The sequence below is a fragment of the Lissotriton helveticus genome, chromosome 6 (assembly GCF_964261635.1).
Source record: "Lissotriton helveticus chromosome 6, aLisHel1.1, whole genome shotgun sequence".
Classification (NCBI taxonomy): domain Eukaryota; kingdom Metazoa; phylum Chordata; class Amphibia; order Caudata; family Salamandridae; genus Lissotriton; species Lissotriton helveticus.
This window is the reverse complement of record NC_136067.1, coordinates 1,878,435,732-1,878,579,910: the sequence shown is the minus strand read 5'-3', so window position 1 is coordinate 1,878,579,910 and position 144,179 is coordinate 1,878,435,732. Positions and strand designations below refer to the sequence as shown.

The 144,179-nt window shown below is 46.9% G+C and overlaps 1 protein-coding gene across 1 annotated transcript; it reads right to left on the bottom strand.

Moving 5' to 3' along the window:
- Window positions 1–26,126: 26,126 nt before the first annotated feature.
- Window positions 26,127–123,898, bottom strand: C6H1orf115 (chromosome 6 C1orf115 homolog). The gene is made up of 2 exons (XM_078649811.1): window positions 123,464–123,898; window positions 26,127–36,475 (listed from the first exon to the last, which is right to left on the bottom strand). The coding sequence occupies exons 1-2, from the start codon at window positions 123,809–123,811 to the stop codon at window positions 36,356–36,358; spliced, it is 468 nt and encodes a 155-aa protein (XP_078505937.1). The 5' UTR covers window positions 123,812–123,898; the 3' UTR covers window positions 26,127–36,355.
- Between the last annotated feature and the right edge of the window lie 20,281 nt (window positions 123,899–144,179).

Below are 144,179 nucleotides of genomic sequence, written 5' to 3'. Positions count from 1 at the left end.
AGTTGCAGTGAAAATTCAAAAATAGGCTCTGGAGGATGTCCCTTAAAAATACAAATTGGGGGTTTTGACAGAGCTGTTTTTTCTATATTTTTGTTTTTTATTCTTTGCCTTCCTAAATAATTGACCACACATATTTCAGCTAAAAAAGAATGCCACATTCAGAAAATATTTGAGTTTAACATGACAATGCTCAACGCCCCTTCACCCCCCAAATATGTTATATTATCTGCATTGGTATGGACTTACAGTGCCGATACTGTAGTTTTTACCCGTGATCCCGCCTGTAGTGGTGTGACCCTGGCTCTGTCTTGGTGTGCTCTCCTTGTTTTGATGATCTTGGCTGTTTCCATGTGGTGATGACTGTAATTATGCGATGCCAGCTGTATTGGTTTGATCCTGGCTATGTTGGTGTTATTCGGAGATCGACCAGGTCAGTGGGTGCCTCCAATCACGTTAGCACAACACTGGTTGTCCCACTGCTCTATCTGTTGTGACTGACTGTCCGCAATTTTATTTGTGAATCGGGCTCTCCAGGTATCCTGGCCTGGTAGTTAAGGGGTGGTATAAAAAACATAAGCCCCCAGTGAGGGCAGTGTCCTGCTGAGAAGGTCCCTTACTGACACTCAGTTGCAGCAGATGGTCTTTGTCTTTCTTTAATGCTGGAGCAAGTCCACGGATGGTCCACTCATCCTGCTGCATTCCCCTGCATCATTACACACTTCCCTACTTTATTTTGAGCATGTCTGTATCTAGTAGCCCACAACCTAACTTTGCATCCTGACCCGGCTAGTAGCTTGCAGTGGTACTACTGTTCCTACACCTGTAGTGCCTAAGATGGGACCTGCATACCCCTGCATCATTTCACACTTCCCTACTTTATTTTGAGCATCTCTGTATCAAGTAGCTCACAACTTAACTTTGCATCCTGACCCGGCTAGTAGCTTGAAGTGGTACTACTGTTCCTACATCTGTAGTGCCTAAGATGGGACCTGCATACCCCTGCATCATTACACACTTCCCTACTTTATTTTGAGCATCTCTGTATCAAGTAGCCCACAACTTAACTTTGCATCCTGACCCGGCTAGTAGCTTGAAGTGGTACTACTGTTCCTACATCTGTAGTGCCTAAGATGGGACCTGGTGGCGGTGCATTTCATGATCACTCAGAGCTGGGGCTTCTTGAAGGCAATGTAAGGTTCAGTGACGCCAGATCAGAAGTGCCTCCTTCCGAGGTGAAAGACAAAATTATTTTTGACGTAGTACCAAAAACTCATGCTGTTCTTGGGCTTACTATCTGATCTGATGAGGAAGGGCCCCTTTCTGGAGAATTTTAGTATTCTTGATTAGTTTTCAGTTGTACAAAAAATAAACAGCCAGTGAAAGGAAATGCATTTTTCGCGTTAATGGCATCAATACCTTGCAGCATGGATTAAAGATAAGCATTGTGATGTATTCATATGGGTACTATATCGATCCCCCTATTCCTGACCCTGGTTTGGTTAATAAATTAACTAGCAGCCATCTAACGGCGCAAAAACCCGTTATCTGATTAAGCCACACCACGGCACAGAAGCGCGTTATCTGATTAAGTCATAACGCATGCCATCTAATTAGGCAAGCGATATTCCTCCAGCCCCCTGATAGGCATACGGAGTTCTCAAAACAAATCAAACCTACAGCGACCTGGGAAAATCCCCGCAGCCATTGTTTTGATTTCATCGAGAACTTCAGTAAAGAATGTGCGAACGAGCCCGTTCGTATGACATCCTTATTGACGTATTTATGTCCATCCTTACGTCAATCTCGGCACCTTTCAGGTATAAATATTACCGACATTGCCTTAAGCAAACACACGCGTGGTGACGAGATTGGAGCAGCGAGACTTGCCGAGGAGCCCAGCTGAGAGCGAAGCCCACAGACGCTGCCCCGCCTTTCTGACGCGCTGAGAAGGAAACGCTGCTTTTCTCCTGCCGAGAAATCCAGCTCCGGCGCTTCCAAGCAGCCCTCGCAGGCAGCTGGAATATGAAGACCTGGGATAAGAGATACCAGCCCTCCAACCTTCTAGATTCCAGGTACAGAACTGAATAACTCCTTGCAGAGAATTCTTGAGTCAGTCCATTGGCAAAACAAACTTAACTTAAACTGCTACTTATCTACTCCCGCCCACGTATTAGGCTTCGGTCAGGTACACTGGGGTAGGCGTGGTTAGAAGCACCAGTTGAGTATGATTAGTCAAATGTATATATGTATGTATCTATTTTATCCATTTTAAAGTATCATATGGCTCAGAAACCATATCAATGCTTTTACAGTATTATTTTATAATTCTGTCTTTACTGTATACACTTTACTTAACTATAAGTATTGCAATAATAGCGATTCATTTCTCTTGTACGAGAAAAGAGACTGATCAATAAATAACATCTTTTATTGAACACGCCCATCTCTTCCTTTCTCTACAATCTGGTGAAACTAAGAATGCACTGAACTGACTGAGTAAAATAAGTTGTCTTTTGTTTTCACACGACTCTAGAGATACACTCTTGATTAGGGGAGAGCAAAGTTGTCATGTTCTATGGTTGTCAGAAACTAAATCCCTTCTTGTCTATCCAGGGAGTTTCAGATCCTCCTTGCCTATTCGAGAAAGTTTCTAGTGAACTCTGAGCTAGCTGGCAAACACAAAACTTTAAGTCTAATATCGTCAGTAGAAGACCTAGTTAACCTCTGCCCTAGGTCTATACTATTGAAGATATTATTCCAATGCGCAGAGCCTATTGGGATAATAGGAACTACACTACATGGCGCCCAACCGTTTGGATAGGCGATAAAACTAACGCAAGACATTAGAGTAACTCAGTCGTGCTTTTTCACACAGAGCCCCTTTTTTTCCCATAATACTCCAAAGACGTCTGGAGTGGGTGAAAGGTTAATATCCGCCAAACCTCGCAGGAGGAGACTCCTATGTATGGTTCTTGGTTTATTCAACGTTGAAGGATACACTGTTCCAAAATATTGTGCATCTAATCTTTGTTTCTGTGGAAACCTGATCTGCAAACAAACAAAATAACCTTTCTAACAGTAACATGTCGGACAGTGAAGTAGAAAGAGAGACAGCTAGAATAGCAGCTGAGCTCATAGCAGCGGATAATACTATGCAGGAAAATGACCCGGATATAAGACTCATCCCGGTCAACATAAGGAAATCTATAACTTTAAAACTTATAGAAAATGGGCTGACACCAAGAGGTGGTACAGTCATATTCGTAATTGAGGCACACGAATATCGGCAGACAGAGGTATTCTATTCATGGATAAACTTTCCAGCAGCAAACGCTGTAACAAAGGACTTCCACTATTACAAAATAGAGGAACCTCCTAATGAGTACACTCCTTTTGAGGAGGTGGAAATACCACTCAAATTCCAAGAGCACCTGCTCTTGTTTAATGGCGCCCTAAAACATAATAATCACATCACCAGGCTCGGTCCACTAGGTAGACCAGGAGCGACGTGGCCGGTCCTAGCCGGATACACACCACATCCAGACATTGAAGAAATGCCTGCAGCAGACCTTTTAGCACAAGCTAAAACAATTAATAAAAATACATAGACAATTAGTCCAATATGTAATGCGGACTTCAACAGTCCAACCAGCAATTAAAATTCCACAGCTGACCCCTCATCAGGGGAACACAAATAAAATTACACCACAGAACATACAGTCCTGTCTAGGTAAAGTACCCGCAAAACGGGAACAAATTCCTTTCTGGCTAGCACGAAAAATCACTCAAATAGAGGCGGTGTTTCCAGATACCACCCCTGTTGAGAAACACAGGATTCTGACTATCTGTCTTCCAATGGGAATCGCACCACATGTGGAGGACTGTGACACTTGGGGAACAGTCTTTGCTTCCATTTACACGAAAACACATGGTGTACCATCCATGTCAGTAATACCAGATGTGCTAAAACAAATTCAAGACGAATACGGTCCAGAACCCGCTTTAACTCTCGGTATGAAATTACTGAAAGACTTCAAGCAGGTCTCGGCAATATTATTAGCCAACATAAAGGGAGAAGCAGCAAATGTGGCGATCCGCCAGAGGTTAAAAGAGACAAATATAGCAGACCAACCATCTGAAATTGCCAGAATTATAGAAAAATCCTATGAAGAACTAGGAAGAGATAGTTTGGGTGGAATACCAGTGAAACCCCAACTAGTTGAAAGTCCTGAAAAGGTATTTATTAAAAATAATCTAAACACTCAAAAAAAGAGCTGGGATGGAAATAAACAATCCACTCCTAAAGAAAAAAGATTCCAGTCCAGAGGAAGGTCTCCTCGGCGGAGAGAAAGATCTCCGGACCAAGGACGCAAGTCTCCCCAAAGGGAGGCCTCTGTGAAAAAATACAACCTTAGAAATAGGGATAATATAAAAAAAACCTGATAGATATCAAGATATTGATACACGTCCCTCTCAATCTTTTCAGACTTCCTCGCAGAAATCGGAAAGAAGAGGACGGTCAGAACACAGGGAAGAGCACGTCAAGTCCAAAGACAAGGAACCTGCTCATCAAAATAAAAAATTACAATTTCCAAAGAAGAAGGTAGCCAGTATTAAAGTAATAAATCATGCCGAGAATACTGAGGACACAGCTGAAAAACGGAGAATGGGCTCAGACAATGCTAGACAGCGCAGCAGAAGTGAGCATAGCTCGCAAAGTCCTTATGAATCATCTGGAGACAGTGGACACGAATGAATACATTCAGGTGGAAACTGCAGATACCAGAGTTAGCAAGCCTCATAAAATATATGAAATAACATTGCGTATAGAGGGGGATAAGACTAGGAAAATAAGGGGCCTATTTTGGGATAATCTCTCCAAGGGCTATGACATCCTTCTAGCTGAACGAGACTGGCCACCAGAGTTTGTCAGGGAGTGCCCACATGGCGAAGAAATAATTATGCCTTCCTTCTCAAATCATATTCCAATTCATAAAAAATATACACTTGCAAGAAAGTGGGCAGTAGCTCAAGCCCCTGCCTTATATAAAAATCATGTGGGATGGGATGAGGACTCTCCTCCTCACAAAATCCAGTTAAAATCACAACCTACTGCACAGAGGCAGTACCCAATTAAGCAAGAAGCTAAAAAACAGGTAAAAGAGATCCTAGATCAACTTGAATACCAGGGGGTGATTGAAACTTGCACCTCACAAATGAATAATCCTTTGTTTCCTGTCTCCAAACCAGACAATTCATATCGTCTTGTTTTGGATTACAGACATCTTAACTCATGTTGCAAAACCTTTGCAGTACAAAACTCGCATAGTGCTGCACTAATGAATAACATAGTGCGCAAAAAATACAAAACAACATTAGACATCTCTAATGGATTCTTTTGTCAAAATATAGCACCAGAGAGCAGATATTTGACGGCGTTCTCAATAAATGGCGTGCAAAATTTTTTCTGTCATTTGCCCCAGGGGTTCAAGAACAGCCCAGGATTATTCTCAGCGAGAGTAACAGAATTACTACAAACATATGATGACGAGGCATTATCTTATGTCGACGACATCTATCTAACAGATGATGACTTGGATACTCACTTGAAGCGAGTAAACACCATAATACTTGGGTTCGCAGCAGAGGGTTACAAATTCAACTTTAAAAAGTCAAGAATTGCCCATCTAACAGTCCTGTTTTTAGGATACGAACTATCAAGTGAAGGCAAAAGCCTGGCTGACAATTTCCTAGAGAAATGTGCTGTAATCCAAGCACCTAAAACATTAAAAAACTTAAAATCAATTCTAGGCTTCCTGAATTTCGGAAGAACTTACATTATAAATTATGCAGAGAGAGTTAAACCTCTCTATGATCTAATAAAACCAGATTTTAAAAGAATCAATTGGACTCAAAAACACACAGAAATTTTGAGATCTTTACAAACAGACATGTTAGTTAAAACAAAATTACAAACACGTGACAACACACGCAATCTTGTGATTCGAGTCATCCCAGGAAGATGCGGATTCACATACCTGACCTCTAATGAGGGAGAAAAGGTACCAATTGCATACAAATCACACTTGTACACAGAAGCTGAAAAAACGTTCAGCATTAAAGAAAACATTGTTCATGTGGTTCAAACGGCTGTAGCAAGAGAAAAAGACCAAGCTAACGGTAGACGTATTACAGTCAGAACAGCAGAATCAGCTTTTGAGGCATTAACAACCCCATGTAATTTACCGACAACTGCATTGAATCCAGAATGGATACAATGGGTAAATTCCATTGCTACAGACAAAGTAAAATACTATTTTGATCCGGAATTGAAGGAAATAAAATATCTAGAATATGAAAGAGAATATCCTCTGCCAATCGACATTCTGCCCTTTCGACAATACGCCTGTGTAATCTATACAGACGGACATGCTCAACCCTCAGTTTGGGGAGAGCAAGCATACAACGCCACATGTGAAGTTACAAAAGAAGTGTGGCGCGGAGGTAAACTAAAACCTCTATTGACAAAAACACACTCAGTGGAGAATAATTCAGAACAACAAACTGAAATTATAGCGTTAAAAATGGCGCTAGATAATGCCGATCGCGAATTCCCGACACTTATAGTGTGTGATTCGCATTACTGCGTCAAATCATACAATACCGATTTACAGAAAGGGATTCAGAATGGTTACAAAGATGACACAGGTGCCACAATAAAGCAGAAAGCGCTTTGGGAACAAGTAGTTCTTTTAAAGAAAGAACTACCAAAAACTCACGTGATACATTCAGTGAGTCATCGGCGTGATGGCGTTCACGTTGCAGGGAATTCATTGGCTGAGACAGCCACAGCGGCAGCAACTAAATCGGCTTCCGTAGCTACAAAAAAGCGTACAGTAAAATACATTGACGGTGAAACAGTGCTGGCGGTGAGAACGTCATCAAAAGGCGACTGCTCAGCGCTACCGATCAATTATCCACTCAACTATACATACATAATCGATGCAAACTCCGTTCCTTTTGCTCGAATCCCTGGAGTGGGGGACAGAGTACTTCCAAACACGGACAGGAGAGGCTTGCTAATAGCAGACGCACATATGGGTGAGGGTCTCAGACACCTTAAGCTAAAAGATTCTCTGGAAGAATTACAATCAGTGTACTGGTGGCCAGGTATGAGCCTGCATCATCACATTTTTGTAAAAGCCTGCCCAGACTGCAATCGAGATCGCAGTGGCGAGAGAAACCGTTTAATACCATGGCGTTTCACTCCAGAGTGTATCAAATCAACAAAAAGAATAAAAACCCAGTATGAATAATGCGTCACATTAACATATAAAGACTATTTTTCACTTATAATGTAGACCCCAGCGCTCGGCTGACGTCTGGACTGTTATAAAAAGATTTGCGAGTCTATAATGGCATATACGCTAGGAGCATGCTACGTTTTGACTAATATTTTCCCTTTAGCGCTCAAGCTTATGGGGAAGCATGGCCAAATGAGCATTACATAGCGGGACTCTTCTCACTTCCTTCCTGAGGGATACGGGATGGTGTAAAGAAAAAACCAAGGCATAAAGCTATCTATAACGGAAAAGGTATTAGGTTCGGGAGCTGGGTGGGTCAAACATTTAATAAGTGTCCAACGTAGTCTAAATAACCTGCCAAGAAATTCTCTGAAAGTATTCAGTCCGTACGAACTATTGTTCGGGACTAGAATGATGATCCAAGATCTTGATAGTCAGACTTCAGTGGTTAAAGATAAATGCTTTGATATCAAAGATCGTTTGGCTATTTTACAGGACTTAAATGAAACAAGGAAAGACCTGAGCAACATAAAGTTGAAACAGCAGCCAACAACCACTGAAGAGAAACCACCTGTCCCAGCAAGGCCTGTCTGGATTCCAAAAGTCGGGGATCTAGTCAGAGAGAAGATCGCGGTAAAGAAGGAATTTGGGCCTTCTTACAGAAAAGCAGTTCCTGTCTTGTCTGTCAACGGGACAAGATCAGTAGTACTACCGCCCCTTGCTGGTAAAAAGGAGAACAGAGTTGTATCCATCGACCTGGTAAAACCACAATCATGTGGCCGATAACAAACAGTAGGCCAAGTGGACTCCCAAGAAGTAGTAGAACACCAATGTTTGCTACAAATCCAGAGGTTCAAACTAAGACGCTAATCACATTCGAAATGCCTACAGAACATCAACAAGGACTATGCAATAAAGCAATGCAACTTAAACCTCTAAAAACACAAATAAAAACATTTAGTCGAGACACACCAACCTACAATGGAGTAACATATGACTATGCTGATGAAACAAAGGAAACTTCTAGAACAAAAAGTAATCCAGAAGCAATTGGAACAATTGTCAGAACAGCATCCGGCTACTTCATCAACTTCGATGATTCATCTGAAGAACTGAGTGAATCTAAGAAACAGCCATCAACAAAAACTTTTAAAGATAAAGCTAAGGAACTTTTTCAGCAACTGAAAGAAACCTATCTGATTTCTCCATGGATTGAATTTTGGGTGGCCTTAGGTGCATTTATCCTCATACTTTGGCTCATCATGGTACTATGCTTGGGACATTTCATTGAGGGAAAATATGCAACAATGGACACAGCAAGCCAGAAAATCAACTTGGTCCTTAAACCACACACATCTTCACACGTCGAGAAAAGAGAACTTTCTTCAGTGAACTTCACAGCCAATCCTATACCAGGCGGTGTAGCATGGGACAAAACTGATTATGAAATCTATGGTCCGGTTGAAATCCTGAAGTATCCACACCAATTCAAGATCTCATTGAGTGACTTTGTTAAACCAAGCACATTTGCTGATGATTGGGACTTTGAAAGTATTAATGATATGATGTCTGACCTAGTGATGTCTGCTAAATTTACAGAACATGATTATTTGCAGGGTTCGTCTAATTATGATCAGATGTTCTGCTACAACCACTATGGTAACCATTATCTACATAAATCTGCACAGCCTAGAAATGTTTTAAATTATAACCAATGGGAACATTGTGCTACTCCTCCAAAAGGTAGCTCGAAAACATTTTATGATAAATATTCATACTTTTCAGGTTTTAACACAAGTCAAGCAGAAACATTTTATTTCAAATTGTCAAATAAGACAGGTATGAAGACCATGCTTACAAACACAAAATTGATATATTCAGATTCATTTTTTGAGCAAATGAATACATTTGGTTTTGATTTCTGGAACAATAATATTGAAGCAAAAACTGTTTGGGGTACAAGAGATTGGCAAGTACAAGGTATAGAATCATTGTTTAGAGCCTGCATGATCCCAGAACAAATTATATTTTTGAATGACACTATTCAACAAACTACCTGTCTTGGCTTAGCCAAAATCAAAGATTTAAACAAACCGTCTATTCCAAAGCCAACAGTGAACAGTAATAGCTCTATAGATGTTGAGATAGACGTAAACCATATATTAAACCAAAACAGAACACATCCTGAATGGAAAAAATGGTTGATCTGGCCCACAGATACAAATAACTGTCAAGACAGATTCCTGAACAAAATACAGGGGTTCACATTGACCAGGCCAGACCCTAGATATTCCCAAAGACAACATCCAGGGATAGTAACCACCTACAGTGTGGGCAAACTCTGCCTTCAATGGCTACAAACATCCACACTGGCAGAAATTAAGCAACACCTAACTTTACTTACAGAAGGTGCTGACTTGCATGATTTCATTATGGGACCACGCAAACAGCGTCAAAAACGTTTCATAGCGGCCTCTATATATGCAGCTTATAACGAAGCCTGGAAAGAAACTCAAATTGAGACAGCAGAGAAAATACGGGAAATTGACCGTATTAATTTGGAAAAATCACTTTCTGTGGTGGACAATGGGTTAATGACTCTGTCCTCCAGAATATATTCTCTGGACAACATTGTGTCTTCAGCAATCGATATAATATCGCAAGACTTACTGTTGTTACAACACGGTCAGTCCCAATTGCGTTCTATTGTACAGCTAGGCTGGACGTTACAAAATCTGCGTTCAGGCTATGTGCCTTGGCGTTTAATCAACACAACGTCATTATTTAATATCTTTAACCTTACTGATAAACAAATCAGTTTGGCACAGAAGGGTGCTGACTATACAATTCTGAGCATTGAAAAACTTGAGAGATTACCATTGACAATGTCAGAACGACCTGTCATTGAATGGATAATACATGGGATAATAAATATTCCGATAATTACTTTCCAGTTTCAATACTGCCAAAAATATATACAGGCAGGCCAGTATGAAAGGTTGGGTAAAGGGTACATTAAGTCGACATGGAACTTGCCCTATACACACGCATGTGTCAGTAGTAAAGGCCAGAGTGTGTTTCTTAGTGGCAATAATTGTGCAAGGTCACTAAGCGGTACACTTCTGTGTCAGGGTATTAGCTTGCATGGAGCCTGTGAAGGGACTTCAAATAACCTTTCATGTTACCAGCTAGGCACACCTGCAACACAAATAGAACCATTCTTTCGGAGGCTCTCGAACGGGAGTTACATTCTAATAGTAGATCGCAGATGTTGTAGTTTGCTGCCCGGAAAACCTTATCTCATAACCGTGACTAGGAAGGTCATGTGCTGTGAACGAGTATTGTTCCCAAACGATTCTCCAGACAGGGAGGCAAGGTTATGGCCCAACTTGAAAATTGCTTCTATTCGAATTGATACTTTAAGCAGAATGAAGACAGTGCTCCTACAGACGCCGACCAGGCTAACGTCATCTAAAGAAACGTATGATCTCCAAGTTGCAAGGACAACGGCAGAGATTCATTCATTGTTATCAACTAATTCCCCCATACATTTCGCAGAAATACTGAACGAAATCTTAAATATTTCTGATACCAGTGGTGTCTCAAGTGTATTTAAGACAGTGTTTTCAGGAGCTTTAACACAATTCAAAGCCATCCTGGGTATTTTTCCAGACTTTGTCCATTCCATTTTTGGCGGACTTCCTCTCCTTTTGGGACTAGTGGCAGGCATCCTATTTTTGATCCTGTTATTTCGCTATGGCAAACCATGTCACAGACAAAACACCTGCGACAAGGGAAGAAACGATCCTAGCCATTGGCTACCGGGACCGCATAACTAAAGTCCTTGGACTAGCACGGCTTCGGGACCTGAACATGACTTGGTTTCTTTCATTTAGACCGATGTGGCAACGTTGTGTTATGCCTGTATTAAGGTGCTTGCTATGTGACGAAGAATGCGTGTTGGACACCTGTCTGACACTACAATCGGATGTGCCAATGGACGCAGAAACATTGTTGGGTCCGGTAACGGCTCATACATTGTGCTGTCCCCAGCGGCTATCTATCCTGATGACGGCATTTGTGGAGACTTCACCACTGCGATTGAGGGGTAGTGAAGTACGAGATGAAAGCAGCATCGATCAGGTACGACCTTCAGTCAGCTATGCTGATCAAAACATCAATGGAGGCAATCATGCTCATGAATGCATGGTAACAACTTTTTCCGAGTTAGTGGAACTTTCGCAAGAAGCTGTTGACAGTTTTTTCAACAGTCTGAATGATATGATGTTTTCACCAGAGCAGAAGGAATGACTTTGAGCAAGCTAGCACACGGAGTTCCCTACATCCTGAATTTGGCCTTCAACTTTTAAAAAGCGATATGGGAATTTTTTCTCATCAGTTTTTCAGACAGCGAGAACCTTTTTCCCCAATCCAAAAATATTTAAAATTTTTTGGGACACTTATCTTCTGCTTAAAGTAGAAACTATTCTTAGAGAACTGAATTTCTATTTTAGGTACTCTAGGGACATTAGCTACCCTCTAGCATGTTCATACAAATTTTATGTTGTGATGAAATGGTCTCGCACTTTTCTTCTGTATTAAGAGCCATTTCATGTGTAGTTTTCGCATTTTATTCATGCTGAGTTTAAAATATGCGTTATAGATTTAGCATTATTATACTGCTTGAGTGCATATAGTACATATAATTATCTTTCGTATATTTCATGTTTTCAGAATGCATATAAATGTATTTTGGGGTGGTACGGTATACACATGCACTACTAGTTTTTTACTATGCCTAGATTTGTAAATATGGACATAGATTACGTGGAGTGGGTGTGATGTATTCCTATGGGTACTATATCGATCCCCCTATTCCTGACCCTGGTTTGGTTAATAAATTAACTAGCAGCCATCTGATTAAGCCACACCACGGCACAGAAGCGCGTTATCTGATTAAGTCATAACGCATGCCATCTAATTAGGCAAGCGATATTCCTCCAGCCCCCTGATAGGCATACGGAGTTCTCAAAACAAATCAAACCTACAGCGACCTGGGAAAATCCCCGCAGCCATTGTTTTGATTTCATCGAGAACTTCAGTAAAGAATGTGCGAACGAGCCCGTTCGTATGACATCCTTATTGACGTATTTATGTCCATCCTTACGTCAATCTCTGCACCTTTCAGGTATAAATATTACCGACATTGCCTTAAGCAAACACACGCAGTGGTGACGAGATTGGAGCAGCGAGACTTGCCGAGGAGCCCAGCTGAGAGCGAAGCCCACAGACGCTGCCCCGCCTTTCTGACGCGCTGAGAAGGAAACGCTGCTTTTCTCCTGCCGAGAAATCCAGCTCCGGCGCTTCCAAGCAGCCCTCGCAGGCAGCTGGAATATCAAGACCTGGGATAAGAGATACCAGCCCTCCAACCTTCTAGATCCCAGGTACAGAACTGAATAACCCCTTGCAGAGAATTCTTGAGTCAGTCCTTTGGCAAAACAAACTTAACTTAAACTGCTACTTATCTACTCCCGCCCACGTATTAGGCTTAGGTCAGGTACACTGGGGTAGGCGTGGTTAGAAGCACCAGTTGAGTACGATTAGTCAAATGTATATATGTATGAATCTATTTTATCCATTTTAAAGTATCATATGGCTCAGAAACCATATCAATGCTTTTACAGTATTATTTTATAATTCTGTCTTTACTATATGCACTTTACTTAACTATAAGTATTGCAATAATAGCGATTCATTTCTCTTGTACGAGAAAAGAGACTGATCAATAAATAACATCTTTTATTGAACACGCCCATCTCTTCCTTTCTCTACAATCTTGTGAAACTAAGAATGCACTGAACTGACTGAGTAAAATAAGTTGTCTTTTGTTTTCACACGACTCTAGAGATACACTCTTGATTAGGGGAGAGCAAAGTTGTCATGTTCTATGGTTGTCAGAAACTAAATCCCTTCTTGTCTATCCAGGGAGGTTCAGATCCTCCTTGCCTATTCGAGGAAGTTTCTAGTGAACTCTGAGCTAGCTGGCAAACACAAAACTTTAAGTCTAATATCGTCAGTAGAAGACCTAGTTAACCTCTGCCCTAGGTCTATACTATTGAAGATATTATTCCAATGCGCAGAGCCTATTGGGATAATAGGAACTACACTACAGCATTGGCAAAGGAAATAGATCTCATTAGCTAGAGCTATTGGCTTTGTCGATGTCCTACAGCAACATAGCTGAAACTAAAAACAGAAACAAAAAATAAACGAGCTATGACGTGGCCATCACTGGTTGCATCATAGCGGTAAAAAAAAAAGAATTCAGCAATGTTGTACAAAAGCTGTACATTATTGAAATTAGCTGTCGGCAAAGAGTTGGATTGCTGGGACCAGTGGGGCCAGGAGGTGTTGTTGCAAGTCACCCAGCACACAATTATACAGATATTTCCATCACTCACATAGTATGAGTTTCATGAAACTAAATTACCCAGTCTTTTTGATGAAAGAGTTAAAGTCTCTGGGCCTGATTCACAGAACTAACTTAAGACAAATTCCTAAACTAATGAAACTTACAAACGTACAACTTGTAATGAAGAGCCTGTTACAAGTTCATGCTCTTTGAAATGATTTTATGGAATAAATATCAGGAAATACACCTGATTACTTGAAAATTTGGAAATACCCTTTATACTTTGCGTATGATATAAGCATCTTCCCATCAGGGATCAAGGATAGGTCTGAATCCATGGCAGGCGCGCAACACCCATTAGGCTCACCGGGCTTCAGCCCCCCCCGTCGTCTTCTTCAGCCCGGGCTATTTTGACACGCACTGAAATAACTGCGCATAGGAGCCGAGAAAGTCATTTTTATAATGCTTTTTGAGAGGACCAGCAGCCCGAGCCAGCCAGCCTCTTAGCAGTTTCAGGAAACCCCCAGCCCCCACCTCTTGTTTTCCTTTACTGGCACTGAGGTGATATCCTTGCCTGAAGGCAGGGATTTCACCTAATCACTTGATGTGTTCAGCATGGGGTGGGAGTGGGAAGATGCACACAGCAGGGGGAAAGGGACGGCCAGTGCAGGTGACGCTTTTCCTTTGTAAATTAATTTCTGCTGGTGTCATAGCCCAGGGTTTGCTGTCTGTGCACTTGTATGGATGTGTATTCCATACAAGTGCACAGACATCACACCCTGGGCTATGACGCCATCAGGAATTAATTTACAAAGGAAAAGCTTCACCTGCACTGGACAGCCCTTTCCCCCTTCTGTCTGTGCACTTGTAGGGAATTCACATCCAGGGCGCTAAAACACACGCAGAAGCAGAGGAGGCCCTGGTAAGGAGAAACCAGGAAACATTTGGCCCGCACCTGTCCACACTGTGAGATTTTCGGGAGGGGCTGGATGCCAGGACACAGTGCTGCTGATCAGCCCAACGTCAAAGAGGAGAGTTCCCTCCGAATATGCAAATGTAGTGTAAGGTTGCAGAGTTCATTTTTTGGGGTGCTAGTGGGTAACTTTAGGGTTCAGGGTGGGTGTGGGTTTTAGGGTGCCAGGGAGTCATTTTAGGGTTCAGGGTGGGTTACGGATTGGGGTGCCTGGGGGTAATTTTAGGGTTCTGAGTGGGTATGGGTTTTAGGGTGCCAGGGGTAATTTTAGGGTTCAGGGTAGTAATGGGTTTTGGTGTGCCAGGGGGTAATTTTAGGGTTCAGGATCGGTATGGGTTTTGGGGGCCAGGAGGGCAATTTAGGGGTTCAGGGTGGGTGTGGGTTTTGGAGTGCCAGGGGTAATTTTACGCCTCAGGTTGGGTATGGGTTTTGGGGGGCAAGGGTGTAATTTTAAGGATCAGCGCGGGTATGAGTTTTGGGGCTCCAGGGGTTGATTTTAGGGTTCAGAGTGGTAATGGGTTTTGGGGTGCCAGGGGGTAATTTTAGGGTTCAGGGTGGGTATGGGTTGTGGAGTGCTAGGGGGGTAATTTTGGGGTTCAGGGTGGTAATGGATTTGAGGGGGCAAGGGTGTAATTTTAGGGATCAGTGCGGGTATGGGTTTTGGAGTGCCAGAGGTAATTTTAGGGTTCAGGGTGGGTAAGGGTTTTGGGGGGTAAGGGTGTAATTTTAGGGATCAGCGCGAGTATGCGGTTTGGGGTTCTAGGGGGATGATTTCAGGGTTCAGGGTGGTAATGGGTTTTGGGGTGCGAGGGGGTAATTTTAGGGTTGCATGTTTTCTCCGCTTGACCTGAGCATTAATCAATCCTGATTATCTGCCATTTTAGCCCCACCCCTGTTAAAGGTCAGGCTACCAACCAGATTAAAAGATCCTTAAGTATTGCCCGGCGGTGTCGCCTCCTAAACCCACAAGATATTAATCAATGAAGAGGCAGGCGCTGGAGACTGGAAGGCAGGAAACAAGGGTTTTATTCAGAATCTCTCCGGAGGAGAACACATCAGTTCGGACAGCAAGTATCGTCACGAGGTGCTCTACCCGCATCTCTGAGGCCTGGCCTCTTATACACAAGTTTATCGCTTTATTACATACAACACATCCTTGGCAATGCTTTGATGTACGGAGGGATATCCTCCGAATCTCCCCTTCATACCCGTTCCCACACACATTTACAGTTGAAGTCCTCACCCAGGTCACAACAGGTGATGATTACCGCGCAGCTGGACATTCCGCCGATTCATGGAATGTGGGGGTTTGATCGGATCTCATAGGGTGGGGGCTTTGATCAACTCGAGGGTCCTTTAATGAGGGGAGCTTCCTACTGTACGGGGGGGGGGCAATAAACAGTATCCGCAGAGCTTAGGTGGTGGCCTGGGAACGAGGAAGACAAACGGGCACACAGGAAAAGGGGGTTTGCATCAAAGGGCCTGGGACCATGAAAGGAATGAAGGGAAGTGTCGCGCTGGGAACAGGATGGGGTTCCGAGGCAGAGCCGCGCTGAAGAGGGGTTTATGACCCAAGACATGTGGGAGCGGAGGGGGGGGGGGTGGTCAGCGCGGGGGGGGGGTCGCCTGCGAGGTCGGGAGAGAGAGAGAGACGCTACGCTGGCTATCGGCGAGGGGCAGGGAGGCCATGGTGTACAAAATGGCTGCCGCTTACGCGCACGAATGGGCCCAAGGAGAGCAAGATGGTGCCGATAATGTTGACATTTTCAGTCTAACCTTTAACAGTCCTCCCTTTTCAACATATCTAGCCAACTTGCCTACTCAATGTCAATCTTCATCAAATTCCCAACCTCGGCTTCATATAATGCTCCCATGCGTTCGTTCCCAAAGTCCACGGTCTTAGGGCAAATACAGTTTGCACATACTGAACACAGGGGTGGCAGACATTGAATTCCTAAGCATAGGCCACATATTACTACTACAGGAATTAGGATAATGGTGAACAGTCTCCAGCCCCAGTTCTTAACGGTGTTCCAGAACCAACCACCAAGCGACCATTCTTCCTGTTCCTGGTGGACTTCCGAAGAGAGTCTGTGAAGATGTTCGATGGCTTTGTACACTGAGGGCGAGTTGTCCGGTATGTATGTACAGCAGCTGGACCCAATAATGCGGCATGCTCCACCACGGTCCGCAAGAACCACATCTAGGACAAGGCGGTTCTGTAGGGCCACCAAGCGGACCGCTTGGAGTTCGGCGGTGTTGTTGGCAAAGATACCAGCTGTGATATTCATTGTTGTCTCAACTGCCTGAGTCAAATGTCGGATGGCCCGGCTGTTTGCCATCGGGCCCCAAAGAGGAACAAGTCCCTTCATAGCATCGAGGAACTGTGCTCCTGTTGAGTCGGCTTGCTCAATGTCCTTGGCTCGTTTTTGCCTATGATGATTCGCTGGGGCCACATAAGTCGGAGGAAGGACGAAGGAGATGAAACAGGTGCCCCCCCAGCCTTTGGGGAGCCAGGTGTAGGCCTTTGTGCCGCAGACGAAATACATGTTTGGGGACGACACAAAGGAAGGTGGATCCGTGGAGTCCAAAGTTCTGGTGAAACGACAAGCACTGTGGCCCACCAGCTGTGTCCCATGTCCTTCTATGCACATGTGGCCTGTGACGTTGATGACTGACAGGGCCACAGTCAGGGTGGCAGCCATTCGTTTCCGCAGGTAGGAGAAGGTGGGTCTGGTTGGATTGTTGAACACCTGCATTTCAATTCGTTCTTTAGCAGGGATGTCCATGTGGATGGAGTCGTTGGAGGTCTGCGGGCAGAAGTGTGTCTTTGTTTTGTTTCGCCGGACCCCGTGGGAGAAATGCGTTGCGGTTTTGCTGGCGGTGGCATTGTCCTTGTAACTTTCTTGCAGGAGGATCAGCCAAGCAAGGCAGGGGCCATGAACCGAGAAGGGTGAGGGGATGAACGGTATCGAGTGTCCAGTGGCGTGGGGTAGCAACCCACAGATCCAACAGTTGGTGGCATTGGTGGTGAAGGAGCTGTACGAAAGAGTTATTCCAAAACTCCTTTCGCCTCTCTCTGAGTTGGGGAGAGAGCGAAATCAGATAATGTTCCTTCGCGGTGATAGGCTGAGCAGTGGTCAAGAATGTCTCATGAGCAGGTGCATTTTCTTCCACAATCCAGAGTGTGGTCATGAGGAGAAAGCAAAAAAGGATTGCGATGAAGAGTGCAATTGTCTTTGAGCTGTGGAGTCTGTCTGTTCTTGGGTTTCTGTAGAGGGTATTTCCTGTTGTCCCCATCATCTTCTTATTTGGCGCTTCCATCATCTTCTTATCTGGCGCTTCCATCATCTTCATTTTCAAGGTGCTCGGTAGTGGGCAGAACCACAGACTTAGTTTAGCTTCTCTCCAGGCAACCCTTGATAGCTTTGGGTCACCGTTTTGAGATTCAACTTAGTTTTGTGGTCTACTTAGCCGAAGCTCCCTCCTTTCGACGCAGGAAATACCCTTCTCTGGATGGCACAGTGGGATCAGAGAATTTGGAAAATTCAAGTGCTTCGGTATCAGGATAGCAGGTTAGTGACGGTCGGTCCTTGTTCAGGAGCTCTTCTTGGTCGCCGATGTTTTCTGCCGTGGCCAGGGTCGGGGAGACCTTCTTACAGTGGTGCGCGTGCAGCCAATGCCTTTTCCCCTCCACACGAAGAGCCGTCCGGGTGGTGATTAACACTTGCCAGGGGCCCGTCCACCGGGGTTCCAAACTTTTCGTCCGCTGAAAGTTTCGGATCAGCACGAAATCCCCGGGTTGGATGGCGTGACCCGGACCCCTGGAAGCATCGGGGATGGCCTGCTGCACCTGCTGATGAATGACAGACAGAGTTTCAGTCAATTTATACAGATAATCAGACATTAGGACGTCCGGGACGTCATGAATGGAAGTTGGCTTCGGTGCAGACCAGATACTCATGGGTCGGCCGAAAACAACTTCATAAGGGGTTAAGTGATGTCTGGTGGGGGTGGAACGCATCGATAGCAATGCTAGGGGGAGGGCGTCCGGCCATTTCAGACCCGTGGTAGCTACTATTTTGGCCAGTTTAAGCTTTAGTGTGGCATTGTGTCGCTCAACAAGTCCAGCAGACTGGGGGTGAAAGACTGCATGAAACTTCTGCTTGATGCCCAACCCCTTTAAGATGAACTGGATGACTTCGGCTATGAAGTGGGGGCCATTATCGCTCCATAAAATACGACAAAGGCCGTAACGGGGGAAAAACTCCTTTAACAGTACTTTTGCGGTGGCCATAGCAGTGTTGTCACGGGTTGGGTATGCTTCCACCCATTTGCTAAAGGCGCACACCACGACAAGTACATATTTCAGGCCTTGGCACCTATCTAGCTGGATGTAGTCCATTTGCAGGACCTCAAATGGGTGATTTGGGACCCCAAATCCTCCCCGGGGCACTACAGTTCCTTTCCCGGGGTTGTGTTGCAGGCATATCAAGCATTGTTGGACCAGACGTTTGGCGGAATCTGTGATTTTATCATTGTGCCAAACTCTGGAGACAAGTTCAATCATGGGGGCTGATCCTATGTGGGCAGGGGAGTGTGCCATAGCCAGTATGGGAATCAGGTATGAATCAGGTAGAAACCATTTGTTTGTGTCTCTTGTCCGCCAGCAGCCTTCATCGTCTTTTAATCCCACCCGTGTCCATTCAGTCAACTCGTGTTGTGTGCTAGCTGTTTGAATGTCTCTAATAGTGTCTCTAGCGTCAGTCCATTTTTCTGCTTGTGACCTGGTCACGTACACATGTGTTGTCGTCCTACTTTCAGCTGTCGTTCGGGCAGTGATGTCAGCTAGCGCATTTCCCTGCCCAATGATGTCTGTCACCTTTTTGTGTGCCTGGCATTTGATGACTGCAAGCTTGTTGGGGAGAAGGACGGCCTCGATCAAGGCGGAGACTAGATCCCCGTGCAAAATGGGGGTGCCGTGTGAGGTCAAGAATCCCCTTTCCCTCCAAAGGAGCCCAAAATGGTGAACCACCCCAAAGGCATACTGGCTGTCGGTGTAAATGTTCGCTGTAGTTCCTGTTGCCAGGATGCAGGCTCGGGTCAGGGCAATCAGTTCCGCTGCCTGGGCAGATCGTTGCGTGATACGGGCTGTCTCAACTATAGTTCGGGCAGTGGTGACTGCATAGGCAGCGGAAGTGGTGCCATCGGGGGGTTTGATGCAAGAACCGTCCACCCACAGCTCTCCGTCAGGGTCAGGGAAAGCCGTGTCTCTGAGGTCAACCCTACTTCTAGTCTGTTCGTCCGTAAGTGTCACGCAGTCATGTACAGGGTGCACGTTGGGATCGTTCTCTGGCAAGGGTAACAGAGTTGCCGGGTTCAGTGTGGTGCATCTTTTCAGGGTGATATGGGGTGCGAGCAAAGTCAGTTCGTATCCAGTCAGTCGTGCACTCGTCAGATGTTGCGTCTTGGTTTGGTTCAGGAGGGTGTCGACTGCATGGGGTACCAGTACCATGAGGGAATTCGAGAGTACGATCCCCTCACTCTGTCGGATAGAGATCGCAGCAGCAGCTACGGCTCGAAGGCAGGCAGGCAAGGCTCTGGCTACAGGGTCAAGAGTGGCGGAGAAGTAAGCGCACGGTCGTTGCTTAGGGCCAATGGCCTGGGTCAGGACAGATAAAGCGCACCCCTCCCTTTCGTGAGTGTAAAGGGAGAAGGGCTTCTTGTAATCAGGGGTACCTAGGACGGGGGCTGAACAGAGGGCATCTCGTAGTTCCGTGAAGGAGGTTTGACACTCAGGGGTCCAAGGGAGTGGGAAAGGGACGTCTTTACCTAGCAGAGAAAGCAGTGGTTTCACAACGAGGCTAAAGTTTGGTAACCACTGTCGGCAGAAGGAGGTGAGGCCTAATAGGGAGCGAACCTGCTTCTGGGTCCTAGGGACAGGAGTATCTAGAATGGTTTGGATTCGATCAGGAGTGAGTTTTCTTCCTTCTTTGGACAAAAGGTGGCCTAGGTAAGTGACCTGGGGTTGGCAGAATTGCAACTTCTTCTTGGAGACCTTGTGGCCATTTTCCGCAAGGAAGTGCAGGAGTTGAATGGTGGCTGTGACTGCTAATGGAGTGGTGTCGGCCGCTAAGAGGATGTCATCGACATATTGCACTAACACCACTCCGTCGGGTAACTGGACTTGATCCAGTTGTCTCTTGAGGGCCTGGCTGTAGATGCTAGGGCTTTCTGTGTAGCCCTGGGGTGCTCGGCAGAACCTATATGAGCGGTTTTTCAGGGTGAAGCCGAAGAGGTATCGGCTGTCTGGGTGGATGGGGATGGAAAAGAATGCGTTTTTGAGGTCAATGACAGTGAAGGTGGTGGCAGTAGAAGGAATCAAAGTCAGGATGGTGGTGATGTCCGAGACCACAGGGTACTGGGGTACCACCACTTTGTTGATCTCTCGAAGGTCAATGATAAAACGGTATGCTTTCTCATCTCCCTCTCCCTGTTTCTTGATGATGGGCAAGATAGGGCTGTTGCAAACGTTGCTAACTACTTCCTCCACCACTGCGGCGTCGACTAGCGACTGGATAATTTTTACCAATGCCTTCTCGCCCTCGGGCGATATCCGATATTGTGGAAGTTTTGGGAGAGTTACGTCTGGTCGGACAGTAATGTGCACTGGGTCGATCAACATGCGCCCTACGTCCGAATCCGTCTTGGCCCATAGATATGGAGGCAGAGTGTCAAGCAGGGATGTGTCAGTGTCGGTGATGGAAAACATGCGTCGGGGAGGGCAATGTCTAAGCAGGACAGGGTTGTCGTAAAGAAAAACTCGAACTCCGTCTTGAGAACATCTAATCGTCGCTCGGAAGTGTTTCAATAGGTCAAGTCCCATAATGGCGTCAGGGCTATTGGAGGAAAGCAAAAACGTGGTGTCAGTGGTGTTGTTTTCTACGTCAAAGAGGATCGGGGCGGACAAAGGGTTAGTGGAGGGCGTTCCATCGAAACCTGTCGATGTTATAAGTGAGCCAGACAAGGGTGCCCCCGGAATCAGTTGTTTAGATAACGCACTACGTGTTGCGCCAGTGTCTACCAGAAATGGAGACTTGGTACCCAGGACCTTAGCAGTGACGTAAGGGCCTTGCTGGTCAACATAGAGCTCGACTGGATCCCTCCCTTGCCCTTGGCAGTCCTATGCAAAGTTGTGGGTGTCATCATAGTCAGATTGCTGGTATTGGTTCTGCCTGGGTCGATCAAATGTATTTGGTCTACCTGATCTGTCGTTAGTCGTGTCATTTGGGGGCCCTCGCTGTTGTCCCTTATTTCTCGGCCCATTTGCTATGTCCTTGGGGTCTTTGTTTCTGACCATGTCCAGAAGAACTGGGCACTGGGATTTCCAATGGCCAGTCCCTTTACAGAAAGCACACTGGTCCTCTCTAATGTCTGTACGTCCACTGTGGGGAGTCGAAGTACGGTCTTGGGACTTAGGGGCATTCGTCTGATAGTTTCCCCGGTATTGGTCTCGTCCTATAGTCACCCCTTGCAGCTGGGCTATCATCACCCTCTCTTTCAAATCCTTCTTCTTTCTCTCGGTTGCCCTATCGTTTTCATTTTTCTGATGTTCATAATATTGGGCCATCTGGAGGATAGCCGTAGGTTTGGAGGCTGCCCAACTACTCTCGCTAGCCTGCAGTTTCTGGGAGACCTCGGATGACAGACCCTTAACGTAATTCTGGACAAACAGATGGTGTCCGGTTGCAGTGGTCATGTCCTGGCCGCTGTAATCGGAGAACACTGTTTCGAACCGAGAGAAGTATTCCGATACATCCTCCTGGGGTTTCTGGCGACAGGCCGTTACTATCGACCAGTCCACTTTCTTTTCTGGAATCAGGGTTTTCAATTTCTGTACGATTTTATCTGGGAGGTCTAAAATAGATTTCAAAGGCTTTTGTCCCGGTCCTCGTTGTTTGTCAATTTCCTCGAATTGTGTCCAGGTATGTCCGAGCAGCTCATGGTGGTCGACTTTCCGGATTTGCTTCCACACATCAGCTGGTAGACATAACCCGAAAAACAAGTCGATGTCAGCCAGGGTCATAATCGTTGAACCTAGGGCTGTACCCAATTCAGTATAGAAGGCAGTGGGGTTTTTACGTAGGTCGGGTAGAGATTTCCGGAATGTCAGAATCTCTTGTCGGTCCCATGGCTGGTAGACCCAGTTATACACTACCCTTCCTTTTGCATCTTGGTGGTTTGCATCATCGTGAGTCCCTGCACCTCGTGGAGGCACCCAGTAATGGGCAGCCTCTCGTATTGGCATCATGGCGCTAGGTTGCTCGGTTGGTGGTTCGGTCGCCACGGATGTCGTGGGTTTAGTTCCCGATTCTCGTTCAGTGAGGTGGCGGAAAACCTCAAGCGTACGCGTAAGGAGGTCCGTCACATCACACTCGCCCTCATCCCCGATATCGACCTTCCGGTACAGAGTCGTTAGGCTCTCGGGACCTTGGTCTCGATATCGGTCCTCATATGCGTTCAAGACATGGTAACACAGTCGTACAGTAAAGTGTCGTCTGTGACTCCCTGTATATGATTTAAACATATCCGTGATGTACTCTTCACCTTCCTTCCTTTCTACCAGTGTTCTTACTATCTTGTCGATCCCTGTTCGCTCATCTTTGCTTAGTCTGTTTATTCTTGCGGAACCGGTCCCTCGGGTCTCAGGGTCGCCCAACGTTGCCATTTGCAGAGTATTTGGTACAAGAGGTTCGGCCGGCACAGAGACCATGGGGGCCGAAGCTGTGGCACTACCCTCATTTGCACCTGGGGGTGGTGGGTGTTGTGCTAAGGGTTGGAAAGGGGCATATGGAGGGGGCATGTAGATGGTCGGAGGGCCTAACAGCAGATCATCGCTCGCTCGTTTTTGTCTCGAGGATAAATCAGGGTAGAGCATGGAGGGCGTTCTAACCGGGCACTGGCTTGATGTTTCCATTTCTAGTTTCTGTTTGGCTTTCTCTCTTTCCTTTATCTCTCTTTCTAGTGGTGGTAGGTGTAACTGCAGGGCGGTGACGTGGGGAGGGGAAGGGGCAGGCTGGGGGGCAGTAATGTATGGATTATGGAGTTTTACAGGTAAGTAAACATATAAATAAATAAAACGAATTTTGTTGCGCACAATGCATCGCATTTGGTGATGCAGTGCACACAACGAAATTCATTTTATTTATTTATATGTTTACTTACCTGTTAAAGTCCGTAATCCATACATTACTACCCACACCCTGCCCCTCCCCCTCCCCACGTCACCGCCCTACAGTTACACCTACAACCGGCCGCGGCTGCCAACCACTTGCGCCAATGTACTTGTAAATAATGCAGACTTGAAGAAAGCACTAATATGTCTGCGTGCTATGGTTTAAACGGTCTATGTTACTCAGATGTCCAAGCCCTATTCCTAGCCGAGACGGCTCCAAATGATCACATTTGGGGGGAACACCCCCTTCAGCAGTGAAGGTGAGAGATGAGAGGGAACAAAATTGCAAAGGAGAGAGGTGAAGGGAGAGTAGAGTAAATAGAGCAGGATAGAAGGGAAGGAGGCGAGCCATTCAGATATATATGTGACTATTTCTGCAAGGCTTTCAATTAGAAAGCTCTTTGAGTAAGTCTTTGAGCAAAGCACCTATGTGACTGGCTCTTTGGGTGAGGCAATCATGTGATTGCAACTTTCTGGGTAAGGCACAGTGGAGCCCATATTCTCAGCCAGCGACCGAATCATATACAGCCATGCCACCAAAATAACCTGGTCAGACCACTCGATCGTCCACTTCTACATCTCGAACAAGGCACCAGATGACCTTTGGACACACACCCTCAACACCCTTTCTTCTGGACCCCTCCTCCAATCTCGAGGAAGCCATCAAAAACCTCAACACCTAGATCACCAAATGTGTTGACAAAGTTGCACCCCTCAAACTCCCCAAACCAGACTGACCCTCCAACCACACCACCAGGTTCACCCCTTAACTAAAATCTACAAAACGCACCTGCAAATGGCTGGAAAGGATATTGCGCACTAGCAGAGCACCTTCCGACAGAGAAAATGTCAAACTAGCTCTCATCAATTACCACAACCTGAAAAACACCAAGAAGAACGCCCTCACCACCCGCCTCAAAGCCAGCTCCAACCACAGCAAAGAACTCTTATGCATCATCAAAGAAATCTCCAACCCCATAGCCACAGACAATTCCATGACCTCCTCCCAGGACCTCTGCGACTCTAGCAGAATTCTTCCACAGCAAAATCGCCACCATCTATGAACACTTCGACCCTCAACTACCACTGGCTGACATCGACGGACTGCCCACCATCATCATCCGCAACCTAGACACAATCACTGCATGAGACCCTCTCTCTACACAGACAGCTGCCACCATCATGGGCAATATCCAGTCAGGAGCACCCAGAGATCCCTGCCCCCACCATATGTTCAACCGTGGGAACAACCCCATCAGCAAAGAACTCACTACCAGCCTTAACACTGCCATCACCTCTGCCATCCTCCCAGCAGGTTGGAAAAACACAGAGGTCAAACCGCTCCTAAAAAAAAACCTGCAGACCCAGCAGAACTCAAAACCTACCAGCCAATCTCCCTGCTGCCCTTTTCATCAAAAGTCCTGGAGAAAGCAATTAACATCCAACTCACCAATCACCTGGAAACCAACAAACTCAAGGATAAGGAACGTGTGATTGTGGCTCTCTGAGTAAGGAATCCTTGTGACAGTGGCTGTTTGGGTAAGGAACCCATGGGACTGGGACTCTCTGGGTAAGTAACCTATGTGACTGTGGCTCTTTGGGTAAGGAACCCATGTGACTGTGACTATCTGAGCAAGTAACCCGTGTCACTGTGGCTCTTTGGGTAAGGATCCCATGTGACTCTGGCTAAGGAACCCATGGGACTGTGGCTCTTGGTTAGACCATTGTGTTTTGTATGTATAAGGTTTTTTATGTGCTAAAATGTATATAAAAAGGACATTTTGTATATCTCTATATCAAAAATTTGATTAAAGATATGTGAAAGAATTGAGGATAATTTAGTGAGTTAGTACATTGCTTACAAGTTAGAATTGGGGACCAGGCTCCCACGCAGGGGAATAATATATGTTTTCCTCCTGCTGAAATAACTAGTGTGTATCTATCCACAGACATCATTCCCTTTTGTGTCAGCTCATGGAAAGAGGCATGGAACTACAAGGAATTGAACTTTAGTAGGACATTCCGGAATACCACAAGCCATGGAAATAGTCAAATAATTACAAGTGAAACTCATGTTTTACTAGAACTACACAAAGTTTATTTTTCATCAAAAATGTTGAAGATATGCAAAATTGTCAAATGTATTTCCAAATTTAATGGGTGTACTGAAATGGAAGCAGAAATGAAATCTTTGACCCCATGTATCATTAGGGTAGGTTTTTATTCATCCAATATACAGCAATGCATTTGAAGAACAATCAAAAACCTGTGTAGAAAATAAACAAACAGCGGTTTCATTCATAGCATCATACGGTATTAAAGACCAAATCGTAATACTGTCTGCTTCACAATTCTGGCGATTTTCACTGAACGAAGCAGAAACAAAGAAGGTCCTTTCAGTCATAATTAAACACTCTGGTAACAATGGTGGAGCTAAAACACTTAGAATCATGTTATTTTTCATGGAAATCTATTGTGCTCCATAATCTGTTCATGACTTTTCATGATTAAGTTTCAGATTTATAAATGTTCCACATCACCCCCGATCCTTCCCCATAATTCGAAAAATCAAAGATTTGCTGGCATCATAGTTTGCTCTGATGCAGGAAAATGTCCACCAAATGAGGTTTTTATTTCTCGGATATGTTTTTGAGAGCAGAAGTGTTAAATTTTGGAGTTTCACAAGGGTCTTACAAGAGCCTATTTTCATTGGATGTATGTCGTTACAACGCATGCTTTTTCCACGCATGCCTTTACAACGCAGGTTTTACAACGCAAGTCGTTACAACGACTTGCGTTGGGGGGCTCTGGATAGTGAATAGTTTAATTTACTATTCCAACTCCAGTCCCCGTGGATAGTAGGGAAGGTTTTGGATAGTAAATTAAACTATTCCCTATCCTACAGCGCCCTCCTACGCAAGTTGTTGTAACGACTTGCGTTGTAAATCATGCGTTGTAAAGGTACTTCGTGGAAAAAAAATTGTTGTAAAGGATGTTTCCCATTTTCATTGAATGTCTGGATACAATTTTGAAACTTTTTTATACTTAGAAAAATCTTCAAGTATTGTTCAAGAAAATGAATTGTGTTTTCTCAGCTACCTTCTAGCATCTCTTGTCTAGACAGCCTTTGGCAACCCCAACATTCAGCAGCAGCAGCACTAATTGCAGGCTTCTGAGAAAAACTTCAGGCAACGTTACTTATTATTTTGTACACAAAGCACTGAAGAAGATCACTATGTACGTAGTGTGTAAGATTCCGGACATCCGGATTAGCAAGTCTAGAGCAACTAAACTAGTGGTACTTCTCTCTTGGAGCTGTAGATCTGACCTCTCCATCCTCACAAAGATGGGTTCACCTGCAGGGAAAATCATATCTGTTCAGGTGTCCTTCTGGACTATATTGAATCTGAATTATTTACAAGGGTATGTTGATATTGTGTTTTGGCCCCTGTGTTTTAATAATACTTGTGGGGCTATACCCCATTTCAAAATAGTATGTTGCCTCTTTTCACTTAAGTACATGAAGTGGTCAAAGTTATTGTATACATGTGGAGCAACAACTCTGTGTACAGGTCACAAGAAAAGTGACTTATCGAGATTCCACATTCGTATCCATCAGTCACTCCAGTAATGAAGCTCTCACTTGCCCCTCACACTAGTTTTATTAAAATATGTTTCTTTTAAACTTTACAGAAAGTGTTCCCCTACTGCAAAAATAGGTTCCATTTGGGTTTTCATGGACATTTCTGAAATGCTACCTTACAGGGACTCTGTTTGAATAAGATGTGATGAGTCTATGTATGTGCAAGCCAAATCTTTATTACAGAATCTTGTTGCCAGGAGCCTTTTTGTTCAGGCGCTTGCTGAAAGAAACCCTGACATGTACTTGTGTCACTAAATGCACACAATTTGCTGGTGCCTTAGAGTTTCTGATGCTCAAGTATTTTGACATAATGCCTTCAGTGGCATCTGCTAATCATGTGTGAGACACACATTGACCTGCTGCTCGCGGTACGGATTCCAGAGTTTGGTTTTGATTTGGTAAGCTACAGATATCACTCGTGGCATGGCATTTAAATACGGCTTTTGATAAGAGACTCAGATATCTGAGAATTTAATAAGGTAATTAATGTATCCGATAGCTTTCTGAAAAGATACTTTGAAGGACTATAAACTGGCGCGTCTTACGCAGACAGTTGACACCTAAAGTCTAACTTATGGATTTCTCGATTCCAAGTGTCATTACAAATTTGAGCAAGTGATAGACACTATGCAACTAGTATTAGGAAAAAAATTGTACCTGCAATTTAGGTATGGGACCCTCCCACTTAACGCTCGTACAAACAGGTGGGAAGGCGCGATAGGCCGCCCCTGTCCTGGGTTGCTCTGTGGAGGAAGAAACTGTTATTCATGTAGTATTCTTCTGCCCGGCATATAAGACCCCCAGATCTAAGTGGGTGATCCAATTTTGCAGAAACCTGGGTATCAGAAACTATAGAGAATTTTACAGGATTTGAAAAACAGATACTGATAGCAACAGATATTGCGGTTGTGATATCCAAATTTCTATTTGCAATGTAGACCAAGAGAAGGTACCTTCTTGATAGTGGTCTTGTGACTTTGTAACATTTGTATTCTTGTCCAGGGCAATGTGATACAGAAGGTCAACTCACCTGGCACTTGTTGACTATAAGGTGTAATATTTTAATTGGTTACAAGAGGCTGTTGGGTCTAGTCTTGTTTTTACATGTTTCTTAATTGGGTTTTAATATTCATACGCTAAATTATATTTTTAAGATTTTTTTAGATTCCCCATACTGTTGTATATTACTGGTTTAATGCCACCAAAAGGAAAAAAACGCATATCTCTAGTGTATGGTATATCTCTGCATTTCCCATTGGATTGATTTCTTGATTTTATATTGGATTGTTAAAATTGTATTTTCTTTTATGCACTTTTATGGCTATATTAGATGATGAAAAGATACAAATACTCAGGACTGTTCTGGTGAGCAATTAGAAAATGTGGGCTCTTTTTGTCCTGTTACCTTTTGAACATGACGACCAACTGGACCAAGAACCCCATTATGATAAAGCAACCAAGTACAGCAAACAGACCTTTTCCCTTTGTGAAGGACCGGATTTCTCAACTATTTGTCATTCTCTCAAGGGCATTTAATTCAGGGCACTGGATAATTTGTGAACAAGGGAACTTCCGGTGGGCGGCGGCCAACAATCGCCTTCAAAACATTTTCTTGGCTGGGGCAGCCTTCCGGTCTTTCCAGGACCCGCCCATGCCAGGTGCGTTCTTTGCGGAGCACAACGTGGGACACTGTAGTGATAGTGGCGCGAGCAGGACGTCGGCCGGCCCTGCACGTGCCTCCGCAGGCCTCCGTTCCATTAGCAGCCTGGCTGGTTCAGCGAGAGTGGCAGCGCCGCTGCGGCGTCGGTTCTCGCACGTGCCACACGCTGGCCCACCGCGTGCAGTGCGGTGATCCATGGACAGTGGACACACTGCCATCGGGTCAAGCAAAGCAGGAGCCAAGCCCAGCATTTTCTCACTGTTGCGTGCCCTTCTGTCTCACTCCTTCTGGGATGGGGACCTCGCTTCTCCCCTGCCCCCGCCATGGCACGGGGCCTGCCTGCAAGCAGCTGCCCCGAGAGTGCACGCATTCTACATATGCGTCTGATACGAGCAGCCAGTGACAGCTCCTGTCAGAGGAGTGAACCATCAGCAGCCCGAGCCTCTCTCTCAGCATGTACACAGCAAGCCACCATCCCTTGCCCAGGTTCAAATCCCAGCGGGTCCACTCAGCCTTTCATCCATCTGAGGTCGATAAAATGAGAACCATTGAGTTGGGTAACAAGAAATAAACATCTGTTATTCAGCGCCAAGATACCTCTGGCTGAACGTGCGCTTTACAAATAGACGTTATGTTATTCCTCTAATGCATATCCCTTTCCACCAATAAGTAGGCAGATGTACTCTTCACCTATTTAAACAGATGTGCCTTACATGACCCTCCAGAAAATTCCCTCATAAAAAGTCTGCTGATCGGGCCAGAAAAGGATAACATGAATGACAAGCAGACATCAAACAGGAGGGCACCCTAAAGCAACGTTATATTTTGCATCTCTAGTGAGTGCCCCTCCAACAAGCCCTGAGATGCCTGCATGTTATAGGGAGGAATTTGTGGTCATTTTTGCTAGTGATTTTAATAAGTGTAGCATTTCTAGACAACAGGAAACTGCACACTAGTTTATGCTCCGATATATGTTTTCAAATTGCTACTGATGCCGAGTACAGGAAGATCAGCAGTGAACTTGCAGAGTTTTATTGAGACCACTCAGCCCTGCGGGGTTGCACGTGTTTCATTTATTCTATGACCGATGCAGTTTAAGAGCCTCGGCGTCAGGACTTTATTTAACATTCTTATAGAGAGAGGTAGGGGAACAATTGTGCATATTTGCCCTCCCATTCCCAGGGAGCAAGCTTGCAGAGAAGAAAAGCTTTCCTTCTTTTAGCCTGCAGTAGATAATGTCCCCCTTGACCTTCATGTGAGGCTCTGATGTCATCCCGCCTGCTTCAGGGAATCCTTCAAGTTCCATGGGGTTCCTGGGAAAAAGCCCCAACCACTAGCACCAGTGTATTTGTAAATAATGCAGGTTTGAAGAAAGCACTAATATGTCTGCGTGCTATGGTTTGAACGGCCTATGTTTCTCAGATGTCCAATCCATATTCCTGCCTGAGACGGGTCCAAATGACAGCATTTGGGGAACACCCCCTTCATCGGTGAAGGTGAGAGATGAGAGGGAACAAAACTGCAAAGGGGAGAGGCGAATGGAGAGTAGACAAAATAGAGCAGGATAGAAAGGAAGGAGGCGAGCCATTCGGATATATATGTGACTATTTCTGCAAGGCTTTCAATTAGAAAGCTCTTTGAGTAAGTCTTTGAGTAAAGCACTTATGTGACTGTGGCTCTTTGGGTGAGGCAATCTTGTGACTGCGACTTTCTGGGTAAGGCACAGTGAAGCCCATATTCTCAGCCAGCGACCGAATCAGATACAGCCACGCCACCAAAATAACCTGGTCAGACCACTCAATCCTCCACTTCTACATCTCGGACACGGCACCAGATGACCTTTGGACACACACCCTCAACACCCTATCTTCCGGACCCCTCCTCCAATCTCGAGGAAGCCATCAAAAACCTCAACACCTAGATCACCAAATGTGCCGACAAAGTTGCACCCCTCAAACTCCCCAAACCAGACTGACCCTCCAACCACACAGGCTGGTTCACCCCCGAACTAAAATCTACAAAACGCACCTGCAAATGGCTGGTAAAGAACTCTTATGCATCATCAAAGAATTCTCCAACCCCATAGCCACACACAATTCCATGACCTCCTCCCAGGACCTCTGCGGCTCTCGCAGAATTCTTCCACAGCAAAATCGCCACTATCTATGAACACTTCGAACCTGAACTACCACTGGCTGACATCGACGGACTGCCCACCATCATCATCCGCAACCTAGACACAATCACTGCATGAGACCCTCTCTCTACATAGACAGACCAGCAGAACTCAAAACCTACCAGCCAATCTCCCTGCTCTCCTTTCCATCAAAAGTCCTGGAGAAAGCAATTAACATCCAACTCACCAATCACCTGGAAACAAAAAACTCCTGGATCAGGAACTGGTGATTGTGGCTCTCTGGATAAGGAATTCTTATGACAGTGGCTGTTTGGGTAAGGAACCCATGAGACTGGGACTCTCTGGGAAAGGAACCCATGGGACTGGGACTCTCTGGGAAAGGAACCCATGGGACTGGGACTCTCTGGGAAAGGAACCTATGGGACTGGGACTCTCTGGGAAAGGAACCTATGGACTGTGGCTCTTTGGGTAAGGAACCCATGTGACTGTGGCTCTTTGGGTAAGGAACCCATGTGACTGTGACTCTTTGGGTAAGGAACCCATGGGACTGGGACTCACTGGGAAAGGAACCTATGGACTGTGGCTCTTTGGGTAAGGAACCCATGTGACTGTGGCTCTTTGGGTAAGGAACCCAGTGACTGTGGCTCTTTGGGTAAGGAACCCATGGGACTGTGACTCTTTGGATAAGGAACCCATGGGACTGTGACTCTTTGGGTAAGGAACCCATGTGACTGTGGCTCTTTGGGTAAGGAACCCATGTGACTGTGACTCTTTGGGTAAGGAACCCATGGGACTGGGACTCTCTGGGAAAGGAACCTATGGACTGTGGCTCTTTGGGTAAGGAACCCATGTGACTGTGCCTCTTTGGGTAAGGAACCCAGTGACTGTGATTCTTTGGGTAAGGAACCCATGGGACTGGGACTCTCTGGGAAAGGAACCTATGGAATGTGGCTCTTTGGGTAAGGAACCCATGTGACTGTGGCTCTTTGGGTAAGGAACCCAGTGACTGTGGCTCTTTGGGTAAGGAACCCATGGGACTGTGACTTTTTGGGTAAGGAACCCATGTGACTGTGGCTCTTTGGGTAAGGAACCCATGTGACTGTGGCTCTTTGGGTAACTGTGGCTCTTTGGGTAAGGAACCCATGTGACTGTGGCTCTTTGGGTAAGGAACCCATGTGACTCCCACCAGACTGTGGCTCTCTGGGTAAGGAACCCACGTGACAGTGGCTCTTTGGGTAAGGAACCCATGTGACTGTGGCTCTTTGGGTAAAGAACCCATGGGACTGTGGCTCTTTGGGTAAAGAACCCATGGGACTGTGGCTCTTTGGGTAAGGAACCCATGGGACTGTGGCTATTTGGGCAAGGGACCCATGGGACTGTAGCTCTTTGGGTAAAGAACCCATGTGATTGTAACTCTTTGCGTAAAGAATCCTTGTGACTAACAATTAAGAAAGACAGACTTGAGCCTGTGGCTCTTTCAGTAATAGCATCTGGTTATTCTGGGCACGGCTCTCATGCCTGGAAGTCCTTAATAACCAACGCAAATGGCTTATTAACACAGTAATAATATTATTCACTCTTCACACTCTGATGCCATCAGCACATAGACCATAAGTCATATGGCTTTTGTAAGAGGGACAGTGATAACATTACGTCAGCGTATCCAGAACAAGTATGTCAATTTGAAAAGTCACATAAAGTAGTTAGCACAATAGATTTTAACCCAGCCTAAAATAAAACAATATTAAAAGGTCGGTATTAGGAGTACGTTGCTTACATGTTCGTACACACAATCTTAGTAAATTACAATATAATGTTACGCTCCTAATGTCAGCACATTTTAAAAGCTAGGGTAACATGAACATTACCAATGACAGTAATGTTGCAAATGGTGACATGTCATCACCATAACAAGGTGACACAACATGAATTTTTCAGAATCCAAGCTATGGGTACCAGCAGGATCTGCTACGGAAATTCAGCCGAAAGGTTTAAACGTGAAACTATTATAAATATATTATGTGACCAGAGAGAATATGGGCTGTTTTAGGACTGTCTCCTCATACTCCTACAAAAGCAGTGTGAACCCGTTATTGGATGTAGGGAAATGTTATATCTAGGCTTGGTAATCTTGACTCTCTCACCTGGTGATGGATGAAGGTGTGGGGCCCTCAGAAGCGAGGATGCAGCCCAAGGCGAACAAGCCCTCTGCCCCCTCGCTGTGCCCTCGTCTCCACAGCCCATCGACAGGCCAGGACAAAGGAGTTATCCTAGCAGGGGTTATCCAATGGGCAGCTGCCACGATGAAGCCAGCTAGTGGTCCTCACCTGGCAACCCATTGTGCACTGTAAGGCGTGAGATACCCAGACCTGTCATCTCACACGGTGCCACCTTTACCAGCGCTGTACCACAAGGGTCCTCCAAACCAAGTGTGTTGTACAGCCTCACATTGGTGGAAGTGTGCAGATGGGACCACATCTGTGCCAGGGTCCATCAAACATCTCTGACGTCCCTAGTGCAATTGTGCACCATCATTTGTACCAACCAGCTGATGAAACGAATGTTACGGGCTGGCTAATGGCAACATTACATTTTGCACCAGTCAGTAAAGGCAAAGGGTATACATGCGAAAGGCAGTGCAAATGATGGTGCAACATGTAACTGGTTTATGCAATATATGTAATACGCTCCGTTTTGTTTCTTCCAGGAGCCTCTGTCTCTCCACGCTGTAATGTGGTTTAGAAGCTGGGAAGCTGGGCTCTCTTTGGAGGCCAGGCCACACTGGCGGCCCAGGGGGGAGTCCGTGCAGAGTCCTGAAGAACCTCCGGTCAAAAACACAAGGTGCTTGTTGGTACTTCCGGTGCACAAGGGAAGACCTACTTTTGTCCTCTCAGATTAGGCCATTTGACTAGATTGTTGGAGAGTTGTGGCGTAGCGGCCAGATAGACCAACTCCGGAGCGTGGTGCTGGACGGTTCCATCCCTGGCGGCGGCTCAGCTCAGCATCATGTGACTCTGGGCAACAGCTCACTTTATCTCCCTGCCGCCGCCCCCACCCCTTTCCCCCTTCCTGGATACCATTAGAGGCGATTCGCGCTTTACAAATGTTGGAATTATACTTATACACATTTTTTTGCAATTACTCGAAACAACTCTTCATGGCAGTCTGTCCATGTCGCGGGTCTGGTGCAAAGTTGTCAACGTGACCCCTACGCATCCTTGGGCGGATCTCGTGACGCTGGTCACATCCGCCGATGACCCGGGCCGCTACCCTTGGCTTCAATGGGCATCTTTCACCCGCCCCTTCCTTCGCCGCACCGCGGGCCGAAGCGGATTAGAAGCAACTGCACAAGGGGCACGGTGCCTGTCTCCAGGGGAATACACGGGCATGCCAAAATAACTATTCCAGAAGCTGCAAAGAAAACTAAAATTAATTCGACAGTCATTAAGAACTTAAGCCTTTAAATCAGTGAACAATATTCAGTCAGAGTAAGAAAGGACAAGCTACCAATAAAGTCTGAATTGGTGCTTCAGCTGGTCTGTAAAACACCGGACGTATTCAAACCTCATTGCACTTTATGATAAGAGTTTGTATGTAAAGACCATTTGAGGTTCGTGTGATGGAGACGTGCAGAGATGAAGGCCTGTGGCGGCTGGGGATCACACAGCGAGTCCTCGAAGTGCTGTACATGAGCCGGGATTGTCCTAGTCCTGGATCCGGTTAGTCAGCCCTGGTGGCTGTGATGCAGCAGGGACCCTCGGGGCTTTGAACCAGCTCTCATGGAGGAGCCATGCACACCAGGGGCTCCCACCAGCCCTCATACATCCCTGATGCCCTTACCATGGAGTGCTGGGTCATGGGCACTGGCAGTGCAAGGAGATTGAGTTTGCAGATTCCAAGGACTGTTTTTTTTTCCAACCATGTTCACTCATACCTTTTCCAGTATTCGCCTTCATCCAAACGTTAGACTTTCTGTAGAAGCGTAAGCTTTAAATTACGCAACCCCTACAACAACTGCCTTTGCAGTTGCTTCACACGTACATCTCACCCTCTCCAACTTACGTTTAACTCACTCTTCCTTCGTTGCCTTTCAGTGCCGTTTTTGAACAGTACATTTTCTTTAAAAGAATCCATAAAGAACCCAAACAAAGAACTCTGGTTGACAGAGTTGAGGGACCGGGCAACTGAAGAGGCTGGCTGTGCGTCAGAAACATTCCCCTCTAGGCCACGGATGTAGGATCTTGCAAGGTCTGTAGGGTATCCAAGGGGGTTTTGGGAATATATCCCAGTTGCACACCTACACCATAATACTCTAGTAGGGTACTACCCTACAAAATCCATAAGGTCCTACTTGAATCTGTGAGCAATCCAACCATGGCCCCCTCATGCCAGGAGCTGGGGTTGTAGGTCATCAACCTAGCAGTGCACCTACGTCACTGCCACCTGGTATGAATTTGTTGCACTCTCCCAAGCAGTTTTATTGATAAGCAGGCTACATTAATGGGTCAGTATTTTCTGTCGTGACATCTGCAAGCTGGTAATGTTTCCCCATGCACAAAGTAACCTCAGATAGTCTTGTGTCCTTCTGCAATTGTCGACAGTCATACTTGTATATGTTGAGGAATTATAATGGCTGTGGAAATATTCTGTGTAAAGTACCATCCCTAACCAAAAGGTCCTTCTATCAGATTACGTGAAATACCATACACAACCAATGGCTCCTTGCATCAGAGCACGTAAAATACCATCCATAAGCAATGGTTCCTCGCATCAGAGTGCATAAAATACCAACCATAACCATTGGTACGCCACCTCGGAGTAAGTAAACTACCATTCATACCAATGGTTCCTTGCAGGAAGACCTGCTTTCGCATTATGGAATGGTGGTGACGATTGGCCATGGTTGGGTTGATTTCTTGAAATAAGTAGGACCACCTTAAGGCATCATATCTTCTTGAAATGTTGATGACCACCCTAAGGCACGGTGTTCTTTAGCGGGGCGATGAAACCACTACGTTAGGCACACCCCAAGGGGCGGTGTAGGCGTTTGCCATCCCCTGAAATCCAATCAGCAAAAAACGGCATCCGGCCTGCAGAGCCTTCCCAACATTCTGCGAATACAAGAAAAAACACATCATGTACTTTGATGAATGATATATTTAAGCATGTCTTTATAAGGACTTTTCACAAATTAAGCAAGAAGGCACTATGCATTCCATCCCTTGATTTTAAGCCACATACAATTCCTTTATTAAATACGTTTGTTAATGTTAGTCAATCATTACATTTCAAAATGAAAATTCGCACAACGTAGTTAAAAAGCTAATTTACACTCGTAAAAAAAAAAAAAATTATACAGTGCTTCATGTGTATTTTTTCAATTTCTAAAGCCTGTAAATGACAGATGTTATTACTACCCAATTTAATGGGACTTGATTTACAATCTTCGGTTGGAGGGAAGGCAGAGTTGGTTTTGCTGGTGTCCAATCACCTGAGCTGCATGGTACAGCAAATGAAAGAGGGGGGTATGTTAACCCACTAGTGCGACATTATAATTTTTCAAATTATGGGTTTACATTTAGGTAATATGGATTGGATTTGAAATTAAATACACAACCTGGAGATGTGTTCACATGGTGCCCTGGAGGAGCAATGTTCACCTGCACCTACTTTTTGAACCCCACTAGGGCATTTTGTTATTCCAGAAGAGATTGCAGAAGCATACCAGCCCCCTCCTATAATATACATTGCCCTTGTGCACCATGTGTTCTGGCGTGATCCATAGGGGTGTCCCAACATTTGTAAATAAAGGAATACTTTGCTTTTGCATCTTCGCCATACTACAGATGCAGACCCAAGAACAAAGTAGTTGTCAAGAGGCACATTATTGGCACTACATATCCGGTGGTGCACAGTCAACGCGGCCCCTCCATGGCATACATTGGAAGAAGGGGCAGAGGGTTCCCAGATACTGCAGGTGGTATAGTCTGTCACTATACTTGCATACGGTGGGAACCCCTACCCCCTTTGAAAGGGAGGCCGAGTCTCCATCTGCAGTAAAAGGCAGACCGTGGTCTTCAACTAATGCACTGTTCACAAATGTTATGTTATGCAGCTTTATAGAGCGTTCTATTATCCGGGTGGGTATCCTAGCCCTGAATAGGTGTGAGCCTAGCCAAACATAGGGCCTAGTGGAACTACTCGAAAAGGGAGGTCTTACGTTTTTTGCGAATTTCAAAAAGTGAGAACGAGGCTCTTGTCGTAGGGGTTTTAGGAGCAATGTAGGGAAAGACTCGACCACTGGATCTGGTTTTCTCTGTGCATGTGAATGTGCATGTAGAAGTCCGGATGAGCTGTGGTGTCTGGAAGGTTTGCGAAAGCAGATGAGATTGTTGTGGTATTCTGGGCCAGTGTTATGTAGTGCCTTGAAAGTGTGGGTGAAGGGTGTGAATTTTGCTAGTTTGTGTAAGGGGAGCCAGTGGAGCTTCATCAGGTGTGGTGTTAAGCAAATGTGGCGTGGGAGGTTAAGAGTTTTGAATGGTCTGCAGACTTCTGGTGAGTTTTTCTTTGATCCTAGAATAGAGGGGGGGTTCACGTATTTTGCATCTTGGTTGTGACCAGGGCGTGCATAACAGATTTCTGGGAGCTGATTGGGAGTCATTTGAGAATCTTCCTTAGCATCTTCAAGGTATGGAAGCATGAGGCGGTGAGGGCTTGGACTTGGGCAGTTATGTTGAGTTTGATGTTAATAACGAACCCGAGGTTCATGGCATGGGTGGGTGTCAGTCATAGCTCTGTTGGCCACTAGGTCAAGTCCCACTGTGAAGTGCTCTTCTTGAAGATCACGATTTTGGTCTTGTTGGTGTTCAGCTTTACCATCAGACAGTCTTTTCCTTTATGTAGGTACCATACTGAAGACTTCTTCAATTTCTCAATTGTCTTGAATACTTTATTAAGAATATCTTTGCGTTGAGGAAAACAAATTAAGTTTATGATACACAGGACGATGGGCCAACACGTATTTCGCAACTAATTTCTACTAATTTTGCTTCATTAGGGCCAAAGCATAAATAAATGTCAATGTTCACGTCTGTTATTTAATCATTATTTATCATACATTAGGGCTGCCCCTTTCTTCAAATTTGCTTACACACACATTTAAATCTATTTTTTAATTTACCATTCCAAGATGGGCATTCACCATCTTGGAAAGGTAAATTAAAAAAATACACACACACACGCGCACACAGAACAGCAGCCACGTCATGATGCATGTGTCACTGTCGTGACAAGTGCCTGTTCATGCATCGTGACACATAGTGGCCATCTTGGAATGGGTTTCCTTTAGTAGGCAACACAAACAAATATTGCCAGATGTGCATGTTTGTTTTTGCATACATTGGCGTGCTAGTGCAAACAAGCATTTGTAAAGTCAGTAGTTTGGCTATTTAAGGTTGAGACCTATTGACTTTGCTACTGCTTGTTATTTTATTGTTTTCTTTGTGTGTTTATGGTTTTGCTGGAACCAAACAAAACACATTTTACTGAGTGTCCCCCTTGGCACCTGAGGCAGGATGGCCTACTGACTTAAAGTGAAACAGGGGAATTTCCTGAGAGACTTTCTTCTCAGACAGTCCGGAAGAGCTGCGGGAGTCAATCACATGCAGAGCAAAACAATGACTCTATGGGGTATTGTCCTCCTTCTTCTTTAAAAAAGCAAACAAAATGAACCTCTTTTTACTACCTCAAAAGTAGGAACTGAGCAATGTTTTGTAGCAGCTTTGGGATGACCTTGTAACAAAGTTCTTGGTGCACAATGGGTGACATTTATCAGTCAAGTGCAATCTACCAACTTTTATTGCCAACTACCCATTATAGTGCTTAATCGTTAAACATGTGAAGTTCAGGGGGCTAAAGCTTTTCTTAGGAGCCTGCCACCATCACTAACAAATGCTACAGTTGATAAACATCAAGGCTCTTGATCCCACTAATTGCCTTTCTTCACCACCCTACTCCCCCTGCCTTTACAGCTCAGTAATGCAGGTTATTTTTCTTCCCTGCTTACTCCCTCTGTCGCGTTTTTCTGATCTTTCTCTTCCTTTTTAGGTTTCGACTGCAAAAAGCTGCGCAAGCAGCTTTTGCGCAGGAGAAATCTAATGAGAACTGTAGTGTGGGTTTGGGTCGGCCCTCGTCATTCATTGGCTGGCTCCATAAATGGAGCATAGCCATTGGACGAGGGGCCTGTCCGTCAATGCCGGACCAGATTCGGGGGCGTTCCTGAGATTCTTTTGCTTTTGCCGACGTCACGCGACGTCAGCCGAAAGCCGGGAACGCCCCCGAATCTGGTCCGGCCGGGCCGCAAGCAAGCCGGAAGTCCCGTTGTTGGTTAATTGTTGTCTATTTATCATGTGTTCATATTGCCCCAGTTGTGGAGTATGCCGAGAGGACGGCTTTGTTTTGTGCCGGTTTGAAAAGACCCGGTCCTCACGGGGAATAGTGCCACTCAGCCGGCTCTCTGGAGGTGATGGGCATTTTTCTAGCTTTCCTCTCGGATTTATTTTCTTCCTCCGCCGCCCACAAACAGAGGCAGCTGCTGCGCCGAAGCGCGTGAGGCTTTTTTCTTGGAAAAAGATCGAGATTTGTCCAGACGCTCTGCCCTTCGGGGGATTCGCAGGAGCGCTGCAGAAAATCAGTGCATGCAGCGCTGACCTCTGGGAGCTGAGGCGAGCAGCTGGGGGGACGGGACCGGGGAGAGAGAGGGGGAGAGCGGGGCTTCCCTCCTGAAGACGGTGCGGGGCTGACCTGTGGAGGCTGGCGGAGAGAGGGCCGGCAGACCGAGGGTGACCGGAGACCTTCACTCCTACAGACGGTGCGGCGCTGACCTCTAGGAGGGCGCCCGGGGAGGGACCTCTGGGAGCTGGCGGGGAGAGGTGAGATCGGGGACTTTCCCTCCTGCAGACGGTGCGGCGCTGACCTCTAGCAGGGCGCCCGGGGAGGGACCTCTGGGAGCTGGCGGGGAGAGTTGAGATCGGGGACTCTCCCTCCTGCAGATGGTGCAGCAGCTGCTCTGCTCTGACAGTGATTGTTTGTATTTTTGAGGGGGAGGAGGGAGAGCAAATAGCAATCTATGAAGACACTGCTCCCCACCTCCACCTTTTGCAGAAAAAGAAAAACACATTTTTAATGTATTTTGTTTGATCCGCAGAGGAAGATGAGGGCAGCCTGCCCCCTGGACCACACGCCGCCTACAAGCGTGGACTGGACCCCGGTATCTGCTGGTGATGCTTCCTGGAGGACCTCTGAGGGTGTGGCTGCTGAGCTGCTGGACACCGCTGGTGAGTCCTCCAGTCCCTTCTCTCTAGCTGCCTTGTGTTTGTGCCTAGCATCTCTGTACGGCATGCTGTACTTAACAGTAGCCCCTGTCTCCCTCTGCTCCCTGTTGTTCTGCATACCCTCCCAGACCTTTGTTATTCACATTTTTTATATATTTTAGTATCCTGTGTTTTATATAATGCAGCGCTCCTTTTCGAATTATCTTTGTCACAGTTATTTTTGCTTTTTGGCATCCACCAAACAATTAAAGTACATCCGATGAGTGTCGGTAGATCCACCAGCCACAGTCTCTGATTTTTGCTGACTCATGCTTGCTACGTCTGTTCACCAGCCTTCGGTGTAGATTGCAGGCGCCGAGATTGCTCAGTCGGTGAATGCAATGATATTGGTTTAGTTTTATGGTTGAGTCATCAACTCTGGAACCGGGAAGTATGAATTCTATCCCCTCATTCCCTCATATGACAAATAAAGAAACCACGGACTTATATTCACTTTTTCTGCTTGAAATTATCATTGGGAGTTTTACTTTATTTTGTGATATTGCAAGAACATATTTTGCTCAGGGATTCTTAACAAAATTAGTGCAGTAAGACTTGGGGGCACAGGCGCAGATAGATGGAGCAGCTCAGGATCACACATACTATCCGAGGGGAATGAGGGGATAGAATTCATACTTCCCGGTTCCAGAGTTGATGACTCAACCAATAAAACTAAACCAACAAAATTGGTAATTTACGCAATTGCGATTTATCAGCACAGGGTGGTGGCTGTTTAGACTCCCTTTGAAGCATACCATAAATATTGCAAAACAGGACACCTAATCCATCAGACTTTGCGCAACAGAGACCGCACTGCCCACTTGTAGAATCTTACTGTACTCAAACTGTCAATGCTGAGATATGGGCAACAAAGTCCTATACGTTTTACCTAGATCGACATGTAAACACAGTTACATTGTTGTGTGCAGTCTGCAGCTCACAGGTTTGAATCCCATCAGGGCCGACTCAGCCTTTCATCCATTCAATGAATGCCTTTCAGTTAGGGTGTTATATTACCCGCAGTTCCTCTTTTGGTTCCAAGAAATACTATTATTAACACACAATGAGAACCTACGTTGAACAGTTAGCAAGTATAGTTTCGTGTAAAGAATACTCATAAACCGACCCTTATCGGCCGAGTTGCTAAGTATTCTGCACAGGCGGGTTCCTGTTGTAAGTTCCTGTACTAATAAAAGGTGAGGTCGCACAGTGGGTTGAAAACGTAGTTTTTTAGGTTTCGACTGCAAAAAGCTGCGCAAGCAGCTTTTGCGCAGGAGAAATCTAATGAGAACTGTAGTGTGGGTTTGGGTCGGCCCTCGTCATTCATTGGCTGGCTCCATAAATGGAGCATAGCCATTGGACGAGGGGCCTGTCCGTCAATGCCGGACCAGATTCGGGGGCGTTCCTGAGATTCTTTGGCTTTTGCCGACGTCACGCGACGTCAGCCGAAAGCCGGGAACGCCCCCGAATCTGGTCCGGCCGGGCCGCAAGCAAGCCGGAAGTCCCGTTGTTGGTTAATTGTTGTCTATTTATCATGTGTGTACTGGCAATGTCAATTTGTGTGAATGGAATATGCAAACACAGGCCTGCACAAATTCTGTTTTCATACTTTAAAGCCAGACTGATAGGCTTTGCCATTGCTTGTTTAACGAAAGCTGCTCCCTCAATGAAGATCAGGAGCCGCTTCGATGAAAAAAAACACACCGTCGAGGCAAAAAACAGAATGAGTATGGCAGGCCACCCGCAGCTGGACCGGAAGTGGTGCAATCTCCACCGCTCCAGAGGTTTGGCAGCCAGCTCATCAGACGCAAAATGAGGCCATAAATCTTTCTCACTTTTGGTGGAGTCACGTGCCTTGAGCTGATCTGAAAATGCGCAGGGGCCTGTATCTGATTACCCTCGGCAGGTAAGCCAGCCTTATCTTCCCGAAGGATGAGTGAGTCATAGCCAAGGCTGTAAGCCGCGCCTGGCTGACCACCGGCGACCAATGCAGCCCGGCCAGCTGCGCGGAGATAGGGCCGCTCTCTCTCCGCTTCCAAACACCCTGACAGCCTCACCCGAGGAGCGCAGTGACTCATTTGTACGAGCAAGCTCCCTTATGCAAAATGAGATTTTTCTTCCGAAGAGCGCAGCGATTTTGCCATTCACAACGACCTGATAACACGCAACACTATTAAACTGCTGGGTTTCCTTGCGATGCGAGCCATTACACCTGCCGTCTCGAGCGATTAACGCCGTGAGCAAAACCCACACACCCGACTGCTCGGCGGTGATTTAAACACTTATAAACTAGGGAATGGGGAAAAGTCCATGAATGAGAAAAGAGGCCGCGGATGGCACCTCAACCCATAATAATTCTCTGTAATCTTGTCTGGCTGATGGGAGAGCAGATATTTGCAGAAGCGCTGTCGATGGCACTCTTCCGTAACCCGCGAGACCGGAAGTGGCCATGCTGCGTGGTAGGGGCTCGTAGCGGCAATAACGACCGCCTCCTCGTTTCCACCACGATGAAAGATGCGCATCCGGAAATTGATTGACAATCAAGAGAAGCATTATTACTGCAATCGATGCGCTTCTTGCTGATGGCAGCGGGCACTGCCGCATATCTGAAATAAGGAAGGGGGGTGGCTGTGAGGGAGGGGTGCAAACACATTCCAGCGCAGGTGTAATTCTAAAACAAGGGCCATCAAATATGACTTATAGAGGGAGTCGTAGATAGGATATTGATTTGAATTTGAAAATTGTAGAGCGAACACCACAAACAGAATTACGTCTAGTTGATACAACGAGCACAGGCTACATCGCACAGGGAATACACGGGTTAGAGGGCCTCTGAAAAGACTCGTTTTGAGCATAGGTCACAATTTTAAAATGTGTGCAAGCGTTGTTGCTCCACTTTCAGAGGAAGGAATGGAAACAACATAAAAATTGTGTGTTTAGCAATTGTCAGTGTATTGTCTGCAAAGGCTGTAATGTGTCGTACTAAAATGAATGTGTCAAATTATACTGTCATGTTGACATAGACGGAGAGGGACGTACAATCAGAAGGTCACTTGGGGCTGCATTGTAGAAGTGCCCCGGTGTGTGTCTGGCTCTGTGTGTGTGTGTCTCTCCCCCCTCCCGCTCTCCGTGTGGTCCTGCCTTCCTCCCGGAGCCTGGTAATGAAAGCCTAAGCAGTCCGGTGAGTTTTGAAGTTCTCCGTGTCCCTCCTCCCCCCTCCCCTCTCTGCTTCTTTCTGTCAGTACAGCCCGGAATCACCACCTCCGAAGCGCTAATACCTCCTGCGTGTAAAAGCAGCACAACTAGAGTGACATACGCAGAAGCGAGGATGAATACAACCGGACTTCAACAATAAGAAGCATAGACAAAGCCAGTAGGCCTCACTATTTTAAGAATGTCCACCATTTATAGAAACCGTTACTAACATTCTGCCAATACAGGCATTTCATTGTTTTTGTGAGTGCTAGAGTGCTTGGTTGCCTCATTAAAATAGGTTTGCTTTATTAAGCGAATTTGTACTATGCACCTCTATTTATATTAGAAAAGTGTGTTTCCTACTTGGTGTGCTTCAGTAGTGATGGGTGTGAGTGTTGCCGGTAGTGTTATTACTAATCTGTGTGGGGTGTGAAGGTAATGTGTGACTGCTAATGTGTAAAAGTACTCCTGGTAGCGTGTGGATGCTAGCCGGTGAGGGGAGTGAATATGCTTCCAGTTGTGTGTGACTGCTAGTCTGTGGTGGATGGGGGGGCTTTTAGTTGCATGTGACTACAACATTCGGAGGGTTGTTAGCCCTGCTGGTAGTGTGTTGTGCTAGTCTGTGAGGGGTGTGACTGCTACTCTCGGAGGGCTGTTAGCGCTGCTGGTAGTGTGTGGTGCTAGTCTGTGAGGGGTGTGAGTGCTTATGATAGTGTGACTGCTACTCTCGGAGGGCTGTTAGCGCTGCTGGTAGTGTGTGGTGCTAGTCTGTGAGGGGTGCGACTGCTACTCTCGGAGGGTTGTTAGCGCTGCTGGTAGTGTGTGGTGCTTGTCTGTGAGTGCTTGTGATATTGTGACTGCTACTCTGTTAGACTTTTAGTAGAGTAGGGTTGCTGGTCTTTGAGAGGTGGGAAAGTGCTATTGGTAGAGTAGAGAGAGTGCAGAGTAGAGAGAGTGCAGAGTAGAGAGAGTGCAGAGTAGAGAGAGTGCAGAGTAGAGAGAGTGCTAGGGAGTGCAGAGTGACTAGGGAGTGCTAGGGACTGCAGAGGGACTAGGGAGTGCTAGGGAGTGCAGAGTGACTGCAAAGTGACTGCTAGAGATTAAGCTAATGGCAATGTAAATGACAATGCCATTTATTTATCTGTTTTCAAAACCAACACATAAATACAAATTTTGTCATTTACAATGCCAATAGCTCTAACTTTTCCAAAGGCGAAACCATTGCATTGTAAATGCTTGTTCTTTCTCTGGGATAAAGGTGGATGTTGAAAAAAAAAATCTGGTTCCTAAAAATGAGTGTCGGTGCCGAACACCTGCAACCACCGGCACAAATTAAGTACTGCTGTACCCTCAAGCAATGACTTCACAATAAAAAAAGAACCCGAGTCCATCGAAGATACAATTTTTTCAACCTTTGTAATAACTTTCACTAATTTCAGCCACTTTAGACCTCAGTCTGGCTTTACAGTTTCCTAAAACAAATTGGGATATTTAAAAAAATGTTTGTAATGCAACCAAAGCACTGCTGGATCTTCATTGAACAAACAAACTCCAGCGGAGGCGTTTGTCAGTTGTTAAACCATGTTCAAAGTTCCATGCCAAGAAAAGACTTAACTAAGAAAAATTAAAGGGCTGGATTGCCACTTCCTTTGATGAAGACCCTCAAGGTAGCGTGTCAAGGCTTGGAATGAGGTTAATTCTAGTCGTTGAACGAGGCACCATGGAGGTAGCAACACAGCACAGGCGACCCGCTTGGCACAAGCTTGGCCACATGCAAGGGCACCCACCATGATTTAGGACCGGGCTGTCTGGCGTTGGAAGCGGAACAAGTTCGATTGACAAACAAGTTTAGCTGGGCGAGGGATGGGGCGAAGGGGTATGAGTAACCAGGGTCCAGCTACCCTTCATAAAGGTTCGATCATATTTTAATCCTTGTGGACAACATTGAAACATCCATCCAGAGAAGAGAACAAGCATCTGCAATGCAATAGGACTTGCATTTACGCGAGTTGGCATTGTAAATAACAATGCCTTTTATTTATGTTTTGGTTTTTAAAACATAAATAAAAGGCATTGTCATTTACAATGCCAAGAGCTTAAACTCGTGCAAATGCAAGACCTTTAGCATTCCAAAAGCTTGGAGGCATCGCTGAGTAGCCCCCTTCTGACTCCCATAGCACCTGAAGAGCTCCCTGTTTGCTACGAGTTAAATAAACAAGCCGGTGGTCACAACTGCACACGAGAGACCCTCCTGCAGTAAGAGAAACTCATTAAAGAAAACAGTGCTTACAGACTAAAGAAGATGTACGTGTAACAACCGAAGTAAAAGGGCCAATCATCACAGTAGGTAACAAATGAAGACAAGGCGGTACCAAGGAGGGATAACAAGTCTAAAAACAAATCAGAAGCCAGCATTTAAGAAGGACAATGACACAAGCCAATGACAGATATGGGCGGAGTGGGAGGGGTTTCAAGTACATACTCTACTACAGCATACCTCGTAGAGCAGCGCATGCGCTGCCCAGGCTCGACCTAAAAAGGCCTGTTCTCTTCACCCAGTCTTGCATCATTAGCTATCACCAACCACAAGGATTCCAGAATGTTCCTTTGATGATATCTGCTTATCTTTTGAGACATATTGCAACATCATTTACGGATGGCCCCTACTTTCCCACACCCATATAAAATCAGTGATTCGTTTTAAATTCTTAAAATTCTTTTGAATCTTGTATTCTTCACACAACAATGCACCTCCCCTCCGCGCCACCCACCTCTAAGCAGATCCCCCCACACACACACGTAATCGTTCCCTCCCAATAAGCCTTGCTCATGTGTACACAATGAGATTCTCGCAGCTGAAGCGCAGGCTGCCATGCAATCAAGAAATTCCCTGATAAGCAGCATAGCTCAGCCTGAGTTAGCTAATCAGTAACAGAGGTAATCCGCCTGCATTCCTCAACTACTTCTGTTACATAAAGAAAGACATATGCCAAAGATGGTCATAGAGCGGTGACCATAAACCGTTTTATATTAGTGAATAATTAAAATAATGTGGCATGCTTTGTAAGCTAGCGACTTTGGAACCAGGTGACCTGAGCTGGAATCTCAGCCTTGGCACTGGACTGAATTCATGTGATTCTGGGCAAATCACTTAATTGCCTCGTGCCTAAAAGTGTCAATATGTGAAATTCAATGTGTGTAATTTACAGATGTAAATCCATGCTTGATGTGCACAATCATGTATTGTTTCCCAACAACCCCCATAATTTACAGCACGCTGTGCTCGAGATAGGTTCACGCCATATAAACAGTGCCAGCTTTAGGGCGGTTTGCCCAGTGCCGTTGCACCGGGTGCCAAGGTCAAGGGGGCGCCCTCAGCATGACAGGCTGAGCTGAGATAAGAACAGCCTGCAGAGATACATGTGCACGTGACATTTTTGGGAGGATATTACAATGGCAATATAACTCTGGTCGTTAATGCACTGGAGGTAAAGATCTGTAATTTGTCTAGTCACAGTTTTAACCCGCGCTTTAGTAGCACAGAGGGTAAATGTTACTGCTGCAAAGCACAGAATATGGCAGGCAGATCACAGATTTGTCATTAGCTCAGTAGGTTATTGCTTTTGCCACAGAGATTCTTTAGTTACTCAGCTAAGTAACAATCCTTCTAATAAAGCACTTTGAGCTGTGAACTGCATCAAAGAGCTACATGAAAATTGAAAGGCATAGGTTTAGAACCTTATTGTTTTCTCCCCTCAATCTTTTGTTATTCTAAGGTTGCTAAAAAGGGTTCCTTTGGGTAGCAACACAATTTTATTAGCATGATACCTTAATCATCATGTTATGTTTGTGGGGTGGATATACTAATACTTTATGCCTGGTTTGTATCACAAAGTGATGCAAAACAGCTGCAAATTGTTGTTTTGCATCAAATTCTAATTTGTGTTGGACAATACCCTAAAGTAACACAAAGAAGCACAATGCCTTACTTTACGTTAAGGAGGCATACCATGGGTGGTACATAGGCGTTCCCAAAAACTCACCCAGGGATTTTGATGCTAATCCCTGCCTGCTAACTTTAGTAGAAAGGGAATAGCAAGAACAAAGTGACGACTGCTTGAGGCAGGCATAAAGTTCGCGAAAAGATTTATTTTCTCCGAACCTTTCGAACTTTGCATGTGTGCTGCTCTATACAGCATACGTAGAAAGTGGTAAACTTGGTCAAACCATTTTGAGCTGGAAGGGAACCCTTCCAGTATCAAACCTACTCATGATCCCACTTCTGCTCTTTACTGGTTGAGCAGTAGCCTTTTCTGCCTTTGTGTTTTTCTTTCTCCCTTCCTGGTGCTCTACGAGAGGAAGCTGTTTTAGAACTTTACAAACATTATAACTATCTCTCATATGTCAGTGAAGGCCGTCAGGTTCTCGTCTATGCGCGTTTAAATGCAAGTCTGTGTAAAGCGCTAGGTGTGCCCCGTCGTGTGCCGGTCAATTCCACGAATTTCATGTACCCAGGAACATGCAAAAAGAAAATGTCACCATTACCATTAACCAAACTATCTTCATATGACAGTAATGGCACATACTCATATGTCCCCTATACCCTAGTGAATGCAATGCTGTCCTAAGAAATGTCACATCACATGCTACAAAGTGTTATGTTCCCACGTATGTGTCCACTCAACACCCATGTCAGTAAGTGCTACCTTGTGCCAAGGCGTACTCCAGCTATCTATAGGCATGCATGTTGGTGCAGGCATCCACAGACGTGCACTCAAACTCAAGCAAGTGCATGCATTCTCCCTCTCTATCTCTGTTTCTCTCTCTCTTTAATCTCTCACTACCTCCAGCTCCACATGTTGGGCCTCTGCTCCAGTGCAGCTGGCGGAAGCAGGATAGGAGACAGGACACCGGTGCAGGCCCATCAGGACAGCCCAGAACAGAAAAAGTGACGTTTGTGGGAGTGACAAGGGATAGCTATGTAAGGACAGGTTCCCGGGCAGGCGTTTGCTTTGTTCTAACCATTTCATGCTCTCTTCCCCCTCTTTCTGAAAGGAGAAAGTTGGACCCTGGAAGCAGCATGCAGCACACTGAGGAAAGGCACAGCCCCTGCCCTTCATACTGCACTTACAAGGACATTCACCTGCGGACAAAGGGCAGGGACTCAGCCCGCCCTTTATCCAGACATGCTTTGGCAGGGCCTTTGGACTACCCACAGACATGGCGCTGCTCCACATGCCCCAATGAGCCAACAGCCATTGACGGCCAAAGGAATCAACAAAACTGCATCCATGTGTTTACTGGTCCATTCATACTTGGTCTCACCATGGTCAGCCAGCTGATACTCTTCATGGGTCCCAGACCCACCGCCCCAAGCATCGCAGACTTGCAGCAGGGCTTTCACATATCAACTTCACTGCAGGCTGTCTTGCAGCCCCAATGAAATTAGATCCCTGGGCAAGATGCCAACTTATTTCATTAATGTAGTAAAGATGTCTACTCTGAATGTATTCACCTTTGTATTCTAGCACTCTTGAACCCTTGCTTTTGTCTGTGTATAAAGTATATCTTGGCTGTGCGTTCCACGTGGGGCTTAGTTTGTGCACGACTGTAAAGATAAACAAAATATTAGACCTCCAACCTCTTTTTAGGTCTTGCCTACAGACAGTTAAACTATGTATTGAGAGCTATTCTCATCACCCACTACACACAAAGCCAGCTTTTAGACAGCCCCTTTCAGCGATTGGCTACTTTGATTTAGCCAGCTTTTGGTTGGCTATGGCATTGGCTCACATAACTGTTCATCAGCTCTAGTATCCACCCTCTGAATTTCGCTAATGTGAACGCCCAAGACTTTGTGCCTTCTCAGATGCAGATTCAGACAGTCCTACCCCCACCCCCAAAAAACTGAAAATAAGTCTGTGACTTGTAAAAACATACAACCAAGGATCATAACACAAACAAATATGTCTCCGAGGCATTTTGGAGACTCAAAGAAGGCCCCTTTATCTCGAAATTGGATTTAAGTGGCACTTTCCACTGAAAGAAGCAGCTTCGGTCTTGTGAAGTGTAATGGCAAGTTTACAGGTGGACAATAAAATCCCTCTAGTGAGCCTTCAACTCATCGGAGATCTTTGGCAACACCTTCTGCAGTCCTACCTATACTTAGCAATGTGGAAGTCTTATGGCCCTTCTCACTCTTCTGTGCAAGCTTATGGGGTAGGGCATGTTAGACCCAGCTGTTCCGGGCTGGCTAAGACGCATCAAAGCCAGTCAGAATCCACCGTTCCAAATAGGATGAGTACAATACACTTGTCCGATAACCTGTGCTCATCCTCTGGTAGCTTGGCACCGAGCAGTGAGGCTTATCCTCAGAGCTCAAATGCAAAGCGTGGCACAACCCCCCTCCCAACACATTGCGTTCACCACAAAAAGATTCCATACCATATGTATAAAAACACTTGTCTTTGTTTTACACACACACTGAAATCAAAATGAGATACAAATTGTATATACACTTTACAGTTATACGTAACTGTCAAACTTCTCTATTGAAATCACAACGTTACACACACTGTATATACACTTTACTGTTATGAGCAATTGTCGGACTTTCCTATTGCCAGAAGGTAAGTCACTAGTCTCTGACCACGCCTCATGGCCCAGCCTCTTAGTTTTTCAACTCTACCAGCCAATACTACACCTTGCCCCTGCTGGCGCCCCGTTGACTAGACAGTGAGAACCACCTAACACAGAAAGAAAATGTTACTTAGTTTCGTCCATCAGGATTAGACCTCCTGGTGCCTGACAGCACCGGCATGAGGGCGGGATCGCTATCCCCCATGGACAAAAGGTTGTGACCCAAGAAGCTGGTGCGCCTCCTATTTAAAGAAATATTTTCCCCTAAAGCGAAGGTGTGGCCTGCTGTAGACACCAGCAGTTAGCTGTAGATGCCCACAAGGTACACGTAACCCCGCGGGTCTCGCCACAAATATTTCAAAAACAGAGCACCCCGAGGTGTGGGTCAAGGAGAGGGAGCCAACGATCTGGGACAGAGGCCGCTATGTCAGGCACTGTTGTACTGCTAATCTGGAGGCCGATGACAGTCTCAGCTCCCGGTTCAGGTTCCACCAAATACACCTCAGACACCACACACTCTGGAACACAAGTGAGCACAGGTCCCCTTGGTTGCAAGCAGTGTTCCCTGTAAGGTGCGTGTGCGCGCACAACTCTGTGGCCCGAGCTCGCAGGGTCCTGTGTGAAGCGCGCACACACAGCACAACCCCGGGAGAGCGTTCGCGCCTCCACTTTTAAAACACAAGCCGCGTAAAAAACAGTCATTTCCTGGTTGCGGGAAGCAGTGGTAACTCCGTGGAAGAGGAAAATATGGAGAAGATGAGGGACCGGCTGGTAGGTGTACTTTTGTACAGCAGCCTGTGCATGCGTTAGGCAGCAAGTGGATCCTGCACTTGGTGCATTTCTTTTTTTCTTATGGAGCAGAGCTGCAGGCTGTTTGTGGGCCTTGGTGAAATATTGATGTTAATTGCAGTGCATGACGATGCTGCAATTAACAGGAATACCTTCACAAATTCCCAGAATCAGCCCACAGCTGCACTTTATGAAGACAAGAAATGCAGCAAGTCCAAAAGCACAACGTGTGCTTTACATACCATGCTTTTGGACGTGTTACATTTGTTTTAAATAACACGCAAGTTAGAAATCTCTGTATAGCCTAGTGTGCTGCCTGGCTGGTATTTTGCTGCTTTTTCTGTCTCTGCATCTAGATTTATTATACGACAAGTAACATTACACCTACAGCAGTAAAGTCTTATGATGGTACCACTGTTGGAGTCTTGTGCTTTTCTAAACCCGAAGTGTGCTGGCCAGTGTAACCAATTCATGTCATGGTGCGTGTATCCAAATTACAAACCTATTTTAAGACCCTTAACATGGCGCTGTATGCGTGGAAATGTCTTTTCACTTTTTTAAGGAAAAGTTTGGAGTGATATTTGGTACTGCGCCCACATACATGGTCTGGTTCCTGGCGCACATAGCCATGGCTGCAGGGCACAGACCCCTACACTGCCGCACACAGAGGGAAACAATTAGAAGGAACATTGGCTGCAAGCACGGGTCCTTCAGACTCTGCAAGCTTCCCATGCACTCCTCGAACTCCTCATGTACCAGCACCTCAGATGGCTGCTGACCTTTACACACACACTCCTCTTGTACAGCGAGATGATGGAGTATGTCAGGAATGGTCCTTGTCCCAACCACGATGACTTCCATCTGTCTTTGCCACAACCAGTGCGGTCCTTACGATCTCGTGGAGACATTGAGATCCTTTGTGCCCCAGGCATCTCGTGGACAGGAGCTCAGATCATGGCCCTTGGAGAGTACTTCGAGATCCAGGCCATGACAGTTGGCACTAGCTGAAGGCCAGCAACGTCCAGGCAAAATCCATCCAGTGATAGTCCCCTTCTTGGAGCACGACAAGCTCCAAGCCACCACAAGTCTGCGGATAGTCCAGTGGAAGACCCTGCTGCCCTAATTATTCCTCATGCCAATGTACCAGTACAGAACCATCGTAATATGTTTCCAAATCCAAAAGTGTCTCTACTTTCGGAGGCCGAAGCCCCAGTAGTTATACCCACAATGGCCTTTGAAGATACAAACAGTTCAAAAGGCCACTTTTAAAATGCACAGGCCGTCACTAAATTTTGTCATGTGTGTCTTCCTACCCAGGGAGGTTTGATCACAATCTTTTGTAGGGCCAGGGCCCTGCCCCTTGGAGGCAGGAGTCAATACCACCCCCATCTTAGAAAGGCCCTTCAGAGTCAGAGGTCTGCAGTTTCCTGTGAACCCCTAGTTTATGGCCCTCTATCAGGATTGCACAAATGTGGCTATCCCCATAGCAACCAATTGTGAATTAGGAGACAGGCTGCCAGGCACACAGAGCCACACACATCGAAATGCCCACTTTCCAAAAGTGACATTTCCATCACCGTAAAGTTGAACCCACCCCCACAACCGGAGAGGATTCACCATTATGAACTCATTGATACCAAACATCATACTGTTGCCATTCTGCCGATAGGAAATAATGCTAGGCAGCCTTTCTCTACACCCCCTCATGCTAATCCAATGCAAGAAGGAGGCCCCATTGAACCAAAAACACCACCCAGTGTCAGTCGCGACTCTTACAGGTAACACATAAACACACCGGCCCAACCTCTTCCCAACACCAAACCCCATCACCAGAGAGAAGTCTGATATAGCAGGAGACATGCAGAACCTGGGTACACAGCTTTGTAACCTCCAAGTCGATTAACATTAACTGTGCACACCGGCCCCACAAGGACAAACCTGTGGCACACTCGATGTGCTACCTCCGTGGACAGGCCCACGCACGCCCATTCTAAATACCTGCCCTTGGTATAGGTCTTGCCCCACAACAAGGGACTTACAGCTAACTCGAATCAACCAATCATACACATCGCTCCTCAGTATGTACATGATGAGCACAGCGCTTTGACACTGCACAGCAGTGCCAAAAGCTCCCAAGTCCTAAGCTAGCAAAACTAGGTCAAAACATGAGGTCGGCCGCCAAAAAGGTTAGGGGAGACCACGCCAATAAAGGCCATGTCTAACAGGCACCATTTGTGGGGCACAGAGGCTAGATCCCCAGCAAGGTTTCAGCTGAAAGAATCGCAATATGCTCACCAAAGCCTGGGTCCTGCCTAGGGCAAAAGCAGTGAGACTGTCTTTCCACTTCTGAATTCATATATAATTAGCTGCTGCTAAACAACATGACCACAGGATGGGCGGGGGTTGCAGGCAGTGCTAGGACACAGAGCCAACATCCCATGGGAGGTTTCACTATGGCAAGCAATAAAGTTTTTAGTGAGCTTCATTGTTTTATTTCAATGTGAGTATTTGCCCACAAGTACTAAAATATTGCCATCTTCATGTGTAATGCAATCTACGCCCTTTCACCGACTGACCTTTGCTTCCACGAATAAAGGCAAAAAATCCCAAACAAACTTGATTTGTTAAGCGTTTCATATATTTGCCAGGGCACCCATTGTCATCTGTGACACCTTCAGACAGTCTCAACTTTTCAGACACCTCTATGCTTCATTCTGGGACATGTAGTTTGTTAGCATTATAAGCAAGGGGCTAAACAGCCTAGCATGCAAAGTGTTACTGTCTAAAAGTTCAGGACTGCCTGAGCAAGTCACACATGATATGTTATGTTATTTATATTTATAAAGCGCAACGGTTACCCTGAGGTGTCCTGGTGCTAGCTTAAACTATCAGACAACAGGATGGCATGTTGTCCCTAATTGTTAAAAAGCCATGTTTTTAGTGCCTTTCTAAACAACATCAAATATGGGGCGTCTCTAATGTGGAAGGGAGATTGTTGTAGGCCCTAGTGGTATAGGTGACAAAACTTCTCCCTCCCCAGTTGAATTTCCTAAAGAGAGGTACTGTCACCATCTTTGCTCCTAAGGAGTGAAGAGTTCTTTTTGGAACATACCAGTTAAATCGCTGTTTAAGATGGTCTGGTCCAACTCCATGAAAGGCTTTGAAGGTGGTACAAAGGGGTTTCAATCGCACTCGTTGCCTTACAGGCAGCCAGTGAAGCTTTTTCATTTCTTTTGTAACTGATACGAATTTCAGCATGCCAGTAGGCAAGCTGGCTGACGCATTTTGCAATAGTTGCAGTTTATTAATGTGTTGCTTTTGAATGTTCAGATAAAGGCTGTTGCAATAATCCAACTTTCATAAAATAAGGGATGTTTTCACTATGCGTTGGCTGTCCTCCGGTAGGAAAGGCATTATATTCCTTATCATTCTGAAGGACTGGAAGGTGGCTGATGCAACTGCATTTATCCGATTCCTAAAAGTCAACTTGTCAACAACTATTACTCTCAAATTCTCTGCTTTCCTAACAGGCTTTGGAAGGGTCCCTAAACCTTCGGGCCACCAATCCAGGGGCTCAGAAGTTGGCATTGTTTTCAAAGATGATGACCTCAGTTTTTCTTGAATTCAATTTCAGCCAGTTCTGTCTCATCCACATCTTAACTGATCCCATACAGTGATGAAACCTCTTGCCCTTCTCTGATTCCTGCCCTGGCAGCAGAGATACCACAAGTTGCGTGTCATCCGCATATGCGGTTAAGTAAAAGCCAAATGATGTAATCAAAGGGGCCAAGGATGAGACGTAAACATTAAAAAGAGTGGGACTAAGAGATGACCCCTGTGGCATCCCACAGGGTAAAGAGAAAGGTTTAGAAGAGAATGTATCCAAGGCCAAGCCTTGCCCTGAATGCCGCAGGCCGACAGACGATCCATCAGGAGATCATGAAGGACCATATCAAAGGCAGCAGATAGATCCAACATTATTAGTGCTGCATTGCCTCTCTGATCCAGATCCTCCTTGATTTCTTCGGTGGATTTGATAAGGGCTGACTCTGTACTGTGGCTTCCCGTAAAGCTATACTGAGTATGATCTAAAACGTGATTTTTCTGTAGGAAACCACTAAGCTGCATATTCATGGCTTTTTCTACCAGTTTTGCTGGCAATTGGAAGACGGGAAATCGGCCATAAATTATTAGGATCCTTCTGGTCTAAGTTATGTTTTTTGGCAGTGGAAGAATCTATGCTTTCTTCCATGCTTTGGGAAAGTGTCCCGATTCAAACATGACATTAAATAAGGAGATAAGCGTGACTGCAATGGGTTCAGGGGCTAGTTTGATCACAGCAGCTGGACATGGGTCATAGGGAGAGCCTGCTCTGATAGAGGAGAGTAGATCTAAGTTATGTTTAATGGACAATGGAGCAACATTTTCCAGAAAAGGCTGTGGGTCTCCACTTAGTGTAGCCCCTATAGATAGGACCCCCATGGTACTTAAAGAGGATAGGCTAAAAGATGAAAAAATATGCTCTACCTTCTGTAAGAAGAATGTGTCAGTCTCTTCACATAGCACTTGGCTGCTAGGAATTTTTGGTTGACAAGGGGAGGCTAAACAAGACACCGTCCTAAAAAGTTCTTTGGTTGAACATTTGGCCATCATAATTTGCTTTGCAAGGAATGTTCTTTTTATGTTAAGTAAGAGCTTTTTATATACTGTGATACTTTGTTTATATTGCTCTTTGTCTACTTCTTTGTATTCTCTTCTCCAATTGCGTTCTAAACGCTTACAAATACGTTTTTGTTCTCTTAATTCCTCAGAGTACCACGGGGCTTTTGGCTGGGAGTTTTTAGGATTTAATGTTTTTACTGAGGCCAGATTCCTGCAGGCTGCCTCCACCCACTCTGTGTAGCTGGTAGTAGCCTCCTCAATCTCCGCAGGCAATGGACCAGTGGTAGCGTCATTCCATGCTCTTAGCACAATCTGACTTTTAGAGACCTCACTATCATACTGGTGGTCTGGTAGGACCAACTCAAATTGGATTGGTACATGGTCAGTCCAGACAAGTGGCAGCAAGCCAGTATAGGCTAGCTGCAGGTGGTTTGAAAAAATTCCATCCAGGGTGTGGCCTGCGGCATGGGTAGGCCCTTGCACACGCTGAGTTAAATCAGCACTACTTATAACATCCAGCAGTGTAGCAGTGTCAGCATCGGTAGGTGCTTCTAAATAAAAATATAAATCACCAAGAATGGTGAACGAATAAGAGGAGAGCCCACCCTCTAACAGGGCACCGACAGTGGTTAGAAACATATTCCTAGGTACTGGTGTTCTGTACAATAAAATGGCCTTAAAAGAATGATGATGGGAAAGACAGAAGCAGAAGGAGAGTGCTTCCCATGCAGAAGTAGAAACTGTTTGAAAAGCAGCATTTAACGAGCTATGATAAATGATCACTAAGCCCGCCCGCCTCTTGATGGACCTATTCTGCGTATGGCATAGAAACCCCGGTGGCGTGGTTTTGACCAAGTCGGGTCCTGAGGCATCATCTGTCCAAGATTCGGTAAGAAAAGCCAACTTTATTTTTTGAGCTTCGATTAATTCAGCTCATTCCGTACTGATCTGGCATTAAGAAGTAGACATCGCAATGGGTTCGCATGGGGCCTACCACTGTTAACCGGTTTCTGGCCTAGGGGGCTTAAATGCCCGATAAACAATTTGAGGGAGACAGTCCTTACAATTGTGCCATATATAAGAGGCTGACTTAGGGACCTCATAAAAAGTTAAGCACATGTAAGCAGTGTCCTTACCTCCAGTGTATAAAGCAAGTAGCTCGGCCCTGGAGTACCTTAAGGTAGATGGAGTGTCTGGCTTGGAAGATGCAGGGGGGCTGGCGCTGAGCGCGGACTGGCGCAGACGAGATTATCTTCGGCACACCCGCGGTGCGCCCGCTGCACGGACGCGCTTCCGCAGTCTTTATATACGCCCCAATTTAAGGCCAATCAATGCGGTGGGCATGTCCTAGCGCGCTGAAAACGCTCGGCAAAGCAGTTGGGCAAAAAACAAAAAATGGGCTTTAAACCAGGGTCCAGCAATCCCGGACTCAGCGAGGAGGCTTCCCTGCTCTCTGAGTCTTACTGGTAAAACAAGATTAACTAAAACAAAAGTGAGTAAATGCAAACATAAAACAAGTTAAAAATATTGAAAGGCAAAGCTTTCCTATATGGTGAGCACGTAGTAGGAGCCAGGCACCTCCTAGAGCACAACAAGGAAATAAAAGTTGCATTAGAGAACAAGTCGCAACCGGCATCGATAGATTCAGCAGATCACTTGTATGTTGTTTTTAAATTTTACAAAATGATCTAGTTTGTGTCCAATGCTGCTACTACTTGATCCACGTGTAAAACCGAATAGTAACCTATTTCATGGAAATGCCCAGTTCGATTCACGTCATGCGTTGGAAAGGTCATTGTTTTTTTAACTTTTAAATAGTGTCCAGGTAAAAGGTTGATACCAAACTTCACTAACAAGCAAGACAGAATAGCAAACGCAACAGCAGGTTAAGCTTTTGTAACACAAGCAGACTGTAAAACTGGGTGTGTGAGTGATAAGTGTGAGTGTGTGAGTGATAAGAGCGAGTGAGGGATAGGAGTGTGTGAGTGATAAGTGTGAGTGTGTGAGTGATAAGTGTGAGTGTGTGAGTGATATGTGTGAGTGTGTGAGTGATAAGAGTGTGTGAGTGTTAAGAGTGTGTGAGAGATAAGTGTGAGTGAGTCATAAAAGTGTGTGTGTGTATGTGTGTTTGAGTGATAAAAGTGTGTATGTGAGTGTGAGTGTTTTAGTGATAAGCGTGAGTGTTTGAGTGAGAAAAGTGTGTGTGTGTGTGTTTCAGTGATAAATGTGTGGGTGTGTGTTTGAGTGGTGTGTGAGTGTTTGAGTGGTGTGTGTGTGAGTGTTTGAGTGGTGTGTGTGTGTGAGTGTTTGAATGGTGTGTGTGAGTGTTTGAGTGCTGTGTGTGTGTGAGTGTTTGTGGTGTGTGTGTGTGAGTGTTTGAGTGGTGAGTGTGTGTGTGAGTGTGTGAGTGGTGTGTGTGTGTGAGTGTTTGAATGGTGTGTGTGAGTGTTTGAGTGGTGTGTGTGTGTGAGTGTTTGTGGTGTGTGTGTGTGAGTGTTTGAGTGGTGAGTGTGTGTGAGTGTGTGTGTGTGTGTGTGTGTGTTATGCTTGTGCATTTGCTGCTGACCCTAGAGTACTGGAGTTAATTCTTGATTTATGTGAAGGGGAACCATGGCAGATGGATGGAGATGTTCCTATTGCAATTTGCAGTCTCTGGCATTCTGGAGGTAATTCCTGGCATAAGGGGGCAACCAAGGAAAATGCTGACCCTTTTATATCAAAGGTAATGTTTAACGGATGGCTGCACCCATGGAATAAGCGGGTTTCTGTGGCAATATTACGGTGCTGGCATATTGTCAGTAATTCTTGGTAAAGTGAGACCACTGGAATTATGCGATTCTGCATAATTAAGGATTTCCTGTATTTGCCACATAAAACCATCTTTTTAATCATAATCTATGTAAATTATCTGCAGATTTCAACAAAAATTGTTTCTAGCTCAAATTGATCAAAAGCTACTAAAACAAAGCTACACATGTTTCTGGACAGGGGAATGCCCTTCGCAAAAGTTGACTGGTCATCATTCAGTTGCTTATTATTATGTTTGGGTGTTAATTCAGTACAAATAGAGAAATCTTTTCCCAGAAAGTGGTAAAATGTGTTCAAATGACAAGGAAGTAACACGATCACAAAATGTGCTGCACTAAGCGGCTTAGTTTGCTTTTTCTTGCCGCATAATTTAGTGAACCCTGACATATCATTTGGTCTTCCCCATGCCTTAATTCCAGTGGTCATCCTAAAGCCCCCCCCCACCCCACCCCCAATCATAATATGCTTACCCTAACATATTGGAGGTATTTTTTGACATGGAAGATCATGGCAATCGTCTGGCTCTGACACAGATAGTTCCTGGCGCATAAGATGAACCATGCCAGAATCTGAATGAAATTGGGTCATCTCTTTGGGAGTGTCAGGCGTCCTAGGCACGCCATGAAATTATTTCAAGGTGTGGTAGAGTGATAATGTATTAAGTGGTGCGCTCCTTCTCTCCCCCACTCTCATATGGTTTCTTCTGTAGGTCTAGAATATTGGTACAGAATGTATTGTTTGAATTGTTGGGCGGTTGAACAAAGAGCTGCACTGCTGGCTAAAGTTTTTTATTTATACAATAAATCTTCGTGTTCAACTTGCACCCGAGACTACGGAGCGTGAGTTAACACACAGCCTGTGGCTTTTTAGAAAGTGCATAGGAAAATAGTGCTTTAAAATACATTATTTAAAAATAAACAAATCCAAAAGTGTTGTGGAGTACTCCCCTCCTCCTCCCAAACCCATCTAGAAGTTCTGCTTACTCGTTTTGCTTGCTCATTGGTATTCTGTAAACGTATTAAGCGCCACCATTTTCAGAGATCACCAGTCACTACTGGCGAGTAGAAGTGCCAGAGAGCAGAGGAGGCTGAGGGTGAGCAGAGGGAGCAGGAACAGAGATCAGGAAATGAAATGAACTGCATTGTCCAGTCTTAAAGTGGGCAATATTGTTTACATTTCACAAGTGGATAAGCCTTCCGCACACGCATCATACCCGCAATTCTCCTCAATTTCTATTTAAAACCAATAATTGGTGAATCTGGCTCTCTGGCCAACAGGCATTTGCGGGCACAGGCTTTCACTTGAGGCTTTATTCTTTCCCCAAAATGTGCAGCGGCAGCTCCTTCGCTAAGGTGAAGGAGCGTCGTCGCACTGCTCTTCAGCAGTGCAAAAAAGTAAAAATAATATGATAATAACATGAGGTTAAAATTTTATTTTTCATGCTGAAGCTGCTTTTGGGCTTGGCTGTCATCACAGCCAGCAGGGGGTGGAGTGGTTGGTGCACTTAAGGGCGCATGACGGTTTGGCCGGCTGTCTTGGGTTGGTCAAACAGTCATGGGCACTTAGCATGTTCTCCACCCAGCTGTACAGCACAGCCTTGGTGGAGTACACAGGCTCCCACTTCCTGTCTGAGCGCTGATCCAGGCCATTCAGACCAATCACGATGCTGCTTTCAAGCTGGTGACAGAAGCGTCATGATTGGTTTAGGGAAGCCTGCGTGCTTCCTGCTTCTGGGAAGAGAAGAGGAGGAGAGATGGCGGCAGTGCAGAGGTACATGAATTTTTAAAAATATATATTTTTCACCTCTCCCGTTCCATACCAGCCGCCACTGAAAATGTGGCTTCCTGCTTTGGTGCTGTCCAATAGAATGAAGATGTCTGGCTGAAGTTGCCGTCGGATGAAATGCTACATTAATGCTGTATGCATCTCCCAAATCTGAGTTAAGTGAGTGAAACTTTATTGTTTGATTAATAAAAATCATTACAATGGTAAACATGCATCAATAATAATAAAAACGTGTATCGATATTGCTAAAATATTTACACATGGTGCAAGAGACACGTGTTTTATCTCAGTGCTATGTTTTAGCTTACACATTTTTTTTCCTTCTCCCAAATCATACACCGTCCCTCCACCCAGCTGATTGCCAATGTGCAGAGCTGTCCGCCCTCTGTGCTGGCAGGTGACTCACACTCCCTCAGGGGCCGTATCGCGAAGAACTGCGCTGCCTCAGCACAGAGCCTGGTCTAAAGTTCATACATGTACCCTGGAATGTCTCCAAGTAACACACGAACTTTAGACGGAGCGTGTCAGAAACAGAGAGAGGTAATCCCTGCTACTTCCGGCTTGTAATGTCTGCATTTCATGCATCTACTCGGAGAAATTCTGAGTTATATGTCTGGAATGTAAACACCTAAAATGCAAAAACAAGCATTGTCAATGCCAATAGGTCTGGCTGTGGAAGAATGTTGTATTGTCATATGAAGCATTACAAGTACATGGAACGGGAATGAATATGTATTTGTGTGGAAGCAAAGAACTCTAGAAATATATTGGTGTACGTTAAAAGGTCAAGTGACAGTTGCACTGCCGAGCCAGACCTAAAAATCCATGTAGGTTAATGACTACCCTCTTCCGCTCTGTCCTGCTGCCAGTGAAAACCAACAAAAATGATCTACTTGTCTAAGACACTTTAATAGCATTCCATTGTCATGTGGGTGCCCCTGAAAGTTAAGCTTAAGCAGCTGGATAAATAAACAAAATGATCACTTCTGTGTGGAAGGGAAGCACTTTTTTTTGTGGTGCACACAACTTCTTTCCAATCAAAGCATGTACTTCAGACTCGCAACATGTGGGCGGAGTCAAAGCCCCTCTCTAGTAATGCTCACATAATTGGCTGACGATAGCTGTGGGTTCAAGGCAGACCATAGAAAGGATGGTTGGCGCTGCGCTCAGCCAGCGCAGTAGATCACGCTATAAAGCCCCATGGATCTTCACAACGTCCAACAGCATCACACACATCACACTTAGGATCTCCCTGGTGCAAAGCATTGTGGATGGGCAAAATAGAGTCACATCATCTATCTTTTGAGCAAGTTTATCATGTGTGTCAGGACACACAACCTTACGGTGAGTCTTCTCCACCTCATGAACTTGTTTTAAGAGGCTAGCTTTAGTTTAAATGAACTCTCAGGCTAAGCAAATGCTCAAGGAGGTTAGCGGTTGTTGGGTAAGTTGCAAATAGTTACTTCCGAAGGAGAGTCGGACGTTTTTATGATCCAGCCTTGCTACTAAATGCCTATTTTTAAAAATACATCTGAGGTATCTGCAGTCCATATCAACAGTTTCCTGGTTGAAGACAACCAGGAGCAGTACTGATTGAGACGCGTAATGACTGATGAGCACTGAGGTAAAGGCAGGTGCACCGACACACGGCGGGTCCAGCAGAAGGGGAGGACATTTCTGCCACAAACGCAGTGGCAGACCTACTGCCACCTGGGGCGGACCCTAAGTATACCACCCGGCGCAGGTAAGAGCCCGGGGAGGGCGTGTGGTCTGCGGGCGACGGATGGCTTGTTCTCAGGGAGTTGGTGGTAGCTGACAGACACAACTTGCTCACCTCCGCCGCCCCCTAAAACAGTGCGGCCCGGGGATGACCACCCCCCACTACACCACTGCACAAATGCCCTGCCCAACGTGGGTGTAACTACCATTGGTGCAGTAGGTGCAGTGGCACTGGGGCCCATTGAACCCTGATAATTGCTGTATTCACTAATCAAACAGCAGTCCAAGGGGCCCCTTTTCTTGCACCAGCACCCACACCAGCTTTGCAACTTCAACCAAATTTGTCAAATACCAACACTCCTGTACATAAAGTACTATGAATTTATAATGTTATTACATCATTCAAAGAATCATAATAATTCACATAGCACAGCAAAAAAATTTATTTCTTCAATAAGGCTAATTTTTTGTGAGAAAGTGAAAAATCATCCCTTCACCAGTGCTCGAGAGACAGTGAGGCCTAGCACGAAAATGTATTGGTAAAGGAAATAAACAATATTTTGTACAATTTCTCTCATACATTCCTAATGTGTGTGTCACCAGTCCCTTCTTTGGAAAATATGGAGTATGATGGTTTATAATTTTGTGGAAAAGAAGCTATTAAGATTATTGTAATTTGTACATATAGAAATTAGCGTGTGCACAATTAAATCAATATTGATTTATAGCAGAGACGTGTGCTTGTGTATGGAAATATTGCGACTATGCATAGCACCAGGTAAATGGGAACTTTCACCTCCAGCGCAGGTCAGTGGGCCCTGGTAGAAGAGGTTGTGGTGTTTGGAGGCATTTATTTTATTTTTATTTAACGCGATTTTATATAGCGCGATCATTACCCCAAGGTGTCAGAGCGCTTTACATAAGAACCAGTTGCGATACATAAGGACGTGCACGTGCTTGTGAGACAGATTCACCATTGTCTTGGATTCCATACCTGGGTATAATGTATGTTCCGAGTCAGTGAGTTTCAATATAAATGAAGTTCTGTCGTTTGGCAGGTGCCCATGGGGGCTGTAGCACTTGGCTGCCAACAACGTGGCAGAATATTGAAAGGCATTTAGTGTGAGCACACACTGGCAGAAGTGTGGCCAGTCCCAGGGAACACTTATTTTGCTTCACTTAAGTGTGACTTAGTCGACTTCTTAGTTTAGAAGAGACATTTGATGGATGCAGGAAGTGGTCCTGCTCTACACCCACCCAACCTTTTTGAAAGTTTTATAATGCGCACTGTTACCCACAAAGTGACATCCTGGCGCTGAACCACTACAACTGCCCTGGGAGAACTGAGGTGAAGAGCTACTGATTAAACAACAACCAAGTTTTACCTTTCTTTTTTATTGTTCATTTTATATTTTTTCATAAAATAAGTTTCTGTATTTTTATTTTTCCATTTCCTTTTTTTTTTTAACATGTACTCAGTAGCTGCCAAGTGCTACGAGGTAGTACATTTCTCTTTTTTTGCGCTGCTGTGCACTTTCTGTTTTACTTTAAATTTACAGTTCTAAAACCCAGACTAGAAGTTAAATTAAAATTGCCATTAAGACTTCCTGTGTGTCTTGACACATGTGCAAGCAACGCGGCCCCCTTGAAACGGCTTTTCTTGATTTTAAAATGTGTTCCAAGATGGTAGCCCTTGTGTCTGCATTGACTTTGGCAATGTTTATTGTGCTTATAATGTCAGACGGAAATAAGGTTTTAGTAAAAATAAAGAAAAGCACATAACGCTAGTGTTTACTGCCGACAAAGTAGCAATAGGTCAGAGCCTGTGAGGTGAAGTGGTGCACATGACTCCAAAAACAGCACCCGGTTAGAACGGTTACAATCCTTATTGCAACCTGCCCAGTAGGATTGGTGACAGGCAGGTACCCGGTAACCCTACATAAACTCCCTCAGTCCCCTCTGCTGGAATCTTCTCTTCATATACCTGCAGCTCGCACCTTTCAGCTCCATGACCTGCGAGGAAGGGAATTACCACAGATGTATTTACTGAGAAGCGAAACAAAGGCAAATAGTTCCACAATTCCCAGGAGCATTTGCAAGAAACCCCAAAGCATATCCTAGGCAAGCATTTGCAATGCAATAGGTCTCGCATTTGCGAGAGTTTAAGCTATTAGTATTGTATCTGACAATGCCTTTTATTTATCTGTTTTGATCATCTATACTACTATTATAAAGGAAGAACTTTGTACCCTTGAGGCGGGTAAACTCGGGAACCACAGCGCCAATCCACACACAAGATACATCGTTGTAATTGTCAGGGTGTGCAGATGGACATAGGCTATATAAATTAAAAAAATATAAGTTATTTAAAAAATTTACAAGAAAAAAAAGTAGTCCCATGGAAGTAGCGCCGGCAGCGACGTGCGTGCAGACATCAGGAGCGCGGGAAGGAGCGGCGGACATGAGTGCGGGGAGGAGAGGCGGACAGGCGGGGAGGAGCGGTGAGGAGCTGCGGACAGGCTGGGAGGAGCGGAGGTGGTGCGGCGGATGAGGTAAGGCTCCGGGGGACCCACGGACAATGTTGGGGCGGGCGGGGACCCTGAAGCCAAGGTCGGGACGGGCTGCTACTCCGGGGGACCCACGGACAATGTCGAGACGGGCGGGGGCCAGGGCAGGCGGGGGGCCTGAAGCCTGATTGCTAGCGGCGGACCGGTGAACTCAGGAGCGCGGGGAGGTGCGGCGGATGAGGTAAGGCTCCGGGGGACCCACGGACAATATCGGGGCGGGCGGGGGCCCTGAAGCCAAGGTCGGGACCGACTGCTACTCCGGGGGACCCACGGACAGTGTCGGGGCGGGCGGGGGTCGGGGCGGGCGGGGGCCCTGAAGCCTGATTGCTCCCGGACAAGGTCGGGACGGGCTGCTAGTTAACACATAAATAAAAGGCATTGTCATTTACAATGCCAATAGTTCAAACTCTTGTAAATGCGAGACCTATTTAATTTCAAAGAAGCGGCCGCCATTGTCCCAGGCTGCTTGGAAAGTGAAAGCGCGCATGGTGCGCTGAATGTTGCTGGAAAGCATGTCGTGACTGCAGTAGGAGAAACTCATTAAAGTAGATAGTGCTTACAGACTAAAAAAGACATACCGTGTAACAACCGAAGTAAAAGGGCCAGTCCTCATGGGAGGTTACAAAGGAAGACAAGGTGGTACTAAGGAGGGACTAACAAGCCTATGAACAAATCAGAAGCCAGAATTTACAAGGGACAATGACACAAGCCAATGGAAAAAATGGGCGGAGCCCCAAGTCCATACTCAAATACAGCATGCCTTGCAGAGCAGCACATGCTCTGCCCAGGCTCAACCTAAAAATCCCTAAATGCAGCAGGGTGCACTTTTAGATTTAGTTGCACCATCTCTATCTTGTCCATGTAGTTAGTCCCTTTCGGTGTGACCCATGACTGGTGACTTTGGTGGTTAGAAACAAGTGCCTATCAGAACCAGAGAAGCCCCTGTAATTAAGTCAGCAGAATGAGCACTCGTCTAAACTTCATGCAGGTCTTAGCCTCGGTGCCAGCAAGGGGTTTTTGCCAAGAGGCTACTGGATAAAACATATCTAGGTTAATACAGGCTTGTGTTCAGAACTGGCTGGCTGCCACATTCAGCTGGACCTTGCAGTATCGGTGAATTCCCGCGGCCGGTTGCTGAATTCTTAGAGCCGTCCTGAGGCAGATAGCCTGGCACTGCAACACCACCCTCCTTCCATGGACTGACCACCCCTGTAACTAAGGGAAATTACCACCAGTGCATGTGGCTGAGTTTAGGGTGACTCGGCCCCGGTGTAACGAAGTCAGAAATGCTTTTTCAGGGTGGAAAAGGAAAAGGTTAAATCCTACGTATTTTGTAAGGGTAGTAGTTTGTGTGGCCCACATGGCGGAAATGTCTATATATATTCTTTCCTTCACAGAATGAGTGGAGAAAAAATTATTATTTTACAAATACATGACTGCTCAAAGTGGAATTTTCCACTATGCTGAAAATCTCACAGAGTTTAAATTTGATGTCAATGTGCTTGAATGTGCCTCGAGTCTCGTCCTGGAGTACATTCTAATAGTTCTGACTGGGCCTGGTAGTTTTCCACGTCTGTGGTTATCTTGGCCCGGAGGGATATTTGTTTTCAGGCAGTTTTACATGGTTTGGGCAAGTTCACATCAGCGTTAGCCACGCGTACGTAGGCTTTGAGGATCCTCTTCGAGTCCTCTTCAGTTGGTGTAACTTTTTGAAGCTTGATGGGCTCAGCTCCAAATTACCATGAGGGGATGCAAGGTGGGCGCAAAACCTGGTGCAGCTGTCACTCAAGGTCTATCCCTTCACTCCACACATCACAACAACCATCAGAGCACAACTCTGGTCCTCACACACTAAATGAAAAACTTCACAGGTAGGCCACACTGGAAACCCACCCTGTTCCGCCCGAGAGCGCCCATGGAGTAGCATGCTAGCCTCTGCCCATGTGTGTCGGTGACTTGTGTAGTAAATGACTTCTCTACTGTTCTCCACAAAGTAGAATGTGCCATGACCACAACTTAGCGACGATTGTGAACAGGATGAACCTACGTGTGAACTAAGGAGGAAGGCCAACTAAGGAGCAAAGGAACCTTAAGACAAAGAGACAAGGACATTAAGGACTTTCAACATGTCAAATGAAACTCAAAAGTAACGCCTCAGCTAACCCCACCAGTGTCCTGTTCCACCTGGACAGCCTGCAACCTGGGCGTTTCTTATGCCATCACCAAAGACTCTGCTGTCATCTCAAGGTTTGCTGCTTCAGTCTCTCCAACTTAAAGTTTCTCAGTGGCACAACAGGTTTGCGTACCTTGCTGTGTTGCACTGCCCTATCTGGGTCCTGCGTTGGGAGCGTCGCAGTTTGACAACAAGTCTTGTGAGTAAAGTGTGTGCCAGCGTGATCAGCTTTGCCTGTGGTACTAGACCTACCAACAGCCTCCTATTTTCCATGTTTACCTCAATGTGTTTGCCCTCCATGTCAAGAATGGCGTTTACACGTGAAGTGTCAGAGAGGATCTAAGGACGTATTGGAGACTTTCTCTAATTATCCGACGAGCATCTTAATGTGTTAAGCAACGTCTTTGGTAAACACTTGTGAGGTTGAAATATGTGTTTGTTCGGCGGGTGACCATTCATTCATGTACTGTACATCGTGAACTTTTGCTGTCCAAACCACAGAGTGTTTTACTTTAAAAATTGTGACTTCTTTCCACTCAGTCAGCACCATGGCAAACCGTTGCACTTGGTTTACATTCAAACCCCATTCACGCGCACCTTACCGGTGTCGCGTGGAGGCAGGAGGAATACATGGTGACGTTCTTCTCCTCTAGTTCTTTGCAGCTGTTCAGGGACGCTTACATGCAACAGCGCGCCGTGAGCCACACGGCGCCGCGTCATGAAGTGTGCTGCCATTTTGTGCTTGGCTACAGCACATATACTTTGAATTCTTACTTGGAGCTCTCGTCTGCCAACCACGTTTTTCTCGAAGCATTCAGTCTACCGGCTGCAAAGTATCTTCACGCCTCATCACACAGAGGACTTTGTATTTCGTATTACCAATGTGTGAGTCATTCTTTATCGACTTTGGGACGCTATACCCGAACAGCCACTTGGAACTTCCTGTGATGATCACGAGTAGGAAACCGGTGAGACCGGTATCAGTTGGAGAGGGTGCGGAGTAGAGCACCGGAACTCTCGACTTTCCTTCAGATATCTCATCTTGTGGCAAGATTCAGCGATGACCGCGAACAGCTGTGTACAGATCCCGGGTGAGAGATCGCTCACCGGAGCCCAAGTTGTTTATTTATTCATTTATTTATTTTGTAGTACTTGGCGTTTCCAGTTCACGTTTGAGTGCGTCCCTGCTCAAGTCATTTATTTATTTTTGTAACAAGTAGTATTCTAGTGCATGTTTGAGTGTGCTCTTGTTTGAGCATTATCTTTGTGGTTGCATTATCTTTGTGGAGGTTTCTGGTGCGTTTGCCCTATTGTGTGTTTTTGAGGTCAGTATGGAAAGTGTTTTGTAGCGGTTGTGATTGGAGTGTTTCCTAGGGCAACATCTTTTAACCCTACGGTGTACCCTACTTTGGGGAGGTGGTAGTATTTGTGGGTAGTCAATGCCCATATCAGTTCCCAGTGTAAATTTCCTGTGGTGTACCCTACTTTGCGGAGGTGGTAGCATTTGTGGGTAGTCAATGCCCATATCAGTTCCCAGTGTAAATTTCCTGTGGCGTATCCTACTTTGGGGAGGTGGTAGTGTTTGTGGGTAGTCAATGCCCATATCAGTTCCTAGTGTAAATTTCCTGTGGTGTACCCTACTTTGGGGAGGTGGTAGTGTTTGTGGGTAGTCAATGCCCATTTCAGTTCACAGGGTGACTATCCTGCTGTGTACCCTATTTTGGAGAGGTTGTGTGCTTGTGGGTAGTCAATGCCCATTTCAAGTTCCCAAGGTGACTATCCTGCGGTGTACCCTATGTAGGGGAGCTTGTGTATTTGTGGGTAGTCAATGGCCCATTTCAGTTTCCAGGATGACTATCCTGCAGTGTACTCTGCTTAGGGGAGGTTGTGCTATTTTACAGGGTTAGTACTCTGCGATATTCCCTTTTCTTTCGCTGGAGATAATTTTGGCACTAGGCTCCAGTCGAAGTCCGCCTGCTTGGAACTCTTGGCCAAGGGTTTCATGTTTGTGGCACTTTGAGTGAGAAGCTTTATAATTTTTCTGTGTCAGCATGCCTTGATCAGGGAAAATTTGGGGGTTTTCAAGAACGTGTTCTTGGGTGCATTTCTGTTTTGGGGATTACACTCTTCCGGTGATCTAGAGTGAATTTTACCCCTGTTTTATCTTTTATTCGATATGTTGTATTTCTCCAAAGGATCTGTGCCTACACTCATCTTTGTTTACCCATGTATGGGGAGGTTGTGAGTGTGACCACCTTTCTTTGCTGCTTTGGTTTTTATTCATCTAAACCATGCTGTTTCCCGAAGGTCGGGGGATGAGGCAAAAAGTAGTAACATTTAGTTGTTTTTCTGTTCATATAGAATTTAGCATCTTATTGTATTTCTGCTCATGCTAATGATACCTCATGCCGTACATGTCGTACATTATTAGATTTGTGTATCTCTTTTTGTACTTTCATGCTAATGTTATATTTGAGGTATCTTGCCTATCTTTCTCTCTATTCTGCTGTCATTCCCTAAGGAAAGAGGATGTGTAGTAAATGACTTCTCTACTGTTCTCCACTAAGTAGAATGTACCATGACATCATAGAATGCCTGGGTGTCTCTCTGGCTCACAGTGTCAGTTAGTCAACTCAGGCTGAGCTGCTTGGAGCTTGCTTCTGGTGGGTTACATCTGTACTTCCTATCTTCTCCTACTTATCTATCCTAGAAGGAATCTACAATAAAGGATTATCTAACTATACAGCTGGACGATGTGTCTTCCTTTACCACAACTTGCCAGGGGTATTAAGCGCTGTATGAATGCAAATAGGAAACAATACAAACCTGGACTGGGGAAATGGAGAAAATCGAGTACTATTAGTTTCTTTTCATTCTTGCCCATATGTTACGTGGATTTGTACTGCGCACAGCTGCCCCAGCTAAGGGGCGTCCTGGCGCATGGCAAGGTACCACGCAACAGCCACAAGAAACACAACAGCTAAAAGAAGGAACCAAGTTAAAATAGGAAAGTTTTGATGGCCTTACGAAAAGAAAAGAGATCCTCCGACAACCGGATCCCCACTGGAAGGGAGTTCCACAGTTCAGCTGCTTTAATCCGGAAAGAACGACCACCAACATGGCACAGCTTGTATCTGGGAGTAATAGTGAGTGCTTGGCCCAGAGATCTCAAATGCTGAGTGGGGACATACCAGGACAGGAGGTCCAAGAGGATTTGAGGAGCCGTACCATGTAGGATCTTGAAGGCTAAACACAGTACCTTGAATTGGATTCTAGCCCTGACTGGCAACCAGTGCAGTGCTTTCAAAGTACTGGAAACAGGGCAGAATCGAGGAAGACCAACAATTGCTCTAGCGGCGGCGTTCTGCACCCGCTGGAGGCGGGTGATTTCGGCCAGGTTAGCGCCCACCAGAAGAGAGCTGGCATAGTCCAGGCGCGATATGACAGTCGCCTGTATTACCAGCTGCCGGGTGCGAGGGTCGAAGAACTTCAGGACTGGACGCAGAGCCCGGAGAATTCCAAAACAGCAGGCAGCCGTTTTCTTCGTGTGCCCCACAAAACTGAGAGTGGGATCCATCCACACTCCCAAGTTTTTCAATTCCGTCACCGGAAGAGGGGCCGACCCAAGCTCCGAAGGCCACCACCTGTCCCCCCAGAGATCCGGCCTTCTACCGACGTTCATGATCTCGGTTTTCTTCGCGTTGAGCTGGAGACAGTTGGCCTTCATCCAGCTTGCCACCGCCCTAAGTCCACTCTGAAACCTAGGGGCATCCTGGGCCACATCCCCGCTGATCGTAACCGCTAGCTGGGTGTCATCGGCATATGACACCATGGTCATACCCCATTGCCTGACAACCTCAGCCAGCGGTCTCACGTATAGATTAAACAACGTGGGGCTCAGCGAGGATCCCTGTGGCACTCCCTGTTTCAGAGGATGGAACTTGGACTGGAACGGTGGCACCGCAACGCTGAAGAAGCGACCATCGAGGAAGGACCGGAACCACTGGAGGGCGGATCCCCCCACTCCTATCTCCTCCAGGCGATGCAACAGGATAGGATGAGAGACAGTATCAAAGACAGTATCAAAGGCGGCGCTTAGATCTAATAGTACAAGCGCCGCCGTCTGTCCTGCATCCATCACTGTGCGAAGATGTTCAGCCATGGTGAGAAGGGCGGTCTCCGTGCTGTGTCCAGCACGGAACCCGTTCTGAGTGGGGTCTAAGATGTTAATTCGGGTAAGGTGGTCGGAAAGAACCTTGTTCACATAGGCCTCCACGACTTTGGTCGGCCAGGGGAGCAGGGAGATAGGCTGATACGTATGCATTTTTGTTGTAACTGTTAATTACCATTTTGGTTAAAGCAACAAGTAAAAGGAATAGTTCGACTCACCAGTCTCGTGTTTATATATTATCGAAAATGTATGCAAATTTTAAATCTAAATCTAGACTTTGTACATTTCCACAGGGCCCACTAAGTTTGCTGAGTCCGGAAGCCGGCTGCCGACAGTACCTGTGCAGTCTAGCAGCCAAGAAACCCGCTTTTCTTCATTACAGAGCAGAGTACCCAAGGCTTCCAGGAATGTCCCTGAGCAGGAGTGTGTGTGAGAGACAGCTTGCTTTCCTCTGCAGCACATTCGTAACAATGAAACTGAACCTCTTCTGCTCAAAACACTCCCAAAACCAAACACCCAAAATGTACTACGGATGGAGTTACAGTAGCAGGGTACCCCTAATTAGAATATTCACCCTACTCCATGAGTACTACTACTCTGGGACTAAATGCAATTCTATTCCAGTCAAACCATGTTTGTGGATTGTACTGTGGCAGTGAGCAGGCGCGCTTAAACAAATGGACACTGTACAGCACTCCATTGTCTTCTGGCTAGGTTCATGCTGTAGAAATGCCACATAAACACAGTGCGCATGTGCACTGAGGAAGTGGAAGGCTTTCTGAGGAGTATGAAATAGAATCACCACTGCCACGTCAAGAGCGCACACCCCTACATAAGAGTCTGTCCTGGAGCTCCATTTCTCACCATCACAACCACACTCAACAGCCGCTCATCACCAGCTTAGGCACTGACTAGAGGGTGTCCGACAGGGGTCGGTATTAATCATGGTACCCAGTAACATCTCATACCAGCGTGTGATGTTTATGAAATGTGATAATCATTGCTCATTACCAGTCTATCCCTCCAAATTGGGCATAATGTGGTTTGTAGTAATTTACACACCAAAGCTAGCATGTCCTAGAAATTCCCACAGGCATTTTTCACTTGTTACATTTTGATCGGCTTGACCTGCTGAAATTTGAAATGGGAAATCTCTGGGGATGCAAACTTTATTTTGCACAGTAACATCCAGGTGCGGTAAACTCTACAACTCTTGTAATTGCAAATACTGCACAAAAAGGTATGTGCGCTGGGCTCAGAAAACACCAGGGCACTCATAATGAAGTCCCAAGAATCTGTCCTGCTGCTGCTTGTCTCACCATCACCACCACATCCAACTGCGCACATTGCCGCCTAAGTATCCTTGTTTCTAAGTAAACTTCTTTCTCCTGCCAAATCGGGCTCACCATTGGATCAATGCCCCCACAAGATCGTAATCTCGGCAATCGAACCGATAGCCGGTAATCTCACAGAGCTGTTAAATCTTGTTCTTCAATCCGGTATTTTCCCAAAATTATGGAAATAGTCCTCCATTATTAAATAACGAATCTGACAAAACAGACCCTGGCAACTACCGCCCGAGAGTTCACCTGCCGATGCCAGCAAAAGCTCTTAAAAAATATATGAATCAAGAACCTGCCATGTTCATCAAAGATAACATTCTGGATCCATCTCAATATGGTTTTCGAGGCGGGCATAGCACGGAGCTTGCATTGATTACAGCTGCTGAAGAGATTAGGCGTTCAGTAGATAAGGGAGGTATGACGCCGCTGATCCTTTTGGATTTGTCAGCAGCATTGGACACAGTGGACCATGGCCTCCTACTACGTGGCCTTCAAGAAATAGGTATTGCTGGCATCACCCTACGATTATTTAACCCCTTCGCTGCGGGGCTAATTCCCCCGTGGTGCGGGGGGAGGGGGGCCGTGCGCATCGCCGCAGTGCTTGTGACGAGCTACGCTCGTCACGCTGCATGGTGGCACTGTGCTCATGACGAGCTGAGCTTGTCATAACCACGCCCATTTTCATAGAACGCTCAGCACAGCAGGGGAATTATCCCCACGTGGGAGCGCCGCGGCGGTCATGACGAGCTCAGCTCGTCATGAGCACTGCGCCACTGTGCCTCATGACGAGCTGAGCTCGTCATGAACACACAAGATGTTAACTTATTTCTTTCTAACCGTGAACAATTCGTGGAGATGGATGGCCTGAGCTCTCAGAGTTATAATCTTCCATGTGGGGTCCCACAGGTCTCTTCTCTCAGCAAGACTCTTTTTAATTTATATGTGGTTCCCCTTGCCAGGCTTATCAAATCCTCCGGTTTTGCCATGGTGTCATACACCGATGATACTCAGATTATAGTATCCATCTCAGAGGACTCTCGCAGCACTATTTACAACGTTCATGCCTGTATCGGACAGGCGAGTAAATGGATGTCTGAGAACTGTCTAAAGCTGAACTCCAATAAAACGGAGGTTCTTCTTTTTGGCAGAGAAGTCTCCCATTGGTCCTCAGACTGGTGACCTAGTTAACTTGGCCCTCTCCCCACTCCTGTCCCCAAGGCAAGGAACCTGGGAGTTATCTTTGACACCACTCTCTCATTCTCCCACCATGTGAATGCAGTCACATCAGCCATCTGGTACACCTTGAAGATGCTGAGGGAAATTTTCAGTTTTATACCACCTGACCTACAGAAAACAGTGGTCTCGACACAAGTACAGTCAAGGCTGGACTACAGCAGCGCCCTTTTGATTGGAATTAATAAAGCCCTCCTCGTCAAGATGCAAGTTCTGCAGAATTCAGCCGCCCGCCTGCTATTTAAATGTCCCAAATATGCTTCTGCAAAGGCGGTCCTTAATTCGCTTCACTGGCTCCCGGTGGAAAAAAGGATTAAGTTCAAGGCCTCTCTGCATTGCTTTTTAGGGCACAATCAGGGTCCTGCATATCTGATTGAGCTCGTGCGTTGGTATATTCCTCCCTGAATCCTGCGGTCCTCTTCCCATCAGCTGGTGGAAGTTCCCAAGGCACCTCTATCTCACTGGGGTGGAAAAAGCTTCTTATACATTACCACCAGATTGAGGAATCAATTGCCACTCTCACTGAAAAATGTATCAGACCGGATATCCTTTAGGAAGGGACTGAAGACCTGGCTTTTTTAGGCCTAAAGATAAACACAGATTAGTTCTCTTTTTCTCTGATTCCCCATGGCTGGTAGGAGGGTAGATGTCAGCGCCTACACGCCTCTGGGTATTAGTGCGCTATATAAATATATAAATAAATAAATAAAATATACATCCTGGTGCAGTTACTTTCACCACCACAACATCCAGTGGTGCACATCGCCACCTATGAATCTATCCTGACAAATCTTGTTTCACTGTCACCACTACATCTAACTGCACACCTTGCAGCCTAGGAATGTATTGTGGTGCAGCGTGTTTAACCATCACCACCCTATCCAGCAGCTTGTATTTTACCTATGCCATCCTGTACGAAACGTATCTTTCCCTGTAAAGCGCTCTGATACCCTATTAGGTCATGTTCACGCTCTATAAAACTTAAAATAAATAAATAAATGCTTTGCCACCTGAAAATATGTCCTGGCACAGCTTGTTTCACTATTAGGACAACATCCAACAGTGAACACCACTGCCTAAGAATCTATCATGGTCCAGCTTGTTTCACCACCACATCCAACAGAATGCATCACCTCCTATGAATCTATTCTGGTGCATCTTGTTTCACCATCACTGCTGAGGCGCCCTACCAGCCCAGATACTCATCAATAACTACGCCACGTATGGAGAGTAATTTTACACGTCTTTATTCTGCTGTGTGTAAGTCAGAACTCCACATTCTAAGCCCGCCTTCAACTTAACCCTCCATTGCTTATGTCACAGACCAACAGTGTACCGTGGAAAACAAAACAGTTTCAGTGTTCTTTATTTACTAGACGCTACATGTCCCACTTTGTTAAATAAAAAGTTACAACCCTTCAAAATAGAGAAATAAATAAATACACAAATAAATACATGAATAAACCCACCGATGATCATAGATATATATGCAATTATAATTCTTCAATTAATCGCCGTGGCGCTTGAATCACACATTCCGATCAAGTCATTGGAAACCGGGAGCTGGTAGTCAAAGTGTCAGTTAATTGCACAGGTGAGGTGGAATCATCAGCAGACACAGAGTCATCAACACATTGTCTGGACCCAGTCACTACATTTGCATCGATGTTTGGTGAGTGATTAGCCACATGTCGAAAGTGAGAGGAATCTCTTTTAAGGGACTTGTCAGGATGCTTAACAGTCACCATGTGTCCTTTGTTGTTAGTCATAGTAAATGGTTCAGCCTCAAAAGACTTTCTTTTTCTGGGTTGTCTGACAAGCACTCGATCTCTTCTTGTAAAGGTGACATCTTTTACATGACATTGTTTGCCAGCATATATTTTCATCTTTTGTTTGTGATCAAAGTCCTTAGTATAAATGTCTTCCTCAGTCTTGGATCTGAGATTGGTCCATTGGGGCAAACATTAGAGTCGCAGGGTTTTCCCCTATCGTTGACTGTGGGGTCGAATAGTAAGCTTGAAGATCAGTGTTGAAAAACAACCTTAAGGTCGAGCTTCTCCAATGCAGCACGCTGAACAACTTTCTTTAGAGTACCCATGAACTGTTCTACAAGGCCATTGGCCTGGGGCCAAAAAGGAGTGAGTGCATTGTTGATGCTTTATATTGAGGTGATTTAGAATGTCTGTGAATTCTTGACTATTAAATGGCAGGCCGCTGTCAGACTTTAAGAATACAGGTACACCCCATGTTGCAAAGATGCCATCTAATCTTTGAATGAACTTTTCATGTGTAGTGGATGAAAGGTCTTCCCCAATGGAAAACAGGACTATTCTTTAACAATGACTAGAAGATGTTGTCCATTCTCAAGAGGACCAAAGAAATCAACAGCAATTCTCTCCCAAACATGATGTGATAATTCTGATATGTTCAACGGGTGCTAAATTACTTGAGATGAAAAACATTTACATACATGACAGGCCTTTAACTTTTTTCGACCACTTCATCAAGATGAGGAAGCCAGAGTTCTTTTTTGTGGCAACTATTCCTCAATGTCCCTCAAGGGCAAAGTCGATCACCTGTTGTCGTAGACTCTCTGGAATAACAATTTGTGTACCTTGCAGAATGAGGCCTTCCTGAGTCACTGATACTTCATATCTTACATTTTTTAACTTTACATACTCACTGTCATTAGTGAGAGGTCTGGAGAGCTGGTTCCACGATTGGTAAGCAATAATGTCTTTTAACTTCAGCATGTCACTAGCTTGTGGCAGTGACAATTTGTTCTAAAAAGCATAGCAACTGATGTGTTTGAGTTGACCAGGGTACTGCAATGGCATCTTGAAAAATAATCAGCAGTACTCTGATCTTTCCCTGGATAATGATGAATTCTATAATTGCATTCTTGTAAACTCAAACCCCAACATTCAATTTGAGGAGACATTTTGACGTTTGGATTGCTAAATATTGTAAACAGTACTTGATGATCAGTCACTACTTTGAAAGGCTTTGCACATAAGAACACATGGAAATATTCACAAGCTCAGACCCCTGCCAAACTAACTTTCTCGCCTTCCATTTGTGACAGGCTTTAAGTGGTGTATACCACGATGTCTCCAGACCTTTGGCTGTCCGTTGTACCGTGCAAGGATGGTGCCTAACCAGACAGGGATAGAGTCCACTACAACCTCTGTATGAAGTTTGGAATCAAAGGAGACCATTTCAGTGGCATTCTTGATGGCTTGCTTAATTTTTTGGAAACTCTTCTTACATTTATGTGACCAATGAAATGACCCATTATTTTTCGTCAGTTCTCGTAATGGTGCACTTACCATAGCAATGTATCATATGTCTCTGGAACAGTAATTGCCCATTCCAAGGTATGATCATAACATATAGATGTCCTGTGGGTGATTTGCAGCAGATAACACTTGCACTTTAGCTTGATCAGGTTTCATACCCCCATCAGAAAAGACATGGCCAAAGAATCTCAAGCTTTTCTTGTGGAATTCACACTTGGGAGCATTCACAGTTAAACCTGCATCATTCAGCACACGATATTCTTGCATGAGAGCTTTACCATGTTCTTTCAGAGTGGCTTCGAAAACCAATATGCCAACACTATAGTTAAATGCATTTACTTCAGGCTGTATGATACATTAAATGACGTCTTGGAAAAGTTCTGCAGCAGAGGATACACCAAAACCGACCAATATGCCTAGAAAAGGTTGTAATGTACCTGGATTGTATTTCATGTTCCAATTGGTGGTATCCTTTATTTGAGACTAGAGAATAACTTTGCACCGTTCAATTGAGTTATCATATCAACAATGTGCGGACCTGAAGGTCTCTCTCGCTCATTCCTATTGTTGGCTGGACGCATGTCAACGCATATGCCTACAGCACCTTCACTGTCTCTTTTAGGCACTACTAAAATGGGAGAAACCCATGGTGTTTGACCAGTGGAGCGGACAACTATGTTGTGTTTAACACCTTCAATGCTACAGCAATTACCCCCTGGTGCTCAACTCTGCAGATCCCCATTGAGCATGATGAGCTCAGCTCGTCATGAGCACACGAGCAGTGCACTGCATGACGAGCTCAGCTCGTCATGAGCATGGAAGGGGTTAAACAACAAATTAAGTTCCTTTTCAATAGCTTCTTGCAAGTGAAATGCAATTTGTCTGTGTCTTTGAGCAACAGGACGAACATCATCAATTATATATAACTTTACTTTCATTGTTTGAGTTTTCCTAACCCATGAAATAATGATTTCATGAGTATTCATATTGTAGTTTGCTGATATCAGTCCCATATCAGCAGCAGTGTTAAAACTGAGCAAACAGGCACTTGAAGCTGTTCCTTCAAGTACATGGATGGATGCTTGTACCACTGTTTTCTTATGTTTTACCACGGCTACAAATGAACCTTGACTTTTTAAAGGCGTTGTGGTAGCCCATATATAGACTTTCGTTTTTGACAGCGGAAGTGTGTTAATGGAGACAATTCTTGATACTTCTCCTCATGCATGATATTTATCAACGTGCCGATGGCAATTATGAATGGTATCAAATACCAATTTATCTTAAGGGTAATCTTCGGAAAATGTTTGAATGTCTTGGGTGCTTTTTCACGTTTATTTTTCTTCAATTTTAATTTTTCTTCACATTTAACTAGTTCCACATGTGCATGCCTTTTTTAAGTAAATGTTGACATTGCACAATTGTCATTTTCACTTGAAACTGATACTGAGCGGAACACTTTGTCAATGATTTAGATGCCGGTTGACTTTGGTGTCGATTTGCCGCAGTTGGTGTGACCGCCCCCCTACCACGGTTGACTAGGAGCCTCCTATATCTGCCTCCTGCCCTGGAAATTACCCATTTGAAAGTTGACAATCTTGCTCATTCAATATGGACACCCGCTACTGTGCGGCTCACTATCGTGCCATAGCACCACTCTCCTTTTCCCAGGATTTCTCTTGTGCCATTTACCTGTGCCCTATTGCTAGCTTACGGGAAGAATGGGGATCATTTGGTGCTCAGGTGCCATTGTGCAACCTGCATTCCCCTGTGCCTTTTTTACGCTGGGCCCTCAGCAGGTTTTGGCTATAGCCCCTCAAGGCCTACTTTGCTGGCTGGGCCTAAACATAACTCTGCCCGTTGGTGGAGTGAGTGAGATTGTGTCTGTGGTAGCTGGGTGTGAAAGCAATGATTAATTATATATTTGATGGATTAGATTAGAGTAGAATACCAAAATGTCGTGCACCTTATCTGGAAGCATGTGCTCTTGGGGCGCCTTTCAAGCCAATGCATTGCTAGTTTGGGCTCTTTTGGATGTATGTTCAGAGTTCTGTATTGGTGAGTTCTTATGTAGAAAGGTGTGTGCTATGTAATATTGGAGATTGATGTAATGAGCTTAATGATATCCAAGCACATGGTGTATACTTTGTGATGTGCTGGATCTGTGAGTAGTGTTAAGTCTAACATGCTATTGTTATATTCAAGGCCACTGGAACTATGCCACAAGGGATGACCAAATTATGTGGCAGGCTTAAACTAAATTATGTGGCAAGAAAAGAACAATTATGAGGTACAATGCAGCAATTTTTTTAAGTATTATATCATTATTTTATTGTTTTTACACGTTAACACTGTTCCAGCCTCCATTGCAACAGAAGAACACTGTGACTCGTCGTGAACCAAAAGTCAGTCTTAACTTCGGCAGAGTCCCAAACGGGCGGCACACGGTGGTCATGGTTGATGGACACATGAAATACCCCATAGTTGAGCTAACAGAAACAACAGCATTCTCCAAAGTTGAGCCCCTTCTGGAAAAGACCTTTTCCCTCTTAAGTATACCTAGACAAGATAAGGATGGACAATAGACCACCATTCAAAGGAGCCAAATTCCAAGACCGGCAGGGGACATTGCAGTGGCCTCAAGCCTATGGAGACGGTGAGCGCTTTATGCACGCCCTAAACAAGACATTACGCATAGCAGTCCCGGAAGGGCTGGATCTACATACCAGTCTCCACAGATTCCTGAAGGATTACCAGAGCACACTTCACTGCACGAGCCAATGCTTCCCTTGGGTGCTTATTTCAAGGGAGAGCGACATGGCACAATCCCCAGTTGTTCCGGATGGAGGCAACCAGAGTATGACCCTACCAGTCAGTACGCAGGCACAGAGAAAATGAACGAAAGCCAAGGCAAGCCAGAGACGAAGGGCCCACATCCAGCATCTACTCCAAGGGGACCGAGTGCTGATACAGGATCAACGCCCTGAGTGGAAATTCAGCACACCCTATTAACACGCATTTACAATGCAATGGTCTTGTCTTTGTTAAAGTTAGAGCTATTGGTATTGCTCATAACATTATTTTTGTTTTTAAAACATAAATAAATGGCATTGTCATTTACAATGCCAATAGCTTAATCTCTCGCAAATGCGAGACCTATTGCATTTGCACCCACACACACACACAGAGCCACAGACAGAGCCACACGCACCCACCCACACACACAGAGCCACACACACAGAGCCACACACACAGAGCCACACACACACACAGAGCCACACACACACACAGAGCCCCACACACAGAGCCCAACACACACACACACAGAGCCCAACACACACACACACACACACACACACACAGAGCCCAACACTCACAGAGCCCAACACACACAGAGCCCAACACACGCAGAGCCCAACACACGCAGAGCCCAACACACACAGAGCCCAACACACACACAGAGCTCTCTTCCCGGTAACGACCCAGGGAACAGAGGCAAGAAAAAAAAACTATCACAAGTAGAGAACAGAGGCAAGAAAAAACAAGCAGAGAACAGAGGCAAGAAAAAACAAGCAGAGAACAGAGGCAAGAAAAAACACGCAGAGAACAGAGGCAAGAAAAAAACATGATCACAAGCAGAGAACAGAGGCAAGAAAAAACACGATCACAAGCAGAGAACAGGATGCAAGAAAAAAGGACCACAAGCAGAGAACAGAGGCAAGAAAAAAGATCACAAGCAGAGAACAGAGGCAAGAAAAAACAATCACAAGCAGAGAACAGAGGCAAGATTATAGACTATTTTTGATAGAGGCAAACACGTACTAATGTAGGGGCCCGCCTACTGGACCCAACTACACACACGTGCACCGAGGACGCACCTTGGAGATCTGCTCCAGGGCGAACGCCACATCGCAGTAGCTCAGCCGCTGCAGGTACTCCAGGGGCGGCCGGACTGCAGCGGCGGCTCCTCTCTGGCAGCCGCCCCGGTTCCTCCGGCGGCTGCTCAGCCCCAGAGGCGGCCCCGCTGCTCTCCCGCTCGAGAAGCACTACCATAGTGGGAGTGCGGGACTGCTCTCCAGAGCCTGGGCGGCGTGCAGGCGGCTCGGGCTGGGCTGGCAGCAGTGGCTGGGCTGGCGCTGCTGGTCCTCATGCTGCTCTCGGCCAGGGAAGGGGTTAGGAGAAGCCAGAGGAAGGTGGGCGCATGCAGCGGGGGCAGCCTTCTCTGCTCTCGGCCGGGGAAGGGGGGAGGAGGAGCCGGAGGAAGGCGGGCACATGCAGCTCACAGAGGCACCCGTGAAAAATTAAATATTTAAATAAAACATTAGGTCGCGGGGTAGGCACCCCCATAAATGAAATAATTAAAGGAGCGGGGTGGCACCCGTAGAGTGTGGAGAGGGGACTTGCAGCGGGATTACAGGGCGTGTGCTCACTGGAACGGAGGTGTCTGAGAGGGCTGCTGAGGGAGCAGCCTTACCTCCCTACGCCGCTTCTTTTAATACTGTAAACAAGCATCGGGCAGACAGGCAGCAGGAGTCTTCGATCTTCTGCCCGTTCACCTCTGCACAGACCTCGGCATGGGAGACAGGAAGTGCGGGAGCGCTCGGTCCCCTGCTCCTCCAAGCATTGGGTGAAAATCATATCCTGGCGGGCTTCTGGGCCATGTACAATGAATAAATAAAGCGTCAGTAAGAGCCCCTTAACGAGACACCTCAGGCTGCAGTTTGCCAAATTCAGAAAAACAACAGACAAACAAGCGAAATGGTGGCAGCTGCTGCGGATAAGCCCCGTCCTTTTCAGACTGGGGGGCGTGTTTTTTGTTGAGTGACTGAAGACGTCACGGAGAGAAAGGACAGCAAAAAACACGCCCCTCAATCCGAAACGGACGGGGCTTAAAGTTACAGACAAAGCTCTTCTCCAATGGCTGGCCACCGTTTAGGAAGCCAGCCAATGGAGAAGAGCTAGCTTGTTTACCTCCCTACTAGATAACATAAAATCTCGCCAGCGAGACTGCGCAAGCGCAGCCTACGCTAGCCGAGACCTAAAAAGGGCCATAGTTCATCACCGCTGTGCAAGGCACAATGGCGACTGCCAACTGGGGAAGCGAGACAGCAACCAGGAATGTATCCTGGTTTAAAAGAATAACAGCCTAGTCAAAAAGAGGACCGTCAGGTGCAAGGGAAGACACAGCCCCAGAACTGGGTCACTGTTACACCCCACAGCCCCATGGGAAGCCCAGTCATTGCAGTTCCCCTAGCGTTAGCCAAGCGCAGCGATCTATTATGGACACGGGCGCAACACAAAATCCCAAGAGACACAACACCACATGGAGTCACCGGTACAATCTGAGACCTAATCCGAATCCTAGCTAGAGACCTGAAGACTATGTGTGTGTCACTCAGCACCATCTTCTTCGATGCTAAGAAGAGAGCAATGTTGGAGTGGATGTAATGAATCACAGGTCTAGAATGCAGCTGGCTAACCCAAAGACGAGGCACGGAACTGCACAGCCAGAAGTGGCCACGGGGTATAAATAAAGAGGAGTAAAACCACTTGGGTCTGATCCCATAACCCCAACACTGTGTGCGTGTGGTCCTTTACTGCCCCCCTGATCAATGTGGCTAATCTTCTTTGGAGCCTTGCAAATGGCACACCGCAGGAGGCAAGTAGAGGCCAAAAATCTGCAGGGCAAGAGAAACAGGGTAAAGACACCCACGTAGGAAATGGACTGTTGAGTCAAATGGGCCTACTGGCCTCGTGGTGGAGGTTTAACAAATGACACAGGGACATGTACACTGCTTGCAGTGCCAGCACGTGACTGCCTGAACAAGACACACCCATGCGCTTTTTTTGCACTGTGCGCGTAACGCAGGACTCAACCAAACCCCACACTTATGGGGGTAATACACAGCAAGAAAAACCCCACAACGTGTGACGAGGTTGTACAGTAGAGGTAACAAGGAATAAGAATGATGTTTGATATCTGAGGAATAGTAATGTGTGGTTAGTCCGACAATGAACTGTAAATGTACATGGTATGTTCCGTTTTGCAAACAATGCGGCTAGAATACCCCACAGTGTGTCTCATCTCTCGCACCCCTTCTTGAAGGTGGAGAGTTTAGCACAGGTCGGTGCACGGGTTAACAGAGCGAGCCTCATGCGGTATGCAACAGGTGCCGCTGGCGGGGGAGCCGGGGGGGGCGGGGGGGGCACAGACGGATGCGCTTCGAGCCACGGCGGGGTCATTAATGCAGGCCTGAGATGAAAGGACGCCGCTGCTTAACTCCTCACGCACCAGTCCGAATCCGGACTGACTTCAGAGACTGCTGGGGTTTCCTCCGAGCTGCCAGGCGCTTTGTATTAAATGAAAGATTGGAGCCTCTTACTCGTAACGACTTGTAAATCAAAAACTTGGGACGGTGGGAGTCCTTTACATCTGATTACCTTTACATTTTAATGGTAATGCTTATTGATCTCAAAAGTTAAGCGAGCAATACCATCTCAGCACCATTTGGAAAGTCACCTGCTTACTTTGGAAGGTATGAGCTATGCAAATGAGGGATTACAATGCAAACGGATGGAGTCCTTTGAAAAAGAGCGCAGGCGAAAGGGGTGCCCAAGGTCACACACCTATGAACAAAGGTTTCGGATCCCCGAGGCAATCACTTCAGAATGCCACTGAAGGACCCGTCTTTAAAGAAACGAGACTTGGAGCAAAGGTGCTGGGATTGTAAACGTTTCCTGTCTCCTAGCTCAGAGGTGGATTTTCTGCACCTTGCGGAGTCACGAATTTCACAATACAATTAGAATGATAAAAACACGTTTAATGCTCAAGATTACAGAAATTCTCTCCCTCCTACTCTCGGGATTCATTGTGAGTGGCAGCCTACTCAGCCGAGCATCGGATGACGACAAGAGACAGCGGCCCCCAGTCCCTGCTCCGCAGTGGCATCCTCAGTGGAGTGACGCAAAATGATGGGGTCCCCATGCAGAATGTGAAGCGGGCTCTCAACTTTCTAATATCTCACAGATATTCAGTAGCCTTGGGCTGAATAGGGCCCCCTTGAGGAGTTGGGGACCCCTTGGAGGTTTGCCCACCTGATCCCCCCTGGCACCACGGGGGCTGTGTTAAGCCTCTGGAAGTCCTGTCACACACCCACAACGTTCGTCACTCCTCCAAAACAAGCATTTGCAATGCAATAGGTCTCGCATTAGGAAAGTTTGAGCTATTGGTATTGTAAATGACACATTTTTTATTTATGTGTTGGTTTTGAAAATAGCGAAATTAATAGCTTTGTCATTTACAATGCCAATAGTTATAACTTTCGCAAATGTGACACCTATAGAATTTGTAATGCAATATGTGTTGTATTTACGTGAGTTAGATGTATTGATATTACAAATAACAATGGCTTTTATATTTTTTTAACCCCTTCACTGCGGCGGCTATTCCGCCGCAGTGCTAAGGGGGCGGGCGGCCGCACGGCGCTCCCGTGCTCGTGACGGAACCGCTCCATCACGAGCCTCGGGCGCACTGTGCTTGTGACGGAACGGTTCCGTCACGGCCCCGCCCGCCCAATAGAACGCTCAGCGCAGGCGCGGAATTCACGCCACGCAGGCGCGGCGAGCGGGCCGTGATGGAACCGTTCCGTCACAAGCACAGCTCACCCGAGGCTTGTGACGGAACGGTTCCGTCACAAGCATGCAAGGGGTTAATAATTAATACTTAAATAAAAGTTATTGTAATTTATAATGGCAATGGCCTAAACTTTTGTAAATAACTTTTGTGAAGATTATGTTCAGTGTATTTTATTGTGACGAAAATCCAAGAACAGAAGTGAAATATAAAATGTTGTTGTGACATTTGTAATAAAGCTTGAAACATTGAGAGAACATATCTAAACCAGTTGTTGTTGAATGGTTGCACAGATTGATGCTGTGGTGGCGCTGAGTGATGTTGTAGTGGCGGCTAATATGTGAGGGGGCAGTGTGTGAAGGTGCAGTGTGTGAGGGGGCAGTGTGAGAGGGGGCAGTGTGAGAGGGGGCAGTGTGAGAGGGCGCAGTGTAATGAGAGTGTGTGAGGGTGCGGGGTGTGTGAGGGTACGGGGTGTGATTGTGCAGTGTGTGTGTGCTAAAGTAGTGTGAGTGAGCAATGTGTGAGGGGGCAGTGTGTGAGGGGGCTGTGTGTGAGGGGTGTGATTGTGCAGTGTGTTTGCCCTAAAGTAGTGTGAGTGAGCAATGTGTGAGTGCGCAGTGTGTGAGGGGGCAGTGTGTGAGGGCACAGTGTAATGAGAGTGTGTGAGGGTGCGAGGTGTGTGAGGGTGTGGGGTGTGAGGGTGCAGTGTGTGTGGCCTAAAGTAGTGTGAGTGCGCAATGTGTGAGGGGGCAGTGTGTGTGAGGGTGCAGTATGTGTGGACTACATTACTGTGAGTGAGCAATGTATGAGTGCGCAGTCACCAATACTGTGCAGCATGGCTTTAAAAAAAAAAACTTGAGCGACTTGCATGTCATTTTGTAGGTGCGCACACCAATAAAACATGTGCCTAAAAAATTACTTGAGTGCCTTTTTTTCTATTTTTGGATCCAAGTTGTATGGTAAAACGAAAAATAAAAAAAAAGTTAGCACAAATGGCGTGGGGTGCTTCTTTATCAATCTGTGCATTTTAAATATGTTATGAGTGGCAACAACTGGGGGTTGTGTGTGTGGGGTTATGTGTGTGTGTGGGGTTGTGTGTGTGGGGGGCTGTGTGTGTGGGGGGGCTGTCTGTGTGAGGGGCTGTGTGTGTGTTGGGGGTGGGAGGGGTGGGGGGATTGTGTGTGTGTGGGGGTTGTGTGTGGGGGGGTTTGTGTGTGTGTGTGGGGGTGGTGTGTGGGTGTGTGTGGGGGGGATGTGGGGGGGTCTGGGTGTGTGTACAGGGGGTTATGTGTGCGTGGGGTTGTGTGTGTAGGGTTGTGTGTGGGGTTGTGTGTGTGGGGTGGTGTTTGTGTGTGGGTTTGTGTGTGGGGTTGTGTGGGGTTGTGTGTGTGTGGTTGTGTGTGGGGTTGTGTGTGTGGAGTTGTGTAGAGTGAGGGCAATAGATAGATAGATAGAGTGAGGGCAATAGATATTGTGTCGGCAATAAGATAGATAGATAGATAGATAGATAGATAGATAGATAGATAGATAGATAGATAGATAGATAGATATGTAGATAGATGGTTGTGTGTGTGGTTGTGTGTGTGGTGTGTGTGTGGTTGTGTGTGTGTGTGTAGTGTTTGGGGTTTTGTGTGTTGTGTTTGGGGTTGTGTGTGTGGTTGTGTGTGTGGTTGTGTGTGTGGTTGTGTGTGGTTGTGTGTGGTTGTGTGTGTGGTTGTGTGGTTGTGTGTGTGTTAGGGTTTTGCGGCACACACCGAGCCATAGACATTGACATGTGGTTAGGCAGGGTTCCCCATGTCAATTTATCCCCATTCCCTAGACGTTCTGCAGGACTAGGGTCCTTTACTGACGGTCCCTAGCAGACGTAAAGAGACGTGCTACCCGTAAGCCGACACTTGGCTTACTTTCGTGACCACGCCCCCTTACTTGTTTCCTGAGCGAGCGAAACGCCATCCCCCCAGCGCCTTGCTCGGTTCCCCGTTCCGTTCCTACTATTCTCGCTTCCCTGGCCTGTAACCGTTTGAGGGCTGGTTAAGGAGGCAATCCTGTGCCGACGGCTGTGCCCTAATGAACTTCCTAGATCCCGCCTCCCCTCATCCGAGGATCTTACCGAGTTCTGCTCCTTTTCAGTTTCGAGGCTTGGCACTGGTGTTTAGCGTGGAGCCTGTTACAACCTCCCGCTTGCTCCAGGGACGTTGACAGGAACCTCTGGCCGTTCGGCTCGCTTTTCTGAGGTTCCTTCTTCCCTTTCCGAGAGAGTGTTGCTCCGCCTGGTACATGTTACCGGGCCGGGCTTCGCCTCCCTTGAGTGTGTTCATGCTCTGCTCTTCTTGCCCCCGGAAGAGCCGGCCATAGCTCCTCAATTCCATTGTCCCACTCTTATTTCCTGTTATGTCTGAATGGTGTATGAATGTGTTAGTTACCTAGTTGTCCATTACATAGTCTTAGAACTATTATTTTCTGGGCCATTCTATTTATGAGAGGAAAACCTGCTTCAAGGACACTCATGGACGTGACTGGGGTAAGTGAACTGCGATACAATCACATGTCAATGCAATTCTATGTGGATATTAGTACAGTGTGTATAGAATTGGTACCATTATACTGTTTTCTCTACAGCTTTCTCACTGCCAGACAGACCTGCTTCCTTCCCGTAATTCTGCCCCATGTATGGGGAGAGTGGTGGACACTCCTTGGAATTTTCCCCCATACTTTTAAGGAACAGTCTTCAGGAGTGTGTACTATACTGCATTCTTGTAACTGTTTTTTGGAGGTTAAGGGGATTTATCTTCACTCCTGTGGACACTTGGCTCCTATCCCTTGAATCCCAACAGTGTGGTTGTGTGTGTGTGGGGGGGTTGTGTGCGGGGGGGTTGTGTGTGTGCGGGGGGTTGTGTGTGTGGGGGGCTTGTGTATGTGGGGGTTGTGTATGTGGGTGGTTGTGTATGTGGGGGGTTGTGTGTGTGGGGTTGTGTGTGTGGTTTTGTGGGGTAGTGTGTGTGGTTGTTTGGGGTTGTGTGTGTGGTTGTTTGGGGTTGTGTGTGTGGTTGTGTGTGGGGTTGAGTGTGTGGGATGTGTGTGGGGGGGTGTGGGGGTCTGTGTGTGTGGGGTTTTGTGTGGGGGGTTGTGTGTGTGTGTGGGGCTGTGTCTGTGTGTTGGGTTGTGTGTGCGTGGGGTTGTGTGTGTGTGTGGGTGTTGTGTGGTTGTGTGTGGGGTTGTGTGTGTAGTTGTGTGTGTGTGTGGGGTTGGCTCAGCGAGACCTAAAAAGGATTACATGCATAGAGTTAAAACATATAGGTGTCTTCCTCCGTCTGTTCAGCATGGAACAATGACATTCCACAAAAATACTGCTTTCACATGCATCTTCCAGAAGGGAGTACAAGAACCTAGCAGCTGCACTCATGCGGCATGTAAATACAAACAAGAAACTGCAGCACAGGCACTCCTTACAAGTGCAGGCCTAAACTTTCAACAACTAGTGGGCTTGTAAATAACCCCCACTGTCTCTTAAAAAAAAAGAACTGTTGGAGCAAATCTAAGCAGTTGCGTTTCTTAGTGCAGAAGAGAAACAACATAGTTCCACTCCGAGTGTGACTGTCGCTCGCTGAGATCTGGGGATCCCCTTTTATTAATTAAGGAATTTGATTGGAAATGAAATGTAGGCCCTGATGAAGCAATTATTATCGTAAAACACGGGCTGGCCCATCAATACTGAGATAATAAACCTTAAATTCACGTTTTTCGTTTTAAATGTCCATAATAAATGCAGGACTACAATTTGCCACTTGAACAAATCTTAGCAGGGGCATATTTATTCCGCCCTAGTTTTTTAAAATTATTTATAAAGATGTTATGCTAGCACTACTAGTCCTATGTTTAAAAGAAAAAAAAATCAACTACAAGCCCTAGCATGCAAAGGGCTGATAGTAAACCAGTATTGGCAAAGGCAATCGGTCAGAGCTGTATCTGTTGACCCTTCTTGTCCCCATGTTTGGTGGCTCCTGTATTTGCACTTTTGTGTCTCAGGCCTTCCATGAAAGGCAGAAGAACAAATGGCTGCTTGGACCAAGTGTCGGAAGCAGCTCCCCCTTCAATCCTTGGCAGCTGGCTGGAGGAGGCCTCGGAATGTAGCATGACATCACCACTCAATTGAAATGCGGGAAGCAAGGCTGCCTTAGAGTCAGCGTAGCCCACACTCACAGTAGTGTTAAAGACGTGCTAAGTAATACTTTCACAAACGTGTGACTCCGTGGTTGTGCTTGTGGCTGAGAAGTGCAGGGGAGTTGGGCCAACAAGAAACAACTAGTAAATGACAATGCCTTTTTTTTATGTTTTAAAAACGAAAACAAAAATGAAAGGCATGGTTATTTACAATGTCAATAGCTCAGACTCACATAAATGCGAAACCTATTGCATTGCAAATGCTTGTTTGCTAGGACCTCTTTGTTGTCTGTTGTGAGGAGCCGAGTCTTCCTTTATTTTCTTTCGAGGTCAGATAGCTCAGTGGGTTAACTGCATGTTGTTGAGATCTGTCCTCATAGTGTGCGCTGCAAATTCACCCCCATGCTCCACTCAATTTGGGTTTCTTCCGGGTTAGTACAAACCGTACAAACAGTTATGAAATGTAAATATTAGAAAGCAGCTACGAGAAAGGATTAGTAAAATCCTGGAAATTATTCCATTGAAGGACACATTCATTAAAATAACCTGGGCAGTGCAGTCTTATGTTGTTTGACATTCTGTAAGACGGTCTGTTTTGCAGTTTCTTGAGGACGTTGTTTTTGTTCAAAGCGCTAATCTACCAACTTGCTTAAAAACCGAGATCAGTATCTAAACCTCCCAGGATCACGGGTGGTTGTCGCATGTCCGCCGCCGTCCCGAAGGTGATCAGTCAGTTAATGAGGTCATCGGAGATGCTGTTTAGACTCACTCTCTCAGGCTGATGCAGAGATTGACAAAATGAGTTCCATTGGTTTAGGTAGTGGGTGGAGGTGACAGATGTTGCTTAAAGCGCAACCAAACAGTAAGCGCTATGTAAAGAAAAGCATTGGCAAAGCCAAGCATTCCTGCCTCCCGTCCCCCCAGAGCAAGCCTATCAAATTTGCCAGTACTTTTTGCTAATCTTGTGCCGCATCAGCAATGTGCAAAAAAAAAAAAATCATTAACACACCCAGTAGATTTTGCATAGGCGAAACCTATTGGTTTTGCCAATGATTGTTACAGAGAAGCCTTCTGCACAGCTGCACTGTCAGGCGGAAGACGCCGGCCAGAGCCACATTCCATGTTGGTGCAGCATCGCACATGCGCTTTGATCTCATCCCGCGCTTCGTCAAATATGTTATTTATCTGTGGGAGCAGTGTGACCTTTAAATGTACTGAAGCTTGGTGTTTAGTTAGGCGCCGTCGTGTCTGATCTGCCTGGCAGCGGCGCTCTAGGGCACTTGCACCTACGGTGTTTTAGCCTTTGAACAAACACCTCTTGTCTCAATCACCTAATATTGTCGTCAATACTAGTAGCATTATTGCAGTGCTCAAACTATGGGAACTGTGATGCAGCACAATGGGGGCGGGGTGACTGAGTGTGAAAAACAAAGAGGAGAGTGGGAGGCAGGGAGTGGGTGCCAAGATGCCGCCCCTTGTTTCACTTGCCTGAGGCACTAACAGCACTTGACAGAAACAACGGGTGGGGAGTGGAGCAGGGAATTTTCAACTGGTAAAGAATGAGGAGGGGAGGGCGGGGCTAAAGGCAACACGGGAAACGGGTGAATTGAAAGCTTGGCACGTGGAAGAGTTTTGAGTTAGAATTGCAATAACCATTGAGCATAAACACTGAATGTGTGTGTGTGCCTGTGTTTGTGTATCTATCATGGATGTGTTTGTGGGAGTGTATACCGGTGCGTGTGCCTGTGTTTGTGTATGCATTGTGCGAGTGCCTAATCTGGATGGAGTTTGTGGGGTAATGAGTATTTATGCGTGTCTCTGCCTCAGTGAGTTTGTGTGTGTATATCTCTCTGGTTGTGTCTGTCTGTGCTTGTGTTTGTGCCTGTATGTGCGTCCCTCATCCTTGTGGTGGGCTGCAGAGGAGTATTCTTTCAGTGAGGACGCGCCTGCCCCCATCCAGCCCCTCAGGCAGCCATCTGTGTGCCTCGCCCTGCAGTGCAAGCCTTCTGCACCATTATTGAAACCCAGTCCAAATGTGTCCGCGGCTAAATGGCAAAGGGGCAAAAGGGTGTAAACGTGTGCCTGTGAGACTGCCAGAGTGCGTATGTGCCTGTTGGTGGGTGTATGTGCTTGTGTTTATATATGTATCATGGTGTGTTTGTGTGAGCGTTTGTCAGTGCCATTTAGTGAGTGTACGCCGGTATGTGTCTGTGCGCCTGTGTTTGTGTATTTATCATGGATTTAGAGTTTAAGTAAATGCAGTCGTGCAAGGATAAGGGCTACCAGCCTGTTGCGTTCGAGGCTGCATAGAGTGGACTGGCCAGCGATGATGGAATTGTGAAAAGTAAGCAGTTCTTAATCAACTCATAAATGCGGTATAGTTACAGGAAATTAAGAAATCCGTTTTCTAGGGCATGTTTTTAAGTGTACCCCCTCCCCTGGTGGGGCCAGCCTCTACTAGGAGACAGCTGAATACACACACTGTAATCAAATAAACAACGCCCCCTCCTGAGTCCTGCCCCAAGGAATTCAGAACGGGTCCAAGGAGAAGACAAGCTGCGCAGACAGCATTTTTTCCTCACAGTTGTACAAAGCTCCCGTTTTATTTCTTTTTTAATCCGATATATAGATTAATATTCTGTTATCCGGAGCTGTTTATTAGTTTTTCTCAGCATCCAAATGCAGCACAATGAGACCTGGAGAATGCACTGTTTCTGAAGGCACGCACCCACACAGATGGAGAGGGCGAGAAATGCTTGGGGGAGGCGAGAGGCGGTGGTGGAGGGAGATGTCGAACACATGAGATGAAAGGTGAATGCGAGAAGAAGCAAGAGAAAGATGAACCGAGAGTGGAAAGGAGATAGCATATGGGTCACGTAAAGAGATCGGCGAGGAAGGGAGACAGAGTGAGGGGTTGTTGTGATGAAGGGATGGGAAGGACAGAGAGGGATTATGTTTGGGATGATAGGCGCTAAATTGTAAATTCGATCATATTTAACCCAATTGGGTTCCCTAGCCTGAGTATATTGGCGTGCATTCTTACTTTAGGAATTCAGACCACCGAACAGCCTAAGGACAAAGGTGCCGCTTACCGAAACAAGCTCTCTGCATTGCTGTGGCGGGGGCGGGGTAGCGCATTCCTTTGAAGTCTGATGCGGGGGAGCCGATTTCTTTGATGTCTGATGCCGAGTCTTGTGGTGTGCTATGTGCACGCGCCTGGCTCACATGCACTGTACGCGATCCGCAGTTTGGGTGGACTTTTGGAAAGCCTTACTATAATCTCGCCCACCATCCCTACGGGATGGCTTAGGCGAGACCTAAAGAGTCGCCATAGATGGCCTTCTCTGTGGACTGCTCGGTCATTCAACTAGCTGGGCCTAATTACATACATCTGATTTTCAGCAAAGCAATTGTGTGTCTTCATTTGCACAGTGACCACCACAAAAATGCAAGTTACAATTAAGGGCCAGCATAAATTTCAGTTTTTTAAAATTTCTACCTAAGTTTTATATATTGCGAACTTGACCTAAAGGTATTGGGTATCAGAGCACTTTACATGAACACCAGTTAGACAAGGACACATTCATTTTAGGTCTCGGCCTGATCCAGTGCATGCGCTGATCTGGCAGAGACATTTAGTAGCTGCTTTGAAAAGTGCTACTTTCCCGGCGACCAGCTTACTATGGCACAGCTGCCATCGTGCACAGCTTCCATTTGGCTTCTTTTATTGACCTTGTGAAGGCGGCACCCGCGCTTTACTTAGAACATTAAAATTAAAGCGCAGGTGCCGCGATTATACCAAAAGTAAAGAAATAGATGTTTGTTTCTATTTCTTTACTTTTGGTATAATCGTGCAGGCCCCCTCCCCCTGCTGCCGAGGCATTGCTTACTACATGGAAGACACGGCAGGAGTGCGCCGCCTGCATCCAGCAACTGTTTGTTTGCGCCTTGCTGCACTGGGGAGGAAAAAGACCTCCTTCATCTAAACTGTTGGCTTTCTCCGTAAATTCCCCGTAACTAGCCACCCCTTCCTTTCCCACTTCGTGACTCCCCCTCGACTTTACCGGAGGTTGGAAAACACCGTGCGGCGGAGATGGTGGCGCTCGTGCCGACCCGTGGAGTCCTCGCGGCGCTAGCTATGCTGCTCTGTTGCTCTGTGACCTGGCTGCAGGTAAAGTGCTATTCAGGCTAGCTGTTGCTTTGTGCCTAGCTCTGTGGTGAAACAGCCTAATTACAGGCCCCGTGAAAAGGGCGGATCTTTAATGCCTCATTCACTGGTCTCGCTGTAAACCACCGCATACTGTGTGTTTTCATGAGGTTTGTATGTGCTGTGTTTTGTATGTAAAGCGCTGTGATGCGGCCGTTGTACGTACATGGCGCAATAAGTATGGAGCTGAACAATCAAGAGGAACGGCTGACTGGTAGAACATTCATTCAACCTGTGGAAGAGTTTTTCCAAGCATTTTCACTTATAACCCATGAACGTTGTATTCATTCATTAATCAAATGATTTATTAATGCACTTATTTTTACTCGTAATACGGAAATCTCGCTCTGATTGGGTCAGAGGTGAGGTTTTTGCTTATAGGGCTAACTTCTCCACATTGATACAGTCTTGCAAGAGGTAATCTTTCTTTAGTTGACGAGGTCTGGGCTGGCTTTGCACACATCCATGCATTATGTCTGCTGTGCACACACTGGCCCTGAATCAGCATCAACAACCTGGGTTGTCGTCGATTTCTGTGGGGCCGTGAAAAACATATATGGTGGAATCCCACATTTGATCCTTTATCCTTAACTTGTTTTTGTTAGGCACAGGAATATTAAGTGATTAGCCCAGAATCACATAGATGTTGAGCGTCATTGCCGAGACTCAAACCCGGTTCCTCAGAGTTAAGATCGACTGCCCTAGCCTTTAGGCCACATCCTCTCCCCGTGAAAATTGTAGGTGCAAATGTATTCCCTTAGACTACTGCAATGCCCTCTATCTAAATGCTAACCAGTATTCACTAAAAAAGCTCCGAATCATAAAAAATGTGGCAGCATGTTTGGGCCCGGGATTATCTAAACACTCCTCCGTCAGGGAAGGACTGTGACCCCTTCACTGGCTGCCAGTTTGTTATGTTAATAACATTTTCTATAGCGCACGTACACGAAAGGTTTCTTGGCGCTTAACTTTGGGCAGTGTCAAAGCAGGGACGGATTATGCATGAGCCTGCTCAAACAGCTATGTCTTGAACATTTTTCTGAACCCCAAGAGGTTGTTGCAGGATCGAATCGTTAGTGGAAGGGAGTTCCAGAATTTAGGGGCCAGATAGGAGAACCTACACCCTCCCTGGCGTTTGAGCTTAAACATAGGGGTAATTAGCAGCTGAAGGTGTGCTGAGCGCATGTTGCAGGGGGGAGCATGCCTTGATATCATACAATTTATGAATTTAGGGCTCCTACAGTGAAGGGCCTTAAAGATTAGGCACCCCGTCTTAAAGGCTGCGCGTTTCGCGATTGGGAGCCAGTGAAATTTAGATAGTAAAGGTCTGGCAGATTGACATTTTGGTTGTTTGTGGATTAAACTCGCAGCTTGGTTTTGTACCAACTGGAGACGTTTGCGTAAGAACAGTGGAAGGCCACTTTTTAAAGCCCTTTGCTTGGCTCAAAGTGCTCCATTTTCGGGGGTCGATTTATCTCAGGATGGCCGTTAATAGGTATGTTCTGATGAAGCCTCTGAGAGAGATCAGCTGGACGATGTAAGGTGGTGGTACCCAGGTGCAGAAAAGCCAGGTTGGGGGGCGGGGGGACAGGTGTTCACAATGGCGGCCACCAGGTTGTGGAACTCCGTCCCGGAACACATCAGGAACTTAAACTCGTACCTGATTTTTCGTAAGTAGGTGAAAACATGGTTATTTGCGAACTAGTACTCTCTCAAAGTAGTTGGATACAGGGGCGTAACACAGGCCCCTGCAGCCCCCGCGGTGCGGGGGGGCCTCACCCTCCAGGGGGCCCCGTCAGCACCGCACTTCTTCTCGGGAGCTCTAGATTGAGTCCGGAGGGGGCCCCTTCATGTACCCTGCAGGGGGGCCCCCTCAAGGCTCGTTACGCCACTGGTTGGATAGTTGGGGTTCTCTCTGATTTGGGTACTCACCTTTCACGCAGTTTCCTATGTTTTAGCGCTGTGATGCCTTCTGGTTTCGTGCGCTCTAGAAATGCTAAATTATGCAATAGGCTTCAAGCTCCATTCCCCTAGTTCATTAAGTGTTCAAATATCATGTTTTCCAAACCCCTTCAGTGTGTTCCCCTACATTAGAAGGTCTTCAAACTTTCTTTTTTGCTCTGAGCCCCCTAAGTAACATATTTTGAAGTTGGGCCACGTGTTGCCCCCTCTCTGCGGCAGGGGTGCCCTCTGCCCTGATGCTAACATAGAAAATTAGACCCTGTGCCCCTTTTGTGGAGAAAGACAGTCAGAATTGTGATGCAGTGGGCCTCACACTCATGGGCACCAGTGCCTATGCACCTACTTCACTAATGATAGCTCTTGCCTTGCAAAGAGGGCAGTCTCAGTTGTTTGTTAAAAACAAGGACCCCCTCTCTCTTCATCCACCTCCCTGCTGTCTCTCTGAGGCCCAGCTTAGGTATCTAATCTACTTCAGTTTCCTCTTCTTTGGGCCACTGGTCCAAGACCCAAAGCAAGCCTGGCACAGAAGAGGTGCACTGTGGGAGGGCCCTAACGCAAGCAAGGATTTGAGGCTTAGTAAGCCCCTCACAGCCATGGGCCCCGGCTGCACTGCAAATGCAGAAGCAATGAAGCCTGAAGCCTTGCGAAGCAGGCCCTCTCCTCGGCCAGTTCCACTGCTCCATCACTCCTAGGCCTGAGGCCCAAAGCAGGCTACCTCCTCCTTTGTGTCATAGAAATAAAACAATAAGGAACATTTCCCACATTTCACCCCTTGATGCTTGGCCTTGTTCCCTGCACAGCAAAGGTAACCTGGGCCCTAATGCAAGCAAGGAAAATGGACCCCTGTGACCTGGCTAATACTACAGCCATCATTTGGGTACCGTGGCCCCTCAAACCAATGGCATCTGTGCCACTGCACCTGCTGCACTTATGACAATGATTGCCCCTTAAAAAATACCCACCTTCGTCGGGACATCCCTGCGAGGAAGTTGTCTATGTCCATTTGTGAATGAATTAATAAATAAGCCGCCACATAACATCCCCTCCTCTGGGCTGTCTCTTTGAAGCTATGCACAGATCGCGCTCTTTTCAGCTTTCTTCTATTTCCATGAGGCCCCAGGGGTCCAGTCCATCAGGGTTCTGGGTCCGAGTGCACCTCGCTGGTTCTCCCTTCCATCATCCCCTGTGAGTGTGTTTGCAGGGCTGCGTTTGGTTCTTCAGTCCGGCCCTGTGCATTGAGAGCCGTGATTGGAAGATTTCCCACTGGCCTAATTAGCTTTACTGTTTATGGTCAACCAGTCCAGGGGCAAAAGCTGCAAATTCCAGGCAGAGTGACAGGAATGCTGCTGAGCACCTCCGAAAGCAAAACAACCAGCGCTGCCGGTCTGTGAATACACTACCGGGTCGAACAGAAGGGGAGACCGGAAAGAGTTCAGATCTCAGAAGGAACCTTCAGCTACAAACGGATGGGGGGGGGGGGGTTACAGAAAACACCGAAAGAAACAGATGAAGGAAAGCATAAGATAGTTCGAAGGCAGGTGTAAAGCCCAGAGATACGTGTCATAGAAAAGGCTGTAAGGGGGCACGAGCCATTTTCTGCAGATAAGGAGAAAGAAAGGAAAAGTGGCCTCCTGTCAGTTCGGTGGGTTTTTTTTCACTCCGTGTGGAGGAATGTGGCCGCAACCTGCCCAGCAGCTGATCCTGTGACAGCCCTGTGAGCAGCGCCGTGTACTACCGGCGCGATGTAAAAAGAGTGTTTACAGGTGGAAGGAAGTCAGACTTACAAATAGGACAAGTCACAAATTACACAAGCACGCGTGCTAAGCGGCGGTGCTGTATATGTTGCGTGATTATACACGTACATGCCTTCCACAGCCAGAGAACAGCTTCATTTTAAACTGGGTTCACCCAGCATGGAACGGGTCTATAGACGTCCGAGTTGTCTAGCCACTTTTGGACAGACATAGGTTTCAATTTTCTTTACACTAGCGCTAGTTAATAAAAATAAAAGTGCACGGGCCCCAGCTTGCCCCACCCACTGACCCTGCCAGAGGTACCAAATGCCAGTACCAGTGGCTTGACGTGCTAATATTTTTTTTTTAGTGTACATTAATTTGCTAAGCCAATGTGTTCTACAGCAAACATCCACCAGGTGATACACTTTCATAAAAAAGTGGAAATGTTAAGAATTAAATGCCGGTGCCAAGCACCAGCAAACACTGGCACAAATTAAGCTCTGCTTTACACCAGCGGGTGTGCCCACGGGTGAGTAAATGGAGTGGTATGGGGAGGTCTATGCAACTGTGAACACCCACTACGTCAGCACTAAGTGGGATTCATAAACATCTGTCAAAGTAGTTCTGGCCTTTTCTCTACTCATATACGTTAAGCTTCCAAGATCCAAATGTGATGAGAGTGGAACAATGCACCAACTTGAGTGTCAATTACAAGGTGAGTAAGGGAAGGGAACCCTCAAGAAAAAGGGCTATCTGAAAAGACCAAAGAGTATCAAATTATAAAAAATAATGTGAAATTCCTCTTATTTCCTACCTATACTAAAATATACTATATGAAGTGGGCACAATACACACCCGCTGGGTGTATAGAATTCTGGTCATGATTCGACTCTATTCTGCTGTTAACATAAGGTACCATGTGTATTTGTAAAGTGCACATTCACCCAGAAGGGCATCTTGGCATTGAATAATAGATGATTATTGTTACCAAACCAATGCTACTCATTTTATCGATCTCAGAAGGATGCAAGTCTGGGTGGATCTGTCAGGATTTGAACCTGTGACCATGAGGTCGAATACAAGCCCTTACAGTGGAGCATTAGCCCACTGAGCCACAAGAGGAGGCTTAAGAAAGATTTATTTAGAAAGTCAACTGCAGAAGCCCGGAAATTACTTTCATGAAAATGTGACTTTATGGGCCACCTTTCACAAGATCCCATTGCAACTTAAATTCTTATGATGAAACTTTGTTGGCTCCCGATGCAGTCCAGGATAGACTTCAAGGTTCTTTGTCTTACCCGCTCTGCCCTTCATGGATCCGGTGCAGAAAACATTAGGTCTCTTGTGTCCTTCTATACCCCTGGCAGGGCCCTGCGCTCTGCAAACAAGAAACTTCTATCAGTTCTGCGGACGGCGAAGGCCAGATGGGGAGGGAGGGCCTTCTCTGCCCTTGCCCCGAAGCTCTGGAACCTACTGCCGAACAATCTCAAGGATCTCGTGTCTCTTGCTCCTTTCCGCAAAGCCTTAAAGACCTGGCTCTATACAGAAGCCTACCTATAGACTCTCCCCCTGGTTTTGCTCAGTTTTCAGTTATTCCATCTTATGCGCCTTGATGCCTCTGGGCAAAGTTTGCGCAATACAAATCTCACTTCATTCATTCATTCATTGTTCGGTTTGCCGTGCCATTCCTGGTGCCCTGTTCAAACTAGAGCACCAGGTTATGGAGGGACATTTACCCAGACCAGCGGTTAAACACTTATGACTGGTTTGCTCTATGTATTTTCCTTTCTTGATTATCTCTATACCTTTAACTAAACTATGTAAATCGCTCTGCTACCCTGGTGGGTCTGGTTCACGCTATGGAAAACTGCAAATGTGTAAATATATAGAGGGTAGGGAAGAAAGGCGAGCATTAGGTTTATTAGTGAATTTCATTTCCTGAAGCTGCTTGACACCACAATGGATCAGTTAAGCATACAAGTCACGAATTGCCATCCCAGCAGGGCCTACTCAGCCTTCTATCCTTCAGAGGACTGTAAACCGCAGAAAACTAAACTGTGTAAATAGAAATATCTGTTCTTCTTAATGCCTGGAAGAGGCAGAAGGGCTACATAAAATGCATTTTATAACAAGTGCGAGGCTAAGGTGAAGCAGTCAGAGTAGGTATATAAATTATAGCTATGTGTGCCCTAGTCTAATTGTGAAATATATACCCTTGTGTGCAGGGCTCAAGTCCTAAAAAAAGAAGTGGGGGGACTCTCCAAGTTAGGTGGTGTCACAGGAAGTGACATCATGGCAGGAAGTGACATCACAACAGGAAGTGACATCACGGCAGGAAGTGACATTGAGGCAGGAAGTGACATCACATGTGCCGTAGATCTATCATTTGCATGTATTGCAAGATTTAACAATTGAAGCTGCTCAGTACTTAGGCCTGTGACTTAAGGTCCCTGTATGGAGGAATTTAGAGCCCAAACGTGGATGAAGTTTGGCGTACAACTACATTAGTCAAGCCATCAAGTACTGTAAGTGAGGCATACTAAAACATGGCATGCCAAGTTTTCAGGATGCTTATGTGTAAGGCACCCCGTTTTCACAGATTTTTTACAGATAAATACAGACAGAAAATCTGTTTTCTGTCTGCATTTATTTTTAAAAATAGATAAATACGGAAAATTGTCCCACTTTTAAGTGACTCTCCGTGCTGTCTTTCATGAATTATAGACCAGCAGCTGGACAGCATGGAAAATTGCAACACCTCGTATTATTTCTCTTCAGTTCTTCTTTCTCGCCTCTCTACATTTCCCTCCTCGCTGCATTTCACTTGCCGCGTTATTCTAGTCTCACTGGCAGATTTACAAGGCTCTTGCGCCAATTTTGCGTCACTTTTCCCATGTTAAAAGTGATGCAAAAGTGGCATAAGGGGCTTGTAAATCTGCACCACAGTTTTTTATTCCTCGCTCCATAAATCTCTTGACTACACCTACCTCCTCGATAAATTTCCCTCCTCTTTTTATTTCCCTCGTCGTCGTATTTCTCCCCGCGCCCCCGCTCCTGCCACATATTCCTTGCTTTCTATTCTTCAGCTCCCTCTGTGGTTGCTCTACCCAGGCTCACGCCCTCTACTTCAGGCCCAGGGTCGGATTGGGATCACAATTCGGCCCGGGCACTCCCAAAAAAAGTGGCCCACTTTCCCGGAACGTCCCTTTCATGGATCACCATCTGGTTAGTCTCCTAAGACTAATTTTTTTGAGAAATGTTTGGTAAATTAAATAATTTAATGCTTCTAGAACCATTGAGATTGGCATAACTAGAAGCTCTGCATGCTGGCGAGGAGAAATAAAATAGCCTAGGGCCACAACACTTGATCTGGCTAGGGTTGCCACCTGGATGGTACCAAACAGAAGAAAATCACCCAAAGCCGGTATTTTTTCATCTGACAGGTATGTACTTTAAGTAGTAAATGTAAGGCGAAAGCTCTTTAAAATGTGTTCTAAAGATGGCTTAATACTCTGTGACTGATAGTTAATCTAAAAAAGAAAAGCTGAAAAAATATGTTACAATGGAATAGGGACTTTTTTTTTATATAAAGTGTTCTCTTTAATTATCATTGTCCAGCCTTTGTAGAATCTGTCCGTTTCTTGTTTTTTTTGTAATTTTATATAGTGTGAACTTGGCTTGAAATCATTAAAGCAATTTACATGATCACCAGTTACATCATTCAAGATTATGCTAATACATTATACCAGATTAAATTCATTTTTAGGGCCGAGCCTGTGAGAGCATGCCTTAGCTATTGTTCACAAAAAGGACTTGGAGCCCGGGCATTGCTTACTATTTGTACGTTTGATGCCACTCTTCTTTACAGGCTCCCTAATTGGCCAGACCAGGCCAAACATTAATTCTGGTAATTTCAGTGAAGTAGGGACAAAGGTACGGATTGATTCAAGTTCATCTATGCCCATCTGCTGCTCACGACTGATTGAGATACTATTTCTCTCCCCCTCCAACTTCCCCTGCCTGCAGCTCCCTCCAAATCGTTTGCACTTTTTTTCTTGCTTTTTAAATTTTCAACATGGTACAAGGCAGAGAGAGTTTTTTAAAAAGTTTCAGTTGCGGCCCTGGGCTTGAAAATATACGAAAACTCTGTAATAGTGTTATTCTCAAACAGTGGAAAGAAGTCCACTGACATCTTTCTCCCATGTTTCCCCAGCGGTATAAGCGCTATAAGCGAGTACTGCTGGGGCACTCATGTTACTGGTGTAGCAATATCCCTGGACTGCTCAAGGCTGCAGAGAACAGAATCTGAAAATGTGCGGGGAGAAGCCCCCTTCTGTGCCCCAATGTCTTCTTTGTAAATGCAAAGGGCTGATGTGTTATGTATTTGTTTCTGATGTTATCCATGCCTGAACGTTCTTGAAACCCCGCAATCCTAAAAAAAAAAAAATTTTAAAAAACCATGTACCCCACTTTTCAAGAAGTGCAAATTGCACAGACCTTTCGCAAGCAACTCTCACAAAGTCAGGAATACCCCTCCTTTGTTTGCATCAAATATCTTCTAAAAACACAGGGAAGCCCTGTCTGTGCCTGCATAACACCCTTTCTGTCTGACAGCAGAGAAGTCTCTGATAATGAAATTTAGGAATCTTGTTTTACAGGAGCTCATGATTTACAGGTGATGATCTGTTCATGATATAATACTCTAGTCAGCTTTACTCTATTACCTATAATCAGGGGCCCATCTGGTTTTGCCACATGTGTGCACTTGCTTTGTGTTTCGCTGACATTTTCCTGTACTGCATTGTTCATTTAACTCTTGTTAATGTTCGTTTACAGCACTGACACTGTTCCACTCAGTGCTTTCTGTACTTTTATATGCACACATTTTGGGCGGTGCAATATCCAGTCTTTAAGCCACGCACCCCCCAACAAGGCCTAAAAGACCCTGGGGCTGATGTTACAACATCTGGCTGCTAGGAAGGCTGCTTCTCTTACCTCCTCCCAGCACACAATAGCCTGAGGTTAGAATGGCACTAAGGCCACAAGTCACCCCCACCCCGCGCGTATTCACACCCTCCTTTATTGCCCCCATAACCTGAAGACCAACGCCCAGCAGGGGATGACTCTGCTTCTTGCCAGACAGGCCCCACGAGGCAGGGGGCAGAGGCAAGAATTCCCCAAAGGACAGAGCAACACCGGGTCCTGGGCCTCAAAAACAGCAGGTCAGGAGAGAACCGTGATGCTGGCGCCTCATTAGAGTGCCGTTGCCTGGCGGGGATTAGGGAAGACTGTAAAAGTCTCTTGGGCCAGTTTGCAGAGGCCCAAAAAAATGGCCCACAGGTGCCACCGGAGCCCCGGCCCATCGGCCAATGCCGGAGTGCCCTCCTTCCCAATCCGACCCTGTAAATCAGGCCTACATCTCTTCACATGAAATCGGAATACTTTCAAAGGTTTTATTGTTGTGCCGAGGGTCTGCAGCGCAAACAGAAAGCGCACTTTTTTTTTTTTTCAGTTCCAGCAAGGTGAGGTGACTGCTCTGGGGAATGATAGATTTCCTGCAGCGCTGGCAGTTTATCACCTGTTTATTTAAGCGTCACCTTGTACATCTGTGCAATCAGAGAATGCGCCTGCCCGAGGCCACCCGGTGGCCATCAGGAGGGCGGGCCCTTAGTCACGTAGGGCTGCCCCCGACCCCCAGCTAATGGTTGCCACCCCTCAGGGCAGGTTGCCCGGTGGAGGTGGGCGGAACTATGACGCACGTCCGGGGCTGGCAGGGAGAGGGTATATCTCCTCCTCTGGCCGTTGTGGTGGCCTCTTTGCCGCTCCGGACGTTGCGTCGAACACGTCGGGACACTCTTTCTCCTCACTCCGAGCACGCGTGGCCACTGCCTCGTGGGACACGCCGTTTGTCCGTCCCGCCATCTTCACTCGTGCTGAGTTTCAAGCCGTCTGAGGGAACTGCAAGTGGGGTGAGTGGCTGCCCCCCTCTCCCCGAAGCACCTTCCGGTAGGCCTGCCCAGCATTTGCTGGTTTATAATGCTTTCAGGGGAAGGGGCAGATTTAAGAGCTCCTCCGTACTTGGTCAGGCTCCCTGGTTTTGCGACGGAGAGGTAGAGATGTGAGAGGCTGGCGCCGATAATTTCAGCGTCCGCTTGGCGTGCGTACGGAGGGTGCAGGTTCGAACCCCTGTCTGCGAGTGTAGGAAAGCTTCAGGGCATTGGGGCATACTGCCGGGCGTTGGACCGCTCGTCTGTCTTGGCAGTTTTGCGTTATGAGTCGAATCCCCATTGCTAGATCTGTCCTCAGGATATGGCTTCACCCGGTCATCGTCGAGGTTGGACTGCCCGAGGGCAAGTTGGGGTAAGGGCCGCTCAGGCCATGTGTTTGGGCTGTGCTCACTCGGACATGTGGGTGTCTTGCCGTTGTTTCGTGCGGGTCCGGCGTGCATTGAGGCAACGAAGGCCAGGCTCCTGCCCTTGGGTGGCGGGGCTTCAGGACCGGGGGCTAGAGCGCAAGGGTCGCCCCCACCCTTCTTTCAGCCTGCGCTCTTGGGGTCGATAGCGCAGCTATAGGTCGGAAGGGACGAAAATCACCGCAGGGAGGCTGCACAGTGCCACGGTAGTTCATAATGGGGCCAGCGCTTCCCGCACTTAGCCCGCTACCGCACTCCATGGGGACCCGTGCAGTGTGCCGGGGACCAAGACCGTCTCCGTGGGCAAGGCGGGGGGCCCCCGGAGTGTATGCCATCCTTTCCTTCTGGGTCATGGTGAGGGGCGGAGTGCATAATTATGCATGTCGTCCTTAAGTGGTCGCAATGTGGGCATAACAGGCGTGCAAATGTTTAAGTTGTGCTCAGGCCCGTAACAGGCGTGCAAATGTTCTAGGTTGTGCTCATGTTACGATGCCTCATTGTCTCCCCCTCGTGGCTACCTTACTGATCCGGTGCTTTTGGGCAAAAGTAGATTCATCCACGCTTTATGCCGCTTATCGCATCGCCGCCAGTTGGGGGGAGTCAGCCTAGCATATGCACGAGGTTAGGATCGTTAGACTACGTTTCGATGTTTGTTAGCACTGTTATGCTACGCTGCCATGTTTACCAAGGAGCTATAGCTCAAACGTAAGGCTCGTTCCTTTGGTGTGGACAGCCCTCACAGGCCAGGGTTCGAATCCTGCCAATGCTGTAGAATTTTCCCAAGGTAGGAAAATTATCAAAGTTTTAGTAAGAGGCACGAGGTGAGGACTGTTAGGCTAGGGGGTTAGTCAGCCTAACACGGGGATAAGGATTACTGTTTAGGCTGTGTTTCGAGTGGAATATGCAGGGAAATGTTTTATATCCTTTCCATGCTCAGTCTGCTATGCCGTAACATTAGGGAGAGAACGTGGCTTAACGGCTAGGGCGGTCGACCGCAGAGCTGGGGATACGGGTTCGAGTCTCGGTATGGGATTCAATTTCCCCGTGCCTTACAAATTTGAAAGTAGCCGTCGGTAACAGATCTGGTGCTCATTTACAGTGCTCTGATACCTTCAGGTCTAGTGCGTGCTATATAAAACTAGAAATGCAAATTATTATTTTCTTAACTTCCTTCGGTGTAATTAATGCAGGCAAATGTTAGTGGTGCCGATGCTCATTTGCTAGGCGGTAGTACTATCGCCATCGTGTGCTCATACTTGTTGGATGAGTCTGCCCAGCACGTGATAAGGCTCCGACTGTTAATGCTGTCCTGGGGCAGTATTTTGAAGGTTTTCACTGAGAGGCCCGAACAAAAGTTGGTCTGTTTCGGCACAGGGGGCCACAAAAAGCTGCGTGTGCCTCGCCTGCTCCGAGATCCGGTGATTAGTGTACTGCATGGCGGGCCTCCGGCTGTAAGTGGAGCCGAACTGGAGCGCTGCAACATGCTGTTGGGGGAGGGCGCCCTCGTGCGATGCCCCTCCCTCTTGTTCGGCCCCTACTTACCCCACCCGATCCACGAGCCTGTTCACGCACCACGTTCACAGCTGCTAAATACGGGCATCTGTGCGATCCTTTGCGGGTGCCAATTGGGCACAACCCCACGAGTATTGGTGTGGGTCATTCAGCAGCTAGCAGGCACAATGTCGCGCTGCTTGGTAACTCGGTTGAGCTTAATCCGTGAGCTTAATCCGCTGCGGTGGTGACCAATATCGTGACACTGACGTCGCTGATTCAGCAAGGACAGGGGTACCTTATTTGAGCTCCGACTGATCAGCGTTTCCAGGCTTGCTTCAGGCCTCTCCCTTGCGCGCTCCTTCCTGGAGTAATGTTATGCTTTGAGGGGAGGGGCGCGCCCAGGGGATTACGTGTGTTTTCTGGCCTGGTCGCTTGGGTGGCAGCTGTCTCAGCTGTGTCATCCAATCGGTGTCGCGGTATGCTTGTAAGAAAGACTTCCGTCATCTCACACACAGCAGCACTCCGCCATCTGTGCGGGGTGAGTGGTTTTGTTTTGTTCCGGCCCGGTAATGTCAGGGGAATGACCTCAGTAATATACTCAGTCCCATACATCGCACCGTCGTGCAGCCAGCCGTAGGAGCGCGGTCGGGCGGCGGGGAGGGGGATCAGGGGCTCGCTTAATTATGGACGATCCCCTATATTTCTGGCACCCGTCGCGGCAAATTACTGAGGTGGGGGGCAGGCATGCGTGCGGTGTTGCGCCCGCCAATAGCTCTCCCTCGTGCCCGCTCCCCCCCCCCCTTTTTTCAAGGGTTTCGCAGTTCTGCTGGGGCGACACGCTTGGGGTTGGAGACCGATACAAAGTCTGTTTGAATTGAAGTGGACTGAGATGCAGTATACAGTGCTTTGGTATACTGAGGTATGCATCGTACAGTGCCCGCATAACATGCAGCGCTGTGTTTTACAGTGTGGCACGGTGCTGTGAATACTGAAATACACAGTGTACAGGTCTGGGCTCCACTGAGACACAGAGCGCTGTGCTATACTAAATGCAGCGCCAGCCCTGAGCGGTACTGGGATGCACAGCAGCGAAGTGTTATATCGAAATGCACAGTGTAAAGCGTTGTGCTTTTAAGAAATGCACAGCGTCGTGTAATATAGAAAGGATGTTCTGAAATGCACAGCGTCGTGTAATATAGAAATGACTGTGTATATCGAAGGGCCCAGTGTTAAGCGATGTGCTCTACTGTAATGCACAGCGTCGTGTAAGATAGACATGTTGTTCTGAAATGCACAAGCGTCGTGTAAGATAGAAATGATGATCTGAAATGCACAGCGTCGTGTAAGATAGAAATGAGGATCTGAAATGCACAGCGTCGTGTAAGAGAGAAATGATGATCTGAAATGCACAGCGTAGTGTTAGATTGAAATGCACACTATATCTGTGTTATATCCAGATATAGTGTCCAGCGTGTGCTCTACTACAACACTCAGTGCGTTGTGATATCGAGAGGCACAGTGTTCGCGCTGTGCGGTACTGAGAAGCAGAGTACCGAGTGCGTGGTTATATCGAGATGCAGGGTCAGCGCTGTGCGGTACTGAGATGCACAGTGCTGCCATATCCTAGGCACAGTGGACAACATTGTGCTCTACTGAAACGCGCAACATTGTTATATTGAAATGCACAGTGTGCAGCGTTGTGCTCTACTGAGATGCTGTGTTATATTGAAATGTGCAAAAGCAACGCTGAGATGCGGTGCAGTATTAGATTGAGATACACAGTGTGCAGCGCTGTGCTCTTCTGAGATGCACAGCGCTGTGTTTCGTTGAGAGGCACGGGGTGCTGCGCCGTGCTCCAATGTGATCCTCAGCGCTTGTATATCGAGATGCAGTGTGCAGCGCTGTGCTCTAAGGTGAGGCGCTGTGCCCGTTCTATTGAAATACACGCTGCACAGTGCTGCGCGCTGTGCTCTAAGGAGAGGCGCAGTGCCTTTTCATGAAATCCACGGTGTGCAGCGCTGTGCGGTACGGAGACGCACAGTGCCCTTTCTTATATCGAAATGCACATTATTCAGCGCTGGGTTTTCCCAGATGCACTGGGATCCTTCCCAGCCTCGCCTCATCCATTTCTCGGGCCTCCTCCCGCCTCACACATTCTTTCATCGGCTCAGCCCTTTATCGAGGCTGTTCTTGACAATTTATGGCGGACCCCCCCCCCCTGACACTCACCTCTATTCGAGTTCAGCTGGGGTCTTCGTGAAATATTTGGGCCCCACAAAGTAGCCATTGTTGCATTCCTCACGCGTGGTTGCAAATTCCTCCTTTGGCCGGCCTTAATGTAAGACGAGTGTCTACGGCGCTAGCGTCCACCTCCAAGTTGGGGAACCGGGTTCGGTCCCTGCGGGGACGCTCAACATCCTGTGATTCTGGGCAGATCCCCCCCTTTACCTAACAAATATGAAGGTGTGAAACTCGTGCTTGCGTAAAGCTCTCTGATATCCGATGTCTTCGGGTCCAGTTCGCGTTAGAATTATTGTGGGATCCTACCTGGAGAACGAACCACACTTTTGTTATTTTGCCGACTTATAGCGCTTTGAGGCAGTATTGGCGCTACCTATCATTCTGCGGATTGGGATGAAGGCCCTGCACTCGTTACTCTGAAGAAATATGCAGCATATGCTTACTGATCACAGAAGGTGTATATTCTCTATACACACGCCGGCGGTATCACAAATATCTGAAGGTAGCGCACTAAGGGGCGGATTTGCGGGTCCCTTGCGTCACTGTTCACATGTTAAAGTGATGCAGGGGTGACGCACGGGGCGTGCAAATGTGTCCCTATATACCGTGGGCCATTATTGCGCCTAAAGATGTCAGGGAACGGTACTATACCGTTTGTTTTAGGTGCATTTCGTCATTCGATTGCTTCTTAGTGTGGCTAGTAGTATTAGGATTGTCAGAGCGCCTCAGTATACACTAAATAGAAGGTGCTGAGATGATGCGTTATTGTGCATTGCACATTTAACAAAATATTCATAAAACAAACGATTACCGATTGAAAACAAAATTACTATCGTTAGGAAAGATTGGGGTATGAGTGAAGAGGTGCTACCAGGAATGAGTCTCCAGTGCACAGACCATCAACGGGGCACCCGAAGCAAGCCACGTGACCCCTAAAATTAATGCCATAGCGACATCTCCCAGCCCTACCTCCAGGTTGGAGAGGCCTGTAGTGTGATTTTCATTTCAAAGACACACAGATCATCAGCCAACTAACATGCATAACACCATTCTTATGGATGTGTGTGGTTCGGTGATCACGGGGTGCTGGAGGTCAGTGGTGCTAGAATAGCTCACTGTCGCCACCTGCTGGCTATCTGCCAGATGGTGATAGAGAAGAGATCCCATGGGTTATCTTTCTATGCGTCATATTAGAACAGTAGCAAAACCTAGGTCTAGCCCTGAGCTAAAAGGACATATATAACCTTGCGCATAACGATCCTGGGGCCTTACCAAGTGGTAGTCTGTCCTTCTTATGCGCATTCCCGGGACCTGCACTGTTTTACTTATCCTATGTAGAACAATAGTCAATTTGCTCTTCCTAATACTGCTGTCGTCTGTCAGTTCTCCCAAGGCTCTGGATGCGGGAAACCAGCCCATCCGCTGAGCCTTCAGCTCGGGTACACCAGCTGGTTCTCAGTAGTATGTAGGGTCTACAGCCTGCAGTTTTACTCAGTTCATGTACTAGCAGGGCAATTGCGCCACGGCCTGAGCCGGGACACCAAGCTTACCTATAGAGGTGGGCCCCCAGAAGACTCTCAATATAGAAGTGCCCAGGAAGTGAAATATCAGCCGTATGAAGGCACTGAATGTCTATCTGGTATTCCAGACCCCCTTTTCTTCGCTCTCCATATTAAGGCGTTGGCTTGCACATTGGGCTCCTAGCCGGAATTGGACCCACGGTTTCTCACTGGGTTAGCGGGGTTGGGCTCCCCGGGGCTGCGTTGAAACAGCCTTGTGTGAACTTAAGTATCCTTCAGATTCCCATGTGCCCCCCCCAAGGTGAGGAGTTGGCCTATACTGGGAGCACCTTGGTTCAGCTTATTAATCCCTTAGGTCGGGGGTCGAAGTCAACGGTATAGACCAGATATTCATGAGGTAGCATGGTTGAGCTGCCCCCAAGTCGAAGGGGCATGGGATATCAGCTGTTTGCATTGGCAAGCCTGTATATAAAATGTAAGTCCTCCTAGGCTTTGCGCACTGAATACCCCTCTGTACTTGCTGGGGTATAGTTGCACAAGCGTTCACGAAGCACAGTTCAGTGACTTTGGAGAACGGCGCCTCGGGGGTATATGCTCAGGCATGTACTGACGCAGGTAGGGATCTCAAGGGGGCACTTAGATCTGTCCCGGCAATCCCTTTGTGGTGGTCTTAAGTAATCCCACAGACAGCGATCTTAGTCAGATTTGGCTGGGGATGTCTTAGGGGTGGCGGACATAAGTTTTGAAGCTAGCCTGTACATCACTCTCAGACGTTGCAAAACAGATCAGACAGGCAAAGGGTCGGTTACCCGGTTGGCCCCCTTGGGTGACCCCTGCTATTACCCTGTAGAGACCCTCAAGTCCTTCCTCGCTCAGGTCCTGCGGTCCCAGGTTACCTCTCAGCCATGCTGACCTGGGTCCCTTGACCAAATACCAAATGGATAAAAATATGCTTGCGTGCCTTGATTGAGCTGGTTTGCGGAGGCAAGGGAAAAGGTTCTCCAGCCATTCATCCCGTTGGGGGCTGCCACCTCTGCTCTCAAGGCTGGCATGCAGCCAGAGAGTGTTCAGAAAGGTAGCATGGCCTAAAGCTGTCCCCAGACTAAACCCGAGAGGGCGGGTGATGCCTGCTGTTATACCTTTTCAATCTTGTATTGGCACATGCAAGGTCATCGTCCTATTCATAAAAGGATATTATTATCCCTTCCATGCCTCTGTGCGCTTGTAGGATAGCAGCACAAGCGTTATTGTAGGCACACTGTCTCTATGTTGTGCGGAGAGTGGCGTTACAGCAGTAGTCATAACCTGGCTGGGTGTAGCCTGCTGTTGCTTGTCGTGAAGGGTGTTCAAGTGTCAGGGCTGGTGCTGGAACGCCGTTAATTTGACACGAAGCGCCTTCAACAGTAGGGGCCCCTTCTTCCCATTGTCATTCCTGGTAATATGACTCTCGAACCAGGGATGGTACACAAATTTTGTGAGGGATAAGACCCAGGGTATCGGCAGATTAGGGGCAGAAGGGCCTGCGTTTCGTCAGGCATGCTTCTTATGTCCCTGGTGAGGTGCTAAGTTGTGCCAAGCAATTATAAAGTTTAGGAAGGAAGCTCGGTGCCATGAAGAAAGTTACCCAACAGAGGGGTCGGGGCTTCTTCAGACATGAAATGATTCAGGACAAAGTAAAGGTTACTTCAAGGTGGATGGAGTCCTGACGCCGGTTGGCTTAGACTTATTCCTCCTCAATTTAAAAAAGGCTCTGCTGAGCAAGGGTTGCAGGTAAAAGGAGTAGCGTTGGTGGGGGACCCGTGCGACGGCGGGGACCATCGCACAGGCTGTGGTGGAGTTACAGGGCAATCCGGAAACAGAGAGGTGCGAATCAGTACTTCAGCGGGCACATAGGGGTGCCAGAGCCTAACCTAGAACCTCATGTGAGGCTAGGAATCCGAGACGGCGCCCCAGTAGTCCTTCGGGCGGTTGTGGGCCTGTGCAACCGGGGGTTGCTTAGATACGCCCCGCAAGGGGCGTGAGTAGTTTATTACCATAATGATCAGCAGCGGGGTGGTTCGCCACTGTGCTGATTGGCTCATCAGGCGGGCAGGTGGCGAGAATGCGGCCTGCCCTTGGATTGCCCGTAAGATAACCCAACGTGATTACATAATGTTGTATGTAACAATAAACCTGCAGCAATTTTTCCCAATCTTAACACTTGTGTCTGTGTGTTATTTGCGGGATGTTGTTATGGGGGCGGGGGGTTCCTGTGGCCCTGAAGTGACTATGCGCCTGCCCGAGGCCACCCGGTGGCCATCAGGAGGGCGGGCCCTTAGTCACGTAGGGCTGCCCCCGACCCCCAGCTAATGGTTGCCACCCCTCAGGGCAGGTTGCCCGGTGGAGGTGGGCGGAACTATGACGCACGTCCGGGGCTGGCAGGGAGAGGGTATATCTCCTCCTCTGGCCGTTGTGGTGGCCTCTTTGCCGCTCCGGACGTTGCGTCGAACACGTCGGGACACTCTTTCCCTCCCTACCTCTAACCCTGAGTGTCAGCTATGGGGGGGCTCCTGAGGGAGTTTTAATGTGTTTTCCTTTTTCGTTGCAGGTGGAGTTACAGGGCAATCCGGAAACAGAGAGGTGCGAATCAGTACTTCAGCGGGCACATAGGGGTGCCAGAGCCTAACCTAGAACCTCATGTGAGGCTAGGAATCCGAGACGGCGCCCCAGTAGTCCTTCGGGCGGTTGTGGGCCTGTGCAACCGGGGGTTGCTTAGATACGCCCCGCAAGGGGCGTGAGTAGTTTATTACCATAATGATCAGCAGCGGGGTGGTTCGCCACTGTGCTGATTGGCTCATCAGGCGGGCAGGTGGCGAGAATGCGGCCTGCCCTTGGATTGCCCGTAAGATAACCCAACGTGATTACATAATGTTGTATGTAACAATAAACCTGCAGCAATTTTTCCCAATCTTAACACTTGTGTCTGTGTGTTATTTGCGGGATGTTGTTATGGGGGCGGGGGGTTCCTGTGGCCCTGAAGTGACTATGCGCCTGCCCGAGGCCACCCGGTGGCCATCAGGAGGGCGGGCCCTTAGTCACGTAGGGCTGCCCCCGACCCCCAGCTAATGGTTGCCACCCCTCAGGGCAGGTTGCCCGGTGGAGGTGGGCGGAACTATGACGCACGTCCGGGGCTGGCAGGGAGAGGGTATATCTCCTCCTCTGGCCGTTGTGGTGGCCTCTTTGCCGCTCCGGACGTTGCGTCGAACACGTCGGGACACTCTTTCCCTCCCTACCTCTAACCCTGAGTGTCAGCTATGGGGGGGCTCCTGAGGGAGTTTTAATGTGTTTTCCTTTTTCGTTGCAGGTGGAGTTACAGGGCAATCCGGAAACAGAGAGGTGCGAATCAGTACTTCAGCGGGCACATAGGGGTGCCAGAGCCTAACCTAGAACCTCATGTGAGGCTAGGAATCCGAGACGGCGCCCCAGTAGTCCTTCGGGCGGTTGTGGGCCTGTGCAACCGGGGGTTGCTTAGATACGCCCCGCAAGGGGCGTGAGTAGTTTATTACCATAATGATCAGCAGCGGGGTGGTTCGCCACTGTGCTGATTGGCTCATCAGGCGGGCAGGTGGCGAGAATGCGGCCTGCCCTTGGATTGCCCGTAAGATAACCCAACTAAGTGACTAAGTGGTCTGCAGTGCGCTTACAAGTTTCTACATCGCTGTTTGGGTTTTTCCGGCTCCATTCTTTCCTCAAAACGGAGCTTCAAAGAGTTGCTAGGTATGCAGATGCAGGCGCTTTAAGGAGTGGAAAAAAAAAAAAACCTCATTCACAACCAAATGGTCTATTAAAGAGCTGTGAAGGGCTCGGATGCGGCTGTGTGTGCGCCCGCAAAGCCGTCTCCTCCCGGGCTGCGCACGCGACGGGGAGGGGGGGCAAGTAACTCAACATCTTAGATGGTCATGCTTTTGAGCAGGGGGGATGGCGTCCCCCCTGTAAAATAAGTGGGGGGACGCCGTCCACCCGCGTGGTCCCCCGACTCGAGCCCTGCTTGTGTGGCTCGGCGGCCCATGTGGTCAAAGACGAGAATCCCAAGCGCGACATTGAAGGAGCGCGCTCCTAGGATCCGGCCCCCCGGTCCAGTCCCTCCCTTCCTGGTTGGTCATCGGGCGGGCGGATCGCCACAAGGCCTCCGGCTGCCCAAGTACTTCCGGGTCGCGGGGGTGACGTATTTCCGGTGGGGAGGGGGGGGGGGTGGGGGGGGGAGACCGAGGCCTATTTAGGGGCTCAGGCCAGTGACCTCGGTCTCTTTGCCCCCCTTCTCCCGCACCGGATCTGCTGAGCTCTCCCGCGTCCTGCGCCTCCACCCCTGTCCTTAGTTTAAGTTTTTTTAACTTAGTCTGCCCCCGACTCTTCACCAGGTCCAGGTCGTGTACGGAGGCGCTGGTGGTCGGCGGAAGCGAGCCGGCGGCAGTCGAGAGCGTGGAGACAAAGGCCAGTGGCGTCCTTACAGCGGCGATCCGGCAGGCCAGGTAAGGGTGGTGCGTGTGGCTGGGGGGGCCGTGCGTAGCTACAAGGAGCGGGGGCAGGGGTGCGACACGAGGCGCTTTGTATCCGAGGCCCCGATCCCTTGTGGCTGCGGGCGGGTGTCTTTGGCGGCACGGTTCTCCTTCCGGGCTTGTGGGAGCGCTGGTGGTGGGACTGCGGGCAGGGCGCGTGGGCGGCGCATCAGCTGGGAGGGACTCGAGGCACGAAGGGAGACGTGCAAATAGCACCGGCTGCTAGCATATGGTCTGGGGGCCAGCAAGAGGCTAAACAGACAACCGGTGGGGCAGGAGGTAGCCGTGAGCGTTATTAGCACAGGCCCAGTCGGTGAGAGAGTCTGAGGAAGATGCCGCCTAAGAAAGTCAGCCATAAACGAAAGGATGCAGAGCCCGAGATCGCCCAGATGTTAAAAATGATATTAGCAAAGCTTGGCAATAATACCAATGAGAGTAGTGAAGAGGAGGAACCGGTGCCAGAGGAACCAGCACCTGGAGGCATAGAGCGCCCACGTAGGGAGGGAGTACCCCCCAGGGCTGCCTTCCCCCCCTTTGGTCAAAAAGCCTAGAGTGCAGGGCAAGGTGAAGGGGGGGGCAACCGCAAGAAGGACAGGGCTCGCGATGCGAGCGGGCCAGCTGGCGGGGGCGAGAGTCCAGTAGGTCCCGCCCTCCCACTCCCCATGGGGGTATCGCCTTCCCCTCCACCGGCACCAAGCACAGACTCGACGAGTAAGGATTTGGGCGCCCAGGTGGACCCATTAGGGACAGCCCTGTCAGAGATTAGGGAAGCATTGAAAGTATTAGTGCCAGTGCAGACTCCGGTTGAGCTACCTAAAATGGCGACACCCATCCCTCCTTCACCTCCACAGCAAGCAGGTGGGCAGGCAGGGGCGTCACCGGATCCCACAGCAGGGATCATAGCAACTGTGTCCGCCCTGGTTAATCAACTGGCATCACCCACAACCTGTCCTATAGCGGGTAACACAGCAGTGGCTCCCTGCGCTACCCCGAGTTCTGCAGAGCAAGATGCACTGAGTAATATTCAGAAGCAGTTAGCCCTACTGGTTGAATCCCGTGGCAAGGCCACTTTGGCGGCAGGACTTAATCCCTCAGTTGCGGCAGGCCCGTCAACGCCCATGGGAGGTAAGAAGGGGAACGACCCAATCAAAACTCTGGAGGGTGTTGTTGGGGGAGTGCAGGGCAACGTATTGTCTCAGCCTGGGGCACTAGCTACCCATGTACCTAGTGAAATGAAGGAAAAAAATCTGGAAAGGCGAATATGTGGACATATTCGCGCTGATTCGGCCAAAGAGGCAAGATGTAGAGTTCAAGGAGAGGGAAGGAAAAGAGGGGTCATTTAGGGATAGGAAACCAAAGATAGAGGTGTCCTTTACTAATTGGTTGTGCGGCTTCCATGTATTTACTACAGTTATGTTGGAAAAGAAGCCAGAGTTGGCAATTTCATTGGTGTTCTATACAAATAAGATCCTGACGGCCCACTCCTTCCTGGGTGGGACAGCCTGGTTAGATTACGATAGGGACTTCAGGTGAGCAAAGGCAGCTAACCCAAGTATAGGGTGGGATCAAGTGGAGGTCAACGTGTGGTTAGAGAGTGTCAACAGCAGAGAACAGCACACCAAGCAGCCTTTTCGGACATCTCAGGGAGGCCCGGGGGAGAAGAAGGGGACGTGTTGGGCATTCAATAAGAAAATGTGCACCTGGTCGACGGGGCAGTGTAGGTTTAGGCATGCCTGTTCTTTCTGTGGCCACCCCTCCCACCCGGAGTTTAAGTGCGTCAAGAAATCTAAAGAGCGGGGAGGGGCTGGAAGCAGGGATGTTCAGCCCCCGCAGCCTTAAGCTGTCCACACCTGTGGATATTGGGAGACTGGTTTTTTGGCTTAATCAGTATCCAGACCGGACAGCAGCCAAAGTTCTCTATTTAGGTTTTTCTGAAGGCTTTCGCATCCCGGCCCAGGGCGTGGCCCCAGTCAGGCAATGCAACAATTTGCTTTCAGCGGGCAGGCCCCCCACGGTAGTGGCTCAGAAAGTGGAGAAGGAGCGCGCCTTGGGCCGGGTGGCTGGCCCCTTCCCGTCCCCTCCTTTAGATGGGTTTGTTTGTTCCCCACTGGGAGTGGTGCCGAAAAAGGAGCAGGGACAGTTTAGGATGATCCACAACCTCTCTGCACCACGGGGGGCATCAGTAAATGATGCCATGACCCCTCCCTGTGTTCGGTGACGTACTCTTCCTTTGATGCAGCTTTGCAGAAGTTGAGGGACTTGGGTCCTGGCGCCATCATGGCAAAAACAGATATCGAATCAGCCTTCCGCCTGTTACCGGTGCACCCATGTGATTATCATCTGTTGGGTTTTCAATTGAATAACCAATTCTACTATGATAGTTGTATGCCAATGGGGTGTGCAGTTTCTTGCAAGTACTTTGAAACTTTCAGTTCCATGCTGCAGTGGGTGTTTACACTCAGAACGGGCTATGAGGAGGTGGTACACTACCTGGATGACTTCATGGTCATGGGCCCGACTGCTTCCGAGGCTTGCGCCTGGGCCCTGGGGAAGCTGTTGGCCTTGTTTCAAGAGTTCAGGGTGCCCTTGGCACCAGGGAAGACAGTGAGCCCTGATACATGCATGACCTTCCTGGGCATAGAGACTGATACAGTGGCGGGAGAGTGTAGGCTGCCCCTTGACAAAATTCAGGCCTTCTCCCTGGCCATTGAGGCAGCTCTGGTAGGACCTAAGGTGACCTTACATCAGTTGCAGGGTCTGGTAGGTCAGCTCAATTTTGCGCTAAGAATTATCCCCATGGGACGTCCTTTCTCCAGGTCAATTGCTAGGGCCATGGGCGGGCTGTCCCACAAGCACCACCGAGTGTGCCTGAGGGCGGAGGTGAGAGAAGATCTCATGGTATGGCGCAATTTTTTGAAGGACTTCAATGGTAAGGTGGTGTGGCCTGCGCCACAGGTGTCTAGCACAGAACTAGGTTTGTTTACAGATTCTGTAGGCAGCAGTGGCTTTGGGGCCATATTGGGGCCTTCTTGGTGTGGGGCGCAGTGGCCAGCTGAGTGGCATGAAGTGGGATTGACTAACAATATAGCCTTCCTAGAACTTTTTCCAATTGTGGTAGTTGTGGCCATTTGGACTGACCGATTCAGGAACAAGTCTGTGGTTTTTTGGTCAGACAACATGGCAGTAGTGGAAGCCATCAACAGACAGGGTGCCTGAAGGACTTCAATGGTAAGGTGGTGTGGCCTGCGCCACAGGTGTCTAGCACAGAACTAGGTTTGTTTACAGATTCTGTAGGCAGCAGTGGCTTTGGGGCCATATTGGGGCCTTCTTGGTGTGGGGCGCAGTGGCCAGCTGAGTGGCATGAAGTGGGATTGACTAACAATATAGCCTTCCTAGAACTTTTTCCAATTGTGGTAGTTGTGGCCATTTGGACTGACCGATTCAGGAACAAGTCTGTGGTTTTTTGGTCAGACAACATGGCAGTAGTGGAAGCCATCAACAGACAGGGTGCCTCGTGCAAACATGTGCTAAGATTGTTAAAACACCTGGTGGTGGAATGTTTGAGACTGAATTTAACATTTAAGGCTGCACACATACCGGGGGTGGATAATCATGCTGCTGACGCCCTGTCTCGTTCCAAGTTGCAGGACTTCCGGAGATTCCACCCGCAAACGGAGTAGCGAATGACAGTGTTCCCTTCGTCACTGTGGTCGATTGGAGCCCCGCGCTAGCGGGGCTGGTAGGTGCCTCACTGAGCGACAGTACTAGGAGAGCGTATCAACAACATTTCAATTCGTACAGGTTGTTTGTGCAAGGAGCCGGTATCCCGGGATTGTTTTCTCATGAAGCGATATATGGCTTCCTTCAGCTCTTAAGGGATCAGGGCAGGGCGGTATCTTACGCAAGGGTACATGTGTCTGCAATAGGTTTCTTTGCTAGACTAGCGGGGCAAGGTGACCCGAGTATCTCCTTTGTTGTAAAGAAGGCCCTGACAGGCTGGGCCAGGTTGGAGGGGCCCAGGCGGGACTGCCGGAGGCCTCTGGACATAGCAACCCTATCTAACATCATAGTGGCTCTGCCTAGGGTCTGTTGTTCTCATTTTGAATGCACACTTTTTGGGGCTGCCTTCTCTTTGGCCTTTTATGGGGCCTTCAGGCTTTGCGAGCTAGTGGGGTCCTCTAGGTCTGACCAAGGGGGGGGTCTGCAGTTCCTGGACACCTCTTTATCCCCGGGGGCCTGGTAGTGACCCTCAGAAGGTCCAAAACTGACCAGGGTGGGAGGGGATCTACCATCCAGTTGAACCCTGCTCCTGGAGTTATAGCTTGTCCTGTTGCCCGGTTGCACGCGTATTTGGTGCTGCGCCCTATAGTAGGGGGGTCAGCCTTGTTCAGACATGAACAGGGCCATTGTCTTTCCCAATATCAATTCAAAGCAGTCTTCGGCCTGGCATTAGTAGAATTAGGCTTAGAGGGAGCAGGGTACTCCTCGCACTCTTTTAGGATTGGGGCAGCCACGTTAGCTGCCGGGGCGGGCCTGTCAGCCAGCACGGTGAAGGGCGTGGGGCGCGGGTCATCTAATTGTTTCAGGAGGTACATCAGACCTGACCTGTTGTGACTAAATGTGGATTATGTGTCTTACGACAAAAAAAAAACAACAAAAAAAACAAAGTGATAAAAAAAATTTGGATTATGTGATCAAACTGGTGTTAACTTTTCCATTTCCATCCTATCCAGTAAGATGCCCGCGAAGGTGGTGTGGGTACTGGGGCACTCGTTCGTGCGGCGCGCCACGGTGCGGTTGCAGCAGAGGCGAGTCGAGAAGCCGGCGGGCTTAAGCAGGACGGAATTCCTGTGGCGGGGCGTTGGGGGCTTGCGAATTCGGCACCTACATCGGCTCGTGGAGGACATAAGAGAGCAGGTGGGGCAGAAGACCCCGGACTTGGTAATCATTCACCTGGGAGGAAACGACATGGTCGACAGGGGACGCCTGGCGGTCAAGGAAGAGTTGATGACAAAGTTAGCTTGGTTGGGGCGGATCTTTCCTTTGGCCAGAATTGCCTGGTCTTGCATGATCCCACGCAGGACCTGGGGCCCCGGAGTGCGGGCTAGATCTCTGAACGTTTCAGTTAGGCGGCTCAACGGGGAATTGGCCAAGTTGTGCTCAGCGAAGGGCCGTTTTTGCCTGATTCCACACAGGATGATTTCGGGCGAAGCAATGTACCACCAAGATGGAGTACATTTGTCGGACTTGGGCACGGATGCCTGGATTAAAGGACTGTGGTCTTTTGTACTGAACGCAGGTGGGGAGGGTGACAGACCTAAGGCCCTGGGTCACCCTTGTGGCGGTAAAGAGACCTGCGAACATTGACATTTACACTCACGATGGATGGGAGTCCGCCCTGCACACTCTCTAGGCCAGCACTGAGGGGCGGAGACGGTAAGCTCTCCGCTGGGAGAAAGGTGACCACCGGCTGGGGAGGCTAGGGCGACAGGTTTCGAGCCTCCTGGGTTCCTGGGCAGCCTGGTGGTCGGGGGGTGGGCCCCGGAATGGCGGACAAGGACCAGAGGTGGGGCCCACCACTCTAGGGCACAGGTGGGTTGCACCTTGCGCAGGATGACCCCCCTCTTAGTGCTGGGGGTTTGTTACAAATTGGAATGTCAATTATTAAAAGTGTGTTATGTTTTGCTAATTATGCAATTTGAACTTACTTGTCATATTTATGTGGTATGCAGATTAAACATAGCCGTTTTAAACCCACGCAAATCTTTGTCCTTGATATGCTTGTGGGTTTCAGAGTTGGAGGGAGGGGGCGGGGACATGCTGGGGGGTCCCGGTCCTATAGTGTACGGGTTTCCCCGTTGCGGGGCTGCGGATTGTTTCTGATCTCCACCCCTCCATTCTGTAAGTCACAAATGAGGCTTTCAGCTAAATGCCTTCAATCCTTCCGAGGTCGGTAAATGTCGTGCAATAATTTGAGTAATCGGAATATCTATTATTTACAGCATTTAGAAACCACAAACGTACTGTATTAAGCGCTATGTAGAAAACTAAATATTAGTGTGCACACAACACCCCCTAGTTGTTGTTTGATTTAGAGCTGTGATGTAGCCATTTGCATTTTCCCTGAAGAGATCCTGTTTGATTTTACAAGGAAGGCTGCTCAGGTCCGGGTTTCTGGCACTTTTGAGGATGTTTGTTTTTTCGTCATATTTTGAGACGATCGCCATTGTTACAAGCTATTTCCTTTTTATCCTCTCGGGAATAGACGGGAAGGGCTGGTCGGATTTTGTAAAATCAACACAGGACCTCCGTGATGAAAATAAGAATTAAAAAAGCACCATAATACAATACCTATTGGGTACTCCGGTATCGCAGATTACGATGTTATTTGTTCTATATTTTAGGTACATAGAAATGATTCCAGTTACTCAGAAACATCTGAATTTCTTCCACATCAGTACAAAGCACAAAAAGCGATGCGGTAGATGAGCCGAGAAAGTGCAAAATGTTAAGACTTGTTTGTGTAGGTCATGGGGCCCATTAAGTCACTGATGGTTTTAGACCATATTTAAAAGGAGCATCTACGTAAAAGGAAAATAATCCCTGTTTCCGCATCACGAAAAGTCGAAAGCAATAAAGGGTACCAGAATGTCTCTTTGGTTAATGATGCAAAATTAACAACATTCATTGGATCCCCTTTATGCTATTTCTGACCAATCCTGTTAGATTCCCTAAAGGGACCAGTAAGTGAATGACGTCACAACCAGTCTTAAACCCAAGCAGACGTCATCAAACAACGCAACATTCTAGAATGGTCATTTCTAGTGATTGATAAAGACGCAGGTCTAGGGAAAAGACGTCATTCCTAATCAGTGGATGGTTCTTTTAACTTCATCCTGCAACTCATAAGCCAAAGGCCAGCTTGGCATCCTGGCACACAGCCGGTACCATTAGGACCAGATACCAAGGCAGCTACACCGATCTTTGCTATGGACAGGTAAGATTCCGCACAAACCACTGCTTCGCTCTCTTTTTACCTCAGATGTGTCCCCTTGGTAAGTGCTGGGTGGCAATCCAAGCACAAGGAGTCTGTTCCCTACTGGTGGGCGAACCAAGGCAGCACATGGTGTATGTTCCCCATTGGTGGGCAAACCAAGGCAGCACAAGGTGTCTGTTCCCTACTGGTGGGCGAACCAAGGCAGCACATGGTGTATGTTCCCCATTGGTGGGCAAACCAAGGCAGCACAAGGTGTCTGTTCCCTACTGGTGGACGAACCAAGGCAGCACAAGATGTCTGTTCCCAATTGGTGGGCGAACCAAGGCAGCACAAGGTGTCTGTTCCCTATTGGTGGGCGAACCAAGCCAGCACAAGGTGTCTGTTCCCTATTGGTGGGCGAACCAAGCCAGCACAAGGAGTCTGTTCCCTACTGTTGGGCGAACCAAGGCAGCACAAGGTGTCTGTTCCCTACTGGTGGGCGAACCAAGGCAGCACAAGGTGTCTGTTCCCAATTGGTGGGCGAACCAAGGCAACACAAGGTGTCTGTTCCCTACTGGTGGGCGAACCAAGGCAGCACAAGGTGTCTGTTCCCAATTGGTGGGCGAACCAAGGCAGCACAAGGTGTCTGTTCCCTACTGGTGGGCGAACCAAGGCAGCACAAGGTGTCTGTTCCCAATTGGTGGGCGAACCAAGGCAGCACAAGGTGTCTGTTCCCTACTGGTGGACGAACCAAGGCAGCACAAGATGTCTGTTCCCTACTGGTGGGCGAACCAAGGCAGCACAAGGTGTCTGTTCCCAATTGGTGGGCGAACCAAGGCAGCACAAGGTGTCAGTTCCCTACTGGTGGGCGAACCAAGGCAGCACAAGGTGTCTGTTCCCCTATGGTGGGCGAACCAAGGCAGCACAAGGTGTCTGTTCCCAATTGGTGGGCGAACCGAGGCAGCACAAGGTGTCTGTTCCCCTATGGTGGGCGAACCAAGACAGCACAAGGTGTCTGTTCCCCTATGGTGGGCGAACCAAGGCAGCACAAGGTGTCTGTTCCCTACTGGTGGGCGAACCAAGGCAGCACAAGGTGTCTGTTCCCCTATGGTGGGCGAACCAAGGCAGCACAAGGTGTATGTTCCCTACTGGTGGGCGAACCAAGGCAGCACAAGGTGTCTGTTCCCTACTGGTGGGTGAACCAAAGCAGCACAAGGTGTCTGTTCCCTACTGGTGGACGAACCAAGGCAGCACAAGATGTCTGTTCCCTACTGGTGGGCGAACCAAGGCAGCACAAGGTGTCTGTTCCCTACTGGTGGGCGAACCAAGGCAGCACAAGGTGTCTGTTCCCTACTGGTGGGCGAACCAAGGCAGCACAAGGTGTCTGTTCCCTACTGGTGGGCGAACCAAGGCAGCACACGGTGTCTGTTCCCTACTGGTGGGCGAACCAAGGCAGCACAAGGTGTCTGTTCCCTACTGGTGGGCGAACCAAGGCAGCACAAGGTGTCTGTTCCCTACTGGTGGGCGAACCGAGGTATGCTGAACCTGGCTCGGGCTGACGCCGTGGACCATGCGCGGCTCTGAGGGGCAACTGGAAGGTGCGTCACAGACGAGCCAGGGCACTGCCCTCTCGCCAGCTCCGTTATGCAGCTTGATAAAAGCAAGAAAACCAGCAGGGCCCGACATACTGAAGGCGAGATGCTGCGCCTCTGTGGGAGCAGGAGTAAATGTGAAACGTGTGGTTTTTGTCTCAGAGTAAAAGTGCTTCAACGCCTCGTCAGAGGTGGTAAGCACTTTATAAATGCAATTACAGTACTAGGAATCCTCAACCTTAATTAAAAATATAAGAGGAAGTTGAATATATGTCTGGCAGGCAGATAGGCTTGCTTTGGCCCATCGCAGGCTTTGGCCCTTAGGGCCAAGGGAGACCCCGGGTGGGCTTCCCCCTAGGACTGATGGCTTGCCCTCCTCGGCTTCCACACACACCTCAGTTCCCCCTCATCGGAGCCGAGTGGGCTGATCACACCAGGAAACTCTCAACTTGCTGTTCATGTTTTGGTTCAAGTCTCACCCCAGCCACGGTTACTTGGGTCTGGAGAGGTCACGCGGCGCAACACCCCCACTGTACCGCAGGCTGCCATGGTAACCACCAAGAAATGCATAGGAAGAGGTTATTAGATTTGCACATGGTGTGGCTGGTTACCATTCAAAACTCACAAGGAGGGATGTTAACTAACACCGTCCACCGACCACCGGTCCTCAGAGTTGTGCTGGAGACGACTTCTAAGATCGGGTGTGCAGTTTGCTATAATCATAGACTGGACACAAGTTGCATTTCTCCCTTGTCTTTAGCCCTGAAACGTCAGAGCTTGTGGTCTCCTGTTACACAGTTCTTAGATGATTGTGCACAACGATCCTTTGCACCTACACCCGCCCGCCAAGGAGTACCTCAAACCCCCGGACTTTTCTTTCATTTTCATTTAATATAGTTAAGTATGATGCCTGTTAATGTAATTATATTTGTGTGTGTGTGTGTGTGTATATATATATATATATATATATATATATATATATATATATATATATATATATATATATATATATATATATATATGTATAATACACTTGCTCTTCTTCTCGTACAACTGAACATTTCTTATTTCAGACAGCTTATAGTTTTTCTTTTCACTGACAAATTGTTTAGTTATGTCTTATTCTTTGCAAAATTATTTGTACTATATTGTTCCATATTCTTGTGGGTTATTATGTTTTTAATAAAATTAACTCACTTTTAAACTTAAGACCGGGGTGACCCTGATGTGACTTCCACAAACCTCGAAGTCAACATTGTGGAAACCAGTTGACTATAGCACCGTTTCCAGTACTAGGCGTTCATTTAACAAATCAGTGCACTCTGGGAACTGTAGTCTGGGTTCATCTCCAACTAACACACATGAAAACATGCAAGAAACCTCAGGCCCGGAAATTTGGGTCTTACTAACCTGGAATCATCTGATAATGATGGGCAATCTCGATCATTTTCTTCATGCATAACGTACCGATTCTTTGCAAATGTATCGTTTTTGCCAGAGGCAACAGGAATGCAAGCTGCCATGAACTGACTGCAATGGGACAACTACGAAGGGACGAGCTGCTTAAAGCAACAGGTGCACCTGCGAATCTGAATAGGTACCAATCTGTGCAGTATGTGGAAGATCGTCCAGAATGGCTTGCAAAGTGTTATTTTTGGTTTTACCATTAAAAATGCACTAAAAACTCATGCTGAGAGTTAACAGGAAGTAAAATATTAGTTGTATTTTGCCCCAAAGATCTCTCTGCACACTTTAGTTTCGGTAATATTAGCAAATCCTATTTACAGCGCTAAGAAGCGTCGCCTAAAACAAGCTCTTGTTGCAGCTGGTGTTTCTGCAGGCGCAGGTGCATTGCCGCATTTCGGGGGGCTCTTACCCTTGCATACTTCTTCGCCTTCTGCTTCCTGCGGCTCTTCTTCTCCCCTTTGCTCTCTCGCTCGCCCCCTCCTTCCTCCAGGGGCTCGTACTTGTCCGGGAGGGGGGCGAGGTGCACCTTTTTGGAGCTGCGCTTCTTCTTGCCTTTGCGTCCATCCCCCGGCTCCTTCTTGGCCCCGGGGGTCCTGGTAGGGCTGCGGGCGGGGGTCGAGGTGGCGGCGGTGCCCCCCTCCACCTGCGGGGTCTGCCCGCTGCCCGGGGGGTGCTCCTCGGGCACGAAGGAGAGCTGGTCCTCGCCCGGGCGCAGGCGGGGGTACTTGGCCTTCCTCTTCCCCTTCTTCTGCCTCATTTTCGGGGCTGGTCGCCCTGTCGCTCCCTCTGGGTCGCGCTGTCAGGGTCTGTGTGTGATCAGCTGTGCGCTGCGGGACCTGTACTCTGCCCTCCCTGAGCCCGGGCAGGGCTGATGGGAGGAGCCTGCCCCCTGGCCTTGGCAGGCGGGACTGCAGGGGCAGGAAATCCACAAAAGTTCACTACAAAAGTCAACAAACACCAGAAGCACCACCGACTTCAAACACACATGCGGCTCTAGGCTGCCAAGATTACATTGTTCTGAGCCTCCCACCCGCTGATGCACTGCCGGGGTACATGCTTGTTTATTTATCCAGGTGGTTACCCCCACCCCTCACACTTTTTGAAAGTTTTTTTTTTTTTAAATCAGGCATTCGTTTCCAAGTTTTACGTTTTTGGTTAATTCTGGCGCTCCGATTGGATTGGACGTTAAGGGGGAAGTAAACAACTAACACCGTTGGTAAACAGCGCGCTTCCCGTTGGAAGAAACTCCCAGACGTGGTAGGTCGAGGGGATACACACACCGCAAAAGGTGCAAACTACCTTTGACTCCATTTAATCCATTCCTGTCTGGGAGCTGCGCTAGACGGGCTGAGCCCCGGATCTCACTGCTACACGCACAGTGCTCTACGTCACCTGCCTGTTTTGTGGTGGTGGGGGAGGCGTGTAGATAAGCGCTTAGTAAAGGTACCGTAGCCCCAACACAAGCAAAGAGAATGCCCCTGAGAGAGCACAAATCTGAAAAATGTATAAGTGCACCATATTTACAAGCACGTAGTTAGTTAACATATACCTTGCACCAGAGTGTCTTATACCCAGTAGTGAAATGTATAGAGTGTTCAAGTAGGATAACAATAATCATAGCAATGTGAAGACTAATGTAGAAATGTTGGAATGAATATGAAAACCTCACGTTCTCATGTTAAGTGATCATGTAAGAGTAAGGTGAAACCTTGCAAACCAGTTAAATTGTGTAGGCCTCATGGCAATTCACAAGTAAAAATAAAAGTGCTGCTAAAATAATGTGAGGTGGGATTAACATGGTTCTTCCAAAATGTATTATCGAATTTAGTATTGAAATATATGTTTTATAGATGTGTTGCATTATAGAAACGTGTGTTAGTTAAGAATACTGTTTAAATCAAGTTAAATGTTTTCAGAGTGCAGGGACCCGCTTCATGTAAATCAAGTAGGCCTGAACAGATAATGTCGCTTCTTTGATCTGCAATGTGCTCGTTAGAGAAGAGTCGAGAGGCACCAAGTACAGAGCTCTATACATGTTTTATGGCCTATAGATATGGTGGAGTCTGGAATTTGAGGCCCACTGTAGGATGGTCCGAACGCAGGTGCGAGGGGTCCTAATCAGTCGTAATGAATAGAGCTTTGTTCAGTGGCGCCTGGCGCAGGCCTGTAGGAGTGTTCAGGAATTTCAGGGGGTACCAGCGAACTGGAGAAGAAGCCTGGGAACCAAGGTCAACTTTAACGAGGGTCCCGAAGAGTACCATCATGGAGTCTGCCGCCAAATTCGATACCACGTGATGGGGCGTCCCGAGGGGCGTTCCTATTGGAAATGTGATTTTGTATTAGGGAAAGCGACCCGGAGGGTGGGCAGAGCAGATGATTTTGGAAGCCTAAGAGAGCGGTTGGGTAGGCAGATAGGCTGATCACAAGAGACCGATTTACAGAAGAGACCACGAGAAGTGCGTGATCTTCTTAGGAAGTCACCACGGCTGACACCTTTTTGGGCAAAGATCTTGTTAAGTAGGGATGTTACTTATTATAGTGTAGGGACAGACTAACCTGAATTTTCTTTCTGTAATGACTCTTAGGTTGCAACTTATATCGATTCTTGCAACCCTAATGATTTTTGAACTTGTGCTCATTATTCTGTTTTGTAGACTCAGATTATTCAAAGAATATATGTTTGTAGTGATACCAGTGTACCTTTTAAATCTTATCTTGAGAAGTTTGTATCTTCAATTATCTTTGACTTTATATTAAATCCTTAAACTTTATCACTGGTCAGTGGTCATTTAGAGTGGTGTAAGTTCTTAACTGATTGACCTAGTAGTAGATTGCCTTTTACTCAATGACAGGTACCAACGATCCAGTCGACTTGGTTTGGGATCTGGTAAGGTAACTAGAAACCAGAAATCCCGCGTTAACAGTTGGTAGCAGAGTAGGATGGTTATCTTCTTGAGGAAGGTAATCTAGATAGGTTAGTTTACCCCAAGGCCCCTAGACATCGAGAGACGAGCAGCGGAAGAAGCGTGCGCCGAAGGTGCGAGAAAAGCAGCAGTATCGGAGGAGAGTGAGTATAACAAGGGTCATGCGTGAACAGATTGCGGTGTTTGTGTGGTAGTTGGATTGTAATGTCTTGCGGAGTTGAATGCCTGTAGTGTGATTGAGAGAAGGTTGTGAGCGCGCGCAACCTGGTAAACTGGTTACCTGGTAAACGGGTGAACTGGTGAATCTTAAGTTCAGGCCAGAGCTTAAGTGGTTTTGGGTGTATCGAACATCCAGAGTAGTTGTCGACCATAGTACGGAAGTCATGAGGTACCATTGACCGCCGTGGAACCGAGATAGGGGGAGTACAAGAGTGAGTGTGTGAGTAACGGACGCTGGTCGAAAGTTACTGTGTGTAAGTAACCTATCAGAGAAGGCGATTGTCTGGACGTAACGGAAAGACATTTCGTCAAGTTAAGATGACAACTACAGAAAGACTGTGGGCGTACAGTCAAGAAAGGTGATCGCTTGGACAGAAGTAATCATTTTTCAGAGTATGAATGGGATGCACGCATGACCGAGGAGACGAGCTGAAAAAGGAGGGGAACTGCTGCGAAGGGGGACGAGTGACGTCGGTTAGAGCCGCGCTGTGATTGAGCGGTTGGTGTGACGTTAGCTAGAGCCGCGCTCTGGTTGGGCGGCTAGAGTGACGTCGGAGGACAGCCGCGATCGGATAGGCCAGTTAGTGAGAACAGCGCGGTGATTGGTAGATTGTCATCAGGAAGTAAACAAACGCGGAGAAAAGAGAAATCATGAAGTGCTTTAAGTGTTTGAAAGGGATTTTTAAAAGAAGTGAACATTATTACGGGGAAGAGGCACCGCCGGAGGGTACACCAGCTCATTATATGGCAGCGAATGTGGGGTTGCATACGATATTATGGATTGGGGCTTGGAATAAGCTTACGGAAGGAAATGAAGAAATGCAGTTCCCTAAGTATGGGACGTTTAAGTTAGAAGTGTTACATAGGTTAAAAGCAACCATGTCCTCGTTGAAACCCCCGCCTAGACCAACCCAGTTTGAGGCCCTTAATGCATGGATTAGGGCGGCGCACGATAGAAATTTGAACAGGCGTCAACAAAGATTGACTCGATCGGTAAGAGCAGTGCGAGATTCTAAATGGGACGAGGAGGCAAAGAGATGGAGGGTACAGGCTATTGAGGTAGAGAAGTTGTATCCAATGAGGGAGGTGGTAGGTGGGAGGAACCTCATGGAAGAGGATGAGGAGAGCGAGTCGGAGGACAATGTGATAAACAGATTGTTGATAGACAGACCACCTCTGAGAGTTGGGGAAATTGAAGATAGAGGGCTAGCAAGAGAAGATGGGACTGCCATAGAGGGGTTTACACCACTCCCTATATAGGAATGGACACCTGTCAAAGGCGAGGAGACACCTCAAAACAACACAGTACAGAGTGTAGTGGGAAGGTTTGTGGTACAAAAGACGCCAAACATCGAAAAGGTTGAGTCTTTTGGATTACCGGATGCTCTTCAAGTACCTGTTACCATAGGACCTATAGTGTCGATTTACAATCCAGATCAGGGGAGAGGGGAAGAGCAGGCACGGTTAGATAGAGAAAGGATTGAGATGGAAAGGAGGAATAACCTGACAAATGCATGGAAGCAATTGCCAGGATCGGTAACGTGGAACACCCCATTCGATACAACTGTGGGTCCCAAAACAGGACAGGGAGGTCAGAGAGGACCAATGGACCTGAGGGGACCACGGTCGAAATCCTATACAGAATTAAGAGCTGATTTGAGAGAATGGGATGGGTCCGCAATAACCCCGAGTAATAGGGTAAGAACAGAACCCGAGTGGGAAAGCCGAGGTAACGGGACTGTATCTCATTGCGGGGCTAGCGAAAGCAGTCAGGGCCGAGAAGGTCAAAGTCAGGAGAATAGAGGAGTTACATGTCCTATGAATGGGAGGGAACAGCAGGAGCAGAATGGTAGGAGTATGGAGTGAGAGGAGATGTCTCGCCTCATGCAAACTGAGGGAGACCAAAGAACACAAGAGTACAGAGATAGGTTTAGGTGCACTCATCACGCACCTGGGGAAAGTGTACAGCACTGGCAAAGAGGGAACAGTGAAAGGTCACGTCATACATCGAGTGATCGGAGGTCACAGATGCATGAGGAAGAAAGAGGGAGTAACGGAATATCTTACCATGCATCCCGTGAAACTAGACAGGATGGGGAACGCGGGGCTATGAGGCGCGAAGGAGTGTTTCACCATCCACCCCGAGAAAATGGAAAGGCATGGGACCTAGAGAGATGGGAGCATGGGAGGACTCCCCATAACTCACCAGTGCTTAGGCGCAGGACTAGGAGCTGGGATGGGAGAGATGCTGAAGGATCACCCAGAGCCGAAGTACTGAAAGCAGTGATAAAGGTCAAAAGGCTTGATGTCTCCAGTCTAAAATCCGATCTAGATGAGATTATAGAAGGAACGGTGCCTTTAGAAAGGATTGAGTTGTACGAACAAGATGAACTGCTATTTATAGCAAAGGATATTACTAGAAAGGCCAGAGCAATTAATGAGAAACTGACTAATTTGGCGGACAGGTACGTGGTGGATTTGTCCAGAACAAAGACGCTACAGAGTAACCATAGGTTGCAGTACTCAGACCAAGACCTAGACGAGAAGAGAACTACAGGATTAAAAACACACATAAGAGAGTTGATATCGGGAATAAGGGTGTGGAGAGACCTGGACAAATGGGAAGAGAGATGGTCCAAAAGGGGTACAGTAAGACGGAGTACAAATGTGATGTCTCCAGAGGGAAGGGTAATGCAGATGGAGGCATTCTCTCTGCGAGAAATATCAAATGGGAATTATGTACATGTACCTTGGAGTAGAGGAGACTTGGCTGCATTTACCAACTCATTTCCGAAATTAAGGGAAAATCCAGTCGAGTGGTATAAGCAGGTAGAAAGGTTTGTAAAGATCTACAAAGTATTGTGGATTGATTTGAACACCTTGTTCGACATTGTGGTTCCAGGGGATTTGTGGGTAACGTGCAAGATTAGTGTCCAGTGGCCAAATGCAGAGCCTGAGAGGAATGCTAGAACTAATGGACCATCGGACAGTGTCATGGAGAAGTACGAAAGAGTAATAGCCTGGTTAAAGGATAAAGTGCCTCCACAAGATATAGATTGGGTAAAAATAGACCGAACAAGGCAGGAACCCAAGGAGACAGTTCACGAGTTTTATGAGAGATTACTGAAAATATTCAAACAGTATAGTGGGCTCGATGTAATGGATCCCAAAGACATAGGACAGTTTGTGTCAAAGTTCGTTTTGGGGCTGAGACCAGATATTTGTTTGATGATTCAACAACATTTAATTTGTTGGCAAAACAAACCCCTAGATGAGATCCTGCGATATGCGAGATACTGCAGTGACGAAATAGATTCTAAACCCAAAAATTTAAAGGAGAAATTGATGGTGGTGCAGATGCAGTCGGCAGGAAAGGGTGGACCACAGAAACAGGGGATGGGACGAAAGTCAAATGGTCAGAACAAGGATAATGAAGAAGGCCAGAGACCTAGAGTAGACTTTGCCACTTTAAAAAAGACGACAAAGTGCCACCAGTGTCACCAGGTGGGACATTGGAGACGCGAGTGTCCCTTTAACCCTGAAAATGGAGAGCTAGAATTAGAAGAGCAAGTTCAAGAGGTTCCAGCTCAAAAGGCGACAGTCCCAGGAAACAAGGTGGTCAAAGGGGGGACTTCGGCTCCAAGAGCTCAGTTTCCACAGCCACGGAAAATCGCGACAGGGGGAAAGGTCTTTAAACAGATGCCTCTTTTTATTGAGGAAGAAAAATGTTATTATATTGATCCATTGACAGGACAGCGTGTGAGTAGAGAAGAGGACTGTACCCTCGGGGCAGTCCTAGAAGTGGATCAAAGGGGGCCATTTGTTGAGGCTGAAGTGGCAGGATGTCCTACAACGTTCTTGGTGGATACTGGAGCTACTCGATCAACTCTGAGATCAGCGGTGGTTCCAGACTTACCGATGTCAGGGGAAACAATTCAGGTGGTAGGAGTTGCAAACAAAAGGATGACTAGTCCCTTGACTGAACCAGTGTCTGTGAAAATAGGAAAACATATGAATGAACATCAGTTTGTAGTATGTGATTCGAGTCCTGTATGTCTGTTAGGAAGGGATTTGTTGTGCAAATTGAATTGCACAATATACTGCACCCCGCAAGGAGTGGAGGTACAGACTACAGACGATGATGATGCTACTTTCAAGGTAGCCAATTCAAAATCCTGCATAGAACTATATCCTACTCTGACTGTAGAAGATCTTCCCCAGGACCTACGAGATGCAGTGGCGTCAGAGGTATGGGATTTCACAGGTGAGGAAATAGGATTGATTAAAGGAGTAGAACCAGTAAAAATAATGGTAAAGCCAAATGCCGAGTTTCCCAGAACGCCTCAATACAAATTGTCCCAGGAAACGATTGCAGGAATAAAACCTGTGATCGAGTCAATGATTCAACAGGGAATACTAAAAGAAATCGTGGGAAGTCCTTGTAACTCCCCGATTATGGGATTGCAGAAACCTAGTGGGAAATTCAGGATAGTACAGGATCTTCGAAAAATTAACAATATAGTTGTTTCCTGTTGTCCAGTGGTACCGAATCCATCTGTGATACTGTTTCAAATACCATGCCAAGCAGAATGGTTCACAGTGATAGATCTTTGCCAGGCCTTCTTTTCAATTCCATTGGATGAAGAGAGCAGGTACCTTTTCGCTTTTAAAATGGAAGATTGCGTTTTAACATGGTGTCGAATCCCACAAGGATTCAGACAGCCCATCCATCTTCAACCAGTTGTTGAAGAAGAATCTCGAAAATCTAGTACTGCCGCAGAATTCGGTTCTGGTCCAGTACATAGATGGCCTACTTGTTGCGTCAGAGACCGAGGAAGCTTGTAAAACAGATTCCATTGCCTTGTTGAACCATTTAGCTGAAAATGGACATAAGGTATCTCCGAGCAAGTTACAGTACTGTTTGACAGAAGTACAGTATTTGGGACACCGGTTAGAAAAGGGAAAACGTAAGGTGTCTCCAGATAGGATTGAGGCGATAATGAAAATGAATGCGCCTACGACTCAGAGAGAAGTTAGGATGTTTCTAGGAATGGTTGGTTATTGTCGACAGTGGATAGTTAACTTTTCACTGAAAGCAAAACCCTTACAGAAACTGACGCACAAGGAGGTGAGTGATCCGGTACCATGGGACAATGAATGCCTAGTGGCATTCCTGCAGCTGAGAGACGATTTGTGTCGTGCTCCGGCTCTGGGGATGCCCGATTACGAGAAGTCTTTTTCACTTTATTGCTGTGAGAGAGAGGGATGTGCTTTGTCAGTCTTGGCACAGACCCATGGAAATGCCCGTAGACCAGTTGCCTACTTTTCGGCTACATTAGATCCAGTAGCCGCAGCGTTGCCCGGATGTCTCAAATCCGTTGCTGCAACGGGTGTCAGCATTGAGAGGTGTGAGAGTATTGTTATGGGACACCAGTTAGTGGTGTATGTACCACATTCTGTAGAATTGTTAATGACCAGGACAAAGACGCAGCATCTGACCAATAGCAGGCTCACGCGCTACGAGCAAGTTATCCTTGCTGCGGAGAACGTGACCCTTAAGAGATGCTCTGTTTTGAATCCTGCTACATTGATGCCACTACCTACTGTAATAGAAGGCGAAGAATGTGAAGACCACGATTGCCTTGATGTGACTGAACTATGCACGAAGCCCAGACCAGATATCGTAGATGAGCCGTTGACTGACCCTGATGAAATTTACTTTGTCGATGGCTCATGTTTAAGAGACGATACTGGTCGGTTGAGAGCAGCTTATGCTGTTTGTACCATTACTGGAGTTGTGGAAGCCGCTTGCCTGGAAGGAGTACATTCCGCACAGGTAGCAGAAATCATTGCATTAACTCGTGCCTGTATAGCAGGAAACAGAAAGAGAGTCACCATATACACTGACAGCCAATATGGTTTCGGTGTGGTTCACGATTTTGGGCAATTGTGGTCTCAGAGAGGTTACATGACCTCTTCTGGTTCGCCCATTCGAAATGGAGAATTTGTGCGGCTGTTGTTGGAAGCATTGCAAGGTCCAGCCGCCATTGCGATTGTAAAGTGTGTAGCTCATACTAAGAATACAGATTTTGTGTCACAAGGTAACCGATATGCTGATGAAGTCGCCCGCTATTGTGCGGAGCAGGACTATTGCTTCACAAAGGTAGAAATAGATGGGGCGGAAGAAAAGACAGAGTTGAGTATGATATTGGAAACTGTAGACACTTGGGAGGATTTAAGAGTGATGCAGGAGAACGCACCAGAAACAGAGAAAAAGGCATGGGAAATAGCAGGTTGCGTGAGAAGCGAGATGGATTTTTGGATTTCAGCAGATGGGAGGGCTGTGTTACCTGAGGAACTAGCGAATCCCATGGCAAGACAAATACATGGTCCAGTACACCTAGGAAGAGATGCTATGCTGAGAGTGTTTAGGCAGACTTGGTATTTCTCTAAATTTAGGATAGCAGCAGAATCAGTGTGTAAGCGATGTGTCACCTGCCAACAATTAAACATAGGGAAAAGAACACCAGTTACACTGAGTCACATTGGGAGGTCTGGGGGGCCTTTCAATAGAATGCAATTAGACTTTATTGAAATGCCAAAAATCAACCGCCTTAGGTATGATTTGGTGGTTGTATGCATATTTTCCAGGTGGGTTGAAGCATACCCTACACGCAGGTGCGATACACTCACAGTAGCCAAACTGTTGCTCAGGGAGTTGATACCACGCTTCGGGGTGCCTGCCTCTCTGGAATCGGACAGAGGAAAACATTTTAACAGCGAAATTGTGAAGATGTTGTGCTCTGCATTAAAGATCGATCAAAAACTGCATTGTAGTTATCGACCAGAAGCCTCAGGGATTGTGGAACAAGTAAATGGCACTCTGAAGAGTCGACTAGCTAAAGTCTGTTCATCCACATCTTTGAGTTGGCCAGATGCTCTTCCTTTAGTACTCATGAGCATGCGCAGCACACCTGACAGGAGGACAGGTCTCTCTCCACACGAGATCCTGATGGGGAGGGCCATGAGACTTCCTACGGTTCCAACTGCTGCCCTATTGAATATTACAGATGATCTGATCTTGGATTATTGTAAGGGACTGTCTGACGCCATCCATTCTGTGTCCCTTCAGGTGCAGGCGGCTGAAGTTCCATCATCAAGGAACCTGTGTCATGATCTGTGCCCAGGGGACTGGGTGCTGATCAAGAAGCATGTCCGGAAGAACTGCCTAGATGTACGTTGGCGTGGGCCCTTTCAGGTAATCCTGATCACGAATACCGCGGTGAAGTGCGGAGGGCTGCCAAATTGGATCCATGCATCCCATACTCGAAGAGTTCCAGCACCTCTAGAAGAAACAGCTCCTCTCCCAGACGAAAGTCCAGTAGTGGAAGAAGAATCCCAAGGGGGGACCAGTCAAGCTGTGGGGGTGTCGGAAGGAGTTGGGAACGCATCTGATCCAGAAGAAGAAGGAAGGCAGGACGGCAGTGAGACCGAAGACGCAACTGAAGGAGAGAGCTGCAGTGAATACGGCTCAGACACAGATCAGTACCAGAGCGATCAAGAACCGAGTGTGAGGTCGAGAAATAGGAGAACAAGGCGTGAAGCAGCCACCTGGCCAGAAAGAAGGAGGAGGCTGAGCTTGAGGTCTGCTCGGGAAGAAATGCTTGCTCCTATATCCGAAGACTCGGATCCGGAAGAAGATACCCAGGATCAAGCCCAGGAGGGTCCCAGAAGATCAAGGAGGGTGCGAGTGCCTAGCAGAAGGTACTCTACTCCTGATTGGACCTACCTCGTTGCAGATGTCCGTGGGTCACAGAACCGGGAGGGTCAGGGAAGTGAGCCTGATCAGAATTGAACCAATAATCACAGTGCAATTAAGGTTCCTGCTACCAGGAGTGGAGGCCGAAAGGTTGCTGACACTCAACATCGTCTATCCTCCTCTCCTGAGCGGAATCAGAAAATTGATTTTCTTCTTCGGTTGGAAATGCTTGAGCGAGTAGTGGAAGTTCTTGGAACGCTCATTGTCTTGGACTAATACCTTGTTGTGAATGTCTTCGAAGGGGCGCAGAACTGGGAAGGTGAAGAAAGTGATTTTGGTCAGAACGGACCCTTTTGTAACTGTGGATGTAGAGTTGATAGTACCAGGAGTGGAGATTGAAAAAACGTTAACTCTTAATTTTGTTCGTCCTCTTGTCTTGAGCGAAATAAGAAGAATAATCCTGGAGACAGTCGAATTTCCATGTTGTTGTACGAATTGTCCAATATTCGAGGGAATACTTCTTCGTATGGACATTTATGAGGACGTGGCGTCAATTCTTGGAACACTCATAGTTTCAGATTGATAAAAGACTTTGAAAAGAACTTTGTAAATATTGCTGCAAGATAACCTAGCGCCGAGTGGAAGAAAAAAAATGGTAGGGGCTTCCTTTTAGAGGATGGAGAAGGGCTAGGGTTGTCTATTTCTACAGGACTCTAGAACTGTTTTGCGGAGTAAATTGTCAGCTTCCAGGTGTTCAAAAGAGAGACATTGTTCAAAAGAGAGACTTTGTTCGGAGAGAAGGAGACGTTGGAGATCAAAGAACGCCAAAACTACCCTGTTTGAGATCATGGAGGCCGGCAACTCGAACCGCAGGGCAAAATGGATAGTTGGCACACTTTTAGGGGTGGTGATTTCTCTTATAGTTTTAGTGGTTACTGTCTCATACATAGTGGGACACGAAAGAGATGCAACTGCAGTCAAGGAAGTCAAGGGAGTGTCAACACAGAGAACAACTACTGTTAATTATAAGGGAAACATCAATGATAAAGACAAAGCTTTGTTAGATGCGGAAATTAAAAGGTTACATACAGATGAATCACAGGGGAACTTCAGGTCAAATGCTTATGCCAAATTACTTTATGAGTACATTGATGTCATGGAGGCGAAGAATTGCTACGTTTGTATGCAATTACCAGCCTCTGTGGATGAGGGTATCAGATACCATCATCTTCCATTGACATATGGAATAACATGTAGTTTGCTGTTGAGCATATTTTATGGACGAGATGGGTTCGAGTATTACTTCTCGAATTTTGACTCAGTGTTACCCGAGGTCCCAAATTACAAGCATCTGAATACATGGGACTATTACAAGAGCGAAGACAGGTTACAGAAGTTTTTCATTCCATGGAAAACTCTAGATACATCACATGCCCGAAGAAACAATTTGACTTGTCATGTGTCAGAGATTGAGAAAAAGTTTATAGGGCAGGTGGATACTCGATACAGAAGGCAAAACATTCAAAAAGCTTCAGGACAATGGGAAACAGATTGGACCAAGGAAGAAAGGGAACACCAAAGGAAGGGTAGCAAAGGTCCAATTGCCTTAGATAAAGAGAAAAGGGGGAAACTATGTATTCATAGAAGTCACTCCTATTATGAGAATTTGTTTGCAGGGGAAGTCAGTTGTGAACATGCTTTCCAATTGGAGTATTACTCCAAGGATTTCTTGAAAGAAATGCAAGCAATACCTAATGTATATTTTGTATGTGGAAGAAATGCTTATGTGAAATTACCAGATAATTGGTACGGATCATGCTATTTAGCAATTGTTTTTCCCAAAATATACCATGCCGAGAATTTAGAGACAACAAAGAGAGGAAACCAAGCTAGAGGAAGAAGAGATCTAGGCGCTGAAGAAGTGGTTGGGGATGTATTTGGGGTGATATTCCCCTTTCTCGGATTGATATTGAATGACATCAAGCTTAGGAGATTGGCTACAGTCGTGGATAGGCTATCTGCCAGTACTGCTAGATCATTAATGCTGGTGGAGGGCGAGATGCAATCGATAAGAGCAATGGTTCTTCAGAACCGGCTTGCTCTAGACGTTCTGTTAGCCAAAGAGGGAGGAGTTTGTAAGGCTTTGAAGGTCCAGGAATGCTGCACTTACATTCCGGACAATTCAAAACCTCTAGAGAAGTACATACGAAACATTACTGCAATTCACCACGAAATTGAGGATCTGACAAAAGTAAATGTGTGGGAAAAAGTAGGTCATGGAATGGGTAAAGTTGGAGGTTGGTTTGCCAACCTAGGAAAGGGTATCGTCTGGTACATACTGAAACCCATCATCATAATTGTGATTTGTGTAATCACTTTGTGGGGATTGGTGCGTCTGTATCAATGGTATAAAGCAAACAGGTTGCAGAGATCTATGAGGGAACAGGAGAGAAGGTTGACAGTGATGCAAGATACACAATATAAGAGTCTGAAGACATTGGAGACAATGAAAAGAAGTGGTACTGCCATGACTTCACTTTGAAGGGTCCTACATTTTAGAGATGGTGTTTTGATGGTGATGACTCCTGAAAGTCATCAAAGGGGGACTGAGAGAGCACAAATCTGAAAAACGTATAAGTGCACCATATTTACAAGCACGTAGTTAGTTAACATATACCTTGCACCAGAGTGTCTTATACCCAGTAGTGAAATGTATAGAGTGTTCAAGTAAGATAACAATAATCATAGCAATGTGAAGACTAATGTAGAAATGTTGGAATGAATATGAAAACCTCACGTTCTCATGTTAAGTGATCATGTAAGAGTAAGGTGAAACCTTGCAAACCAGTTAAATTGTGTAGGCCTCATGGCAATTCACAAGTAAAAATAAAAGTGCTGCTAAAATAATGTGAGGTGGGATTAACATGGTTCTTCCAAAATGTATTATCGAATTTAGTATTGAAATATATGTTTTATAGATGTGTTGCATTATAGAAACGTGTGTTAGTTAAGAATACTGTTTAAATCAAGTTAAATGTTTTCAGAGTGCAGGGACCCGCTTCATGTAAATCAAGTAGGCCTGAACAGATAATGTCGCTTCTTTGATCTGCAATGTGCTCGTTAGAGAAGAGTCGAGAGTCACCAAGTACAGAGCTCTATACATGTTTTATGGCCTATAGATATGGTGGAGTCTGGAATTTGAGGCCCACTGTAGGATGGTCCGAACGCAGGTGCGAGGGGTCCTAATCAGTCGTAATGAATAGAGCTTTGTTCAGTGGCGCCTGGCGCAGGCCTGTAGGAGTGTCCAGGAATTTCAGGGGGTACCAGCAAACTGGAGAAGAAGCCTGGGAACCAAGGTCAACTTTAGCGAGGGTCCCGAAGAGTACCATCATGGAGTCTGCCGCCAAATTCGATACCACGTGATGGGGCGTCCCGAGGGGCGTTCCTATTGGAAATGTGATTTTGTATTAGGGAAAGCGACCCGGAGGGTGGGCAGAGCAGATGATTTTGGAAGCCTAAGAAAGCGGTTGGGTAGGCAGATAGGCTGATCACAAGAGACCGATTTACAGAAGAGACAAAGAGAAGTGCGTGATCTTCTTAGGAAGTCACCACGGCTGACACCTTTTTGGGCAAAGATCTTGTTAAGTAGGGATGTCACTTAGTATAGTGTAGGGACAGACTAACCTGAATTTTCTTTCTGTAATGACTCTTAGGTTGCAACTTATATTGATTCTTGCAACCCTAATGATTTTTGAACTTGTGCTCATTATTCTGTTTTGTAGGCTCAGATTATTCAAAGAATATATGTTTGTAGTGATACCAGTGTACCTTTTAAATCTTATCTTGAGAAGTTTGTATCTTCAATTATCTTTGACTTTATATTAAATCCTTAAACTTTATCACTGGTCAGTGGTCATTTAGAGTGGTGTAAGTTCTTAACTGATTGACCTAGTAGTAGATTGCCTTTTACTCAATGACAGGTACCAACGATCCAGTCGACTTGGTTTGGGATCTGGTAAGGTAACTAGAAACCAGAAATCCCGCGTTAACACCCCCCTAACACTGGTTAGGTAGGACAAAGAAAGAAAATTGAGGTACAATTAGCCTGGTGCCACTGCACTTGCTGCACTGTTGATAGCTCTGTCCCTTCGCGATAAGTATATAAGTCCTGGTGATGTAGTTTATCGAGCTCTGTTCTTTCTTGATTAACAGCTATACAAGCGTAGTACGGTATTGCAACGCATACATAGCGTTACCCCCCGTGTCTGGGGCGCTGAAGTGCATGCCTACATGTGTAGTTCGCTGCACAGTGTACATAAGGTATGTGCTGGAAGTGTGTTGTCATTCTTTTGATCCTATGTGGGAAGTTTTTCCACGTCATGAGTGATGACAACTAAGGTGTGGTTATTGTGTTAAGGGACGCAGCGGTTAGCAGTGTGATGGGTGAAGAAGTGTGAGAGACAAGGGCGTGGTTTATGGTTTTCAGTGAGCGGGTGGCTTGAACCGCTCCGCAGGTCCCATAATGTTACGTCTTATGACAAAAAGAAAGGAGTCGTTGGGAGTCGACGTACAAGTTCACAGCAAAACAGAATGTTTTTCATATTAAGTGATTGTGTGGAAAAATATAAATATATATTTCAATGTGGTAACGTAACACTCAAATTAGTACAATTCAACGTAGTATTGGTATAGAATGTAATAGAAAAGGCCTACAAATCTTACAGACAGTGGAAGTTGCCAACACGTTTCGCGGATTAAAGACTGCTTCTTCAGGGCTGGAAACAAAATAATAAAGATAAAAGAAATTACAATTGTGATTTAGTAGCCACAAAATTGCATGATATTACCAAAGTCTTGATTATAAACTACTCAGTGGTGCAGTCTCACATATCACTAGACCCTACTTTCTTAGTTTATTTCTACAAAAATTGTTTATAAGGCCTACCAGGTACTTCTCTCAGACTGAAGCTCTCCTGTCCTCAAAAACCCCAAAACACAAATATTTTGTCTAACTACCCCAAAAATGAAAAAATCATAAAAGTAAACATTTTTTCTGTCATAAGAATGACTAGTTTTTAATCAAGAATTTTGTAATAACATGTACTTCTGTGGATGTTAAAACATAACTGTAATTTCTTTTATATATATTTTTGTTGTTTCCAACCCTGGAAAAAACGGACTTTAATTCATGAAACACGTATGTATGTATGTATGTAGGCATACTTATATAGCGCGACTGTCACCCAAAGGGTATCCTGGCGCTTTGACCACAGACATTCCTACAGATGACAATTACACTGCCTTTGGAAAAAGGTAAGTTTTAAGATCCTTTCTAAAAGACAAGAGATCCTGCTTGCACCTTAGTGCCAGAGGTAGGGAGTTCCAAAGCTTGTCGGCCGTAAAGCAGAATGAACGGCTGCCCATCCTCGCCCTTTTTATCTTGGGAACAGTCACCAAGAAGGCCGAGGAGGATCTCAAGAGTCTGGCAGCAGAGTACCAGGAACAAAGACCTCGCAGCACCACAGGACCCAGCCCATGCAAGGCTCTAAAGACCAAGCAAGCTGATTTAAAACAGATCAGTTTTTGCACCGGTAACCAGTGTAGGTCCGAAAGGGAAAGAGAGGACGAAGCAGACCAAGGCCGCGAGAGCGCCAGCTTAGCTGCCATGTTCTGTACCCGCTGTAACTTCATAATTAGAGTACTGGGGGCTCCCAGAGCAGTGCGTTGCAGTAGTCTAACCTACTGAGGATGATACTACGCACTGCTTCTGTCCTCGCTGAGTGAGGGAGTAGCAGAAGAATCTTCCGCAGCATGCGTAACAGCAGCATACAGGTCGCCGTGGTTTTATTAACGAAGGCGTCCAGCTGGAGACTAGGCCCGAGCAGGACACCTAGGTTACGGACTGAGTCTGCCACTGTAACAGTGCCCAAGGTGGAAGAAGGCCAAAGACCCTCTGGCAGAGGGCGAGGCGTACGATCTGCCGAACAGTAGAGAACTTCAGTTTTTGCCCCGTTAAACTGTAACGAGTTCTGACGCAACCAATCCGCAGCTGCCGACATACAATGGTGAAAGGATTCTAGGGAGACCGCATCCCTGCCCTCGATGGAAAAAATAAGCTGAGTGTCATCGGCATAGTTGATGACAGACATGCCAAATGACTTAATCAGACTTATTAGAGGGCGAAGGTATAAGTTGAAAAGGATCGGGCTGATTGCAGAGCCCTGCGGCACTCCCTGTTTTACCTCTCTCACCACAGAACGAAACGGCGACATGGCCACAGATTGCCGCCTGTTACAGAGGTATGATGCCAGCCAGTCCAAGGCTAAGCCAGTTACCCCGGACTCCCGGAGCCTACCCAGTAGAACCGCATGGTCGACCGTGTCGAACGCGGCCGACATGTCAAGCAGCACCAAAAACGCTGCTCCTTCCATGTCGACACGCGAACGCAGGTCATCCAAGACGGCCACCAAGGCAGACTCCGTACCGTGGGCCGGCCTAAAGCCAAATTGGGCCACGTCCAGAAGGTCGTTGGATTCAAGGAAGCTGGGCAGGACTCTAGTGACCAATTTCTCTAGGATTTTTATTGAGAGAGGCAAGAGTGAAATAGGCCTATAGTTGGTCGGACATAAAGGGTCCAAGGTGACTTTTTTTAGCAGTGGGGTAATCACTGCCAGTTTCCAGCTATCCGGGACCATGGCCGTGGTCAATGACTGGCAGCAGATGGAATGGAGCGGAGGGAAGAGTTCTGCCTGGAACACCTTCCAAAACTTGTGTGGCAAGGGATCTAACGGGGAGCCGGATGACACACCATTCGCCAACAGACAGAAATCGTCCAGGGAAGGAGTAGGAAAACAGGTCAGCCGAGGTTGTACTGCTTCCTCCATAATCACCTCCCGAGCTACTCCTCTGACTAGTTCCAAGGGGCAAGAATCAGGGTGGCTAGACAGGTTGGGGGCAGAGAGACCCGCCAAGATGGTATTAATTTTTTCCTCAAAAGCCAAGGCTAATGAGTCGCATAGTTCCTGCGAGGCCGGAATGGCAGATGTAGCACAGGCTGGGTTGGAAAGATTTTTAACCAACTTAAACAAGGTTTGTGACTTGTTTCCAGCTTTGGCCAATGTGGCCTCGAGAAACTTAGCTTTAGCCAACCTGATCTGAATTTTATACTCCTGGTGTTTTTTTTTATAGACCAGTCTATCTGTTTCTGAATAGTGTCTTCTCCAAACCCGTTTCGCCTGTTTACAATGAAGTGGAGAAGTGTGGCTCACTGGTTAGAGCAGGCAGACCCTGAAGCAGAGGTCAGACCCGGGACCAGGGTTCAATTCCCGACGCGGCAGGGTCTTGAGCTCAAATGTCCATGGACTCGATAATTCTCGCTTCGGTGCCTGACCTAATCATGGGTTCACACTCTGCAACTCTGGGCATTAAGCTTGCTTAATCTCCACAACGGCCCCCCTGCGGCGGGATGCCTGGCTTTCACCTTGGGGATGCCCTGTAGGGGCTATCTCACAGGGAAAAGCCAGGACGGGTTCCCAAGGCAAGCGCGGAGATACCCCTTCGGGGGTCGATTCAGGCGCTATATAAGAAACATAATAATAATAATAATAATAAGTCTCTGCTGAAGAAGGTCACTGGAAAAACACGTGTTGGCGACTTCAGCGTCTGTATGATTTTTAGGCCTTTTGGATTACAGTCCATATCAATAATAATTAAATTGTTATAATTTATTTCTATGTTACGTTACCAAACTGAGGAACTGTATCTTTATATTGTTCAATGCAATCACGTAATCTAAAAAACATTATTGTACTGTGAATTTGTACGTAGACTCCCCACGACTCCTGTTTTTTTGGCTTAAAATATGTGTCAGAAAGGATAACCGACAGTGGGTGAGCACGCAAGGCTGTGGACTCAGATTATCCAGTGTTTGTTTCGTACGATCATTGTCCACTTAGCTGGTTACTGCAGTGTGCTTTCCATTCTGATATATTGTTTGTGGTGCTAAGCAGGCATAGGTTGGAGGGAGAAATGGAGATAACTGCTGGGATTGACTGACTGTTGGCTCCATTGTGCAAAGTGGGCTTGGAGGGCGCCAGCCTTTCGACACAGAAGTGGGGCCATTTGGGTTGCCTGCTGTAGTCCATGATTCTAAGCTGCTGACAGGCCTGCAGAGGAACACAAGAACAGCTTTTTTTCTCTTTCAGGCAGAGCATTGTTGTGTGTTTGTATGGTAATTAAAAGTAGGACATGTAGTAATTTAATGCTAACATCTTTACACAGTTTTTGTTCCGTTCACCGTTGTACTTTATATGTATAACTAATTTTCATGGGAATTGTACTGCATGTTAAAAATTAAGAAGTGTTATGTATAAACCTACTCCAAGACCCGAATAATGGGCATGCTCTGGTACCATAGCGATCGGCTGAGATGGTAGTCTGATATGCATCATAATCCTTTATCATTTTTCTCAAAGCTTTATGACTATATGAGATCACATGTACTGCAACAACTGTGCAATTCTAAATGAAAATGATAAAAAAAAACATTCTTACATTGACTAGCATCCAAAAGCTATTTTCACTGTAGGAGCTGTCCTATGTAGGAAATTCCATTTGGGTGCAGAAGGTGACCCGGTTGAATACTTCCATGAGAGCTCTGCCATATCTTACGAAAACTATCTTTGAAGCACATATCCTGGTTCCACCTGGCTGGGCTCAGCGTGTGTAATTTCCATCGGTCTGTCTCACTTCCATGAGAGCTCCGCCATACCTTACGAAAACTACCTTTGAAGTGCATATCCTGTTTCCACTTGGCTGGGCTCATCGTGTGTTATTTCCATCGGTCTGTTCGACTTTTTCATACTCATGTGAAAGTTCGTAGTATTCCTACTAATGTACGTGTCTACAATTCACTTGTGTCGGGATTGCTGCACCCTTGTCTCCCCATTGAGCAACCGCTATCCTGAAAATATAGTCCACAGAGTCTGATTATTCATCGCCCTCTTCTCATGTCAGCGGTCAATTACCGAGTGATTTGTCGTTCCCCGTCTAGAAGGCTTAGACGCTGCTCTTCCCTCTGATACGTTGGGATATGCTGTTGTTTGCCCAGAAACCCTGGAATTGAGCTAAAATGTCATCCCTTTGATAAATTGGAGGATCATGATGGCCACATATAATTGAATGACTTGCGCCCTGATGAAGGAATCTCCTATGGTGGCATTTTCCCGAAACGCGCGTTGGCGCTTCTTTTCTGCTTGTCTGCTGAGAATGTGGTTGTAGTTGACGGTATCTTGATGTATGTGGTGATTTTTGGATGTGTGTACGCTTGAGGGTATGAGTGACTATTGTATATAAAATGTTTTTATTGTTTCTTGTTGTTCTGGGCTGACGTTTCATGAATTACATATGTCAATAGAATCTCTGAAGTAAATTAACTCTTTTTTTTATAAAAATGTATGTACTTGAGAATAAAATGATTTGATATCACCAGCGTTTCTGTGGGCAATTGTTTATATCGGAACCTATTGGTCCTTTAGAGTAATGGGAACTTCCCATTCATTTTGTTATTATTATTGACTTCCCTGGTGGGTTGTTCCCCCGTATCCTTTTACTAGGTTCAGGGTCCCCTTTTGCGTTCTCTATAAACCTACTCCAAGACCCGAATAATGGGCACGCTCTGGTACCATAGCGATCGGCTGAGATGGTAGTCTGATATGCATGATAATCCTTTATCCTAATCCTATACCTTTATCACTATATGAGATCACATGTACTGCAACAACTGTGCAATTCTAAATGAAAATGATAAAAAAAAACATTCTTACATTGACTAGCATCCAAAAGCTATTTTCACTGTAGGAGCCATAGCTGTCCTATGTAGGAAATTAGAGTACAAATTAAAAGTGTCCCCCATGGGCCTGTGCTCCCACCCCATCCCCCTGGAGCTACAGTCTTTCTGGGAGCTCCCAGGGGGTGCATACCCACAATCAAAGTCACAAGTTCAGGCCAACCGCAATGGAGTGCCGACCAGATACATGGATCAAGTTAGGCCAGCTGAACAAAGTACCTTAAATCCTGGTTGCGGAGCATTGCAAGAGCCCATATGGAGGATGCGTAGTGCAGCAGCAGTTCCGATGGGTTGCAGGCTTTGATGCAGCGTCCTGCTTCAAGAATGCATTGGCAGTTAGGAGGAGTTGAGGGGCTGCGATGCAAGGTCCTACATC

What these genes read in the sequence shown, in the direction of transcription:
- C6H1orf115 (XM_078649811.1), bottom strand. Translation starts at nt 123,811, where the DNA reads ATGAGGCAGAAGAAGGGGAAGAGGAAGGCCAAGTACCCCCGCCTGCGC. An exon ending in AGGCGAAGAAGTATGCAAGG is followed by an intron (nt 36,476 to 123,463) that starts GTAAGAGCCCCC and finishes TTGTATTCGCAG; the next exon opens with AATGTTGGGAAGGCTCTGCA.